This window comes from Aricia agestis, chromosome 8 (assembly GCF_905147365.1).
Source record: "Aricia agestis chromosome 8, ilAriAges1.1, whole genome shotgun sequence".
Classification (NCBI taxonomy): domain Eukaryota; kingdom Metazoa; phylum Arthropoda; class Insecta; order Lepidoptera; family Lycaenidae; genus Aricia; species Aricia agestis.
In genome coordinates, this window is record NC_056413.1 from 2,861,352 (window position 1) to 2,969,818 (window position 108,467).

The 108,467-nt window shown below is 38.7% G+C and overlaps 2 protein-coding genes across 4 annotated transcripts; both read left to right on the forward strand.

Moving 5' to 3' along the window:
* Nucleotides 1-719: 719 nt before the first annotated feature.
* On the forward strand, nt 720-3,165 carry LOC121729367 (protein mago nashi homolog). The gene is made up of 2 exons (XM_042117846.1): nt 720-1,158; nt 2,949-3,165. The coding sequence occupies exons 1-2, from the start codon at nt 901-903 to the stop codon at nt 3,129-3,131; spliced, it is 441 nt and encodes a 146-aa protein (XP_041973780.1). The 5' UTR covers nt 720-900; the 3' UTR covers nt 3,132-3,165.
* Nucleotides 3,166-4,365: 1,200 nt separating this feature from the next.
* LOC121730013 (maternal protein pumilio-like) lies at nt 4,366-107,751 on the forward strand. Of its 3 annotated transcripts, none has more exons than XM_042118818.1 (16): nt 4,366-5,216; nt 5,478-5,972; nt 24,965-25,097; nt 25,666-25,815; nt 27,115-27,295; nt 31,061-31,262; nt 31,853-31,925; nt 33,095-33,195; nt 33,583-33,744; nt 84,499-85,018; nt 89,597-89,777; nt 90,839-90,939; nt 103,825-104,017; nt 104,311-104,488; nt 105,386-105,544; nt 106,012-107,751. In XM_042118818.1, exons 1-16 carry the CDS (start codon nt 5,001-5,003, stop codon nt 106,642-106,644), a joined length of 3,678 nt encoding a protein of 1,225 aa, XP_041974752.1. In that variant the 5' UTR covers nt 4,366-5,000; the 3' UTR covers nt 106,645-107,751. The 3 variants fall into 3 exon arrangements, with proteins under 3 accessions (XP_041974752.1, XP_041974753.1, XP_041974754.1); XM_042118819.1 differs by having other exon boundaries at nt 104,311-104,479; XM_042118820.1 differs by lacking the exons at nt 4,366-5,216; nt 5,478-5,972 and adding an exon at nt 18,553-18,810.
* The last annotated feature ends 716 nt before the right edge of the window (nt 107,752-108,467 follow it).

A 108,467-nucleotide genomic window follows, 5' to 3' on the forward strand; every position in this document is an offset into this window, starting at 1 on the left:
TATCTAGTTAAGTATGTAAGAAAATATCTAAAAAAGTAATTAGTAGCATCCATCAGCATAGAAAGTAAAAACTTGATAAATATTGCAATAAAATAATGAAGATGCAAAAATACTTATATAATAATTACTAAAAATGCTTGTGGATTAATAAAATAAAACAAGCTCACTAAAATAAATGCTTTTATTTCATCAACCTTCTGCGATTCGCTCGATACCATCTTCACAACTTTTGTCTGTCACTATTTTTAACTAATTTCAGTCTGGACCACATCAGTGCAAACACCATATAAATATTCTTTAAATAACACACAAAGACTGCACTATAATCTTTTTCCTACTTGAAGAATCATCCTTTTGAGAACCAACACTTTGACAAGATGGTTCAAGTTCAATACTATCCTCAGTGTTGAATTCCTGGCAGGACTTCTCAGGATTATCCTTACTTTTGATGCAAATTTAAGCTAATTATATGAGCGGTGCATAAGTATGTTTGAACGTGGGTGACATTGACGTGAGCGCTGCTGGTAAAGGAGAACTGTCAAACACATGTCAAAAATAAAGTTTTTCTATGATAGAAGCGTTTAGTTCCTTTTCTCGCCACGTTCAAATAAAGCCTTATCGAACTGTATATTAATCTGTGGTCTGTCACGCCCTTAAAATATGACATTGGCAAAAATTAAATGTAAATAAAATTACAAGAAGAAGTAAAAGGAACGAGTTCTCGCTAGCCGCCTGTCGCAGCGCCGCTTTGCTGCAAAATTGTTTTACGAAAGTTTACAAATTGTATAAATAGCTGTACTAATTTACTTATTGTTGCGCATTTCCAGTGACGAAAAGGAAAAACGAGCGTTATTTTATATTTATAAGTTAGATGCTCAATAATATACAGTAAATTCCATCATGTCATCAGACTTCTATATTCGGTACTATGTTGGCCACAAAGGTAAATTTGGGCATGAATTCTTGGAATTTGAATTTCGACCAGACGGCAAGTTACGATATGCAAACAATTCCAACTATAAAAACGATACTATGATTCGTAAGGAAGCCTATGTGCATCCATGCGTAATGGAGGAATTGAAAAGAGTCATTATAGATTCTGAAATAATGCACGAAGATGATCGCCTATGGCCGCAGCCAGATCGTGTTGGACGCCAAGTAAGTGGTCACCATCTATTATTAATAACTAGCTATTTGACCGAGCTTTGCTCGGTATTCGATAAAACACGAATAAAATGACATTTTCTAAAAATGATTCCTAGCTAGATCGATTTATCGCCCCCGAAACCTAAAATATACTAAAAATTATGAAAATCGTTGGAGCCGATTCCGAGATTCCAATTATATATATATCGTGTGTAATGTGTCGAGCCAGCGGGCGGTCGCGCTCCACGTTATGCACACGCAGCAAATATTATTAATTATTAATTAATATTATTCTCGCGAATCGCGCGGCTGATTGCCGCTGCACGTCACCATGGCGCTCGTGGCGAATGAGTTGCTGGCGTTTATCCAGCACGCCATCGACACAACGGACGAGGTTAGCATAATGCAGATCTGCAAGTCCTCTTTCACCAGCGAGGAGATTTGCCAGGGGAAGCATTTGCTCTACGAGAAGCTCGGCCAGAGCGCGAATATGCCATTGCGACGGAGGGATGGAACAGAAAGAAGCGTGCAGGATATAATATCCTTGCTGAAGCAGACGGATCGAATACGTAATGAATTATCACAATTAAAGAGTGGTAATTCAATATGTAGGTCACCTGATGCCTTGTTTGTCACTTGCCGACGTGGTGGGCAGGTGGTCACGTTCAGCCCGTCAGCACTTTCAGACGGGTCAACGCCCGAGCACGTCATCGCCGCCGCCGCCGCTGCCCCCGCCGCCCGCGCCCCGCCTGCAGCGGTGTTGCCGCTTGCCCCCCGCCTCCTGCCCCGTGTTCCAAAAACAAAAGGAAAAAGGAGGCCCCTGCAAAGGATTGTCCTCCCTCCGAAAAGGACCGAAAGTGCGATGATGACGGGTTTATAAGAGTGGAGAGGAAGAAGAAACCCGTCGTGCGCAACCATCGCGGCACCGCACCCGAAGGACCCGCGCAGCTGTTGCGGCGTGAGACTCCCGCGACGCCGCTGTACGTGTCCAGGCTGCACTGGTCCACGACGGTCGAGCAGGTCGTGGACTACATCAGAAGCAAGACCCACTTCGTCTTGAGGGTCGAGCACTTGGAGTCCCGCCACAAAGTGAATTTTAGTTCCTTTGTGGTGAGAGTGCCGACGCACCATCTACCGACCTTCGAGAAGGAGGAGTTCTGGCCGATCGGAGTCGTCTACAGGAGGTTCCGAGGACGACTTCCGAACACGTCGCGTCCCACGTCGCAGACAATACGTGTAGTGTTTTAGTGTTAGTGTTAGTTTTTAGTATAATTGTATGTATGTTAGTCTATAAGGTATTTATAATATGGGCCAAGATGCCTGAGTTAAATAAATAAATAAAATATACAAGAATTGCTCGTTTAAAGATATAAGATTATTATTTGTTATATTAAGTCTATGAGTCCATCAATCTGCAGGCGTAGCATGGTCACCATAGAAACGGTTTCTTTCTACGGAAGAATAGACAAAGTGACAGATGATGGAAATCCGCCATTTTGTCTATAAAATCTGTCAGTATGACGATTCTTCTGTTGAAAGAAACCGTTTCTATGGTGACCATGCTAAGCCTGCTGGTAAGATTAATGCTAACCTGAATGTCTAACCAGTTGATTGGCGTACTGATCATTTATTTATTTTTAGCCATCAATCTGGAGGCAAGTCTCAGACTTGCCAGATTGATGACAAAATGCCTACGTCTTAGAGATTAGAACTTAAATCTCAAATTGGTGCATTTTTATTATGTCTCCAAAATAAGAATCTACATTAAGAAACTGTTGTAACATTCATTTTTTTTCTTTCAGGAACTAGAAATTGTCATTGGAGAAGAGCATATATCTTTCACAACATCCAAGACGGGTTCTCTGGTCGACGTCAACCAGTCTAGAGATCCTGAAGGGTTGCGGTGTTTCTACTATTTAGTTCAAGATCTTAAATGTTTAGTGTTCTCCCTTATTGGCTTACATTTCAAAATAAAACCAATATAAGTGTATTTTCATAATAATAAAACAGATTTTCCTAGAGTGTTGTTTAATTTTGTAGATATAAATGGGATATTATTATTTTGTACTTAGTCTTGGATGATCTCAATGTTGCACACTGGCTGGTTTTATCGCTAAGCGTTTCGGCAGCGCCGCGCCGTTGGAGCCCGCGCGTTCGAAGATGTAAGGGGGTTGTAGTAGCGTTTTATAGTCGACCATACTAGTAATCTGTGAGTCGACCTACCACTACCCCCATACATCTCGTACGCGCGCTCCAACGGCGCTGCCGAAACGCTTTGCGATAAAACCAGCCCAAGAGGTTTATCATATTATATTATAGTAATAAAATAGCCACAGTCAATAGGCAAGAAATATTATGCAGTACACTTAATTAAATAAATTATACAGTAAGTCCATGATCCACAAAAGATGGAAGTTCAAGGAATGTTTATGTGGTAGAAATTTTTTGAGTAAAAAGTTCGTGCGTCATCTAGTAATGTGCTTGTAATATTAAATAAATAAAAGAGTACAGTTAGCTTATGATATAGCATATTATTTGTACTGTGTGCTCATTGGTGTGCTCAAATACCTACGTCCAAACTGAACCTTTTTTTTATATTCCGTAATACCTACCTAATATTATGATAGGTAATATAAACTACAAACTTGGTACCTTCCCTCAACTATATTATCAACTTACGGCGGTTCCCAATATTTGATCTATCTCTGGTTTGGCCCTACTAGAGATAGGAATAACTCACATTAGACAATAGAGACATATATTTTATGTCAATTGTTAGCTATTCCTATCTCTAGTAGGGCAAAACCAGAGATAGAATAAATATTGGGAACGGCCGTTAGCCACTTTTCCACAGTCGGATAAAGTTGCGTTCCATTATACGCAAAGTTTCGTTCAATATGATATAATATTTTATAGCAATCATTTCTTTTTTCTACAAAACTGCTAACGAAACAGTAAATTGAATCATTTCCAATACTGTCCCAATAAATTAAAAATAATTTACGTAGATTGTTTTTGTAAATAATCGTAATTCATCAAGCTAGTTGTGAAAAGTAAAGGAAATACATCAACTAGAAAATCTATAAAAATTAACAGTATTTTTATTAAGTGAGAATTTAAATATTTAAATTAAACATTATCTCAATCTTGATGACAAAGATTAAATAAAAGATGAAATGAAACGTTTTTCACTGTATTTATTTATGTTTATGTTGTAAGTTTGCGCGTTGCGCGCGCATCGGCTCGACCGACTATGGCGGACGGATTGTGAAGGATGATCGTAGTCTTTTCTAAATCTGAAAATATCCACGGTACCCGATGGCATAAACCGCGTTTTTTGTAAAAATTGTACATTGTAAATAGTCCTGTGTACATATAGTAATTATATTTGTGATCGTTTTGTTTAAAAATTGTGTGAATAGTGTATTATTTTGAGTGTTTATTCCGTTCAGTTTTAGACGCCGACAAATACCTGCATTTGAGTGTTATTACATTAGATTTTTCGACACAGCAATGAAATATTGATGTTTTTTACACCAAGAAATTAAGATCTGGATTAAAATATCGACTTTGTTTATCAACCTGAAAAAGGACCGTTGCAATTTTCATGCAATATTTTGGTCGCCTTAGCGGCTGTCATCGTGCTTCGATCAATCTGTCACTACAAAGACAAAAAACCATTGTTGTCTGTAAATGGCTTTTATATTTACTCCTACATTCTGGAAGTTCTAACTAATATCATGAACACCGTCGCGATCGATCTCGACATCGAATAAAGCGAGTGGTTCGTCGCGTATACACAAGCGTAACAAAGGGTGTTTACGAGTGTGAAGATTAATTAATAGCAGAACTGAATGCTTGAACCTCACGGTAGCCCAATGAAGTGGCCGGGAACGGGAGGAGAGGAAGAGGCGGGCGATGCAGGAATACAGACGGCGCGCGTAGCGCAGCCCCGGGCCCAGGACGACGCCGCGGTGCACTATGTGTTCCAGCGTGAGTCACAGGAGCCCGATATGCCCTCTCTAGCACCTAAACAGCGCTGGGCAGTTGGCGAAGATAATATTGTTGAGGTTAGTTTATCAGCTGATTTTATCTTTTGTCAGACTTGTTAGTGTAGCCAAAAGTTGTTTGTGGTAACATTGAATTTGCTATCTGTATAATGTTTATCATTATGTCAAAACAATTAAATTTTACTTCATAGTAATAGTATGAAGTTAAAAGATAGTAATTAATAAACCACCTTGAAGTTAATATTTGTAAAGGTTGTAAAATTAATAACTAAGTTAGTAAGTAGTACAACTGTGTTAGAATTTATAGGTGTAATTTTCCAGAACCAGGATAAATGGAAGAATGCAACACCAATATCAATGAATAATATTCAACAGCAAGGTTCTGTGCAAATCAAGAATTCTCAAACAAACCCCCAAACATTCATGAGTCAAGCCATATCCTCAGTGGGCACATTGGCCATTAATCCATCTGTTATCGGAAGCCACCCAGCACATATTACAACTAATATGGTTCACACCCAGCTCGCTCCGTTGCAAAACCATACGCTGGGAAATAGCTTAACTATTCAGAATAGTGCGATGATGCTGCCTACCCTACAAGGAATGCAAAATGCTCCTCAACTGGGACAACAGGGGTTGTATGATATACATCAACACCATGCTAATCCAATGCAAGCCATGAACGGTATTGGTAAGAGTGCAGAGCATCTCATGTATTTGAGCCAGTCTGGTATGCTAGCACCTGGAACTAACCAATATCTACAACAAGGACAAAACCAACTCGGTTTGACACCCGTTGCAGCCATTCGAAACCAGGTAAGTTTTTACACAGTTTCATTTTTATTTCATTATTCTATAGTATATCTTATATATAAAATTCTCGTGTCACAATGTTCGTTCCCGTACTTCTCCGAAACGGCTTGACCGATTCTCATGAAATTTTGTGAGTATATTGAGTATGTCTGAGAATCGGCCAACATCTATTTTTCATACACCTAAGTAAAAAGGGTCATTCACCCTTAATAATTTATATGGCAAAACAATGTTTGCCGGGTCAGCTAGTAAGTTATAATTACAAGGTTTAACTGAAAAGACCATTTACAATGATTACATTGATAATAATTAAAAAGATCAAAAACCATCATAGAAATTCAAACTTTAAAATAATTATTAGGCCCATCAACATTAATCTGAAGTGGTGGTAGAAGCAGTTAATTCAAGTATTCTGATTCAAGTTTAAACATTCATAAATACTAAGAAGGTTAAAAAATAGAATAAATTCTAAGAATGAAATACCTATATATGAATAACATCATATTTTACTGAGGGTTAACTGTAGCCCCGGTTACCAAGCAATTACTGTATTATGATTATTATTTATAGGACAATAACAAATAGTTAACTCATAACCTAAAAACAAAAAAAAAGTTCTAATGTTTTTGATGTTACATAGTAACTTTACAATAAAATTGTTGAGATATGTGCATTACAATGATTATTACGATTATATTATACCTAATAATTGGGAAAAAATATATTGCAACTTCTCATGAACTAAAGAAATACAGTAGAACCTCGATAAGGTAAAGACCAAGGGAAACGTAAAAATATTGAAGTTGTTTAGGTTTTTACTTACCAAGGGTTGAAGTTAGGGAGGTTCATTGATTCATAGTTTGAACTTGCGGAGGTCATGTAATTTATGAGCTTTGTTTAGGAATTATAGAGATAGGTTAAATACAAATAAAATTATGGTTTGAAAAAAAAAAATTCTACATTAAAAAGTTGTTTTTTTTTAAGCTGTTCAGTTTCTATGTCAACTTTGTGTTACTACATTGCCTTATAAAAGACCGCAATGTGTTTACAGCTTTCCTGGCTTCGCTGATGGAATAATATAATCGTAGGTGGTTCTTGTGTCTCGTCATTAAAATCTTCGTCTATATCGTCACTTTCAACACCATGAAGTACGTTATCAAAAACTTCGTCATTACATGTGACGAAATCTTTCAAAGTAATTTAAGTTAGCTAAACATGTGTTAACAATCAAGTCTACAGGGAACCTTTTTTGGTTGCGAGTTTTTTTTTTACTGAGATATTGTTGAAGTTACAAAGGTTGTTGTCGTTACATCTTTAAGATACTGAGGTGTGATGCTCACATTATTCTTTTTAGTTATAGAGGGTTTGTACTTTAAGTAAAAGAGGTTTTGGTCCCCGGGGGGAAAGGAACACAGCATTCTATGAATTTATAGAGGTTTTTACGTTGTCAAGGTTCTACTGTATAATATAAAATTTATATCAACCATATTATATTATTAAATTTCAAGGCCTTAAGCCCGGCCGCACATTGTCCGAAATTTCTGATCAGAAACAGTTGAACGTCCGCGCTGTCTCTTACATTTTGTACTGAGCCAATGAGCTCAAACTCGCCGGAAGGATATTTCGGATAGTAGTTGTGGTAGCATTCTTTTGCACATCTTAAATCTGAGCTGTAAAATATTATTTACTCTTTCTTTATTGCATGTTTAAATGCTTCTTACTTTCAAGTAGTTAGATTTTCTTCTACATTTTAGGTCTGATAACTTAAGCTGTAAATAATTTATAACTATTGCTCACACAGTAGTTGAAATTATATATTTTTTTCAATTTCAGCCATACACCTTTTTTATAAGAAGTAAATAAATCCTTGTTAAAAAGGTATACAGCATGTAATAAACAAGTATATAATATACTAGCTGTTGCCCGCGACTTCGTCCGCGTGGACTTTAGTTTATAGCGCGCGGTGTCAACAAAATTTGTGTCAAATTTAAAAACTTTTTAAAACCCTGGTAAGTGGTACCCCTCTTAGGGCCGCGCTACACCGGAATGGCAGCGCTGAAAGTGCTCGCCTCGCCGCTGCCATTCCGGTGTAGCGCGGCCCTTAATTAATCAAAATACCCAAAAACAGCTGTGCAGTGTGCACATAATCTATACTAATATTATAAATGCGAAAGTATCTCTGTCTGTCTGTCTGTCTGTCAGTCTCGCTTTCACGCCAAACGCCAAAACTACCGAACCGATTGTAATGAAATTTTGTATACAGATAGTCTAAAGCCTGAGAAAGGACATAGGCTACTTTTTTTTACTGGAAAAAAGGGTTGTCAGGGGGTGAAAATGCGTAAATTTGTTCAAATTAAGTTAGTTTCAAAAATTCATAATAGATGGCGCCGTGCGTCTTCTACATCGCGCTGACGCTTGCTCAAAAGTCTTTCTATAAGAGGTGGTATCATCTTACATTTAAGTTTCGATTTTTTCGATTGTTACATCTATTCTACGGTATTAAATAACTCAGTACTTTATTTGTGCAGTGACGTAACCTTAAACCTATCAATGATAAATAGTTTATGGGTAAAGTTGTGTAATTGGGGGGCTAAATAAGCTTTAAAATTTGGTATAAAATATAAAGTTTAATATAAAAAAATGAAATACTTATTGTGTGCACACTGCACAGCTGTATTGATTTAAGGGGTACCAGGGTTTTTTTTATAAAAGCTTTTGACACCAATTTTGTTGACATCGCGCGTTATAAACTGAAAGCCACGCGGACGAAGTCGCGGGCAACAGCTAGTAGGTTGGATTAGTGGATGAGCGCTGGCCACGCGCAATGCGAATTCATTTTCATCGATATTTTTATGGAAATAAGATATTTTCCCACAACAAAATGTAGCCTATGTCCTTTCTCAGACTCTAGAATAACTGTGTACAAAATTTCATTGCAATCGGTTCAGTAGTTTTGGCGTGAAAGCGAGACAGACAGACAGACAGAGATACTTTCGCATTTATAATATTAGTATGGACTAGATGTCCCGCGCGGCTTTGCCCGCCAGAAACCGTACATTTTCGAATAAAAATAGCTATAAATACTCCTTTCACGTAGTCTACTCTATATAAGTGCCAAATATTGCTATAAAAATTGCTCCAGTAGTTCGTGAGATAAACCCTTTCTAATATTTTCCCCGTTTTTACCACATTTTCCTGAGTTTCTTCGTTCGTATTAGTCTTAGCGTGATAATATAATATAATATAGCCTATAGCCTTACTCGATAAAAATGAGATATCTAACACTGAAAGTTTTTAAATCGGACCTATAGTTCCTGAGATTAGCGCATTCAAGCAAACATACCTACTCTTCAGGTTTATAATATTAAGTATAGATTTTTTTAAATTATCGCTTGACAAACTCGAGCCTCGATCTAAAAGACTATGAAAAGGCTCATAACCATGGGACGATGCATGGTATAATATTATGGTAGTGATGATGATGATGAATGTAATTTGCATAGTAGCATATGCTTTCCGTTCTTAAAACAACGCCGAAACTCCCAAACTTGTATCTATAAGGTAGTGATGATGATGATGATGATGAATGTAATTTGCATAGTAGCATATGCTTTCCGTTCTTAAAACAACGCCGAAACTCCGAAACTTGTATCTATAAAGAATCAGGAGTTCTCTCAGCACCTTCCGAACCACGGTATACCAGGTATACCTCGGTACAAAATCTTACTTGCTTGTAGAATATGCTTAGAATACTTCTCACGAAACTGAAGTCACCACATGTTTCCCTATAAATTTTAAGGAGTTCCCTCGATTACTTATGGCCCCTTCATCAGATCACCATTTTTGTGAATATAATACCAAATTGGAAACCTATATACCAAAACAAAAATTTTGAAAATCGGTTAACAAACGGCGGAGTAATCGTTGAACATAAGAAAACGAACATAACACCTCCCCCATTTTGAAAGTCGGTTAAAATTGTAGCCTATGTGTTATTCTGATGTATAAGCTATATTATTGTAAAGTTTCATTAAAATCTGTTCAGTAGTTTTTGCGTGAAAGAGTAACAAACATCCATACATCCACACATCCATACATCCAAACAAACTTTCGCCTTTATAATATTAGTAGGATATAATACCAAATTGGGATGATACCCTATATACCAAAACAAACATTTTGAAAATCGGTTAACAAACGGCGGAGTAATCGTTGAACATACGAAAACGAACATAACACCTCCCCCATTTTGAAAGTCGGTTAAAATTGTAGCCTATGTGTTATTATGATGTATAAGCTATATTATTGTAAAGTTTCATTAAAATCCGTTCAGTAGTTTTTGCGTGAAAGAGTAACAAACAACCATACATCCACACATCCATACATCCAAACAAACTTTCGCCTTTATAATATTAGTAGGAAGTAGGATACTTGTTTTTTATTATTTTTATGTTGTATTGTATTATGTTACGCTCAAAGACCGTAAACGCTCAAAGACCGTAAACGCTCAGTGAGCGAAAAAATAGCTCACAACACGATGTGGTCACAGTTAGGGCATGGCGGTATTGGGAATTTTTGCAATACCGGTATAATACCGGTATTGATTTTTCAAAAACCGGTTTTCCTGTTTTTCGGTATTTTTGCGGTATTTCTTTATTCACCAAAAAAGCACTAAATCCTTTATAATTTATTCGGATGAACAAAAAAAACATTAAAATCAACTTGTTTATTTAAAGTTTAACAGTTAAACAGTGTTTTGTTCCTAAGGCCCCGCTTATTACATTATCATTTATATTGGATCATTTCTATGATCATATATAGGATCCAATATATATGATCATTTGATCATATCTACATATTACATTATCATATTTCATTGATCCTATTTTACGTCATATGTGGTTTCAATAGCCAATGGAGAGCGCTAACGCTGACAGGTATTGACGTCAGGGTTACTAGATCTCAGAGAATTCGATTTGTCAAAAGACATCGTCATTTTTAATATGGCTTGTTTTTTGATATTTCAGCAAGATTATCCAAGTATATAATTAGAAAAATAATTACATTACATTATTTGAAACATATTAACGAACAAGAAATTAAAAACTCTCTTTTATATTAAATAACTGGCAACACCTATTTCTATGACCGTATTGGATCCAATCTCTCAGCAAATGTCAAAAATCTATGATCAAGGAAGAAATGAATCATATGTCTATGTCGCAGCCGACTGGTTTAAATAGCCGTTCAATCAAACAGCTAGCCCTTTGACTGAACAACGCCATTCAATCACACGACTTTACGTCGTTTAGTCGACTTGTTGACTACAACGTTCAACACTACAGCTAGACGACGCTTAGCCAACTGGTTTAATGGCAAATTAACTAGGGTGACTATTAGTTTAATATGTAATTTGGGAGAATAGCAATACTTTTTGTATTTTTAAATTGAAAGATTATTCTCGGATTAAGTTTAAGGGGTGACCAAAAGTTTAATGCAATAAGTAAAAAAAAAAATTCTGAGGCGTGTTTTGTGACGATCGCTGGCTGCTGCCGCAGTACTGTCACAGTTCTAACCTAATCTACTTTTGGACTTTCTGGATTGTGTTTGTTTTTGTTTTGGCGGGGGGCTGCGCCCCCCGAGCCCCCCTTCTATTTGGTCACGGTCTCCGGCTGCTGCCGCAGCACGCTCGCTGCGCTCACTCGGCTCCCTCTGTGTTGTGGTCTAAGTTCTAACCTAACCTAACCAACTTTTGGACTTTCTGGATTGTGTTTGTTTTTGTTTTGGCGGGGGCCTGTGCCCCCCGAACCCCCCTTTCGGGGGGGGGGGCTGAAAAAACTGTGTTCTAACTAATTTTGAACATATTTAGCGCATACAATAATTATAGCTGACTAATTATTATTGATGGAATTGCAATAAATATCTTGGTGATGTAATCATCATAATCCCATAGTTTCTCCTCGAATATTTGTTGAAATTTTGATTCACTCGTATGTGCCTCCATATTTTTTGTCTCTTTAATAACACTTGTAACTTATTAACTACTTTCTTTCCGAATAACAACCACAAACACCAACAAACACCTGCTAGTTGACGCCATATTGTAAATAAAACGCACCTAGCGCCGCAGCGGTGCGCGCTGAACTACTTCAATTAGAGGGCGGCTTTTGAATCAGCTGTAGTGTTGAACGTTTTGAGCGACTAAAATATTCAATCTAAAAGCTAGACGTGTGATTGAATGGCGTTGTTCAGTCAAAGGGCTAGCTGTTTGATTGAACGGCTATTTAAGCCAGTCGGCTGCGACATCTATATTACATTATCCAATATCATTAACTCAATGATAAACTACTCAAAACAAAATAGGGCCCACTTGATATTTATCATCGGCAAAGAAAACAATCAAAAAAATATATTATTTATGGGTAGATATAGTGAGGGTAAAGTGTTATCAATTGCGTAAACCAATAAAATAATGATAATAACTTTAATTTTCTTAAAAATACACATTAGCATGAAAAATTAAATTTTTTACATAAAAACTGATTTTTTCAATTTTTATTTTTGGTAATTTGACGAATAGGGCGGGTTACATAAGGGTGTCCTAGTATCGAGTGGGTCCTCCTCTATTACGAACGCACTCTCTGAGCCTGTTTGGGACACTCTCAATTAAGTGGGTGACATTTTCCTGGGGTATTTGCTCCCAGCACATTTTTAAAGCGTTTATGAGCTCCTGTTCACTATTCACTTCAGTATAATTTGCTTTTAGGCTTCTTTTCATCTGGTCCCATAAATGCTCGATCGGATTGAGGTCGGGGCTCATTGCCGGCCACGGTAAAACTGAGATATTCGCTTCAGATAGAGCCGTCTGGGTTAGGCGAGCCGTATGCGCACGAGCATTATCCTGCATGAGAATAAAATTATTGCCCACACCTTGTGCATAGGGGACGATATGAGGTCGGACCACACGCTCGACGTAGCTGGCAGCAGTTACGGTACCCTCGTTTAGAATTACCAGCTCCGTTTTACCCATTAAGCTGATACCGCCCCACACCATAACACTGGGCCCCCCAAACCGATCAGTCTCGCGGATGCAAGGGTTGGTAAAGCGTTCACCTTCTCTTCTCCACACTCGTATGCGTCTGTCATCACTTGAAAACTTAACTTTTGTCTCATCTGTGAAGAGTACAGTCCTCCAATTGTCCATGGTCCAATCCAAACGCTCACGTGCGAACCTAAGACGAGCTGCACGATGAGCCCTCGTGAGTTTAATGCGCACAACACGCACTCTGGATCGTTGTCCGTCATCATGCAGTCTGTTTCGGACCGTTTGGTCACTTACCAGCGTACCAGTGGCTTGCCGGAGTCGATTTTGTAGAGTACGGGCGGTGACGGTGCGCTCTCTACGGGCAGACAATCGAAGGAATCGATCGTCTTGAGTCGTTGTGTATCGTGTTCTACCTGATCCAGGTCTCCTAGCTACACTGCCAGTCTCCTGATAGCGTTCCCACACATTTCTGATAGCTCGTCGTGATACTCTAAGTCGTAATGCTACTGATCGCTGTGACTCTCCCTCTTGCAGCAATACCACAGCTCTTGAAGCACTTTCCATGTTCATATGGTTCCGAATACGTGGCATTATAACGTGCTCTAGTAACTCAATTAAAAAAACAGTAAAACAAAGCAAAAAGCGCCTGTAACGATAGTCGGAATACAACTGAATAAGAAATTGGGCATTGGGTGATTTTTACTCAGTTTGTTTTGCCTGACCACTTGAGGGTAAAAATTAGAAAAAGTGTTCTTCTAAAGATCTATAACAACTCATAAACATGTAAGTTTTACGGTGAAACACTTGAACTGGCCCATAAATAAGTCTAAAGCAACATGTTTACACTTTTTGTGAAAAAATTGTGGTGGGCCCTATTTTGTTTTGAGTAGTTTATGATAATCTAATATCCCCCTTACACTAAACAAATAACTTTAAAAAAATCTTAAGATTTACCAGAAATACGCATTTGTTCAATGAAATTGAATATAGGCCAAGTAGCCTAATATTATGATAAAAACGTAAATAAAGCTCAGAATCATAGGCAATTCCAGCGCAATCACGAAGTACAATGGCTCAATATTAAGATCAGAATGAATCGGCAATTAAATCAGCTGAATTTATAGTTCTTTCAAATATTTCGCTTTTGACGATTTCTGTAACAGTTACTTTTCTACATCATAATGTATGTCGATGTCCGGACTCCGTTGACCAGTGACAACCCCACTTTAATAACAGGGAATCTCTTATTATTTGTCCAAAAGATACACATTGCAAAACTGGCTCTCATTATAATGTACTAAACTGAGGATGTGGATTGGAAGATTTGATTTGATTTGCTACTTGCTAGGGTAGTATTGAAATGCTAGGGTAAGAACAGGTTAGGAACAATTCATTGGCTCCTTTGTGTCCATTAGTAAAATGTTTGCCACATTTTAGGAGTTAGGCCCGTATTTTTGGTCAGTACTTAAGAAGCGCCTCGGCCTCAAGACACGTTTCAGGCTCTGTGATTGGTTGGCTGTCAAAATTTGGACCAAACAGAGGCGAACCGCGCCTTGAGGCCGAGGCGCTTCTTAAGTACTGACCAAAAATACGGGCCGAGAATATGCTACAATTATTTTTCAATGAATTATTATTAAATTTTATTCTTCATAATAATAATAAGAGTTTTGTATGTTAAATCTTTGAAAATGATTTTGCCCTCTAGTCCAGGGGTTCCCAATCTTTTTCAGCCTGCGGCGTAGGTGTAACTACGCCGCAGGCTGAAAAAGATTGGGATTCACAATATTAATGTCACGGCGCGGGGCCCTACTCTACCTATTACAAAAAGATACATAGGTAAACACCTTTGATGATTATAGTTAGGTTAAGCAAGTAAATAGTAATAAACTAATATTGAATTATTATCTACCTGCTTCACATTACCTACATATTATATTATAATATTTGTGGTTTTGGATAATGATGAGAGGATCGACTCGCGGCGCCCCTCTTGCCTTTCCACGGCGCACACTTTGGGAGCCCCTGCTCTGCTGAGTTTTTTTCGAATGGACTACCATTCGAAAAAAAAAACTCCATTCATGCCTCGATCGTGGGAATCGCAGACACAATAGCTTTTCAATTGTTATGTGGCACCCGGGTGCCGCTTGGGAGTTGTTGGGTTTAAGACATAAATTAATTGTGTTTTCAACACCTTCTCCAAAACATCAGAAAAGGACAAAACATACACAATATTACTACTTGAATACACAGAAAGATTTTTTTATTAGTAAGAGAGTAATATTACAGTGAGAGAGTAACAACGGTTAGACTGTCAATCTGGCATCAGTTCAGTCCATCAACCTGTGATTGACGCCAGACTGATGTGTGATGAGTTGATGACCGAAAAGTACATAATAAAAAATAAAAAAAACAGTCCACCAATCCGTGGGTTCGTTCAATTTCGCGTCAATCTTAACCAGAGGGGTTAGTGCGAGTTTTATTCGATCATACGCATCGAGCACGTCAACGCGAATTTATATGGGATCAAAGCAGCGCCATCTACTGGCTAACGTGGATACTGCTTTGATGCCATATAAATTCACGTTAACGTGCTCGATGCGTCGGATCGAATAAAACTCGCACTAACCCCTCAGATTGATGGACTGAACTGATGAGAAACTGAGGGGGCAGCTCATACCTGTTTCGAGAAGAAGGTCGGTCTGGTACATTGAAACAAAAAATCTAAATATCTGACTGAAAGAAAATTATTTTGTTTCCAACACTTCATTTTGCGCAGAGTATGTCACGTTTTTAATTCCCACTTGCCTGGAAAAATGACGTTTATTTTATCTTCTAGGGGTGGGGGCAGCTGCCTCCCCTGCCCCTGGGGTACGCCCATGACTGAGCGTGTAACCTACGACTTACGATACGCGGACGACATAATATTAATATTATGCTAGTCTATAACAGTCTACACCAGTAGCGGTAGCACGGCGACCAGCGGAAATGCGAAAGTATGGACAAACTGTGGAAATAAACCTAAGGTGCCGTTCCGATCTTTTTTCGTTCCGAAAAATTCAATTAAAATGCCACTTTATGACACACTATAGTATATGTCATAATGTAGGATATTATTTGAATTTTTAGAACTATAGTCTGTCATAAAGTGGCTTTTTAATTGAATTATTCGGAACTAAAAAAGATCGGAACGGCACCTTAAGTTTATCTCCACAGTTTGTGACTATAGTCTGTCATAAAGTGGCATTTTAATTGAATTTTTCGGAACGAAAAAAGATCGGAACGGCACCTTAGGTTTATTTCCACAGTTTGTCCATACTTTCGCATTTCCGCTGGTCGCCGTGCTAGCACTACAGGGGTAGGCAACAGGCGAACCGCGTATGCGGACCGCGAAAGGTTACGTAATACCTTTATTAATTAAAATAATATTTTTAAGCTACATAGGACAAATGTGTTTTTTTCTGGACCTCGTTAAAAATTTCCCACAGTATCCAGACCCCACCTAAAATTATTACTTTCCGACCCCTGGTCTACACCAACGAAAACCCGCAAGTTAAAGTCAAGAAGACTCAAGTCAGGAACGAAGCACGGCTTTCAATTAACGTTATCAAAACAAAGCTGTTTACAAATATTATATATAAATGTTTTAACATAATGACAATTTGGAGCAGGAGCAGCAGAAGACAAGCTGTTCGAGAATGCAGATAATATTATTTTGTTTTAAGAACAACTATAACTAAGCAAAAAATAATTGAATTGGTAGTAAAACTAAGAGTAAACCAGGATTTTTCTAGGCAGTACTTACTGCCTAGAAAAATCCTGCTTTTAAAATGGAATATACCAAATACCAATAGACATTATTATTCGTTTTTTAGATATTAAAGGGCCTTTTGATTACGTTATCCAGTTTTGATAGTATCATAGATTAGAGTTCTGTGGGCTCTGTGCAATAGTGCAATGTCATCTGCAAAACGTAGATCAGGGGTCACCAAATGGCGGACCGCGGTCTGCATCCGGACCGCCGACCCATTGTGTGCGGACCAAGCATGTTCGCTCCGCCCGCATATTTACGGGAACCGTGCATATTTCCGCAAAAGTAGCCTATGTCATTCGGTCTACTTCTGTTCCAAATTAAAAATCGGTCCAGTAATTCGTGGAATAAGCGCGTTCAAATAATAATGTTACCCGTGTCGTCCACATTTGGCTTCCACGATAAATGGACTATCCAACACAAGGATTTTTCAATTCCAACTGCAACCAGTAGTTTCTAAGATTAGCGCGTTAAGACAAACAAAGAAACTCTTCAGCTTATATATGTAAAGAAAGTATAATAGGTTTAGGAGACAAGAGGACCGCCCTGTCTAACTCCTTTGTTCACCTGGGGAGTCTCTCCATCTCCACGTCTTTGAAACATTTTCTTGCCTATGGTTGTCAAACATTCAAAAACAAACCTTAACTAAAGCAAGAACAAAGTGTCTGTAAGTAATATAAAACGTAAGAAGTTTAAAAACCTATATCCCGACTACGTATTATACTTATTTCCTTATTTGAAAAGTGTTATCAAAGCTAGCTTGCTAGATTTGGTTCTCAACATGACACCATCAAGATTGTTTTGCTTCTTGACTTTATGTCCTCTAGAGGGCGCTGTAGTCATTCTAACGTGACGTAATGTAGCCTATAACCAGCGGACGATCAAGAGGCTTCTAGCGACACATATAGCGACTATAACAAGCTTCAAAGTTATAAGCTAAAAGATAAACAGCCACTTACATATTATGTATGTACCATCGAGGAAGTTGATTCCTATGCAATTGACAGACCAACGTTATTTGGTCGAATATGTCAATTCAATGTTAATTGTGATCTGTCAGCTGGGTTTGACGTAGCGCAACCAAACTACTTAGGTCCCCGATTTGCATAGGAATCAACTTCTCTGATAGTACATTGTACATCCAGTTCAAAATCATTACCTTCCTTCTTACTTCGCCATGGTCGGGTAAGAAAAAGGGAAAAAATGTACAGCTGATGTAATCTTAAAATTCAAACATTGTCGATTATTTAAGTGGCAATAAGCAAGATACATAATATTATTAAGTTGCTAGATTCGGAGACGCCGGTTGAACTATCCCAAGAACGAACCCAACTGAAACTGAAAAGGCCCAATCTGAAAGCGGATACTACTTAATTATTAACCGACTTCCAAAAAAACGAGGAGGTTATTTTGTACAAACATTTTAACAAATAATGGTCCCCCAAATTAGGCAAGCAGAGTCGCGGGTAAAAGCTTTTATTTATGTCTTCTATGTATGATGTTAAATCAACAATTTACTTTAGCTGAATGTTCGAAATGTTGGTGAAATTGGCACACCGCATAATAATTAAGTTTTGCAACAAAATAAAAAAAATCTCATCAAATTTTTAAACAAAGTGGATCCGCGCCATCTAGTGAGCGAGTGAAGAACCCGTTCGTACATCTTCCGACGCTCCCGCAAGGGAAATTTGACGCAGGCGCTGTGGTCGGCGTATGTCCTTTGTTCGAAACAAGTCAACATTGGACATTTTACATTTCGATTTTGTCGATATATTGCAGCAAAAACGGATTTGTTTTATGAAATGTTTAGTGATTTTGGTTTGTTCCATGTAAATAACAATTGAAATCAAGTGTCGAGTGCTTATTTCCAACTTTGTAAGAAAAGCTTTCGTCGTGATACATGACCGAGCTTTAGGTGTATTGTACGCATGAAACCTTTGAGTGACTTTTTTTTCGATCCTAATGTTAAGGATATGGGCCCCGACATGGTAAGTTTTATTGTGTTATATTGTAGTTTATTGGACTAGGAACTTGTTTTAAGTCATGAAGTGACGAAAAATATGTTTTTTTTACGCAACAGGTCCGTTTTTGTTTTGTTTACTTGACACCGGCGTCCGCCATTTCTAGTTCACGATGATTTTATTCACCGGTTTCTCGGCTTTAGAACGGACTTAATTCCTGTTTACCTTAAATACAAACTCATCATTGTTTCGAATTACATTATTAAGAATTTCAATACAAAAACGTACATTTGATGTGGTTGCCGTTTTTAAATAGTTGTCATAAATTTATACATAAAAAAATAAAGTTATTCATCGTTTTTAATATTAATTCAGAAGCAAACAATATGTAGGGAATTACAAACAAATTTCAATTCCAAAAACATATTTTCGTTTGGCTATTTTGTATAATATTATGAAGAGATTCTATGCACCTTGTTCTAAAGTAACTATGGAAGCAGGTGCTCGGTTAATATTTGTGTATTGTACCTAAAATATCTTAAGTTAATAACATGGATAGTACACAAACACAATAACAAATAGTTCAGCTAATAAGAATGATGATTCTTATTAGCTGAACTATTTTGACATTTATTTGCGGCCAAATCAATATCATTTAAGTATGATATTAAAGAATATGAGAGTGCTTGTTAAATGTTAATTGGTCAATAAGTGTGACTAAATGTTTTATATCTTTATGCTGAGAATTTACAACTCTTAAATATGTTAAAGTATAATATTTTCAATTCACACCCATGTTTAAAAAAGAAGTTGAACAACTTGGTAATATATCTACATCATTCATCGAGAAAACAAAGAAGTATACTTGAAACAAAGGGCAAAGAGAAAATTAATTTCATCAATTAATGTCTACGTTAAGAAATTAGACTAAAATATCAAACCTTCTTTTTCTCTTTGTTAGTTTGAATTTGTACCTCTGTTTCTCGTTAAAATATTGATGATACGCTATAAAGTTGTTCAATATTGGAATTATTTATAATTATTGCCAAGTAATAACATCCAAAAGTCATACACCAGATCCGTTTTGCACTTTGTCATTTAAATGACATCTATAATCTATCCCCCTTACTAATAAACACTGTTACATAAGCTTTGAATAGTTATACAAGTGTTTTGTCTTCTTCAATCCAATTAAAAATGGCTTATAATTAACTGATCACCAGAAATAGTAACATTTCACAGACAAAAATTGTAAACCATCACCAAAATACAGACCACCATTTTAATGTAAAATGATAACCAAAGATTTAACATCCCGCTATTCTATTTATGTAAAATGACTCCAAATAAATCATTGTAAAACCAAAAATAGTAAATGATCACCAACATTATACTAGCATTTTAATGTAAAATGATCACCAAAATTTAACATCTCGCTATCCTATTTATGCAAAATGACTCCAAATAAATCATTGTTAAACCGAAAGTAGTAAACAATCACCAAAATTAGTAAAATATGATCACCAACATCATACTCTAATTTTAACGTAAAATTATAACCAAAGCATTTTTATTTTGCTATCCTATTGAAGAAAAATGAACCAAAAAAATTATTGCTAACCGGAAAATAAATAATAAAAAGTAAACCAATATAATATAATACAAAATAAATATAATATAATACTATCTTAAATAAATAATAATGTAATAATAATAATGAGACTCAGTATAAGTATCACCATACCTAATTTTAGCAAAATTGGTTCAGTGGTTTGGGCGTGAAGAGGTTACAGACAGACAGACAAACTTTCGCATTTATAATATTACTAGCTGTTGCCCGCAACTTCGTCCGCGTGAATGTATGTTATTAAAATCGAGATTTAGAAAATTGAACACCCATCTACGACTATTTTAATTGGATATAATATATTACACACGAAATTTTTAATTTACATCAAAGACCCAGGAAACTTAAACCTCAGATACTTATCGTTTTGAAAAATCCTTTCTTCTAAGACCACTTGGCGTGGACAGGGGATGGGGGCCACAGGACAGGGGAAAGGAACATGTGACGGAGATGGAGGATAGACTATAGAAGACGGGATTTAATGTAGCATCTATCCCTCTTTTACCTACCTCTTATTCTCAGATTCATAATCTACAATTAAACCACAATTTCGAGGAGTTTTCATCAATTCCATTACTTATCAAGTCACCGTTTTTAGGGTTCCGTACCCAAAGGGTAAAAACGACCGGGACCCTATTATTAGTATAATAGGGTCCCGGTCGTTTTTACCCTTTGGTTTTGATTTCGTTGTCTGTCCGTCTGTCTGTCTCCAGGCTGAATCTCAAGAACCGTTATAGCTAGAGTTCTGATTTTTTTTACAGATTATGTATATCTGTTGCCGCTATAACAAAAAATGCTGAAAACAAAATAAAATCAATATTTAAGGGGGACTCCCATACAACAAACATGATTTTTTTGGCCTTTTTTGCTCGATATCAATAATGACAACAGGCAGGCAGTTGAAATTTTCACATAATCCTTAATTATATGTGTACTTTAATAATTAATAATAAAATTAGAATATAAATAAAATTTAAGGGGGGCTCCCATACAAAAACACAACTTTTGGCCTATTTTTTCTCTATAACGGTATGGAACCCTTCCTGCGCGAGTCCGAGTCGCACTTGGCTGATTTTATTGTAAACATGGTATCAAATTCGGGCAATCTATACAACAAAAAAAGAATTTAAAAAATCTGACCACAAACAGCAAAGTAAACATTAACTCCTCCTTTTTTGAAAGTCGGTTAAAAAAAAGTATCAAAGATGTTGACCAGGGATGTAAGGTATCATCATGCCAAATTTCATTGAAATCGGTCCAGCGGATTCAGAGATTAGCCTGTACAAACAGACAAACAGACAAACCGACAAACAGACAAACAGACAGAGAAACAAAAATTTCAAAAACAGTTAAAATGTGTTCTATTACTCTTATACTATGCCCCTGACTCGTTTTTTCAAGTTTATTTTCAATGTACAAAAATTTTACCTCTATGATTTTATTATAAGTATAGATCATGTAGTATGTAAAACTCTCATCATCCATGCTAATATTTTAAATTGGAAAGGGTAGGTGTCTGTCTGTTATCTCTTCAGGTCCAAGCTGCTGAATATAACATAATATAATATGGAGTTATTAAACTTTTTTGTTAATATGCTTACATTTTTTGTCAATCGTAGTGATTTATTTGGACAGAAATATCACATTTATTTGCTCTCTTTGGTGATCATTTACTATATTTGGTGATCATATCCTATATTTGGTGATCATTTACTATATTTGGTGATCATTTACTATATTTGGTGATCATTTACTATATTTGGTGATCATTTACTATATTTGGTGATCATTTACTATATTTGGTTATCATATACTATACTTGGTGATCATTTACTATATTTGGTGATCATCTACTATATTTGGAGTTCAATTACAATTTGAAGTGTAGCCATGACTAAAATAGCTGGTAGTATTGCAATTTTAGACTTTCTTTTTTTGGTGGTAAGTAAATATCTTTTTTTGCTAAACAAGGTTAGGGTATTGGAGCATTTTTTGGTGGTCATTATATTTGTTCCCATTAAAAATGTCACTTGTGTGACAGGAACAAAACACTGTATAACTATTCAAAGCTTATACAATGTTTATTAGTAAGGGGGTAAATATATAAAAATGGATTTTCAATTGTGTTAGCAACGCTAAAACTCGAAAACGGCTGAACGGATTGGGCTAATTTTAGTATTAAAATATTCATAGAAGTCCAGGGAAGGTTTTAAAGTGACACGAAGTTCACCAGGACAGCTAGTAATATATAATTTATAGCAGTATGAAAGAATGCCCACAAAAATTTAATTATTATTTATGTAAATTACATCTGTATAGGAAAGCCTGATCTAAAGCATAGATGTTTTAGTTAGTTCTCATGCCTTAAGGTGCATAGTTATAGTATTAAAATACTGTATTATAGTCTTTTGGTCTACTACAATAATAAGTATATTGCATTTAGTTTTTAGTAAAATTATTAACTCTTATTGAAGCTAACTTAAATATTTTCTAACATTTTTAAAATATAAATTGTATATTTTGAATTCCATAAAAGTTTTGTTTCAAACATATTGCATGTTTTTAAAAGGTTTTTAATTCTGTTACCCAATTTTTATCATTGCTAGTTCTAATGTAAAACAATAATATTATGTATAATGCCAGACTCTTTTTGTACCCGTGAGTGATTCCTAATGTGAGTTTAAACTCATGACAACATATTCTACCTGCAGCTTCATATTATAAAAAACGTCAACCATATTTTACAATAATTGTTATAATAATTTGTGGTGATATTTTTTTTAGAAGTTTAATTAATATATTATTTTAACATGCTGTGTTGTTAAAATAACAACCTACTAGGGCAAGCTCATATTTACTAAAATGTTGAATTAGTTGGTAGTAATTTAGTTGTATTCTATTCATATTATGTTTCTGATGGTGGGTACACCTGAGATTTACTGAGTATTCTGTGCCCTTTAGGAACTGCAGCCCTAAGATATCTTTAAAGTTTCAACTTCGATTGATTGATAAAGCTTTGAGGAGAACACTAATGTAAGTCTACTGACCACTTTAATGTTGTGAAAATTTGGTAATAGGTTATACTTATGAGCTTGAAACTCATGGAATCACTGTTTCTACTTTATTTTTTAAATAGTGAATTGAAACCTGCTTTTACCCTCCTTTGTGTCTATGTTAACTTTCATATGAAATTAATATACTTTAGTTCATGATTTCAACATCTTCAGCAATTATAATAATTTGTATGATTTTAATAATAATTATACTCAGCTTTTTTGTTTAATATCTTTTGTGTAAGCATACAAAGTGTCTCAAAGTTGTACCTATTTATTTTATATCAACATATTATGCTGTTTTTGTTTTATTATGTCTATGGAGGTAGAATTTATCTGTGGAAAATTTGCATGCATACAGTTAGCGAAACACATAATATGGTTTAAGACTCTGAATCACAAACAAAAATTGTTAAAGAAATGTACAAACGTGATATATTTTATGTATTTATTTATTATACTGCAACATTGGCTAAACATTTTATGACTTTACTTTCAGAGTCTTATCAAAAAATATTTATTCTATTAGATTACAATTATTATTAAGTTCATTACATATCGATTTGGAATGCTTTGAACTGTTCAGAAATGTTAAAGTTTAAAATAATGATATTTCTTCACACTAGGTATATTATGTAAGTATAGTATATGTTACATAATATAGAAAAATAAAATACTCCGTTCTCCAAACCATCACAAATTCTGGAGATTTGAGTCTATATCAAATCTCAATCAATAATATAAAATATATATTACCACAAAAAATATTCTTATTGCCGAAAAAGAAATAGATTATTATTAGTCTGTCTTTACGAAATAATTTTATCTATTTTCATATTATTCTAATGTCTTTCAGTTTAACAGTGTGTTATAAGTTATATATATAACTATTCTTGCCATTAATTTACACACATCACACATCTCAATGTTATGAAAGTACAATACATTAAGCTTGCTAAGATCAATAATTAAGCCTAGAATGCTTAATGATATTATGCTGCTGATGTAAAGGCAGAAAAATTCTCTCTCTTGTAAGAAGTAGCCCCTGTATTATTTTATAATAATATATAAAATAATACAGGGGCAACTTCTTACAAGAGGCACCAATTATAAGCATATTTTTTCCAAGTAGGACATTTTTTTTGCTGCCTTACTTTATTCTCATAAGCAACACATGATAAAACCCTTAGGGTGAAGACAAACGAGAGTAATTTTGTGAGTCGTGAGTCGCAGAATTTCGGTCGCGTAAATATTTTTTCAAATAAATGAAGTGTGAATGAAGTAGGAATTGCCTCTGAAACTGAATGCAGCAGAATTTCTGCCTGCCGAAATTCTGCGACTAACAACTCACAAATTACGCCAGTTTGGCTTCACGCTTAATAATTGATTTTAACAAATCTTATATTTAATATACATCAGTAACTTCTTATTCTAGCATATTTTTAATTTTCTGTATGAAATGACATTTAGGGTATTTGTGTAATGGTTGATCGGTTTTTAGATTGCACCTGCAGCAAAAAAGTTATGGGACAAGGGACCGGGCGCTGGAGGGGATAGCAAGGGGCCTCAGCACCTCCCACCACTCCAACTGAACCCCGAACAGATGTGGCGCGATCCCACCTGGTCTGCTCAAGGTATGCATATATTTATATTTATGTTTATGGTGTTATTTTATTGAGAGTGTTATGACATGACGGGTCAATCAGCTAATAACATGCATTTGAGTGGTTTTGTATAAAGTTTTCTTGGATTGTTGGGATACATTAAACATACAAATGTTAATTTGTATTGTTATATTGTATGTAGCGCCTAAACTGATTTAGTTGGAAAAGCTCAAAATAGGATAGGTTATCCACAACTTATCTGGCAGATTCTCCGTACTGTATCTGTCAGATAAGTTGTGGCTAGCCTATCCGGCACTTATCAGGAAGTGGTGAAACAGGCCCTTAATCGGGTTGCATTAAAATTAATGGACCAAGAGCCTGCGATGGCCAGACCTTCCTCTATTTCGTAAAGCTGGAAGTTTACCTGTTTGTGGCCTTCACAGAGGTAAAAACGACCCGCAACCGGGACCGAAACTCCACAGTTGCTGGTCAAAACCTCTGTAAAGGCCACAAACAGGTAACAGCTTTACGAAACGAAGGAAGGTCTGACCATCGCAGGCTCTTACTCTAAAATAATTGTGTATGTGTTTGATGACAGTGGTGGAACACAATGTGGGCGTGCCGATGATGGGGGCGCGGCGCGGCGTGGCGTTCCCCGGCGGCGACGCGGCCAGCATCCTCTCGCCGCGCGACACCGCCGGCCTCGGCGTCAAGATGGTCGAGTACGTGCTCGGCGGCTCGCCGACTGGTACGTGTATTAGTAACGACGACTTGTTGACTACAGAACCCTAAAACGAAACCCTAATCAGCTGATTTTTTGTGATATTGATAGGTTAATATTGAAATAATTTAACAGTAAGATTGTCCTAGAACAATCCTAAAATATTTAGGATCTTTGTTAACTACCACTTTCGTGAACAAACACATAACATGAAACAGAACCGATTTAAACAGTTGCGAATCTATACAACGGAGGGCCGTATTCTATTGTAGATGTTACGCTCAAAGATGGAAAACGCTCGTAAAGTGCTTTTTTCTTTAAATTGAAGATGTGTGTAGAAGAACACATTAGCTAACAGTAAAAATTACCGTTTTTTGCATAAATGGAGGCTTTAGGGCTGGAAAAAGGTTTGAAAAAAAAGTGCTTTTTATGTGTAGATGTCGTAGGATGATTTGATAAATCGAATTTTCGCGAAAATTCTAGGGATTTTTCGAAAACACGGATAATTAGATAATGGTGATAACATTTTTCAATTATCCTAAAAAAATTAGGTTTTTTGGGAAAACGCGAGTTGCCTTAGTAACATTGCACATTCTTAACGCTTGATTTTTGCTTACTGGCCAACTCTTATTCTGATTGGTTAATATTTTTTCCTATGTATCTTTGAGGTAGGTAATACACCATAGAATTATAAAGGACAAAACTCAGAATTAGTTGCTGGTTCTGTTAAACTTTCAGTACTAATTTCACAATCAGTCATTTTGTATTTACAGACACACTTTTAGATAACTTTTCGCACTAATTTTCAAGTCCAACTGCAATTTTAAACACATTAAATATCAAAAACTGCTAGCTCGCTTACAAAAACAACCACAAACAAAACAACGCATGACAAGTGACAATGAATTGACATTTAAAACGTCAAGTCTTCAACCAATCAGAGAAGTTGTTGTTGTGAGGCGCTTAAACCGACCAATCAGTGATTTTTTTCGATAATAACTAACGATTCGTTTCGCAATCGTACTAAGGCGGCTCGCATTTTCGCGAAAACACTAGTTTTTGTCAGTAAAATTGAAAAATGTAATCAACATTATCTAATTATTCGTGTTTTCGCGAAAACCCTAGAATTTTCGCGAAAATTCGATTTATCAAATCATTCTACGACATAGATACATTAGTCAGGTGATGAAGTAGATAAGTTGCAAGGTTTGTCCAAATTAAAAGGAAAAAAATGAGTAAATGTCCTTATGTTACAAAATGTTACTTATCTTATTGTTCAACTCGCGTCTTCAATTCACATAACCAATACCCATCTAATATGTTTAGAAGCGGGAGGCGTGGCGGGCGGCGAGAAGGTGGGCGGCGTGGTTGCGGGGCTGCGTGGCATGGTGCTGGAGGAGCGCGAGGACAAGACGGCCTCGCCCTTCGACAAGGACCTCCATGACCTGCACGACCACCAGATGCCCAATGGCCTGCACAACGGCCAGGACGACGATAAAGCCTTCAAGTGAGTATAGTCAGTAACGCGGGACGCGATGCGGCAGCGTCTGCAACGCGAAACTGGTTTGCGCCTCGCTTCCGGCAACTGGACGCGCACGCCCCGCTCTGCCAACGCGAACGTACCGCATTGCGGTTGCGCAGGTGTGCAAAGCTCTATAAGATTATATGGGTAGTGTCCGCCGTGCAGTAGACGCTCCCGCTTCGCAGTCGCTTTGGTCGCGCAGGTTTGGCCGAAGCTTTAGGCTGGTTTATGCTCGATTTACACGGGTGACAAACGGGTCGATTTTAGTCGCGCGGCAAGTCAGCAGTCGAATCGCCTGTCCAAGCTGAATCGCCGCCACCCCATTTACACATTCTACAAAAAGCGCCTGTGCCGCCCGAAATCTCCGCTATGTATTTGCAGCAAGCGATCGCTTGCGACTGAGCGTTTGCACGTTTGATGTGTTTAGTCACCAGCCGCACTTTGGGGCTTGCGGCTTTAGCCGCATGCGGTGTAGTCGAACTGCCATTTAGACAGTCGATTTTCGCCGTGCGGCGTAAATCGTGCGGCTTTAGTCACCCGTGTAAATCCAGCATTAGTGTCTCGCGCACCGTCGGTATGGATCAATTCGTATAGACCGATCTGTATGAAGCTTTAAGGAGCATTTTAGAATTACTCTTAAAGCTTCATACATATGGGTCTATAGGAAGAGATCCGTACCGACGGTCCGCGTGACACTAAAACCAGCAGCCGTACTCTGCAGATGCTATGTGCAACTCCTGCACGCCAGTCGCCACTCTGGCTTACAGCGGGGCTAAAATGGTCGCTTTGAAGAATCATGATATGAATCATAATATGATTCATTTTTCTAAAATCGCAAAATGCAACTCTGCTTGCAATTCATTTCTGTATTTTTGTACTGATTTGACATTTGTCAGTTTGACAGTTTTGACAATTCATTTGCTGAATTGATTGAGAGGAATTGCTAAATGTGACCATTTTAGCCCCGCAGGAGCTGTAATTAATCGATTTGCATTCGAGCATAACATTTTTTCGCGCACGAATGTATCTCTAACGGCCATTTCCAATATTCAATCTATCTCTGGTTTGACATACAACCGATCGCAGATAACACTGAATTGACATAAAATATATTATGTTTCTAATGTCTAATGTGAGCTATTCCTATCTCTAGTAGGGCAAAACCAGAGATAGACCAAATATTATGAACGGCCGTTAATCGTTTACACTGGCGTAGATATTGTTGTATTAAAGACGCAAGTAGTACTAATAGGCTAATCTACGAAATTGAAACAAATACCTAGTTAAGGTACACGATAACCATGTATATTTTTTTGTTGTTTCACGATAAAATGTCTTAAGATGGTCTTAAGTATTTTTGCAACCTCAACTTTTGATTAAAATATAAATTAAGTTTGATGGTACACAGCTTATTACATTAAACGGGACACTTACTGAATTTTAAACATTCAAATATTATATGACATTCAACAGACTTCTCAAACATTAAGCATATTTTATGTTTCCAAATAATATGTTACACATTTTCTACTTAGCATATTATTGTGTAAATTATTCCAACAAGTTTGAAATGATTATTATAATACCCATGAGTCACAAGATTTTAAACCACTTACATAATCCTAATTAGCATGCAGGAAAGTTCTCATAAAAAGGCTATTTAGTATTTTTTCATGTAGAATCACTAACGGTGTTTATTTCATTATTGCAGTAATGTAAAATTTCCGTTATGACGACGTGTTAAATTTCATTTAGTTATTATATATTTACAAAATAAGAAATCTTATAATAAAGTTGTTATTGTATTTTTTTCGACTTGTAACTTTGTTGTAGTCGTAACTTCATCTGCCATTACTGGCATATTATATACGGACGGTAATTGCTTTCCACGAGGCGATCGGATTGGTCGTTTGCCCCCTTTGACCGGCGTGTATGTGATGAATTACGCACGGAAGGGTTTCGTACAAAACCGCTCAAAGTAGTTCAAAAAAGATGTGTAAATAAAAGTATCTATCTATCAATCTATTGCATTTAAAGCGACATCTCAGAGATATAACACATTTATAACACATTTTGATACATTTATATAAGCGCATGTATTAAAAATAACACAATAATAACTCTTGTAACTTTCCTCATTACGTTTAAGTTTATAATAATATGGAACATGCAAATTATAATATTTATGAAAATTTTGCTATTAAAATGTTACAAAAATATATAAGAAGGGTAATCTAATAGGGTAATCACCGCAAGGGTAATCTAATATATAAAATTCTCGTGTCACAATGTTAGGCCGCGTACTCCTCCGAAACGGCTTTACTGATTTTAACCAAATTGTATAATATGCATATTCAGTGGGTCTAAGAATCGGCTACTGGGTGCTTTTTATATTGATAAGTGCATTTGTTGAATAAATAATAGTAAATTATTACAACTCGAGACTGACGGCGACCATTGTTAATTGTGTGCCGGGATAGCGATGGACGTTGCCATGGTGACATACTTATTTAGTCACTTCAATAAAATAATACGGGCGAAATACTTTATATGGCAAAGAAACGTTTGCCGGTACAGCTAGTATTTTATGAAATATTTTTTTTTACAAAAAAAGTACGAATTAAAAGTAACTTAAAACGGAACGGATTTCAAAAAACCAATCAGCGTTCAGTGACGTCACACATGCTATCCCCGCGTTCCATTTAGCGTTAAAATATATCAAAATGCCTCCATTTTTAGCGTTTTCATCGTTTTGAACGCTAAATGGAACGCGGAGCATGACAACTTTTTGAGAGGTATGATCAGGTAATAATTGTCAAACAGTAGTGACGTCATACAGACTATCCAGTGTTTTAAATTTTTAATATACTTGTGGTCTATTATACATGGAGTTCTATTAAAATAAACACATAAATAAAAATATCGCATCTTCCCTTATTATCCGACTGCGTGGCGCAAGGAGGGTGTAAAGTATTATTTGGTAATGGTCCGAGCACAGTTTAGACGATCCCTCCTTCCGACATGCGTGCGGCGAAGGTCGCGTATTGGCGGGCCATTAACCGGCCGGCTCATGGCCTCTGTCAATGCCACCGGCGCCCGCGCAGCGCTGTCGGACCTCTTATAGCATTCACGACCACTACTCCTTGAGTTTTTGCCTCACAGATGTAGATTAGATGATGCGGTATTTTCTTATTTTGAGTATTTAATATATTTCGTAAATATAGCTTTTGATATTTTCTAAATTATGATTAAAATAGTTGTCAGTTATAAAATTCACTATTTTAGTTTATCTCCTTTATTAGCTTGTTAGTATGATAAAATAAAACGTAATATAATTACAGTTTCAAAAATTAAAATCATGTTTTAGACTTAGCCTACTCTTTATTATGAATTTTGTCTCAAAAATGCTACACAAAAAATTATAAAATCCATGTTTGTAAACCTTGATACTTTGCCCACAATATGCCACTCACAGAACAATATACTTGTTCTTAATGATCTGCATCGGTATATTAACTATTACAGGTTAATAGGAATGTTTTAGAGTCATGTGGACTTGGTCACTCACGGGGTAACCCATTTTTATATTTGAATGGACATGCATGCAATAGTATGTGTTATGCTTTTGTCATACTTTTATTATTTGCAATCTGTATGAGTGTATCTAAAATGTTCTTTATGGTAATGTTAATTCTTATTTTGTGTATTCACTCAGTAATATTTCAATGCTAATTTGGTGTATTTTTGCAGTCGCACTCCCGGTTCGCGGCAGCCGTCGCCCGCTGAGGAGGAGGGCGGTGCCGGGGGCGGCGCGGGGGGTGGAGGCGGCGGGGGCGGGGCGGTGCGCAACGGCGACTCCGGCGCCTTCCAGCTGCTGCCGCCGCATGCGCTGCCGCACACGCCGCTCCACCACCTGCCGCACCTCGCGCACCCGCAGCATCAGCATCCGCAGGTACTACCGCAGAAGTTGATTCATTGGCAGATGGGGGACCTGCGCAGTTTGGCCGCGTTATGTCAAACCCAGCCGATAGATGATGACATACATTGATTCGACTTAACCAGGGCAAATGACGTAGTTTCGATATTTGCCTATGAATCTATTTTTTCGATGGTACTTTTAGGCCGTATTTGTTTGCGCAAATATGACATACATACATCTTACGTCATATCCATTGTAAATAAAGATATTGTTACGAACACACTAAAACACACTGGTCCCATCTAGCGTCAACCCGCTATTTTATGTGTTCCGCGTACGAGGACAAATCTCTTGCAGATTCGACGCGACGGTTTAATTAATGTATGTATATTTATATAAATATATTTATATAAATATATTTATGCAATATCCTGTTCTCAAACGCCTGTTACAAAGCAGTCGCCGGATACGTAATCGCCCAACAGATTGACAGATTGCAGAGATCGATAATTAAAAAAAAACTGCAAGAAAAAACTAGTCATAGAATATCCACCCATCATAGTACACTCTGTAGTGCTTAGTTTAGACTATGTTATCTAAATAATGATTGTAATGTTTTTCAGCACCACCCTGGCATGCTGGGCGTGGCGCCGATACAGGGGTTGCCTCATCCCCAACATCCTCAAATACACCCTGGTAATTATTGTTTTTAATTATTGCTATATATTATACATTATTGACTATTTGCTGATCTAACGCGTAACCCATGTGAGTTTTGACAGTTAGGAAAAACAAAATCATTTGCAATTAGTAACCTGTAGGCCTACCACGAAACCGTTTTGAGACTCTAACAATCGGACGAGAATGTCGCGCCCTGCTCTAACAACGTCATTTCACGTTTGTTAGAGTAGGATGCGGCATTCTCGTTCGATTGTTTGAGTCTCAAACGGTTTCGTGGTACAAGCCCAGTTCATTTGGGAATCCCAATTCCCAACTGAACTGGTTACTAATCCCAAATTGGTATTGACTAAACCAATCTGAGGTTTATTTTATATAGTGCGCATTTGTGTGATGACCTCTGTGGCTCAGTTGGTGGGCTGTTGTTAGTTCAAGCCGGGGGTCGCGGGTTCGAATCCCGCCGACGGAACAAAAAGTTTTCAAAGTTCCTGGGTCATGGATGTGTATTAAATATGTGTTTAATATAATAAAAATCTTATATATATGTATAGTATAAAAGTATTAAATATATTTCCGTTGTCTGGTACCTGTAACACAAGTCCTTCAGGTACCTAGCACGGGGCCAGACTGACGTGGTGTGAAGCGTCCATAGGTATTATTATTATATTATGTCTTACTTTTTACATTAACTGATGTTTAAATGATATAAAGTAAAATTCACCATAATATTATTCACCTTAGATGAAATTGGTGACCATTGTCAAGCTGTCTTTCCGCTGCCTTTTTTTTACTATGTATATATGTCCAGCTATGGCTGTGCTTAAGATGAAGGCTTAATTTTTATTTTTCTATAAAATTGGGCTATGGATAGGTCATAAGAAGAATTAACAAACTTGATGAGTGAATGTATATTTACTATTTATATAAAATACGAAACAGCAGATATCAGGTTAAAGAGTTTAACTCTTTTAATAACCAATAGAAATGCTTCATGTGCCTGTCCACATCTAGCGCAACAATTCTATTGATTCTTGTAAAACACTCCACACAACACACATCTCCGGTGGAAACGCAGCCTTAATGGATGTGTAAAATCTTGAAAGTAATGTACTGGCACGAAGACGTACGTTTTTAATGATGAAATAATATGTATAAAATGTCTTCTGACAAAGTATTTTTGTCTACAGGAATGACATTAAACGATTCAATGAACCAGCATATTGATCTGGTGCTGCAGATGGAACAACATCCGCAGTTCGACAACAACTCTTTCGCGAGCACTCAGCAGGTGAGTTTTGAAGGTATAGTTTCTTAAGTGAAGGAAGACTGAGTTTTACAACACTTTAGGTGACCGACTATGCCTTATTTTATACCATAGGTTTTAGGTGGTTCCTATTGTTTTACATAGGATTAAGTTGTTCACTTACTTCTTTATAGATATAGATAAGCGTCCATAGATATATTATATTATTATTCTATTAAAATACTTTATAGGTATATGTATATTGTATAAATAATAAAATGAAGCAAATTGTAAACGCACCATACATAGTTTGAACTTCATAGCAGTATTGGAGTTGCATACTATTATGTAATTAAATTATTGCTATAGTCACACTTTATTGTAGTAGAAACAATACCAAGTCAACCATTCAACTTCATCGCGTTGTTGTAGTACGCTGGCGGTGTGGGCGGCGTGGGCGGAGTGGGTGGAGTGGCGGGCGTGGGCGGTGTGGGCGGTGCGAGCGGTGGCGTCGGCGGGGCGGGGCTCGTCAATGGCGCCTCCGTCGTCCAGACCGCCCCCGATCAGCAACACCATCAACCCTTCGATGTCCAGGTTAGTGCCTCATCTATGGTCCTAGCACGGTCTCTGTAAAATGAGAAAACATACAAATATTGACAGATTTGACTATCTGTCACTTTGAGTATTGTTTCGTAGAAAGAAACTCTTCCTACGATGGCCATGCTAGCGTGAACTTGAAAATAACGTTTATTAATTCCTTCATTGACAAATACTTAATTGACTGTTTTTCACGCGCTATACATGCACTCACATCTCCAATTATGACTTACATGCAGATTTACGTCTTATATTATGTGTTCCGTGACCACACTTTAGTTGTTAGATATCAATTCAATTCAAAATATGTTTATTTGCCATAATATGGTACAAAAGACGTTTAAAATATTCCCTGCGGTAATATCGTACTAATATGATGTAAAGTGTTTTGAAAAAGCCAGTGACGCAGGCATGTTGGGGATCCACGGTCGTAGGAGTTAAAATGTTTTAATATAATGTATTTAATATTATAAAGTGGAAGAGTTTGTTTGAACGCGCTAATCTCAGGAACTACTGGTCCGATTTGAAAAAATCTTTCAATGTTTGATAGCCCATTTATCGAGGAAGGCTATAGACTATATTTTATCACGCTAAGACTAGTTTATGCGTTTTAAGATGATATGGGTGACAGTTCTCATATTCCTTGCTACAGAATATTTTTACAAGAAAACAATATGTAATAAATAATATTCCATCTACAAAAACAAATGTTTCCTATAATTGTAAATGAATAAAAATGAAAAGTTGCTAAATGCTAACTTATTAATATAAAATTACTAGCGACCCGCCCCGGCCTCGCATCGGGTATAAAATATTATATAGCCACTGAAAAAATGATTCAAATCGATTCAGCAGTTTTGACTTGTATTTATTATTACTACCCGTGGCCCGCATTGGTCGGTACCGCCGCAAAAGCTACTTCCCGCAATTTTTAAATGAGTAATATCGAAAATATTCATTTAAATAATATGCTGTAAAGGGCCATATAGATCTACATTAAATCAACAATGTATTTAAGTTATTTAATTGGATAAGGATTAATGCTGTATTTATTAAAATTACTTCGAAAATTAGACATTATTTGTCGTAAAAAGAAAATGACAAAAAATATTATTGTGGGATATCCATAAGAGATAGACATATACCACCGCAGTTTTCTGTAGACCTTTTCAATGTGTACAATATTTGGTACATTATTTTGATAAATCTCGTAGGGTTCAGCCTGCGTTTGCAATGTAAGCGGAAAAAATGTAATAATTATTTACGACATCACATTAGAAACCCCAACAATAACAGTATTTCTCCACTATTTAATGAATGTTATTATACCTTTAACCCTCCTCTTGAATCACTCTTATCTATTAAAAAACTTAAAATCCGTTGCGTAGTTTTAAAGATTAAAGGGAACAAAGGGACGTGAGGGGAAAAAAAGCGACTTTATTTCATAATATGTAGATATAGATAAATATTAACTGTGAAATATATAGGAGTATAAAATTATTGTTACGAATATATTTAAAAAATGTAAGGTGCATGAAACGGAACTCATGTCAATTATTTCCTTACTATTGTCAATTATAATGTGTCACGACTCACGCATATCGTCTTAAAACGCATAGGGTATAATAGGAGCGAAGAAATAGAAGAAAATGTGGAAAAACGGGGGAAATTATTTGAAAGAGCTTATCTCCCGAACTACTGGAGTAATTTTTATGTTATTTGGCACAGATAAGAAGTAGACCACGTGAAGGATCATAGGTTTTTTTTGTGGACTAATTTGTCCGTGTAATATCTAATTTACGCGGACGGAGCCGCGCGGAACATCTAGTTAATTCATATTGTTGCGAGTCGAGCGAAATTCAATAGTAATGAAGCAAATGCACTATTATACTCACGACGCAATAACGCCGTTACTTTACAGGCATTTAAAAGCTTCATACAAGCAGATTATATGATAATGAATGATAGAATTAAATTTTTGAAGAGTTGACGATGACGTGTACAGATTGTAGATGGCGCTGTCGCAGCAATAGCGGGTGATCTTTCTCATTATAGTAATGGCTGAAAGCATAGCAGCAATATTATGTATGTCTATCAACTAAAAACTTGGTGGTAGGGCTCGTTTTGCCTACTTTGACTTCTTATTATGAAAAATAAAGCGTTTAATGACCCGTTTCTGAGGTTTTGACTGAAACTTTGTTTACCTATTTAATAGGTCTTTTGCCTTATGTAGGAGGTTTGGAGCAACTACGTTATTGAACAGATAAACCTTAGAAACCGAGCAAACAGTATTTCCGACAAGGACCACTTATAGTTTTCCATCCATTATAGAACTCTCTTATTAATTTACTGTTATAAATACTATTTATAGATGTAATTATGCACGTAATTTAAAATGAATTCATATAATCATAAGAGCAAGGTAATGTTATTTGTCACTAGGTGGCGCTTGTACCTATAGTTCTTAGATAACAACAAACAATTCTCACGAAAGAAAAAGTAATGTTTTCTTTCGGACTGAATAAAAAATCGCGTTGAAGCACTCGAAAACTTTAGATAGAGCTAGAGGCTCTACTATTTTTTCAGAATATCTCTCTCTGCTTCATAATAATAGTAATAATCGTACTCCACTAAAATATTAGTACGGGAGCCCTAGAACAATTTTTTTTATTATTATCAAGCAAATTTTTTGTGAGTAGCTTCATTTTGATAAGACGAACAACATTTTTATTTGCGCAAAATCTCGAAAGTGGTACCTCCCAGAGATAGAAAGGATTTCATACTTTGAATTGATGGTCCTAAAATATGGACTGTTTTATTTATAGGACAATGTTACTAGTTAGGGTTCCGTTATAGGGTTCTGGAATCAACAAAACTTGGTTGACTACTGAACCCCAAAACGGAACCCTAACAAGCTGATCTTTTGTATATTGATAGGTTAATAGTTATAATGTAATTTAAGAGTAACATTGTCTTACAAATAGAATAATCCATATTTTAGGACCATTAAGTCAAAGTATGAAATCCTTTCTATTTCTGTTAGCTACCACTTTCAAGATTTTTCGCAGATAAAAATGTTGTTCGTCTTATCAAAATGAAGCTACTCACAAAATTATCTTGATAGTAATAAAAAAAATTGTTCTAGGGCTCTCATACTATAATATATGACTTGTAGACTACAATCTACATGTCACATTGCCGCCAGGACAAGACGTTGTTTGATTTCATAACTAATCGGTATTTATTTTTTTCGTTGCCGCCAAGAAGAATAATTAAACTATAGTGGAGGTCGCTACTTCAAACAATATTATTATTTTGCTCAATAACGCCCATACACAAAACGAAATCTTTTGTTCTCAAAAGCGTTCCGCTTTTCGTGCATTGTAATGTACTAAAGAGTGCAGTGAAAGTAAAAGATTTAAGGCTAAACGAGTAATCAAACACACTTTCTTTCGTAATTGGACTGCTATTGCTATGCACATTTATGTAACCGATGAGAGACTTTTGCTATGCAACTAGTAATATTCAGCTCAGTGAACGATTCCTGAAGAAAACTCACATAACGTTAAAGAACATACTTAGTCTAGTCCAGGGATTGAAAGCGGTACAGTAATACCGGTATTATACCGGTATTACATTACGATACCGCTTTGATTTAAAGGTTGAGCCAAAACGGTAGCGATTTACCGAACCGGTACCGCTAAATAATGAAATTATACCTTAATTTTTTTATGGTATCGTTATACCTTTATTATATTGGTACCCCAACCAAAATCATTTCGGTACCGAAAAAATACAGAGTACGCAACGGGCGGCGCGGGCGCGGCGGCGGCGCGGTTGCCAGCTCGAAACTTATCATGTAAAGACTTGAACAATCCGGGGTAGTTGCAACTTACATGCGTCCCAGCCCTGAACCTGGCAATATTAGTTAGTCAATTTTCATTCGCTCGCTAATTGCATTATAGTTTTGACGTGTTACTTTAGTTTGATTCTCTAAGCGTTTTACCTACGTTGCTAATTTTTATTGGGTGTTTCTTATTAAAAATTTAAAAAACAATAATGGGAAGAAAGCGGAAGAATGCGGTTTACGCATACTTTACATATTATGATAAAGACACTAAATATTCAAAATGTTTAGTCCCTGGTTGTGAAACAAACGTTAAGGTTAGTAATTAGTATGGATTTTTTCATTATTCCTACACACTATGTATATAGCTGTTGCCCGCGGCTCCGCCCGCGTAAATACAGTATCCCTCGGCAACACTGTACTTTTTCGGGATAAAAAGTAGCCTATGTTTAAATCCAGAGCCCAAACTACAACCATGCCAATTTTCATCAAAATCCGTTCAGTAGTTTTTGCGTGAAAGAGGAACAAACATCTATCCATACATCCATCCATCCATACATCCTCACAAACTTTCACATTTATAATATTATTAGTAAGAAGTAAGATAAGATTAAATAGCTGTTTGTCGCGGCTCCGTCCGCGTAAATATACTATCGAGAATCCCGCGGGAATAATGTAGGTACTATAATTTTCCGGGATATAAAAACCTATGTTTTAATCTAGAGCCTAAACTACTACCATACCAAATTTCATCAAAATCCGTTCAGCGGTTTTTGCGTGAAAGAGTAACAAACAAACATCCATCCATTCATCCTCACAAACTTTTAGATTTAGGGCCGATTCATACCGGGATGGCAGCGCGCAGCGGCGCGACGCGTACGGGCACTTTCAATGTGAAATAATTTAAAACTTTAATTTACATAATATGTAGGTACGTATAAACCATGGACGTAGAAAAAAAGACGGGTTGCAATCCGGGAGTGCCGGCAGAAGTAAAAACTTGAATATTAACGTTGTGCATTTTTGATATTTTGGAATGGTTAGGGAATAATTTTGCACAAATTGCTTTAATAACACTGGTCAACAATGGTTTTGTTGCCCTTGATGTGAAAGTGGTTTCGAATAGTTTTATGCCTACAATTTATAAAACTATGAATGATTTTGGAATATTGGCTCTGGTTTTTGTTTACATAAATAAAATAAAATATTTTATTTCAGATAAAAATTTCATTACATAAAAGTAAAATAATATTATAAAATAAAGAATATGCTATTTTTTTAAATAAGCTGTTGTCTATTTTCTTTCTATAAAGCACAAATATTAAATTAAAATAAACATGTTATTAAATTTTTTTTATAATAAATTTAAGTTAGGCCTAGATATTAGGTTCAAAATAATGAATATTATTTGCCTTTCAGGGCGAACACGGTACAAACTTACTTTATCACTTGTCTTCGAATCATCCTGATGAATACAAAATAGTCAAAGACCGAAACAAGTTAAACAGAAGCGAAGAACTTGTAGAGACAAGTGATCAAAATGATAATGACATTTTAAAATCGCTGAAAAAAAGCTCAAAGTACATATATTTACAATCGCAATGTGTTGACTTGGTAACAGCACATGGAAGACCATTTTTATTGATGGATGATCAGGCATTTAGGAACATCGCTTGCGAATTGCGTTGTTGCCGTTCCGCACTATACCTTTATTTTACAGGTTTAGGTATCGAAAAAAAATATTGGTACCGTAATTTTGCAATACCGAAAAATAGCGGTACCGTTATTTAAGGCTATCGTAATTTAAAGGTATGACGTCATACCGTTAACCTTTTTTACCGATATTTTTCGGTTATTCAATCCCTGGTCTAGTCTTCTAAAGCAAAGGGACTACATACCAGGGATGGCAAACCTTTGGCACGTCACACAACATTTTGGATATGCCACTATTTTTTCAAAATTTCTATTTACAAAATCTAAGATGTGAGTGGATGAGCTTGATTACCACTATTTTATAACATAAGGACAATTACTAATTTTCCCCATATAATTTGAACAAGCCTCTATTTAATATATCGGAATCACAGAGAAAAATAATTAATTTTATTTCATGGGACGCCTGTATAAATAATACTAAGATTTCTTTAGAAAAGGCACTTTGAAACAAAATGGTTCGCCATCCCCGCTATAGACCGTCAACTGAAAGGCGCGATGCATTTCGAAGATTGAGTCACCGAAAAATGTTGGCGTCATGCTCGCAGTGTTAGTGCTCAGAACTGACGACAGTGAAACGACAGCGGATTGGCCTAATTATATGCCGGTAACTGGAGCAGCGAGTGCACAACAACTTTGGGCTTACATCAGTTACTCAGTGAATATCTGACAAACAGTCAAGTATAAGACGATGAATTATTACTCTGTAACAAAAAATAAACATTAATTTATAGGTAAACAATACGTTTCCCTTAGCGTTTTAAGAATGATACATTTTGTGCAATTGTTACCCCAAGGCCCAATACAATATAGTGTCTTTTGAGAACCTGCTATAATAATATTATAAAAGTACTTATACTTAATACTTACACTTGCAACATCGTATAACATAATATTATTATCTACTGGCTGTCAGTCATAACTTATAACTTACTAAAACATAACAGGTCGAATCCTAATTTAATTAGTGTGCCTCAGATTTAAGACATAATTTGATTAACATAAATATGTCTTGATATTTGGGATTTGCATTCGAGGTCATGCATTTTAAAAGAAATAGTGGCAAAACAGGAAATTAAATTGTTCCAAAAATTAGAATAAAAAGAAGATTTCTGCTCTCTATAAACATTTATTTTTAAATAACTTTACCACTCAAAATCCGAGAAAACAATAGTAGCTAAGTTGCAATGCTAGTAGTTGTATTAGTTACTTCACTCTATTAGTGTCATAAGAATCATCTCTGAAATACTATTACACGATGAGATGCTGGTTTCTGGAGAAAATATTAAAAATGTACGCGTCCCACCTGTATTACCGACCTACTTACTATATTATGTCGTATGTTATGTTATATTGTAGCTCATGATTAACGAGCTATATAGTCTCATTATATAGTCACCAGTATCATTAAGACATCATATTTTATTAGATTTTGGTTTTACTAGATACCCTACGTAGTTCTAGAATTTAAGTGAAACCGACCTAAAAAACCGAACCGCCAATTCTCGCGACTCAAAGAATGTTCATAATGACCTAAATCGGTTTAGCGGTTTACACTAGCAGAGATGACAGACATACAGAACCTTTTTTTTCGCATAATAATATTATATTAATATGGAATTCATAATATTTTTCGTGTTTAGTTTGTGTTGCGTAAGGGCAAGTTTCATTGAGTGGTGATACGACGATATCTCGGGAAAATCGTCGGACATCCTCGAATTTTACACGCACTTAGGTCGATTTCGACATTTACTGAGGCTACCCAGCCATTAATATTTTGAAAAGGAGTCTCGAGCTCGTGTTATCGAGCAGTTATATTATGTGTTCAAAATTAAATGTGAAACTGATGACTGCAATTTGTGGTATAAATAAAAAAGTGTATTTTTAAAATTTGTGTTTCAACAAATATACTTACTATATCAATTCGGTGAAATTTTCTTAGCTACCGTAGTTGGAAGAACCTCTTCCAACTACTAAGATGTTTCTAGATGTAGATGTTTTGATAATGTGAAACCATTTGAGTACGCGTTCTTGTGGCAAGTAGGTGACGATACCGTTAGCCGCGCTCAGCGCGCTTCTAAAGTTTGTCTTTCGCTCTCACGGGGAGGCGCGAACTGATTTTTTTTTCTTGTTTTAAGTAATAAAATCAAAGCATTTACTGTGAAATATGCTTTGTAGCCTATCCCGAGTTTTAGAGGCCAAAGAACGGGGAGAAAGGTGTGAGAACGAGGCTACACTGCGCCAGTGTTTGTCGTCGAAACGTGTTAAATGCATATTATGCCACATAATTTATCCGTAGCGACGACACATAATATAGCACAATACAATACGGCGACAGCGCGACGCGTTTCCTAACCTGTCCGTAATACCGTCAAGACGACGAGTCTGAGAGCGCAATGCATCAATAAGGCATAATATCATAAAACTGTTTGTAAAACGCACCGCAACGCAACAAAACAATGTGGTTCAACTCTAAAGGTAACTCTCCGATCCTCGCGACGAGCGACCGCGACCGTCAAAAAGTTCAAATGAAATCCCCCTTTATGAACTAAATTTTCAGGTTTCATCTTTTGCCGACATTGGTCTAGTGACACCGATGCCGCCGTAGCTTTGCAGTTGCGTAGAGCAAAATGTAATCCGTAGCCTAGGGCATTTTATTTGTACTTTTGTCGGTCGCGGTCTCTTACCGCGTCGATCGGAACGGTACGTTAAGATTGCAAGAGTCTCGCGGCGTCTGTCAACGAGGAAGTAATAACTACACCGGCTGCCGCGACCATTACGCGGCGTAACGGCGCCCGATACCATCTCTATCGCGGATACACTGCACCAGAGGTGGAGCTTATCGAGATAGAACACACATTCATGTGCCTCTACATCCTCTACACTCCACATCTACTAGTTCGAACGGTTCTTTTGGCAAAAAATATAATGAGAATTCCAATATTCACAATGTATTTATTAGGTTTTCAAGAGTATTTGGTTAAAAGTTGAAAGAGTTTTGTTAAAAGATTATTCTGAACTTCGACGTACGTCTTGTAAAAGACATAAAACATATTTACGACATTTCATTAAGTTCAGTCTAACTCAACTAGTAAACTCGTAGTTTCTTGAAAGCTTGAAGTTCAAACTTCTAAACAGTATGTAAAAGCTTTTTCAAGTAGCTATGCATCAAATGTCTCGTAGACCTGTCTCGATTGTGGATGCTCGCTCTATATTGAAGAAAATTGAAAATTTTCAAATGCAGCGCCTTCACGTTGGCACGAGATAGAGCAACCATAATGTAATCCATATACGCTACGGTCTACCGGAGAGGTCCACCTGTGCAGGTATGCCTGCGCTGGTAGACCGGAAAGAATGTATGTTGGAATAGATTTTTCGCCGGTCGCCTGCGGAGGTCCAAAAAACTGCACAGGTTTATTCCCACACTTATTCCGGTCTACCTGCGCAGGCATAGCTACACAGGTGGACCTCTTCGGTAGACCGTAGCGTGTATGGCAGCCATAAGCAAGATAAATATTTTCGAACATGTAGAGAGGTTAAATTCATCTATGATTGCCCATTCCCAGTCGACGTCGATTACGCATGCTATAGACAGCTTTGCAATTATGGTGACAATGATGGGTATCCATCATGTTTGGGCCATGTGGAGGAAGGACTCATATGTTACTAGACGACGACCGCAACTCCGTTGCCCTAAAATTCTTTTATCGCGCGGTAACCGTACAATTTTCTGGGATAAAAAGTATTCTATGTCCTTGACCAAGACCAAAAATACCTCCATACATAATTTCAGAAAAATCGGTTTAGCGGTTTGGGCATGAACAGGTGGCAGACAGACTTTCGCATAAATTATAATATTAGTGATTCCGTACTAAAAGTATAGTAACTAGACCCAAACACCTCTCCCAGCAAAACCTTATTGCATACTGCAAGCTCGTGTCTCAACGCTGAGCATTGCATCGGTAATCATATGTAGCGCTTTCCTATAAAGGAGATAAGATCGCGAGAAAAACCATCAAGTGGAGTCCCCTTTGAATGTTTATCGCGACCGTATCGCGGGTTGCGTATGTGAACGGGTTTATGAACTCAGACAATGCTTCTGTCGCGGTGTACACGTTTTTAATATGCTCTGATTTACTTAGCGTGGGACTGGGACGATTTTACTGGAGCTACAGAAAAACTTAACATACAGTTACAATATCACTCATTATCGACATGTTTCTAATACAATGTGTGCAATTCTTTTCTATTGTGTTAAAGTATTCGGTGTCGTGTCTGATTCTTTTAATTTCTGTCTCTTTAGAATACCATTATTGCTTTCTACATCTAAGGTGATTTTTTAATGATATCTATGGACGCTTCACACCACGTCAGTCTGGCCCCGTGGTAAGTACCTGATGGACTTGTGTTACAGGTACCAGACAACGGAAATATATTTAATACTTTTATACTATACATATATATAAGATTTTTATTATAAGATACACATATTTAATACACATCCATGACCCAGAACTTTGAAAACTTAAAGCTATTATTTAAGTAGTAGTAGGTAGGACAAGCACTGTCGCTACAAATATTAAGCTAACCTAACCTAACCTAACCATAATATGTATACAATCTAATATATTATGCATTTTTAGCAAGTTCCAGTCAAGAAATTTCTGCAAAGCCCAAAGCTCCTTGCATAGACTTCCATTATTATTGTTCTGTATACAGTATTAAACCTAATACGAAGTGTGGTTCATATTACTCGTGTTATTTCCCATTTTCGTTAGGTGTGTTGTATTAGTGGCGTAATTTAAGAATATCTATACATAATTAACGGACGTTCACTTGACTATTCATTACTAGCAATTAATTCCCGCGGGTTGCGCTCTGCGGCGCTGAGATCGACCTCGTGGGAAATTAAACTGCGCGGCCCGTCTTCTGCCGCCTCCGTCTCTCGCCTCACCTCGCCTCGCCCCGCGGGGGGAGGGGGGCACCCTCTCGACTCACATATGAACACTTTCTCCTATGAATTTCCCTATTTTTCTACTTGCACTTTGCGAGAATGCGCAATTTGTACCCTGCACCCTGCACAAAGATACTTTGTTCGGTAAGAAAGAGCACCGTCCGCCCGGCGAATTAATTACCTGTCGCGAGCTGTGTATTCTTTGTGCGTCGTGCGGACTATTTAATAATAAAGAGGGTATTGAAATTAGCCCGCGGCTCGCCCGGCCACCCGGCGGCCCGCGCGAGTGCCTCATTAAAAATGAAACAGTAATCACTACGAGCCTCGTAAAGTCCTCCCCGCTTACGTATCAAATAAATAGTTGTAACCGCCGCTGGGCACATTTGTAAATTACCAACTGTGTTTCATGCATTTTCGACGCGTCGTTAATTAGTTAGGTATTATAACGTGAAAAAGCCAACGATCAGCAAAGTATTCCATGTTGTAACATCTAGGTTTCGTTTCCTGAGATTTTATAAGCCGCTGTTTCTACGGCGACCGTAACGGAACTCGCGAGTTACGGAGGCGAGTGTCGCAACGAACCAAAGAATTACCGTGAATCAGATCGGATCCGCTCAGGCGCGCCCGATTGCGGACACGCCTGGCGGCCCGCAGAGAAATTCAACTGTAAGACCAGTAGAAACACCGCTGCCGCACGAAAGGTCTTGCGATACTAATTGAATCGCTATTATGCCGCCTTCACAGCTACGAAACGACAAGATAGATGGGTCTTGCGACTGAATATATAGCTTGGAAGTGTAAAAAATTGGACACATCAGTGGCGATCGCTGGCTTTTATCAGAGTGAAATCCTAGCCATATCTTATAGGTAGGGATACTGTTTAGTATCATTTTGAAAACGTTAAGGTAGGCGAGGTATAGGAATCTCAGGGCTTGATTACATCTACCGAGTAGTAAGTGCTCTCGACAAGCACTAGGTATGTTTATTATGGATATGCTTGGCCGAGGGCACCGTATCACCACTCAACTCGGTAGGTGTAATCAGGCCCTCATGTCTCCGATACCATAATGTTACTGTTGTTGTTCCATCTGTTTTATGACAACAGTTTCTAATCGAAAACGACTATTGATATGATTAATGAAAGCACTTAAAGCTCCACGCTGTCGAGGCCCGAGGGGCGGTTGCGACGCGTCGGGCGAACTCGAATAGTGTCACATCCGACACTCGAGCGCGGTTGCGAAATGTTTACCGTGCATCGACAGTGCTATATCAAAGTCTATCGCTCACGGCCTACTCGATACAGCGATCGGCGGTGAAATGTGTCGTGACTCGTGAGTGATGTCGTCGGGAGCTGACGGGAGATGCGAGGTAATTTGTTCGCGCCCCGTCGGATATGAGCGTCGCCTTATTGCCGCCGCCCGCGCCCGCGCCGCGCCCTCGCCCGCTAACTAACGCTTATTAAACTCCGACAGCGCTCCCGCTGATCACTTCAGCGTCTTGTTAGCTCTCTAAACTTATATTAATCGTTCGCTCGGCTTTCTTGTCATGGTTATTTGTTTCACTTTCCTATCTAGATAGCTCGCTAAAGTGGCTTCGTCGGTAGATTTGTTGTAGTTACTGTCGACGTGCGTTGTGCTCATCGTTATATTCACGTTACGTTGTTCGTCGTAGTTCAGAATTCCACGTTACTTTGTTAGTTGCTCTACTGAGAATAGTCATCATAAGACTCTTTAAATATTCCTCAATATTAGAATTACTTTAAAGTACTTACTTTCACAATTTTAATTGCCTCTACATGCAAAAAACATAAAAAATACTTTTTGTAGATGAGAAAGTTAAAACACAAAAAATAAAATCTACTAGTACTTAAATAAATATAAACTAGAACAAAGTTTAGCTGACTTGTAACTACGAAAACACCAGTGCATGCGTCAGTAAAACATTTTACGTTACTAGTATCGTCAGCAAAAATTGGCCGTAATAATCTGTACACTGCAAAATCATGACCCAAGTTTAATTATTTTGTTTATTCTTATTTTGATTTATCCATACTTCAATGTTGTTAACGCCTCCGTGGTCTAGTGGTGTAGAGCGCGACTCTTGACTCGGAGGTCGTGGGTTCGATTCCCGCGTTGGAAAAAACATGTTATTTCCAAGTTTGGTAAGGACAATGCAGGCTGATCACCTGATTGTCCGACAAGTAAGATGATCCATGCGTCGGATGGGCATGTATAAAGTCGGTCCTGCACCTGATCTCTCGCCAGTCGTGTCGATCTTCCGTCCCACTGGGTTATGAGAGTAAAGGAATAGAAAGTGCTCTTGTGTACTGCGCACATACTTGGGCACTATAAAATTATTCCTGCGTAGCTGGCCTGGTTTCAATGAAACCGGCCACCGTCACCGAAACCGGTGTGGGAGCTATTAGCTACATCAATGTTATAGAAATGTAGCTAGTAGCTTACCGTTTATTTATTTTAATAATAATTCATTCGGTTACGACTTGAAAGCTAATTAAAAGTATGAAGTAATATAAAATACTATATTTTCTTTATTGCTGTAGATTATACGATACTGGTCATTAATATGACTTCCGTTACTTATAATTCTTCTTGTACTTATAATTCCCTCAAAACGTATCATCTCCAACAAAACGCTTCAACTCTCTCCGCTTTTTAATTTCACAGTTGTGAGTAAAGAAAGTCATGTTGTGAATTGTAGAGACGAGTGGCAACGGTGTTTGAGTTGGGGAGTTTTGTAGTAGATAGTGACTAGTAGGTAGAGTTGAGCTGCGTGATTCAACACGCGACAGAGGAAGTGATCCGAACGCTTCAGACTGTCACGCAACTACCCCGCTTTCTATTGTAGTTTTACTTGATCTTGAAGTTATACTTTTAATAAAATTGTGATCTTGCACTTTCAATGATACAATCTTGTGTAAATACGTAATACGTTAAGATCTGTTTTTGGCAACAGCTGCAACCACGTTTTTATTTGTGTTATGTTCCTTGTTTATTCGAATCCTGATATCAGAGCAAAGCTCGGTCTCCCGCGTACTGTAATATTATGCGTGTATGTCATTTATCAATGCTCTACATCTTAATTTTTTTCGCAATAGTTTTACTTGAGCCTATTATTTTTTGTTTTTAAAATAACCCTACGCCAGGATTAACGTTGATAGCGAAATATCTAGCCGGAACAATACGCACAATGGTGATACTCGTATTGTTTGTGAACTCTGTGTTTTGCTATGCTGTGTCGCCTCACCGCCGGCGTTCATGAGAAATTACTGCGCTCTGTCGTGGTCTGAGGCTTGATTAAATTTCAGACCACATTGCGATTTAGGGTATATTGATAAACGATCGAAACTTTGATACTCTAACTTGTAAGAAAATATTACGAAACTGTTACTAGAATAGTACTGCAAGTTGTTGTTGATATCTCAACAGTAATCGTAGATCTGGAAAAATTGCATTAATTTTCCACTTTTTAGACGAGGAAAATGCCTAAGCGATGTTAATGGAGATAACTTCCACCTGATATTTTCACCTTGGACGAGATTATAAATATGGTAATGAACCTGCTGTTGCCTTCGTGTTTGCCACGCTTCGCGGTTGGATTTAACGTTTACCGCCAGCGTCCGCGGTGACTCGAGGATACCCGTCCTCCCGTCACCATGGGCATATTGCGGCTTATGACAAAACCCAGGATTACCGGACTCACCCATGTCAAATTCGTGATTAAGATAGATTACGTCGCCTATAATATATTTGCAGGAGGGGGACCGAAAACGCTAAAATAAATAGTGAATTTACCCGAAACGATTGCCTATTGTAAATGAGCAAATAGTAGTTTGTTAATAGAATTAGGGGCAGCCGGCTTCGAAACACAATGGAGCACGTAAAACGTTTCGCTTTTACCACTCGAGCGCTTTGTTGTAGCCTAAGAGCGATGGTGTTTAGGGCTAAATATCGCGACTTCTGAGCGCTGAAGGTGAAAGGGGTACATAATACGTATACGATCACCCCCGGTTGACATTTCTACGTCGCGGCCGCTATTGTCTTTCGGCCCCTTCGTGGAAAATATGAATCATCCCCAGTCGCGGGTCATTAACGGTGACATTTGAAGTTTACCGTGGTATTTAAAAAATGCGAGGACAACTTTCGCAAATCGTCAAATTAACTGCCGTAGCATTAAAATAAGTCGCTCATTTACTCGGATAATCCGATGAGTAAACGTGTACGCAGTTGCGCAACGGTAGCGCCAACACCGAATTAAGGCAGAGGCACGATAGCACTAATTCTGTTGTGGCTTCAGATCAGCGGCGCCTAATTAGCTCAGCGTTTGCGTCGGTCCAAAAGGCAGACGGTCAAAGGATTCGCCGCTCATTACGCGCCGTGCCAGCCTGCCGCCCGCCGCCCGCGACGAGCCGGTATTGTCGCCGACCGCTTTGAAAAATATCCTCCCCCCTGCAGTTGGCGAAATGGATTACATTTAGAGCGAAAATTAAATTAAACGCGATCCAATAGTCGGGGTATTCGGAACATCGCGAAGTCAGTCACGGAATAGACTTCGGCGGGCAGTCGTATGCGATGTTCGCGGAAAGGCACGATAAGATCGCGTGAGAGGTGGGCACACGGACGTAGGCACGCTCTGCTGCGCCGCCCCACGACGATGAACCCACTCGGATAATTCGTCACGCTGCGTTAATGGTCGCCGAGCACGCTACCACCACTCGACTTTCGGTGTCTGCTAGCGGACGGTATATACAGATAGTTTCACGAAATCTTCCACTTTGATAAGAACTGCTGTTGGCCAGCTTATTTGAGGTTTTCATGCGAGAATTTTTATACATATAGGTCTGGATTCGGGATCGGTATACATCATACGACACACGGCACACCTCGTAGCACATCTAAGCGATATAATATAACTATTTATTTGAACGTGCATGGATAGAGTCTATTGGTAGATTTGTTTGTAGTAAATAAAAGTAGTAGTACTTAACATATTTGCAACGTGCGATGTGAAATAAACCGCACATACACTAATGGAATTAGATATTTAACGAGTGCTCGGGCTGCTCGGGTTACTGAAAAAAAAATAGTTTACTCGGTCTGTTATTGTAACAGTATATCATGTGGGCGTGAATCGCGTGGCAGATGGTCGGGGCTCTGATTAAAGTTAATTAACTGAAGCCATTTACAGGCGGGGTCGGGCGCGCCGTGCCCCGCGACCGCTACACCCTCGCGTGTCGCCAGTCGCGCTCCACTTTTGACACCAGTCACCACACTCCATACACCTAAATCATGTAGATACTGATTTGTCGGATCGTTTCGTAATTGAGCTGATGCGACTTTTTGTTTTGATGCCCTGAAAATACGAGATCCTCCGAACGATTTATTCTTTTCACATGGGATAAACGATGAGGAACAAATATGTTGGAACTTAAGAAAAATTTGTAGCGAGCGGGAGAAGTTTTCCTCGTGGAATTGTAGAGGTGGGCCGGCGGGTAGTCCTCGGCGGGGCGATGCGGCCCTATCTGCGGCGCGCGGCGCGGCCGGCGAGATTTATCGCGCGGCCGCACGCAGCTGGCGGCCTGCCCGACGCCCGACGCCCGACGCCCGTAACCCTCGAGCCCCTTTTATCGCCGAGTAGAACACGCCCGCTGTGTTAATTTGTTTGCTATAACACGCCGCGGCTAATGAATCGCCCCGGGCCGACCCGTGTCCGCGACCCCGATCAACTGTTAAACGTACCGCCGTAACGCCGGCAAATAGATCCTAAATTACATCCACTTTATTAGAAACCGAAGGTCTCGCCGGTGCGTAAAAGTGTTTGTAATAAAACACGTTAACGTCTGCGCGATTACCTCGATTTCTAGTTTCTACAAATCCGGAGCGATTACTGCTCCGAACCGTCGGCGCGGCGTCGGTGTATACGCACCGAGCGCACGGTATGATGTGCTAGAGTTGGGCCGGTTGTCTAGTGAATATGTGGAGCGCACTGATTTAGCGCGTATGAATCAGTCGCTCAGGTGAGATCGCATTCCGCGCGCCCGCCCTACCTGCCGCCCGAAATATCCGCCCGCCCGCCCTCACACAATCACACGTGCCCACTGTTTATTTTAGAACGTGCGTTTTCTGTGAATCTTCACTATTACAAGTTTTCAAATAACGCTTAAATTAATACGTTTTGCAAACAGATACATACACGCAAATATTTTTTTGTAAAGGAATTAGTAGATAGTTTGATATTAAATGATTAAATGACAAATAAAATCATCAATAATAATGATTTGTTAAAAGATTTCCATTGTTTTATTAATTTTCCACTCAGGAGTCCATATTTATTTATCACCTTCGTTAAAAGTGTGCTTATTTCGGCGTAAACGTTTCTTCGTATTGTTTGGTTCACCACTTAATTAGGTACAGCTCGTAAAACTGTCTTACTCATCTTATATTTACCGCGTTTGCCCTTTTTATTATGCGATTACTGGGGCCGCGCGGTTTGCGCTCGCCGTGGAGCGAGGGGAGCCGTTTCATTTGTTTCTTTAGAGATTACAACGTTTTCGCCGAATGCTAAATTTTCCTTATTGCCCGGCCAATTTATGAAAGAAACATTAATTCGGCGCTATACCCGGTGCAATCCAATTTATATGTTTAACATGTTTTCATAATTAATGATCCCACCGATCGCCGATCGCAACAGCCGGAGCTTATCGGGCGGGCCCGGGGGAGATATTTGTCGCGGCGCGCGGTTTACGCAAGATAACCCCAAATTTTACAGCGCCGGCTGCCGTTGCGCGCCTATTGGTTTTACTTTGTACGTTACCTGGGCGCATTCTACTGGCTAGGCGTGAACGCGATACATATTTGATGTGGGATGGTGTCTCGTGGCCGGCGTGGCGGCGCAATTAGCAGGCCACTCGACGCGCTGCCCGGCGACCCCGCACCACCCACTTGTGTGTCGCCGCGCAAATTAAAACGCTCCACTCCACGGCAGATCGCGCTCTCCAACACCGCCGATTCGTTAATCGAATGAATCATTTTACATTTTTTTAACAATCGCTCTCCCCGTTTAATATGTCAAAACACTGCAGTCGCCTCTTTTAATTGAGTTAATTGGTCGCAAACCCGCAACGGGATTTTGTGTTTCTGTTGGGTAATGTTGGTCGCTAGTCTAATCGAGGTTCGAACATGATTGTACAATGTACCATCGAGGAAGTTGATTCCTATGCAATTGACAGACCAACGTTATTTGGTCGAATATATCAATTCAATGTTAATTGTGATCTGTCAGCTGGGTTTGACGTAGCGCAACCAAACTACTTAGGTCCCCGATTTGCATAGGAATCAACTTCTCTGATAGTACATTAGGCTTTAAAAATTTTTAGAGAGTATTTATGCTTGTGTTAAAAGAAATATGACCACAGAGAATTACATAATACATCTAATATTACTAAATATTAAAGACATGTAGCTCCATATACAATACTTCGGTACCTCCATTTTAAAGCAGGCATTCGATTTATACGGTTGAGAATTAGGAAGGAAATGTTGTTTGAAAGTTGGTGAAGTAAAAGATTTGTGGGCCTCGTCCCGGGCTCGGCGGAGTGCAGTCCCGCGGGTGCGCCTCCTCGTAATTGAGAGCGTCTGCAGAGCGATAATTGTGGCCGAGCACCGAGTCCCGAGCCCGAGCACACGCCACCGCCTCGCGTAAATCATGCCCGTTTCTCTCCATTACCTCGTAATGCCGAATTGACTCGCGAGGATTTCCCGGCTCCTCGGCTTTTCCCTTAGTCTTACCTCCATATTTTCTATGATATATTGAGCGCTTAATAGGTGCTCGTCGTATCGGCGTCCAATTAATGATACGCTCACGAGTTTCTGTCGACTTTGGCACCTCGTTTGTGACGTCTGTTGTGTTACGCGCGACACCAATTCATAAAAAATGTGAATGTCGATGACTTTTATCGTTTTACCCCTCGTCGCGGCGATGCGGTGAAGACATGCTATCTTTTTTTTCGAATGTATTTCTGTGTTCCATTAGACACTTTTTATATGCGATTAGACGATCGCGTGACCCGGGTCGACCCGCTTATAAATAAGACCCGCTGGATACCTTAATTAAGCGACTCTATAAAGATAAAAAAATCTAAACAGAATAAACTTTTGTCCCACTAAAGAGATTCATAGATCAACTTTTCGGGAACGCTTATCGATCTTGAATTAATTAATGTAATGAATCACCTGGAAACTCACTGGAACTACATCAGATAAGACGTCTGTGTGAGTAGGTACTTCCATGCTTCGTTTTTACGGTTCGAGTCGGTTCGGTGCTGACCGGGCCGGTTACGTGGGGGGTAGTTTACACAACGTTGCAATATTGACGTTATGCAACTGCATCACCATTCAAGTTTTTAATAAACTGTTGTATTCAACGAGGACCTAGTCCACATTTCATAGAAGTGGAGCGGCACTCGCCGTTGTACCAGAATGTTACTGGTACAACGGACATTATCGGGCGTGACGTAAGGCCGGGGGCGGTGCCGACGTAGAGGCATGTAGATCGCGAAATTGATTGTGCGCTATCTGATGGGGCACACGGTTCCTCGGCTGGCGTTTAAAACGGGCGTCGGACACGCCGCACGCGAGCCCGCCAGCGGGAGATGGCAGCCCCCACCCTCCCCGGACCCCGCGGTAATTACCGGCCGCGCGGCGACGTCTCCGGCGAGCACGCCCGGTAATTACGCCGGCACACCTAATGCCTGTCTTGTCTGTTCGCCGGGAATTAAAACAACTTCGACACAGTTGTTTGCTCGTGCGCGCCCCGTACCCGACCCCGCTAGGGCGACGCCGATACATAACATCCATAGCTATACGCCTATATCTAGTCTATACTCTATACGGCTAAAGGTTTAATTCGATTTATTACGCTAATGTGCTTAGGTCGCTATCTATTCGTATTCATGCGAACGAAGCCTATCCTGTTACAACTAGGTGTGTTTGTGGCATACGGCCGCGGATAACAAAATCACACTGAATCCACATATTTAATCTATCATGTTACACGAATGTTCCGATGTCAACGAACACCGCATACTTAGCTCTGACGCAGTTGCTACAAACACGAAATCTTCAATCAAAATACAGTTAGATGTAATTAAGTATGTACGGTGTTTCGCTTGTTGAACATTAACATTTTGTATTATGAGGTTATTAACTCTACAGTGTTTATTAATTCAATTGTTATTACTTGCCTATTACATGCGTGCGAAGATTTAAAGAATCATACATTAGACAACAATAGTATAGGTATGGTATGTATTGTAATAGATGTGCTCTATGCCAGTTGCAAGTACAACATGGATATTAAGATTTTGTAGTAAAATTCATAGTAGATAGGTACCTTATTGTAATTTTCAACCCCCATGAGTTTTAAAATATATACTATATTGCACAGAATCTCTAAATGAGGAACATTAAACGTTACCTCCTGAAGATTTAATTTAATATAATATTATCTTAAAATCAAAAAGTTAAAACTAATCTCTACATAAAACGGGCTTTTGATAAGATTCTTTTTAAAACATAATAATGAGAAAGGGGGAGCATGAGAAAAAGAAACAATACATTTTCTCCATGGAACGACTAACACGAGGCACGATGAAAGACTTTCAGAAATACGTATAATAACTATGCTATTTTTGTTTGTCGAAGTGATAAAGTTTCGCATAACATCGGTAATGGTCGTTATAATGGGTCGGAAATATGAATAGCGGTCGCCTCGTAGCACCCGTAATTTGATTGGAGGCGGCCGGCTCGAGCGCCGGATCCGACTTGCACTAATTGGCCGAGCAATACAGAAACAATGACAAAAGTCTAAACTTCGGACCGTCTCGCCCTCGCGCCCTCTCGCACCCCCCTCGTCCCCTCCCGCCGCCTCTCGTTTTTAAATAAAATTCGTTTACGCGACTCGCAGATTGTTATACGGCCAAAGAGCGTCCGTCGTCGCGACTCGCGAAAGAGGGATAAACTTAATTATTTTCCTATTTAAACTGAATCCTTGCGACAATTACAAAAGTTGCAAAAATCTTAGGCATCTTTAAATGAGGGCGAGTCGACGAGTATTATGTCGCTCGTCTTTAATATACAGCAGAATTGGGGGATAATTGAGGCCATTACGCGGCAGATCGACGGCCGGATAGCGCAGGTGGAGCCGGGGCGGTGCCGCATTGGTAATTGATCGCGACGTTTGATGGACGTGCACCAACCCCGTATATTGCACCTCGGGGAGCCGCTTTCTGCTTGTACGGCGCTGGCGACTTGCGAACCCCGTCGCTCCCCGTGATGAAATATTATCGCTACAGTTAAAGTGTATCTTCGTAGGATGTTTCCCAGGCCGTTCTGAAAAAATCACCTGACCGATCACACGTTTTGATTTTGGCTTTCCCAACTACATGAAAATTGTATCTCCATCCGCTTCTTACCTTTCACGTACGCGGATAAATGATTCAGCTACTCTACTGCGACTCGTCGCAGGCTGTAAATTTTACGATTGCATAAAAATGTTGCGCGTTTGTCTTCATATCTGAACAATCTATAAAACATTACGTTGATGGTTATGCATTAAACGAAGGAGTCGAGAATATTCACGAGCCTATTTTTTCATAAATGTATTAAGAACTTGTGGAAGGTCATATTTTGAACAAACCAGGCGAGCACATGTATTTTCTACTTTGCGAATATAAATTATGTATCGTTTAATTCATCGCCGCGGTCCATACGCCGCTGTGTGTTGACATTGCGGGGAAAACAAACTCACCTACCCCACCTTAACCTCAGCAAACTACGGCCACTCTAAACTTTTGAGGTCCGCCTAATAAGGCAAGCAGTTTACGGGTCTCCCTTGTTTATTTTCGGCGCCGTAGCCAGGTGATTTGATGATTTTGACTCGTTTGAACCGAAGCGTTAATTAATTGCCATAACGCAAATTCAATTTAAGCTTACGTAGCGTTTACTTGCTGTTAACTTGTAAAACTTTTGTAGTATTTAATTTAATCAAATATTTCAATGGAGGGTCTAAATCAAACAAATTGTGTATGTACCTTCGAAGAAATTGATTCACGGGCAGTCGACGGACCTACGTCGACTTTGGTCAGAGTTTCGTCAATTTAATGTTAGTTTTGATCTGTAGGCTGGGTTTGACATAACGCGACCAATCTTCGTAGGTGCGCCATCTGCCTATTAATCAACTTCTCTGATAGTACATTGTACTGTTCTAACTTCTATTAGCACTTTTTTGACCAATGGTTGCCCGTGGTAACGGTTTCACGTTAATTTGACGACTGTTAATAATTATTATATATTTTGCATGTCATTTAAATAAGGAAGAGTATAAAAAAGCTACACTTAATATTTTTCTTATATATGTACCTGACACGTTTGAATAACATTGGTTTCATTAGCGATTAAGTAAACTTATTAGTTGCTGGGATTATGTGAACCCACACGTACGTCTCTTGGGGGTTACCTGCTGCCCGATACAAATAATATCTAATAATATTATAGTCGAAGAATTAATATATAAAATACCATACAAACGTATAATTGTGACGGTTGAATTGAGTTTCACTATCGGTTCCAAGTTCCGAGCCAACGAGTGAAACTTAACCGTTTCTCTCCGTGAAAGCCACATAACTCGTTTAATGAACGTTTATCCCATAATATTACTTATAGCCTATAGGAGAGGAATTGATACAGATTGTCAATAATTTCACGACTATAAACTTTTTCATACTATGCTCTCTACATCATTGAAATTACACTTACTGGTGCTTTTATAGAGCTCGCAGTACTTCTGGCGTTATTTTCATCGCCGAAGACATTACATTTCGGTATAAATAAAACCGTAGCGGGCACCATTCGAAATATTAGAGTCGACGCGAGCGGGAGTAAGTGATATTGATTATCACGTAAAAGTATACGCGATGTGAAAGATGTTTTTATTGGTGGCGCACGTCGCGAGCGGCGACCGGGCGACGTCCTCCCGCGGGACCGGCCGTACTTCCGAACGGTGATATTTATAGGCGCCGCAGAAGCCGCCTTCACCTAATGCTACGTTTTATGGTGGACCCTTATTACGGGTTTCGGCCTCGTCTCGACAGTCCGCACTCCTCACACCTTCGCGTTGTTTCTATAATTCAATATTTTGCTCCCGCACAGCACCCGCAGGATCTCACGTTATCGAGCACGCGATTAATGTATTCACCGGCTGCCCCTGTTGTATATTGTGCCCTAGAAATTTCCTTTATATGCAATGGCTCCAGTTAGTCTTAAGTCTTCTTTCTTAATATTCAGTGAATCACTTGCAATTTTAAGTTATTTCTCAAAATAAATTTTAAGATGAAGCATCATCAATAGAAGCAGAGAGAAAATTCAAATATTGAGTAAAGAATGGTCGTTCAGATTGATCAAGCAATATTTCACGCTTACTTTAATACGTGACGATAAAAAAACGGAATAAAAACTAGTAGCGGGAATCGTAAGTTGGGCAAATCCCGGAACGATTTGCCACCGCCTATTACGGTACCCGGCGCACGCTAATCGCATCACCCTTAACGCCTCTACGCCTTGTTTCTTCCGAGCGTCCTAAAGTAATGGCTGGGAAAAAGCCCGCTTTTGTTACATCTTCCTCAGCTATTCAACAGTATTAACTTTGCCTTGAGTAATTGTTCTTTAAAATTGACGGTTTTATTTTGCTTTCGACGCTTTGTTGCCTCGAATCTGTTAAGTCGCTCTCTATTATGAGGATATTCATTGTTGATGCAATGATCCATCATAATAATGAAATCCATTAACACGATTGTCGGCGTTGATATTATTTTAGTCGCGGCATTTTCAGTGTTCAGTGTGCCTAGTACTACTACTATACCCGTAAAGTTGAAGCATAACCGTTAAAAGAATTAGCACCTAGCCGTCGTCTACTTTCTACTTGTCATCGCCTGTACTTTGTTTGTTGATGCACAGGACAAAACCTAACTGCCTAAATACTTCTTGGTATAAGTATTCCTTATAAATATACAGTGTGCAACAAAAATAAGTGATAATACTTTAGGGTGTGTACGTGTTCCTTGTAGAGAGTTCACTGTGAAAGTAGCAGCGCTGAAAGACGATTTTTTTTTTCACTTTTGTATCGGCAAGGGCCCGAGCGTCACGAGTTCCCCCGTACAAAACAAGTACAAAAGTCAAAAAAAATGTTGGTCTTTCAGCGCTGCTACTTTCACAGTGAACTCTCTACAAGGAACACGTACACAATTTTTGTAACACCCTGTATGGTTGCTATCTGAAAATTTTGTACAAGATTTTTTAGCGTTCCGTACCCAAAGGGTACGGAACGCTAAAAAAGTAAAAGGTCCCGTTTTTAACGGGACCTTTTACTAAGACTTCGTTGTCTGTCCGTCTGTCTGTCTGTATGTCGCCAGGAACCGCTATAGCTAGACTTCCGAAATTTTTACAGATTGTGTATGTCTGTTGCCGCTATAACAACAAATACTAAAAACAAAATAATTTAATAATATTTAAGGGTGGATCCCATACAACAAACGTGATTTTTTTGTCCTTTTTTGCTCGATATCAATAATGGCAACGGCAAGTGCCTACACTTGAAATTTTCACAAAGGCCTTAGATATATTATGTGTATTTATTTTAATAATAAATAATATTATTTAAATAAAATTCAAATTTAAGGGGGCTCCTATACAAAAAAACACAATTTTTGGCCTATTTTTGCTCTATATACTTGTCAAAAAAAAATAAGTTTTCACACTGCAATACTATTGACTTTTCATACTCTACTGATAATGATTTTGAATGTTGCGGTATACAAATAGTAGATCGGAATATGATTATCATATGCATATACAGAACCCCAACGTCAGTAGTCAATACATTTTTTGAAAAGCTTGACACGTTATTGCATAATTTAATAAAAAAAACAAATAAAAGTATTGTAATTTCAGGAGATTTTAATATAAATCTATTAAAAAAAAAACAAAAGAATCGGATAACTTACGTGACATTACATCTAATTATAATTTAAAAATACACTTTAATCAACCTACAAGGCAGATGACATGTATAGACAATATAATAAGTAATTTGACAAATGCTAATAGTGAACTCTTACACCTAGGTCTATCTGACCATAACACTGCACAACTTATCTCGATACCAGTAGAAGAATATAAAAACAACATACATACATGCCAATATATTTACAAAAGAGCTTATAATAAAGATAATATAAAAAAATTCAAGAACTATTTAGCAAGCATTTCTTTTAACGAATGTTATAATTTACATGATTTTAATGACGCTTTTAATAATTTCTATGACATGTTCCTACGATTATAATTATAAACTCTGTTTTCCCGTGATGCGTATAAAGGTTTCTAAGAAACACAAAACGCCAAACTGGATTACAAAGGGCTTAAAAATAAGCTGTAAAACTAAACGCAAATTCCAATTTAGTGCCTATCGAGACAAAAACAAAAATACAAAATATAAATACAAAAAGTATAGCAGAACATTAAGAAAATGCTTCAGATATGCCCAAATAAAGTCTCACACTAAATACGTAGCAACAGCCAAAAATAAGTGCAAAGCTTCCTGGAACATTGTGAAAAATATCTCGAACAAGAATGATGAAAAAAAATATATAACAGAAATAATTAATTTAAATAATAATGAAGTTGACACGCCATTAGGGATTGCAAATGCATTTAACGATTATTTTATAAAAAATACCAATGTTAATATTTCGAGCTCGGATTATAAGGAAACAAGCAATATTGTTGAAAATGCTACGAGCATTTTCTTAAGTCCATGTACGAGTGATGAAATCAAACAAATCATCACTTCTCTGAAAAATACTAGCACAGTTGGCTATGATGAAGTCTCTACGAAAATAATCAAAGAATGCAAAAATATAATAGCTCCAGTTTTGGCAGCTCTTATAAACAAATCGTTTACTGACGGCGTTTTTCCTAACAAATTAAAAACGTCGATTATTAAGCCCCTGCATAAAAAAGGTGATCGTAGACAAATGAACAATTATAGACTAATTACCTTAGTCCCCATTTTGTCTAAAATATTTGAAAAGGCTATGCACAAGAGATTAACTTCCTTTATAAACAAATTCAAGTTACTTAAAAACGAACAATACGGATTCCAGAAGAATAAATCGACACAACAAGCTTGCTTTAATATTACAAATCAAATTATTAACTGTGTGGATAATAAAGATCATTGTATAGTTATGTTTATAGATATGACTAAAGCATTTGACTTTGTTTCTCACAAAATATTACTAGACAAACTTAGCAAAATGGGTAGTAGAGGACTCTTGAATGGATTAAATCATTTCTAAAGGATAGGATGCAATACACAGTCATAGAATATATCAACTTAAACAAGGAATCAGTAAATAGTAAATCTAGAAGTCTACTAAATGAATTTGGAGTCCCTCAAGGCTCAGTTTTAGGTCCTTTATTATTCCTGTTTTATATTAATGACATTCCCATTATGACTAACTATAAATTAACATTATTTGCTGACGACAAAACTTTGCTATTTACATTCAATAATAAAACAGACGTGAACAAAATCGAAAATGACATTAATTTAGTACTTAATCTTATAATTCAATGGCTGACATCAAATAATTTAAAATTTAATATTAACAAAACAAAATACATACAATTTACAAACTATAATAAAAAACCATTACAACTAAAATTGCAATATAAAAATGAAATTATGCAACAAGTAGATGAGAACGTATTTTTAGGTATACAAATGGACAAATATTGCAACTGGCATGCACAAATAAACAAAGTCTGTTCTAAACTAAACAGATTCGTGTATGTCTTGAGAAGACTTGCGTGGACAGTAAGTGATCAAACTGCAATTATGGCCTATCACGGATACGTTTCATCTATCCTGCGCTATGGACTAGTAATTTGGGGAAATAAATAAGGCATTTATAGTCCAAAAAAAATGTCTCCGAGCCATAGCAAGGGTTCCACCATATGAATCGTGTAGGCCTTTGTTCAAAAAATATAATATATTGACGTTACCAAGTATGTATATATTAGAAATATTGAAATGTGTAAGTAACAATAAACATGTCTTTACACAATTAATAGATCAAGTACCCACAAAATTTTTTAGAAACTCGAATAAGTTAATTATAGACAAAAAACCAAAGACAAATATTTTCTTAAATAATGCTTATGCAATGTGTGTAAAGATTTATAATAAGATACCCGCACATATAAAATCAATGACAACAACTCGTTCAATAAGGGAATTAAAGAAAATACTAATACAGAAGGCATATTATGACATCAAAGAATTTCTTAATAATAATTAATTAATAAAGTATACTGTGACTAATTAAATTTTATTTTATGACATTTAAAGCCATGTTTAATTGAATTTCTTTGACATTATAGTTTGCTTATTGTATCTTGACATAATATTGTATTTGACCATTGGAATTGATATTACCTTGTGATGACTAATGAAATTGACATATAAAATTATCTAGATTATTGTATAGTAGAATGTTTTTTTTCTAATTATAAATAAATGTTAGTTGGTTAGTTTTAAGGTTATATTGACAATTCGCAGTCTTATTTAAATAATTTTGACATTTAGAATATTTTGATATTATTTTTTTTAACTTAATTTTGACTTGTAACGAGAAATTAGAAATTACAACTTTTACTAATAATTATTATGATTTATGACTAGTGAATGATATAATTACTTATAAACTGCCAGCCAAAAAATGTGTCAATAACTTTACTACTTAGTTATTATAATTGTGATTATAATATTATTTGGACGTCGTCAACTACGACAAAATATGCGATCTACCGAAATGTAACATCTCTAGCAACCATATTTTATCCAAATAAATATCATTTCATTTCATTTCATATAATTGTACGAAACCCTTTATGCGCGAGTCCGATTCGCACTTGGCCGATTTTTACGTTTTATACGCGACGAGCTTTTGCCCGCGGCTTCGCTCGCGTTAAGAAGTATTATTATATACAAACTTTCATCCCCTATTTGAACCCCTTGGGGTTGGAATTTATCAAAATCCTTTCTTAGCGGATGCCTACGTCATAACATCTACCTGCATGCCAAATTTCAGTCCGATCCGTCCAGTGGTTTGGGCTGTGCGTAGATAGATCACTATGTCAATCAGTCACCTTTGAGTTTTATATATAGAGATAAGTGAGCGCAACTAATTAACTTTATGAAATTAAACAAAACTTTTTGTAAGTATAATTTAGTTTTTTTATTTTGGCATTTCAATGATTGTTCTCAGTGTAAAAGTTTGAGTCGCAAGACAAGTGTGAAGCCGTATGCGACACGCTCTGTTGCTCGGTCGGCCATTCAACTTGGCGTACAGGCGTACAGCTCAATTTACAGTTTTCTTGTAGGGGAACTAATACTTCCTAGATTTTATTCCACTTACGCGATGTTTATGTAACAATATGTTGATACGGGGGGGAAGCGAAGAAAGTATAATTATTTTGTAAGCATTATGCAAAAGCAATGACGCGCTCATAGTCTTATTTTTTAGCTTTCATCTGTATCTACTAACTGAGCTTTTGTTTCCGAAGACTCTACCTTCGTTTTGTTTTACATTAAAACGACTGGCAAATCGCGTATTTATGTGTCAAAATAATGATCCACCTTCCTGACATACTTTGCTTTGTGTCAATTTGAGTCGTCGAGGGCTACTCTGGCACCCCCGACGGCCGGGGCTCGTTACCGCCTTGACTTAACCACGTACGTAATGTTTCACCGACGGCGCGGCTAATGATGACGCCGCTCTCACTCAGGCCGCCGCCTCGGGTTTTTGTTTCGAGCTAAATATTTTTCAGCCTTTTTAAAAATACAACTTGTTGATGAATTTTCTTCCAGCCATTATACTATTTTTATTATGCTACGAAATGTGCATACGAAGTAAACAGTTTTTACTTTGCACCACCATTCATCCGAGTTCATTGTTCTAGGAAATTGCTCTGCGCCGGGAGTAGCGCTGTAGGTCTTGTTGTTGCCTTGTTTATTTATTGTAAAAACGGTGTGGGCTATGCCGGTGTAAACGGTTTTGCGATTCGTGGACCCGCGTAATAGAAATTTATTTTCATAACGGCACCGGCGAATTCGGGGCCGAAGTTGAATACCTCCGGCGCGGTGGCGGCGGGATTGCGATTTGCGCGAGTTACTTTATTGAAAAATCAGCGTTAAATTTCGACGATTTCACCGACGCGCGGCGTCGGCAAACAGCGAGCCGATAAAATGATAGTATGTTTAGCTGGAGCTGTTTGCTCGACAACGGTAAAAGGTTTGCGAGTCTCTCGCGGCGCGGCCGGCACTTGTTTTCATTTTGTTATTTACTTTTAATTTGGCAGCAAGCGGATGATGCGGCGGGCGGGGTCATGTCGCGTGAATAATTGACGCCGGCGTATACTACGCGGTGTACCCGGCTGCAGGCCGACTGCCGGCCGGCGCGTGTTCATTACCGGTAACCGATGAAACGATAGCGCCGATAAACCACGACACAACAATAAACCACAGTACACCGACCACGTGACTCAATAATTGAATTCGCTTGTAAAATAAAAACAATTTAAAATAGATTAATTTTCTCAATTAAAAGACTTACACCTCGTAAACTCAAATTTGCTTAGGTAAAAAGTGTCTTACCGCTTGCAATAAGATTTCACTCTTGCTTTAAGTCAGTATTTAACTTTTAAAGATTACCTACCTTTAGAGCACTTACAGACAAACGGCACTTGTCGACGACTCGACGGCACGTGTCGACGGCAGACGGCGGCAGCCGTCAACTGCCGACAAATGTCATAAAAATCAATTAAAATACAACCGTCGACAAGTACCGTCCGTCTGTAAGAAGCCTTAAAGTCAGCGTTACTCATGTTCTTTCAAGTCAGACGGACAGACAGACGGACATACAGATAGTCAGGAAGACGGACAGACATCAAAGTCCCAGTAATAGGGTCCCGTTTTTACCCTTTGGGTAGGTACGAAGCCCTAAAAAACACACTTTTGTAAATCGGCCAATTTTAGAAGTTCATAGCGAGGCAATGATTGGAGATAGATACAAAGTGTAAAGGACGAAGTTGTAGAGAATTTAATCAGCTTTTATTATGTAGTAAAAGAGAATTTCGTACGAAGCACCGTTTTTGATGAGTAAGCAAAAAACCAATGTTAGTATGTTTATCTCCTAACTACTCTAAACAAAGTACCTAAGTAAAATTTTCTGCTTTCGACTTTTCTAAGCAGACCCCCATTTTGGGCATTCGTTTACTAGGCTATAGCCATAAAAAATAAAAAAGCTAGAGCTGTTAGAATTTTGAAAAATTATGTATTTTTAGATAAATTGCGGTAGACGATTTTGCCAAGCTCATTTATAATGCTCAATGTTTCCGTGGACAATGTTAATTATGTTCAGTAGGAAGGCAGGTTGACTGGAGACAGGCCGCTTCTTAAAATACTTAAATTATTTTACAATAATAATTAATGAGCTTTCTTCGAATTTCCCTGAAAAAGCTTTTTAATGGTTAAGTTTTGTTCGGTATCCTTCGAATCAATTCAGGACAGTCTTTGTCTTTTATTTATTCCATGTTTTCGTTATAAGAAGGAATGTTTCCAAACGAATAAAAGATCCTTGGCTTTGGTCAGAAGAGGCTTGCAACGTAGTATTGATTATTGTGCAGATACGTTGTACTCAAGTTGGAAGCCGGCTACATGAAGCGGCAGCAAACGACGTGACGTCGCGACACTACTGGTTTCTATGTATTTCTATGAATAAGACGTGTCGCTAGCTGCGGAGGGTACTTCACAGAAATTCATACAAACCAGTAGTGTCGCTGCGATACGTCGTTTGCGGTTGCTTCATGTCGCCCGCTGCCAACCGGCACCTTAATTATGTAGCGAAAGGTGCCGCATTATAGTAATGTATGTAGAGACTCTTACAATCTGGAAGTTTTTAACATGCAGTATGCAAATGTTGAGGTAATTCAGAGAGGGTGCGACATGGATAAGGCTCGCGTGCTGCGGCATCATTAGCCCCGCTGACTAGTCGGAGGGGGTGTAGTGTCTTGCGTAGAACTTCTATTAATATCATTGTTTATAGGAAATTTCTCGAGCACCATGCCACAATGCGAGCTCATCAGCTTTGGCCTTTGAGTAAATTATATTACATCAATGTACTGATCTAGAGGATTCAGATTTCTTATTATGTATTTTGGATTTTCAAGGCACATCATTGAATCCTATATCAATGATGACGAATATTTTAAAAAGATGAAACCGACTTTAAAGACGTACGTAATGAAGAATTAAAATTCCCTATCTCAAAAACTACTGAACCGATTTTGATGAAACTTGCAGTATTCCCTAAGTTGAACAGTGCCTAGTACAACAAAAAAAGAATCAATTAACGGCCATTCCCAATATTTGATCTATCTCTGGTTTTGCCCTACTAGAGATAGGAATAGCTCACATTAGACATTAGAGACATATATTTTATGTCAATTGTGAGCTATTCCTATCTTTAGTAGGGCAAAACCAGAGATAGATCAAATATTGGGAACGACCGTAAGGCGATGCCTTGATAATTTGGCTGTAGCGATATCGATTTTTCTCAGCAATGACTAAAGCTAAGAAATTCAAGTTCATTGTCAGTATTCAACATGTCTTTGTCTTTGAATTACCCATAGCATAACACGATTGGTCAACCTTTATAACACAGAATAATCAATCAAAAAGACCTCTGTAAAAAAAGGGATTCCTATTTTGCCAACAGAGGTCGAGAGTGATTTAAGCTTCCAAAATTTGTACATAGATTGGTTCATGCATACACTTTAATTTGCCCATAGCTTATATGAAATATATTTATGGTTTTTATTTAAATTACGTGACAAAAACCATTTTGCCGCCTACGCCCTTTCCATTTCTTGCTGTTCCATTTCTTGTTTTCTATGAGAGGCCGGAGAAAACAAGCAATCTAAAACATATCCAGCACAGTTTTTTACTTTAACGCGGCGTCACCTTAAATCGGACTTGTAGTTCCGGAGATATTATGCGAACACAAACATAAAAACATACATACATACACTTTTGAAATCACATTTGTTCAGACGCTGATATTTACATACATCAGGTCGAATTTATAACCTCCTATTTTTGAAGTCGGTTATAAAGGTTAGCGACAGCAAAACATTTCACCAATTCGCAAAACTAGTTTTCTTGTGAGTTCTGTGAGTTGGTTATTACTTATTATAGCGACAGAAACAATAGGAAGAAGCAGTTACAGATCATCGCGGCTAAAAAATGTTTTCATTCAATACTTTTTTCATCTGTAACTATTGTTCGAAAGATATCTCTCGGGAACCTTCTTCTAAATTGGATTCAAGTTAGAATCTCGCTCTCGTTTGCTGTTAACTAGGTACTTTGTTTACTTTTGTTATGCTCCTCATGGCTAAGTGGCGACTGGATTTACTTATTTTAGAATACTTATCGTTTTGAGTTCTGTAATTGTATTAGAAGTTGGATAGGCAGATTCATGGCTTGTCATGAACTTTGTTAATTGTTTCGTTAACTCGCTAATTTGCTTTTCGAATAGAATTCTTTATTGCCCAAATTGACTGGAGTTGAAAATTTATATCCGATTTTTATAAACGATCAGGTACGTCCCCGAAGGTTAGCTTTTCTTCAGCGGGAACCTCTACCTTGTATAATATTGGTAGGGATTTGGATGGACCTCACATCACTAATACATAAATGAGACGAGATGGAAATTGAACTGTCAAGCTGCATCATTATATTTTTGTCTTTAGGTACAATAATTTTGTTCTGCATAAAAATGCATCGTTAAGTCGCGCCTTGCCTAGTCTCGTATCGGTGTAAACTGATTGGTACAGAAAAATTGAATCGAATCGAAAAATAAATGAACGAAAGCCGGCGTGACACTGCACACTGTCGTGCTGGCACCTGAGGATGCAGGCAGCAGGCAGCGGGGCCGCTGCAGCGGCGGTGTTGTTGTGGGCGGTGCGGGCGGCGAGGGGCGGGCGGGCGCGGCAGGTGCGCGGCGCGACAGTTCCGCGAACCTCGCCGCCGCGGCGTCACGTGCGCACCGACATGTAGCTCGCACTCGCGCCGCACTCCCGCGTGTTGTTCCGATGTCGTGTATGTAAACTGACAGTGAGCGCTAACTCGGACCATAATGGTGGTGCTCGAGGGTGGCGGAGCCCTGCTCGAGCCGGCGCTGGCCCTCGACGGGGCCGCGGCCGCGTGCCTCGAACGTGCCTATGCCCAGGCGGATGTTTCCCTAAAACTTTTACCCAAGCGGTACATTAATTTACACCAGTGGCTTTCACCGGTGAACACCTCGGTGACCGCGGCCGCCACCGCGGGCAAGGACCTCAAACTACAAATTGTAAGTTCCCCAGAGAAATTATATGGTGTCGTCGATGTATAAATAACCGCTTAACGTGTTCTACAGGTTTCCGTCAACTTGGATTGTTTTAGATAAACACTAGTCGTTTCGGCTCGTGAGCTTCGTATCGTTGAGCTTGATTTGGTCGTCTCGAATGTAACATATCAAACTCGGTGTTTACAAACAAGCTATTAAACAAAACCAAGTTTGTATTGTCATGGAAAATTTGGCTTCACAAGGACTTGAGATAATTTTGATGTGAGATTCCTGTTTACCAAAAGAATTCAAAACTTACGAGGATATTCTATAGTCTATACTCTATAGAAAAAATAATAAAATTAGTTAAAACTAGCGATCCGCTCCGGCTTCGAACGGGTATAAAATATAATATAGCCTATGTCACTCACTGAAAAATTATTAAAAAAATCGATTCAGTAGTTTTGATTTATATTCATTACTACCCGTGGCCCGCATTAATGGCCGATACCGCTGTAAAAGCTACGTCCGTAATTTTTAAATCTATAATATCTTCGAAAATCATATTAAATCAATAATGTTTTAATAGTATTTAATTGAATATGGATTAATACTGAATTGGTTAAAATCGCTTCGAAAATTAGCCATTATTTGTAGTAAAAATTAAATGACAAAAAATGTTATTGTGGCATATCCATAAGAGATAGACATAATATACCATCGCGAAGTTTTCTGTAGACCTTTTCATCGTCTACTTAGTACATTATTTTGATAAATCTCGTAGGGTTCAGCCTGCGTTTGCAATGTAAGCGGAAAAATGTAATTATTTACGACATCACATTAGAAACCTCAAAAATAACAGTATTTCTCCACTAATTAATGATTGTTATTATACTTATTAATTATTATAAACCTTCCTCTTTTATCACTCTATTAAAGAAAACCGCATTAAAATCCGTTGCGTAGTTTTAAAGATTAAAGGGAACAAAGGGACAGGAGGGAAGAAAAAGCGACTTTGTTTTATACTAGGTATGTATGTAGTAGTATTATGCTGTTGGTTACCAGATAAAACAATTTTAAACATCATAAAATAAAAAAAAAATCATAAAAGCCATTTTGCGATAGTACATTAATAAATAAATAAAAAAACAACTGCCAAACACGAATTTTGTAACCTTCTGAATTCTGATATTAGAAAAAACTAATTTAGGTTCTAAATTAAAGATAAAACCAATTGCAACATACTAAAATCGATATAGATACAAGGTGTTGTAACGAAACTAAGTGATAAATGATAATACTTTATGGTGTGTATGTGTCAACTGTCAAGCGCCCCCGCGCCATGATTTTTTTCCATACAGAGGTAAAAAGAGTTACTTTTTCAGCGCCGTGTAGGTACTTAGTTTTGTTACACCCTGTAGACAGAACGACAGAACAGCCAAATTCTTAAAACGTGTTGCTTTAACGGCCTCGGCGCGAGTTAATTAAAAAAATCATGATTAATAAATCTTTCTCATACTAATCGGCTATGAGAAATAAATCATTATTGATGATTATAAATATACCTATCTTATATCTTTAATCTTATATATATATATATATATATATATATATATATATATATATATATATATATATATATATATATATATATATATATATATATATATATATATATATATATATTATATAGCGATAAATCGATCTAGCTAGGAATAATTTTTAGAAAATGTTATTTTATTCGTGTTTTATCGAATACCGAGCAAAGCTCGGTCAAACAGCTAGTTGTTATTAAAGTAAACTAATTATTGATCACGTTTACGCCAGCAGAAAACTTTATTTATATTCGGTAAAATACTTTTGGTTGCACAAAAAATTACTTATCCCAGAACGAAAATCCGTCGCTTTGCAAAATTTTTGTTATATATTAGTTATAATTAATGAAACCCCAAGACCTAAGTGCTTAAATAACGAAAACGAGCGAATTACGACACCACATCTATCTCTTTTCTCAATGAACGCCGTGCCGTGTTTAACATTGGCTTTGACAACACGTTTCTCTAACCAGTTTGGCTGCTTAAAGCTGTTTGATGTTTTGGCCGAGATGAAACTTTTTAATCTTGGTCATTATGTTAACGGTGACGATTATGTGGAGCGAGGAAAAACAACACATACACAAAACTTTAAATTTTTATATGCATAGCGATCAAAAGTTAGTATATACTAAATACATCTTTGACGCTGCCGACCAATGCAGGTGTTAACATGTAAAATATATAGATACACACTATATGTACTCAGCTGTTGCCCGTTACCTACTCACTGGTATCGCATCGCCCGATCTTCCTGCTTTCATCGTTAGGACTCGAAAACATGCTAAATGTAGAGATGTTTCCTCAAAAACGGTCTCGTTCCGCTTTTCGTGAGTTTACATTTACAGATGAAATTTCCCATTAAAGAAATTGGGATCGGTTTTATGGACGTATGAGTTTCTCAATGCTCTGTAAGCTACATCGAGAAATTCGGAAGCGGCGAAAACATATTTTCAGGCAAATCGCGTTCATTCCGAATGAAAGGTTTAAAGTTTAAACCTAACACAAAATATGTACAGCATTACGTCGCCACGGGCCGCGCACTGTTCTCGTTTATTATATAGAAAATAGTACACAACTGTTATGAAAGGCTTTGTTTAAAACATTAGATATTAGGGCGAGGAGGGCCGCACACCCGTTTGCTTGCCGCAGTGCTCGTTTATTTGCGCCTTTCTAGCTCTTTTGTTATGCCCTGTCGCCTGTGTCTGCTCTGAAAAATTGTAATGCAGCGCCAGTATTGTAAACGCGAATATTCGCAATTGTTCAGGTCTGTTAACGCGTTTCATATTTACAAAAACTTGAACAATTTCATTGAATGCCTAATAGGTAATTGTTAAAGTTTCATTTTTAAGCTAGTTAGATCTCGTTGCTTACGATTTAGACACGTTACGTAAAATAGCGAAATAGGCGTGTAAGAATGACTTTTCTCATTTTTTAAAATGTTATTTGCATAAAAATTGTAAATTTAGCTGAATCATATTGCGGTCGTGTTAAAACGGAACACATAACTACACAAAGACGAATGTAATACAAGACACGGGCGGTGTTCGGGGGCTACGGAATATATTAGCCGGCGATGGTGCCGGCGCGGGCGGAGCGCAGTAATATATTTCACATGCGGTCATTTTCGACAATTAACCACATAAAATAAGTGAAATTATGCATGCGGCCGACGACGGCATATATCACGTCCATTTACCGGGCACGATACCCATCCACCTGTATATTCATTATTCAAAGAAATGTTTCGCTCGACCGTGCCCCGTCCGGAAGCGGGGGCTCTGTTCTTGTGATTGATGGAGAACTCTTTTTCTTATAATTTCTTATTTTGTTTGTACCGGTTCGCGCGGCCAATGAATCTATGCATTAACAATAATGTTTCGCATTTGCATTTCGCATGTTGTGTTATGTTAATGTTTGTTTTATTGAACCGATGGTATACATTACCATTGCATGGGTCGCTTCGCAAGATAGATCCTCGATTACATTTTCAATACCAATTGTAATTATTGTAAGTAGTAACAGAATTCGCATTTGGAAGTAAAAAAAATGCCGGACTTCTAAGATACATCCATCCTTTTTAACGTTTAATGCATGCACTTCGCATCCTAATTTGGTCATACGTCTCATAAGCCCTTCAATTTGAAATTCCTATGCTTAGTGAGCTTTCGCTTTAGCCGGACCTCTCAAACCGTTGGATTCATTTTCTCTTGCAATTTCCTACAATTTCCGGGCAGCGTTTGGCTACACTGCCGTGCTGGAAAATTATTTTCCTGTGTATAATACCCGGTACCCGGGTCATACGGTTTCATTAAAATTTTAAATATTTACAACCTTCCTACGTAAAACGACACATGCGTATTTACATTCTCTGTCCGAGTGATTTGTTGCAATGTGAATGTCAAGTCGACCGACTGAAAAGCTCAAGTTCAAGCTTAAATCGGCCGGTTTTTACGCAATGCTCGTTCTGCACAAATCGACCAGACTTTTCTTGTAAGTCGACGAAACAACTCGAGCGATTCTTACAATTTAAAGCTCAATTTGCAACTTTACCAAACTTTCGCTGCTACTTATTCATGCCCATATCAATTTTAAATGAACTTTGCTATGTTTTCATATACTCAGTTCTCATTTAATCGTGATTGACACGATTGAGATCTCACTTATGAATATAATATCAGGATGTATTATACTTGTTATTAAATATAATCATGCGTCTAACTCTAACCACTTGTTATTTACTTTGTACGTGCATCTGCTAATTATTGTACTCGGAATCGAGTCGACCTTGCGAGCGCGGCGGTGCGGCCGGTACGGTCTCTCGGAAGCCGGCGCATACGCGAATATAGAGCACGGCGACGGGGACGTCAGCGGCGCGGCGGTGGCGGGTGCTCCTACTCCCCATTAGTCACCTTGAGGTGCGTGAATCAGCAGACGGCGCGCTCACCGGCCGCGCTGTGACGGCGGGTCGAGAATAGCGTGCGCTCTATTTAGGAATCCTCTTCGTTTGTTTGCCAGCAATATGTGTCATTGTTAACTAATTTAAGTAGCGGCACCTGCCAGCTGTTACGAAATGGGACCGCGTAACCGCTTCCAAGGGGAAAAGATCGTCGATCGCCCCTCTGGACTCTGGACCACTCTGGAGCCCCGTTTCAAGCTTAAGATACGTTTTACCGTTTCTCAAAGAGGACTTCGGTTTTATAGCTATTAAAATTTATGTGATCCACTCTAAAAAGTATCTCCGGGTATATTATTAGCGGGAGGATTACGACCGGGCTGATTCACGACACGACACTAGCCCCGAAAACTGCCGTAATTCGGCCGGCGAGGTGCGCCCGCCGCCTCCTCTATCCGAGAGTGCATCCGAGGTTATTGAAAGTTTCGCTCGACTATTTACTCTGTGCTTACATTTTCCGTTGTACGCGAGCACTCAATTCCGATGCGCCGCACTCGTCAAACACACCCGACGAGATTATAACGAGTATTTTAATTTTTTAGCGGGGTCGTTCGGGGATAATGTTTTGTTAATTAACGTGAAGCGGGCGCTCGGCTGGCCGATGGCGGACGACATTATCACAGGAGAGTTGCGTAAACATCACAGTGTAAAACACGATACCGTTTAGTGAGCTAATTAATTGCCACGAGCGGGGGCCGCCGCGCGCCGCGGCCGCCGGCTGTCGGCCCTCGTTATGGGAATAATGACAAAATCCGTGCACACTTGCACACCGCACGCCGCACGACTGTCGCCCGACTCGTTCCGCCGCAGAGCCTACCCTCCGATTTACTTAGCTCGCCGGCAGCGAAACTTTTACCGACGGGCTTTAATTTTTTCTAAAATAGGCGGTGTTTCCATTATCCCCGACGAAGCGTTAAATCTGCATTTAGCGGCCGAGGAAAAGTTTCTAATGTGATTTAGGTGTTTGCAAAATCCGCGTTTCTCGTTAAATTTGGCATGAAATGTGACTCGGTAGTCGGTAGGCGACGTGGGCTCGCATAGACGCCGGCTTATTAAGGTGAACTTGTATGAAATATTATGTACACTTACACTTGTGCCCCCCTAGTATTAACTGAGCGGATTGCGTGCCGTACCGTCTGTATCGTGTGTATAAATATGTAAATATGTACAAATCGAGGTGCTATATACAACATACGACACGGTATTATTCAATAATTCAATTACTTGAAGTTTCTACGATTCAAGAAAATATTTTGTTTGAAATATATAACTTTGCTTATATTTTCAAAAACGAAATATGGTTGATGTACAAAATGTATAGTATTACTTACAAAATGTTGCAAATTTTTATAAAAAGTACAATTCTTCAAAATTCGTAGCACCGCCGTAGCTCCTCTACGAAACGTCTACGGTAGTCGCAGATATTGTACTTTTGTTAAACCTAATTTTGTATTAACTTGTATTATAATTGTACCAACTCTTTACTAAAATTATTTAATATTGCCACCAATTTTATCTCTGGTCTAGAAACACCTAATGAAATATCAATACTGGAGGCAATTAATTAAGATGGGATTTTGAGATGTAAGTTTTACGTGTGAAATGAAGAAAGCTGTTCCGCGTGAGTCTCCGGTTTATTAGGGTTGTGTGATTGAAGCCGGCTACGAGACACGTCACTTGATTTAATTAAGGGACGCTTTTCCGCCCGTTTTCATCGACCTTACACCGCCGGGCTAATATTCTACCGAGTCGTTACATGGGAGATTTATATTTTATACTAGATGTCCCGCGCGGCTTCGCCCGCGTAAATTAGGAATTTTACGGAAACCGTACATTTTCCCATAAAAATAGCTCTTATGTCCCTACTCCCTTCACTTGGTCTACTCTATATCTGTGCCAAATATTGCCATAAAAATTGCTCCAGTAGTTCGTAATTTCTAATATTTCCCCCGTTTTTCCCACATTTTCCTGAGTTTCTTCGGTCGTATTAGTCTTAGCCTATAGTCTTAGTTCTTACTCGATAAATGAGCTATCTAACACTGAAATAAGTTTTTAAATCGGATCTGTAGTTCCTCCGATTCCGTTCAAGCAAACATACTCTTCAGGTTTATAATATTAGGTAGGTATAGATTTTTTTAAATTATCGCTTGACAAACTCGAGTCTCGATCTAAAAGACTATGAAAAGTACTTACTTACCAATAACATGGTATAATATGGTAGTGATGATGATGACGATGTTGATGATGAATGTAATTTGCATAGAAGCATATGCTTTCCGTTCTTAAAACAACGCCGAAACTCCCAAACTTGTATCTATAAAGAATCAGGAGTTCTCTCAGCACCTTCCGAACCACGGTATACCAGGTATACCTCGGTTCAAAATCTTACTTGTTGGTAGCATATGCTTAGAATACTTCTCACGAAACCGAAGTCACCACATATTTCCCTATAATTTTTGAGGAGTTCCCTCGTTTACTTATGGATCCTTCATCAGATCACCACTTTTGTGAATATAATACCGAATTGGGATGATACCCTATATTTATGATGATACCCAAAAGAAAAATTTTGAAAATCGGTTAACAAACGACGGAGTAATCGTTGAACATAAGAAAACGAACATAACACCTCCCCCATTTTGAAAGTCGGTTAAAATTGTAGCCTATGTGTTATTATGATGTTTAAGCTATATTATTGTAAAGTTTCATTAAAATCCGTTCAGTAGTTTTTGCGTGAAAGAGTAACAAACATCCATACATCTACATATACATCCATGCATCTATACATCTGTGGGATAATGCGTGGCGACGCTAAAGGAAGATCTTCCGACCGAGCGAGGTGTTATGCTCGGTCAGGCCGAAGCCCACGTGATACATTTCAGCTGTCGTATATATACCGACGCGCTCAGAAAACTTCGATAGCGCGATGCAGGAATATTAGGCGATTTGTGGGTACCGCCACACATCCAAAATTTTTCTCACCTTTTAAACCTTCCCTAGACCTCCACGAATAATTCAAGACCAAGATAAGATAAATCCGTTCAGCCGTTCTCGAGTTTTAGCGAGACTAACGAACAGCAATTGATTTTTATATATATAGACAAGATGGTACCTAACTTATCTTCGCACGTAATTAATTTCTAAGAACAAGCATGCCTGGTACCTACACTAGTTTTTAAGTCCAAACGTCGAATCGAGGCACAACAAAGCTTTATAAGAAATTAATGTCATAGAGAGATACCTACAGATTGGATTGGACACCAGCTGAACTTTGAAATCCAAAAAATTAAGATTATTTTAGTTGAGATAGCATTGTACTGACTTAAGAGCAGAGTAGTGAGCTGTATTTGTTATTGTAATAGTATAAAAATCTATTTAATGAATAGTCGTAGACACAAATGCGACGAGAGATAAAACAAGCTCCGCGGATCTCACAAATCCGGCTTTGATTGCATCGTTTACTCGGGATAGTCGTCATATTTCACCGCGAAACCTCTCCACTTGACTTGCAGGTTAACAGATGGCCTTCATTCGTTAACTTGCCCCCGCCTAGATCCTAAAAATTGAATCGCCAAAAGTGTGAAGTTTGCGTTGTAAGATTTTTATTTTCCTCGTAAATCGAAATCTCTAAATATACAAGCGAAGCTAACAATACAAGGGAAGATTTTTTTTACAAATTTCAGTTTTCGCGTCTAATGCGCTACTCTTGTTGGCCGTCATCACGTTTCGCGACTCGCGGAAGAAGTTTGTTATTAATTCATCGCCTCTCCACTCGCCTGCTTTCCTCGCATTATTATCGTTACACTCGAGAACAAACTGCCATCTTAGATGTTCGCATTTATATTGTTTTGATATTACTATTTCGGGAGGCGCCTCGTACCTATACCTAAAGATATTTGCGCGCATGCAGGTAGAAAGGACGCAGAAAACATCGGCAGGCATTTTAATGAATTTAGTTGAAAACCACAAATGGTGACCGAAATAAATCTTGCAGCGATTATGGGGAGCCACAATCGGCAATCATATGATGGCCAAAAAGCGATGTTGATTGTGACATTGTCTGACGGGCGGGTGGTCGCGGCGCGGGCGGTGCGGGCGGGCGCTGCAGGGCGACGGAGGGCGGCCGCCGCGGCCTCCACCCGCATTTGTGATGCAAATTGTTGCGCCCGCCGCGCCGCAGAGCGCCGATGCGCTTCACGCCTTACCTGCTGTGCCCGACGTAATTACTATGAAAAATATTCGTTGGTCCGCTTTTACACCCTCATTACCATAAACCGGGGTTTCTTAAACGTAAATCCAGTCTTTTAAATAATTTCACGTCCATTATCCGGGAGACTTCCTCAGTGTTTTGTTTGCCGCCCGTAATAGAGACGAATCTGATATCCGGCGCTTGAGTTTCGCAGTTCGTATCCACATAATATAGTTTTGCAAGAAGTCGGAGTTATCGCAATGCGATTGAACGTTATCATATTTCAAACGATTTTGTAAAACAATAAATACGACCGAAGGTAAGAAGCGTGCGTTGAAACGGAGCCGAAGCGTGGGTATTAGAAACGCTCCGATTACCATGCTGCGATGCCAGAAGTTTTCTTTGTTGGTACTCTGTAGTCTGTAGTAAGTACCCACGATAGGTAAACCGTTGTAACTCAACACTACTCGCTTCTCACAAAGTTCAGACTCCACATTTCGATTATGTCTATTTACAAAATGCGATATGAATTTTGTACGGCATCGGCGAGCATAAACTTATAGTCATCGGTGACAGTACCGCTGGGGACTTGACCGCGTTCCAGTAACGGTATCCATTCCGAAGTATTTCTCCGGCGCGTGGCACACTTAGTGCGTGCATTCACCTCTGCCATCCCGCTGTCTCTATTTTACATTCAACGCCGTGCGCTGCCCACGATCACAATACTAAACGATTATCCCGTACAAATTTTATTGACCGTATACGGTCCTCCGCAAGTGTGCGATTTTTTTCGTTTCCCTTTATAATAAGCTAGCGAGGGAAATGATGAATTGAGATCAAAATACCGTTAGGGTCGACGTACGTCCAACCAACGGCGCTTGTGTTAAGTTTAAGTTGATAGAATGTACGGTTATAACAATTTTGTGAGATTATTATTTTAGAATTACATACCTTAATTGATCGAATCTACTTTGAAGCCTCCGCCATGTACCGCCAGTTAGCAAAATAATAAATGTTTATTGTTTAACGTATAACAATAATAATAATTAATATTGTGCAATTTGCGTGTAGGTCAACCTATGCATGAGATGATGCTTTGAGATTCGAATAAAACTTAAGGTGACACAAGACTTTACGTTAAGTTACCAATGAGGAAGATCAGTAGGCAGAGTAAGTTCTTCAATTTTTTTATTTTAAGTAGGTACTTAAAAAATGTACTTACTCTAATTTCAACTTATCTGTTCTTATATACTCTAATTTAATTCTAGCATTCATTGTTTTTCTTTGTATTGAAACATATATTAGTAATAAAAATTGTTCTAAGTAATATCGGAGCTGAGCTACGATTATTTTAGTATATTTATTTTTGCATCGTATGTTCACAAAATCAATAGTAATTAACGTTACTTTATGGAGCTATCCTCAACAAACAGGCGTAGAAAGAGTATATTAAACTGTTGGATATATATTTCTCACTAACTATTGCCCACGACTTCGTCCGCGTCAAATATGAATAATTTTTCATACATATTTTCACACTGGGTTTTACTCTCGTCCGACTAAAATATAGTCAGACTTGAGACTATATTTCATTAGACAGTGATTTTCAAAGGGCCGGATGCAATATTAGGCAATTATAATTATTGTTCTTGTGTATTAATGTGTTGTGGGTAAAATGAGTCTCGGGTGTGGTTCCCATAATATAATGTCGATTATTTCCACAATTTAACGAATTTTGCAGTATACAAAGTAGTATGACGGCCGACGTCACCAGCTTTCGGCAGAATTTTTAGTCCAGCTTTTAATCTACTTCCCGGCTCATTATAGAAGTACAGCTACAGGAATGTTTTATAGAAGCTGTCCCGGTGAAAGACTCAAATTAGCAGAATCGGTTCAGCCGTTATCGAGCTATAGCGTTACTAACACAATTGAAAATCCATTCTTATATATAGACTAGCTGTTCCGGTGAACTTCGTGTCACTTTAAAACCTTCCCTGGATTTCATTTAAAAATGTGAAAAAGTCAAAACGGCCCTCTTTAAGAAAATCGAGAAAAAAATGGATTTGCATTTTTTTGCAAAAGCAAAATAAATAGTTTAAAAAATATCCACAGCCGAACATATAACCTCCTCGTTTTTTGGAAGTCGGTTAAAAAACTCATTAAATGACGGCGCGGGGCGTAGATTGTATGTTAAATGGTTAAGTCTTCTCTAAAATGTACGAATAACTAAAATTAAAAATAAATGATGAGATGAATAATTAATTGTTCTTCTATCTATATCTACAGGTTGTAACATAAGTGATAATACTTTAGTTAGGGTATACATTATGTGTCCCTTGTACGAAGTTCACTCTGAAAAGAGCAGGGCTGATGACCAACAAAATTTTTTTTGTGATTTGCGCGCCCTGGCGTAAAAAGTTTCCCCATACAAAAGTGAAAAAAAATATATTTTTCAGCGCTACTACTTTCACAGTAAACTCTAATACACGGGACTCATACACAGTACACAGTACATACCCTGAAGTATTATCACTTATAATAATATTAGTATACCCTGTATACTAATATTATTACTTAAGTTGAAGTGTTTGTATGTTTGAAAGTGCTAATCTCAGGAACTGCTTGTTCGATTTGAAAAAATATTTTTGTGTTGGATAGGCCATTTATCGAGGAAGGCTTTAAACTAATAAATAACGCCGTTTTATTGTATTTTCCTGAATATTCATGTTATGATTGAATTTACGTTTAGTAGAAAATACGAACTTAAAATGCCGAATATCTCGGCTCCGATATAGTTTAGCTATATGTCCCACATAATAAAGTTTACTCCTCTTGATATGTTCTTTCATAATATGCCGGTCTGGTGAGTGGCCGCGAGATTTGAAAATGACGCCAATATTACCCAAACCCCTTAGAAAACATTTTCAAAGATCTTCGCGTTCGGTGCCAAAACAAGTTTTTGGATATTTCGGGCGTCTAACTTCACTGCTGTAACAATTTTCCGTCGGACAGCAAACAAACGTAGCGGAAGCAATAGCAAAATATGAACCCCGGGCCGAAACGGGCCACTTCATTACGCAGCCTCATTACCGAGGCCCGAGAGTCCCACGCCGCGCCGCGCGCCTCTTACCTCCATTCCGCATCCGTCACGTTTGCCCAAATAACGCGTTTTATGGCTTTACACAGTTGTGTGACCTTAACGGTGTTGCGACTCCTCTCGTGAAAATAAAAAATAACAATGATTAACGTCTCACTCCGTATCGGGGTACACGTTTTCAGTTTTGGAAGTAGCGCCAAATTAAAGTATACACGTACACGTGAATTATCGGTTTTAGGGGCATTATTCCTTAAAATGGTATACTCGCACCACCTTTTCTTGCGTGTGCGTGATTACTTTGCTCGTTTTGCTGTATAATGTATTCATATTTTCACCACCTTTGCATCCTAATGTTCCGTTTCCTTTCTTGATACGGCCCTATTCATACACTTGTTAGTTACTTTTTGTTGGGTACATTTTAACTGGCAGTTTAAGAACTGTGAAAATTAAAGCTAAATATTTTAGCTAAAAAATTATTTAAAAGTATCAGTGCATGGATAACTCTACATGAATAAAACAAAAGTAAATAAGTAGGTGCTGGGTACACCGTTCTCATCGTGGCCGCTTGACCAACTTACAAAGAAATTTAATTTAGACCCATTACTATTCTGTTCACCGGCACACGAAACAGATTTAGCTATTGCAAAATAACAGACCATCTAGCGCTTTCTCCGCAGTAGTAACAAGTTAGATAGCATTGAAAATTGAAAAGTAGACCAATTCTAGGCAATCTAAGAAAAAATTGCTAAAAAATAAAGTGCGACGCTATGTAAAAAGCTTGAATTGACTGCGATTGCTCATCATTCATGCAACTTTAAAGCCACTTGGTGTTTTCTTCGCAAAAATATGCTTATTACTGCTTCACCGAGTTAAGTATGAACCTCTTATATCCCGAGGCCGTCCGTTTGAATCCTATAACAGCCATTCGAGGCTTAGCATGGATAAAAATAGTGGTGTAGCGGGCCGGGAGCTTTGTTTGTTTTGCAGCGGTTTGCGTGACAACATTTTGCGGATTATTATGTATTTGCTGTGCGGCGTTGTCGGTAAAAGTCGCTTGAGACGATGGCTTTTGGCGCATATATATCAGAATGAGGGCTAAGAAATTTTATTAAAATTCCTTTGGTAGTATTAAAGGTAGTCAATCTTACAAGTAAAACTGATGCAATATTATTTTTGATAAATAATTTTAAGAGACCGATGGTCTCTACCTGCGAAGACCTCCAAGTGATTTATAGTTAGGTAAACCGAGTAATGTTACCTGACTCGGACACATTATATCGGCGATGTATAAAGGGCGCAATAGGTGCGGCTAGCGAGTCGTCAATGCGGCGATGAGTGTAGTGTTTTATGTTCGGGGTGCGGCGCACGCGGGCGCGCCTGTTAATTTGGATAAAAGCCCCGCCGGCCGCGCCCGTGCACCCGCCGCGATGCCTTCCACGCCGCTTGTCAACCGATAATAATAAACCCCCATCTCCAAACATTGCGCCAAAGTGTATTCCAGACCCGCTAACTTGTCAATGTCAACAATTTTTTTTCAAAAGTTGGAGAAAATAAATCGAACTCATGATTTATGGCACATTTTAGTGACAAATTGGCTTTCAAATATATTTTCTTTCTAACTTTTGAAAAAAAAAATCTCTGGCTTCATACTAATCTGACCTATACTTCATAGGAAAATCGTTATAACTTCTAAACTATCTGACTTAGAGCATTGAAGTAGAGAATTTATTTAAGATAAAAACCTTCTCTATTTTTTTTAAATAAAAATAACCAGTTTAATGTGCTAGATTTTTCACAAAAAGCCATTAATTAAAAAAAACACAATTTTTTTTCCTTAACTTTGGTTTTTCTATGTGTAATTCCACGAAATTTAAAACATATTGCCTGTGTAAGCGTAGTCCACAAGTTTAGCTATCAAATGAGACCTTTTTTATCTTCATAGGATATTTACATGAGAAGTACTGGTCAGATTAGTGTGAAAGCCCGAGAAAAACTAAAATGGCTGCCATTTTACAACCGTGAGAGAGAGATAAAATTTGAGGGCCAACTTGTCGATAAAATATGCCATAGATCATGACATTAAAGGATCGGACATCGGTGTCGGGACACATTGTATATTCTGAAAAGCTTTTGTAGTAGCTAATGATTAATTCTCCTTCTCACCAGAAGATGAATTCTTCTTTCCGTCAGTCTGCAGGTCCGTGTTAAGTTACTTATTAGTTGGAAACGGACCTACTCTATGTTACAGTTTGGTAGCCTTCCAGCAATAGCACGTTAGGAGCTATTATGATGTTTTATTGTGCAATGATCAATCCACCTTGCTAATAAAATTATAATATCTAGCCAATAACTGTGTACGGTAAAAATTGAACTTGTACTATGCAACACCGGAGGAACATCGAAATTACAATGAAAAGAAAATTGAAAAGGAGAGCCGGCCTTTCCCGAGATTTTTCGGGATTCTTATATTACAAATCTACTAGTAATAGTAACTTATTTTCAGTTTTTTTTTAATTTTCCTCAAGCAGTCATAGAATTTGATATAATATAAATGCTAATTTAGACTTTTCATATTAAAATTGAGCCTAGTGAAACCGTTAATTTAATACAGTAGGTACGCATGTAATATTCTGTATACATAGACTTTTGACCTACCTAAATTGTTAAGTAGGGATTCGTCAATACAAATATTAAGTTGTAATGCTGACAAGGCGTGGGCGAGGTAGGCGGGGCTACGCTCCGCCCAACCGAAGCCCGCCCTCGCCCTTAAGCCACATTTTCATGAAAATGAACAGGATTTTTTTCGCTAAGACATTAGAATAAGGTTCTCCGGTGGTTTAGTCGAAGTGAACATCGATATTTAGCTATGATATTTTTCAATAGGTATTTTAATTTTTAACCTCAATCCAAAATGTTTAGAAAATTTATTTCACTTTACCGACCCAATTTTCATTTCGGAAAAGTTACGAAAACGATTCAGTCTCGGCTCCCGCCACTCGCTTTCTCATTTTTTCCAAAATTGACTACTTAACGTTTAATCGTATTTAGTGGTAGACGGAGCGGGGGCTGAGACTGCTAGGCGGCGCGGCGCGGTGCGGCGCACGCCCGCGGGGCAGATAACCTCGTTACGGAGGATACGTGGAGCTCGTCGCGCTGGCCCGGCTCCCGCGGCCCGGTAATCATGTCGCTGCTTCCGAGTTCCGACCCCGCCGACATCCACCCTAAATTACTTTTGTATTCGATCGTCGATCTAATTTACAGACGGTAAAACGCTTTTCTCCCGTTTTGTTCGCGGAACGATTGTCGGATACAATAATAACGCCAAATGCGGAGGAATCGTGCTCGCGTCGAAAGCGGGGAGCGCCGGCACCGCCGCCGCTAAAAGCTCCTTGTTGACCTAACGTTCGATTCGAGAGCCGCACCGCCGCTCTCGTCGTTGTAATTGATTGCTCCGTCGCGTAATTTGTTTGCCGACACCTTCTCCGGCGAACAATTCTCGTCGGAGGAACGTGACGCGGCTCTCTCGTCATCGCCCGCGTAAATAATAAATGCCACCTGCCGTTATTATTGCAGGCGTCCCTCTGAGCACCGCCTCCTGTTATATATTTAAGTGTCATTACGAGTTGTGTCACCTCGTTATTTATGTTCCTCCTAGTGAGACTACGCGAAGTCGCTAATTCGGTCCACACAACCAAAGTAATAGATCGATAATATGGTTATTTTTTTGCTAGGTAGATGACGTCTACTTGTGATTTGTGGTTTGCTGTGACCGAGAGTTCCTAAAACTCCATTTTCTTTCACTTAACATTTTAAATATTGTCTTTCAAAATCCAATCTATTACGCAGGCTTGGATTCTCCTTTCGAGAGGAACCACAAACGAGTCTTCGTCACTGGAAGTTTAAAACGTTCGCGTCAATAACGCTAAAGATTCCTGTAATCTTCCATGAACAACGAAATGATCTCTAGGTACTGTAAAGTATGACACGTAATTTATTACATTCTTGCTATACAAACAGGCTACTGCGCCACCGATCACCATATTCATAAAATATATTCAAATTGAACGTGAATGCTGTACCTACTACAAACTAGTTAATCTAAGAATTAGTAGCGCGCACAAGGTAGAAGCGACACGGTGTTATAGAGGTTAGCACGGCGCTCCGCCACTAATAACCCCGTAATTGGTATCGAAGCTCACCTCAGCCGGATTACTGAACGTCTAATTGAATGCGAGGCGGTCTCTGTGCGCCTTCCAGCGGCGAGCGCGGCGGTCAGCCGGCGGGTGCACGTCGCGGTACGTGCGCGCCGCCCCCCGCGCCCGCACAATTACACCACCTCCGTGAATTAAATTGCCGCCGCAGCAGCCGCTGCGACACAAGATCAAACGCTACACCCCACCTATTAGAAGAGAGATTTACCGGCCGCAAAGTTACGACCGAAGATAATCATTTCGTGTCAATTAGCTAATGAAAAATATTAGACCCGCCTCTATAGACGTACACAATTAGCTTAATTAAAATTATAACGAGCGCTCCTCGGCATCTGGCTCGATACTCGCCTCCTCGCGTAAGTAGTCTGTCAAAGGAACAAATTACTCGATGACGAGTAATTGAAGTGTTTACCGATGCTCGCACGCGTGCTCGGGGTATCGTTAACGTCGACCGTCGCCAATTGTCCGCTAATTTGTTTCGTCTTTATCGCTTTCGATCCGCAATACGTTAATCACTTTACGGACTACTCATTAGATCAGATTCATGGGTACCGTTCGATGATCACTACCGCGGGAGTGCGTTTTAAATATGACGCATACGTTATATTTAAAACGCAATCGGCCTTTGTTGTACGTAACGGAATTGCTTTTTCTTTATCGAGAGAGCCGCAATATAGTGACTATTTCTATCTAGTGTATGTTATTTAACGCGAGATTTACGACTCGCGTTACGAGGCGTCAGCTTCTAAAGCACCTGCCCGAAGCCGTGTTACGAGTTACGAGAGCGTGCGAGGTGTTTACAGTAGCCTGTAGCACCGCAGCGCGCGCGCTGCTGGCCCGCGGCCAAATAATCTCCTCTCAACAGGTAAATAGATCCCGGCCGCTCTCCATGACATCACACCTTACGTGTTTTATAGCTCTGATTCATCTCACTTATTGTATTTGCCAAAAATTTACTCACAAATCTATCGTAATTATTGACTGTACGTCGTAAAGAGTACGGTTAATATTCGTAGCGTTGATTGTTATGTGTCATCTAGTACTAAAATAATGCCCTCTTCCGCAGTTACTATTTTAGGCGTAATGTAAAGAAATTACTAAATCTTCTTTGATAATGACCCAAATATTTAAGAAAGAAATATCAATTTTTCCCGGTTACAGTCGCGCGTACCGCATACCATTAACTTACCCGTAAAAGTATTTTTTAAATACGAAATTCTCCTGCATGATGTACAAACTACAAAGTGAATGTTGCTCGCTAGGTGCTCTCTGAAACATTAAAAAAGCCGATAAAAACGTTAAGTCTGTTTTATTTGTAAAATAGCCGAAGGAGATAAAGTCCGCAGCCAGGAGCAGCATGTGCATCGGACAGCGGCGCGGCTTGTTATTAACTTTTTAAGCGATTGTGTTAATTAGCGCGCTTCACTGCTAGCCGCCCTCGAGCGCCGCAAAAAACAATCGACGATACGTTCCGCTATTAATTAAACATATATAGATTGCAGACGATGCCGCCAATAACCGCCAATATAAACATTAATCCCCATTACAAACAGTATATACCACTTCAATTACTAGGATTTTGCGTAATTATTTAAATACGTGAATTTTCGTACATTATTGTGAAGTTTTTTGGTTTTGTCGGTTTAACTGTTTTTTTCTCGTTGTTGCAGCAACTATTTCGATCGCAACAGGCGGCGGCGGCCGGGGGGCAGGCGGCGGCCGCGCAGCTGCAGCTCTTGCAGCAGCAGCAGCAGCAGTTCCAACTGCAGCAGCAGCTGGCCGCGCAGCAAGCGTTCAACCAGCCCCAGTACGTCATCAACGCCGGGCAGGAGGGCGCGCCGTACGTGAGCGCCCTCATCGCGGGTGTGCCGCCATACTACGGCGTGCCCGCGCCGTGGGGCGTCTACCCGGGGCTGGTCGCGCAGCCGGCCCAGCAGCAGGCGCAGCAGCCGCGCCGGCCGCTCACGCCGCAACAGGGCGAGCAGCAGGTCAACGGGCAGGGGCAATACGTGATCCCCTACTACGACCCCAGCTCGCTCGTGATGGGCGGCCGCAACGGCACGCCGCTGCGGCTCGTGTCGCCCGGCGGCGTTCTCGCGCCGCGCCAGTACCCGCCCGCGCCCGCGCACCCCGCCGCCACGCCCGCACCGCCCGCCGCCGCCCAGCCCCAGCCGCAGCAGCAGCAGCCTGGTGAGTCGCCGCGCCAGCACCACACACACACTCACACGCACACACACACACTCACACACACACACACACTCACACACACTCACACACACACACACACAGTACACACAACACACGACAAGAACGCATACCACCAAACGACAATGCGTTTCATCATGAGAGAAAACGCGGGTGAACTGTCTACGCCATAGATGGGAATAAACCGAGGAACAACTGTAAACCTTATAAAAAAGCCCTCGTTTAGCCGGTTTTACCGGTGTAACTAAAGAGAATTATACTGTGATGAAAAGACATTGATGATTTGATAATGGGATTGCAATCCGGCGTCATTTTCAATCCGGACCGGATTTGATCGGAGTGCCATCAATACGGCCGGGTCCGGCCAGATCCGGATTGATCAAACTGAACTAAAAAGTAAAAATCATCCAAATTTTTGCATTTTAGTTCAAAAACAAGGCATATTTGCATCTGTTGTAGATGACATAAAATTTTTTCAAAGCGAAGTAACCACTTTTCATATACCGTAGTGATTTGAACATGATTTCAAATATGCGTATAATTGCCCAAGCATAATATATACGGCATTCTCGCAACATAGTCGGCCTAGTCCAGAGGAATGAGCAGATCAGTACGTCTGGGACTAAACTATGTGAGAGCTTCCTCACGATGTTTCCGTACGAGCTTCCGTATTATGCACTTGAGATCTGAAAATGTCTCATTAGTTCACGCCTCCACCCGGGATCGAATCAGCACCCTCTCGAGTGCGAATCATACGTCTACCCACTAGGCCACAAACGCTCTATTAGTTGAAAATAATTGAGTTATTCAAGTGTCATTAAACTTATATATTATGTGGGTTGTTCGTAAAAATAAATCATAAATATTATACAAAATTTAGTTTTGACCCAAATCAATGCAAAGAATTATAGACAATAGACATCAAGAAAATAATTAAGACTTAGCTGTAGTTAATAGCGAGTTGATGTTTCTATTAACGATTTGTTACTTATAATTTAAAACAAAGCAAAGTTGACGGTCGCCGTTCAAGAGGCAGAAGCCCTATCAGACGGTCTGACCAAGTGCCCACTACGCTAGACACCGGCCTTCATGACGATGGCGTAATGTGGTCACCTCTAAACTCATAAAGGGGAATCACGACCCTCAGCAATGAGGGACACGACGAGAGGAGGAGGAACCAACCAAATGGTGACCACCAAAGCGTCACCTGGTAAACTACTTCTAATAAAGCTGCTTATGGCTGAAAGGCCCTTACAGCTTCTATTAAGACACTAGTTTACTAATTCGCTATATTGTCAGCAAAATATATCATAAAAAACAAGATAAAGCTTAAACACCATTACGTATTACGTATTTGAAGCACCTTTTTCATGCAACAACCATATCAGTTTGCTACAAATTACTAGCACCGGATCCGGTAACCGTAAAACTATACCGGATCCGGCGAATTTCCGGTTTTCCGGATTGCAATCTAAATTATTAAATACAAAGCATTAATCTCGAAATTCTGAAAGCTTAGTCTCAATTGGTAGTACGCGTTTTCAAATATCGCCAACTAAATTCTTTCTATTTATCTATATACGACCAAAAAATAATTTTCTACGATTTAGAGAAACATTAATTCCGTCGCTTAATTAGATGCGCTGTTTGTACGGTTAATTATAAAAGAAGCTGGCAGGTATACGAGCTAACTATATTTTTAAATATAGGTATACATATAACCTGCAGTTATATGTATACCTATAGGAGGTTTTGGATTGGTCATAAAAATCCGTGATAGTGACGATCCTAAGGTCAGTTTGCAAATGTATGAATCCGAAAAGCAGTTTTTTGTATATATTTTCTACTAAAACGGGTTTGTGTAGCCAAATCGCATATTGATGGTCATTCGTACCAGTTTTGTAAAATGAGAAAAATAAAATTTCTAATAGATTGTTTTACAATTTCAATAAAACAAAATAAGGATGTTGAATGTTAATACAAGGTTCCTTTTGTAGTCTTTAAATAATAATAAATGAGTTAGTCATTATGATCTTATTTAGAGACGTGTGTGTTGAATCTTTAAAATCCAATACATGTCAATTGTTATCCCCTACAAGCCCAAAGAAAAGCTATTATAATTTACTTATATTATATTATGTCAAAGACAATTTTGAATAACAGTCAGGTTTAAAATGTATTAAAAATTGGTATTGGACAATCGCTTAGTAGTTGACAACTTAGAAAATTATAACCTTGTTAAGTTTACTCATAGTGTCCGCGAAAAAACGGGTTTTTGGACCAGACGCGTAATTTACGTTCTTTAGTATAAATAAACTTTTGTGCGTATAACGTATAGAACAGAGTATTTTAACTAAACGATAACAGAGTCTGCCCCCAGGCGAGACGTCGCCATTGCATACGAAACGGATATTTTTTTTTTAAATGCCAATACATACTTTGCTGGGAATTTCAAGTTTGAACAGTTATAGCCGTATAGTCAAATATTAGAAAACAAGTTATTGTAACATGTACTTCGTGTAATTAATTATGAAAAATACAAAATATTGTAGTAGACCTTAGTTTAAATACAACACTTACTTGTTGAAAATTATTATTTAGATTCTTACTCATTTCGTAAATAGCAGTCAAACAAGAAAAGGGCAATATTTATTTACTAATAAAACATAAAACGTTCAAAATTGTCGTGTTTATCAAGTTACGCAATATCAATATACAGTTACTGTGTTCAGATTTCAATTAAAGCAAAAAATGACCTCCGTGGCTTAGTAGCGAGTGAGTCGGCGCGGGTTCGAATCCCGAACTTACAAAAGTGTTTAATATTTTTAGATATTACTGATATTAGATATGTGTATAAAATAGAAATAATCCTAAATATTATGCGTATAGAATAAAATCATTAATTATAATTCATAAGTTCATTGAGAACCCACCTCGAAGCCAGATTGATAGAGTGGAAGCATCAATAGATATTATCATAATACATCCAATTTTAATGTCTCCCTTTTAGTGTGCAATAACGGAAGATCTTTTGGGCCACATTACGTATAAATTGGTTTTGAATTGCTTATGCGTTCTCGTATTATTGACAAAAAATGTACAGCACGACTGCTGACTGTACTATGAAGATTGACAGCTCATCAACGTAGTCCCTGAATAAGATCCACCTCAGCAGAATAGTGATCGAACAATAATCGTGACCCGTTTCAAGGCGGACTCATTTGTTGTATTGTTCATAATTTTCTATACAGACATTGCATTGACGTTTAGTGTTTTGTAATCAATGCCCTTTCCTCGATTGGCTCTTACTACCTCGTTAATTATAATATTATATTGCAACTTCTGTCTAGATAGTTTTATATGTTGATTTTAATAGACATCGCTTGGATATTATGTTAGGTATAATTGTTTTTTAATGATTTTACTATGTATAATATTATTCATCTTTATATTTTATGTGTATATATTTATATTCCTCGTGTATACTAGAATTTTTTATATTGGATATACAAAATATCAAACGGGAACTAGACCTTGAAAGACAAGGTTTAGTAATGCATCAGACCAAGTTACTATGTATTATGAATTTTAATGTTTATTAGAAAAAGTTGGTTCGGTGCAAGCTTTCTTAATTAGAGCTTACAATTACTATAATATATTATTTTGCATTTACATTTACTCCTTTGATTGTATCCGATGACCGGTAAGCGAATGTTAGTCACACCTACAGTCTACAGTATTTTACAGTACAGCCCGATCCCCGTAGGGATAGAAAGTAGAGACTCGCTTCTATACTGCCGTACTTCTTTCACTTTGCCCACATTCAATATACATACATATATAAGTGCTCTCCAATTCCAGTCTTACACGTAAACGAACAAAGTTAGAAACTGTTATTTGATATTCTGTCGGTGCATATCGTTTTTTCTAGTTCTATTCTATGACATGATTGTTTTGGTATGTAGATATTATACCCTTTTGACATTCATTCTCGGGTCAGAACGATTATACCGACGAGACTTTTTTGTGTTGACGTAATAGAGATATAAATCTAAACGCCGATCGCGTCCGAGGCTGGAGATTACTCAATTCCTCTTATTTACATAAAGTTTCTGCGAGACAATATTGTTAGATCGTGTGACGTAGGAACGACGCCGGTTCTGCTACACCGACACCGCGGCAATGTTCACTCACAAATCACAATATAATATAACAGCAGCTTCATGTAACCTATAAAACTTCACTAATTTACGTGCTACTATCATTCCTGTATTATATTCCGCTTAAAGTAAACGATGAATGTGTATTTGTAGAGGTATGCCTGAATAATTCGCACAATACAATAATAATAGAGTTTTAAGTTTCCATCGAAATTCGACTCGTACTGTGCCTCCTTCATCTGTAAATACATACGCAATCGGGGGCGGCCTTCGCTAGCTCGTAGAGCCTCGCAGAAGGCCGCCCCCGATGGAGTTTGTACATAGCTCGTGTACAGAACGGAAGGTGGAGCGGGCGCGGGCGGCTGCGAGCGGTGGCCGGTGAGTAGAGCGCGGAGTGTTGCAGGCGCGGCGCTGGCGGGCAGGCGAGACTCGCTCGAGTTCGGCGGCGGGCCCGCGGCCGCCCTGCAGGAGTACGCGCGCAAGTGGGGACCCTCGCCGCTGTCGCCGCCGCTCGGCGCCGCGCTCGGGCCCGTCGGCCTGCGCCCCGTGTCGGCCGCGCCCGGCGCCGAGACAGCCAAGTTCAGGTGCCTACCCCACACCACACCAGGCCACGACATCACACACCACACCACACAATAGCGACAGACGAAACTGAACGCTTCACTGGTTACGGACTTACAGTACCTAATGCCTTATCTAGTGCCGATTCGATCCTATCCAGGAGCATGTTATTGTTGCAAAGTCGCTCCTCCTCAAATATACATTACTTTCTAAAGACTCGATAGACTTGAATCTTGTTACTTTCTGGTAAAAGTTTTCTGAACTTTCGGCTTTTCCGGTTTGAGCTTCTTCTATGAATAGTTACTTCAGTATCTTTCATAATCCGAAAACTTACGGGACAAAAACATCAGACTTAACAGTCAAATAGACAAATTCTGTACCTTGGCGCAGGGCTAAACTTCTTATCTAATTGCCGCATGAAGGGTTCAGTTTCGTTTGGAAGGGTTGTGAAATCTAGTGAAATAACCTCCCTAGTTATTTATGTATGTAGGTTTGTTCAAATGAATAAAATACGAAAACGACCAACACAAGGCTCGTGACTTAGTGCAATCTGTTTACGTTTAATATTCTAATTCTATTCCTTGCACTGAGGCATAAACGATTGCGGAATGACTACGATCGTTTTTCACTCCTACAATTCTTTCTTGAAGCGCGTTTATAACTTTTTAAATTGCTATTTTCTTTGTTACTTTAAACGAGAGTTCCGTCTACAGTCTACACACATCCACAATATTTTCACATTTCAGCACACGGACACATCCGCTTGCAAATATTAATAATGTTTAATCGACTACTATTAAGTAAAACTTGTAAATTGTAAAGCCACACGTTTACACAGTACATACGTTCGATCGCTTAGCAAACAGTCTGAACTGTCCTCCATCTTATAAAAGATTTTTGCATCGTTCGAGTAGTGTTGGGCCGTTTAATTTTCGTTGTACATAGCTTGTGTTACATTCTGTACATTGATATTATTACATACAGTAGTGTAAATTTTGACGATAGTGCATGCTCCACTGTGCGACGTGTTTTATAGCGCGACGTGCCTGGCCGCGTTCTGAAGAGCTGTTTGTTTACGTTGCAGAGCCGTTAGCAGTTTAGCGCAAGGTCTCACAACCAACGGCGGCATGTTCGGATCGTCATCTTCGCTATTGAGCAAACTTAGCGGAGTCGGCACCATCTCAGGTTGGTACGGCGCTAGATCGATGTTCACTATCGCGGGGCTTCTGACTTGCCAGGCCTCCGGATAATGCCGGACACACTCAGGCTTTCTGATTACGTTTCCGGCCTAAATACCAATGCCCGCTTGTAGAGCTTTGCATCTAATTGATATGAAAATCCAACAAAAGTTAGAAGATACAAATTATTCATCTAATAGCTAATATTATACGGAGAGTTAAGATGCAAAGTCCTCAATAGAAGGACATCCGGTCGGTCGGTTTGTCCGGCTACTGTGTTTGGCGACCTGGCAACCCTATGTGGAGGTGCGGAGGTAGCCATTTACTCTGTACCTCAGAAGTCAACAATGTAATGCCAAAATGCAAAACAGGAGAGGCATAATGTGGCCATATATTCTGAGCTGTGGATATAATGTCATATTGTAATAATCATGGCTCTCTCTCTCTATCGATGTTACAGGGCGGGCTTACGGCCACATAGAAAGTTACATTTGAATGAATACTTCAAATTAATGAATTTTTTAACATAAACTCCATCAATTTTCGGCCAAACTCTTCATGAAATTAAAGTTATGTACAGTACCTACTCCCAAATTAATAATGCGCATGCAAATCTTCGCTTATTGTCGTAATCACGAAAACACCCGAATCTATGAAACGTAGGAGCCCCAAACATTGTACTTGCATTTTGCACCTTGTTCAAAGGAAATAGAAGTAAATATCATATAGCCGGTGGTTGTCCGCTGTTGCCGGTCCGTCAATAAGTGCTATAACTCACCGGGAAGCCATCAAGGCGTTGCCATGGTAACGTTCAAGCAACGTCAGGCGCCTCTACGTCGCTGCAAAGCGCTGCTTTTCTTAAAATTAAGTTTAAAACAGCGCTTGCAGCAACGTCTTCCGACGCTCGGGAAATATGATCAAATTCATTCCGAAAAATTACGAAAATTTCTATGCGCATTATCACTTTGGCTCCCAAACTGTACTATGTAATCATTAAACATCTCTCCGTGCGGTTGTCAATGTCTCATACCGTTATGTTAAATTCATTTTTGCCCTTTTAGATCCAAAAAACCTTTTTCATAAAAGTAGACTTACTGTTGTATACATCTGAGGTACAGAACTCATAATATATTCCACCGTGTGCCACTAAACTGTGCACGATTAATCACATTTTAACTCCGCTCTCGTGCTTATCTAACAAGCTTTACAAACTTTTAATTAGCGTTTTGATAACTCGCGGCTTATTATGGCCGGTCTGATGGTCAGGGACCGCATGATAATAATAATTATAATACTGTGGGTGGTATAAAGAATGTACATTGACTAGAAATAAGTTTACCGCTATAGTCTATTCGCGTTGAGAGAGGGCGACGTCAACAACAATGGAGGGCCGAAAGGTTTTGTTGAGTGGGCGGATGGAGAAAATTTTTGTACAAGGATATTGTCCCTTTCTCTCGTGCACTGCTAGTAAGAATGTCTCTAATCCGACGACCGAAAGGGGTATGAAGATTTTTGTATGGAGCCTGACCGACCTACTGTCCGCTAAATGTGTTTTTTCGCGTTCACGAATATTTTCAGCAGCGGCAGCTCATATCTTCGAAACGTGACACTTTATGTGGTATTATCTAAGATTATTTTTTGTTTGTATTGATGTTAGCTATCCATTTTTTGAAAAAAATATTCGTGAACGCGAAAAAACACATTTAGCGGACAGTAGGGCGGCCAAAATCTTCGTACCCCTTTATCTATATATATAAAAATCAATTGCTGTTCGTTAGTCTCGCTAAAACTCGAGAACGGCTGAACGGATTTATCTTATCTTGGTCTTGAATTATTCGTGGAGGTCTAGGGAAGGTTTAAAAGGTGAGAAAAATTTTGGATGTGTGGCGGTACCCACAAATCGCCTAATATTCCTGCATCGCGCTATCGAAGTTTTCTGAGCGCGTCGGTATATATACGACAGCTGAAATGTATCACGTGGGCTTCGGCCTGACCGAGCATAACACCTCGCTCGGTCGGAAGATCTTCCTTTAGCGTCGCCACGCATTATCCCACAGATGTATAGATGCATGGATGTATATGTAGATGTATGGATGTTTGTTACTCTTTCACGCAAAAACTACTGAACGGATTTTAATGAAACTTTACAATAATATAGCTTAAACATCATATTAACATAGGCTACAATTTTAACCGACTTTCAAAATGGGGGAGGTGTTATGTTCGTTTTCTTATGTTCAACGATTACTCCGTCGTTTGTTAACCGATTTTCAAAATTTTTCTTTTGGGTATCATCATAAATATAGGGTATCATCCCAATTCGGTATTATATTTACAAAAGTGGTGATCTGATGAAGGATCCATAAGTAAACGAGGGAACTCCTCAAAAATTATAGGGAAATATGTGGTGACTTCGGTTTCGTGAGAAGTATTCTAAGCATATGCTACCAACAAGTAAGATTTTGAACCGAGGTATACCTGGTATACCGTGGTTCGGAAGGTGCTGAGAGAACTCCTGATTCTTTATAGATACAAGTTTGGGAGTTTCGGCGTTGTTTTAAGAACGGAAAGCATATGCTTCTATGCAAATTACATTCATCATCAACATCGTCATCATCATCACTACCATATTATACCATGTTATTGGTAAGTAAGTACTTTTCATAGTCTTTTAGATCGAGACTCGAGTTTGTCAAGCGATAATTTAAAAAAATCTATACCTACCTAATATTATAAACCTGAAGAGTATGTTTGCTTGAACGGAATCGGAGGAACTACAGATCCGATTTAAAAACTTATTTCAGTGTTAGATAGCTCATTTATCGAGTAAGAACTAAGACTATAGGCTAAGACTAATACGACCGAAGAAACTCAGGAAAATGTGGGAAAAACGGGGGAAATATTAGAAATTACGAACTACTGGAGCAATTTTTATGGCAATATTTGGCACAGATATAGAGTAGACCAAGTGAAGGGAGTAGGGACATAAGAGCTATTTTTATGGGAAAATGTACGGTTTCCGTAAAATTCCTAATTTACGCGGGCGAAGCCGCGCGGGACATCTAGTACATAATAAAATATGTAGTTATAATCTGCTCTACCTTCTTATTGGTAAATTATAAGATCGAAGAATAGTTGAGCTTTATTGGTAACTAAGTTAATGATTTACTATCTTCTTAACGCGAATAGACTATGGCTCACTATAGTATAATTTGGTGTAAGTTTTTAATCTCACTTATGTCGTTAGAATTTAGATACGCGTGGCATTTGACGCGCGCTGTATTAACCGTTACTAACGTCTCGGGAACATAATTTACACAGATGCTTCATTACAACAACAGTTACCTAACTTGCTCATTACTGTTGTATATTGTTTATTACAAAATACATTATCAATTATGTATTAGCTGATATTCGCTCGTTAGAAGTATTAGGCTGCGTTTCCACCAGAGCTGAGCGATGTCATGTCAATGAAGCGATTCTATTGTTTTTTTAACCGATTTCCAAAAAACGAAGGAGGTTATTTATATTCGGCTGTGGATATTTTTTTTTTCATAAACACATTCCTCGCAACACAGCTCCGCTCAGCCCTGGTGGAAACGCAGCCTTAGGAGTATTTTGCGTTGACGCCTAGAGTTCTGGGCTAATAGGAGAATTAATACCACCTATATAGGACTATTATTGGCATATTATTTTGCTTATTCAAATTTCAAAACTATGGCTCCGTCTCTAAGGTGGGATTTCACCAAACACACATAAAACTTAGTTTTATAAAACTTAGTTCCCATTGAACGCGTTCATGCTGCGACGTAAATATAGTTTTGTTTCGATTGGATTTAACAAACTTCTTTTGATCGCGATTATTAAATCTGAGTTTACGTGACGTCACGCAATTATTTTATGTTTTCATAATTTTAAAGCCTTTTCAAGGTTAATTTAACACAAAATATCAAAGTATCAAGAAACAATACATAAACTAACAAACGCATGTGTCAAAACTGCCATCTTGACATTTCTTTTGTCTATGTTTTTCGTTCCGCCAAGACAGGGCTTGAACGGGTTTTATGACGTTAAACTTCGGACTTTGGGCGTTCAGCCTACCTAGCATACGCCAACGAGATATCTCACTCTCGAGATGATTAAATTTTGACTCGTCTCATAATGTCAAAATCTCGACATTATCTCGACCAAACTCTATAAAAATGTGTTATTTCGATGATAGATCTACGCGAGAAAAAATGTTTGTCATGCTAGGGTGAATAGAGATGAAGAGACAAACCATCAAACACCGAGAAAATATGTAGAGTGAGATATCTCGTTGGCGTATGCTAGGTAGGCTGAAGATAAAACTCGAATTTGCTGTGAACGCATTCAGTTTATGTTGATGAAATCCAATTCAATGTTATAATCGCGTTTATACGTTTTTAAACCGGTTCAGTGTGCATTGAACGTGTTCCATTTCTTTGGTGAAATTGCCCCTAAAAGCAAAATTGATAACTTTGTATCCTAGTTTTCATTATCTCATTAAATTGTTCGACTCACAACAGATGAATTAGCCCTACATCGAGAATCATCTGTTAGACTAGAGCAGACTAGAGCAAAATGCATCAGAATGTGTATTATGTGCTCTGTTAAGTAAGTGGTTAGTCCGTAACAGCATAGATTTGTAAGAGCCGAGGAATAATTCTACCAAATCATCTATTGATTTCAGATGTCGGTCTTTTTAAATTATTAAAGACTTGGACAATATTGTGTGTTATTTTCTAAGAAACTTGCGTGTTTTACATTATTTCGGGCTACTCTATGAATTTTACTCGCTGTGCGCTCATGCACTACTTAATGGATATTTATTACGTAGCAAAATATATTAAGGGGGCGACTAACCCTAAAGTGTCAATTTTATAATTCATTTTTATACTTGAAAATAAGCCCCGAATTGTTTCATTTTCTAAAATAGATACTACATTATATTTCCGAGAATTCGCAATTCGCAAATCTGAGCAAAAACACGATATCTTAAAATTTTCGCGATAGAAAAAAATCACAAAGATGCATTTAATTTTCACGAATTTTTCATTTACTGCCATAACCGTGCATTGAAGAAAGTAACATTTTAACACGTTGAGTAAAATTCTATCACTGAGAGATCGACCTAGCGGATTATTTAAATGTTGTATATTTATCGAGTTATTGAGAAAAAACTAATTTGACGATGAATCCGCGTCGTTCTTTTTCACCTGGCATATGAAAGACGGGCGTGAGTGTGAAGCGAGAAGGACGATGTTTGATTTTTGGGGTTAGTCGCCCTCTTAATATAGTCTCTTTTTTAACACGTAATTATTTTTATCGTCAATCCGTACCCGTCAGCGCTGTCAGCAGCACAATAGTCAAAGAGAGCGATGTGCGATGTTGCGAGAGTAATTACCACCCGTGTAATATGTACCGTGTACGGCAAATTACTGGGAAATGTATAAACTATACACAACATTATATTTAAAACAAACATACGTTAACCGAGTGCGCCTTCAGAGAGATGTCTGCAAGCGAATTCGTCCGCGTCAACACATAATAAAGGCGAATATCTTTCTCCATTTTTTCTACTGATTTTGGTGCAGTTTGTCTATCCAACACAAAAATAAATCTCAATCCGAATCACTAGTTAGACGAACGATTTAAAACAGTCTTCTGCTTTATAAAATTAAATACTTTGTATTTGGAGTGGTAATTTGGATGAAAAGTATAATAAAAAATAAGAAATGCTATTGGAACATACAAAGGAGAGGTATTCTGTGAACGGTGAACACATTACTAAGCAGTGAGCAGATAAATCTCGAAGCTACATAATTCAGCAGTGTTGCTGGCATAAATTATAATCTATTATTGCGAATTGACGCCCTCTGATCTGACTCATAATTACTTACGTTTAAAAGGTGCATTTAGCGAATGTAGTAATCGGTGGGTGCGACCACTCTGTTGTTACCTCTTAACTTCGTTTGCACTAAAAATAATTATTATGAAACTCAATAGCTTGATATATTACGCTCAACCGTGAATCGTGATGTATTCATTTGATGCACTTTAGAAAAGCTAACAACCCGTCACTCGCGTAACGACACAGAAGAAACGCCAAGAATCTGTCCGACGTTTTAAATGGACTCACCTGTTTATTATACCCAATTTGTAAATTTATCGCACCTCGCGTTTGTAATAAAAATAAATGTTTATAGAGGGTATTATCCTGACGTCAAAGATGTTTCTATTTCTGGTAGGAAAACTTTTTATAAGAGCCTATGCTGTTCAACTTCTGGACAAAGGCCTCCCCGAAGTTTTCCCACTCATCTAGCTCTAACGCCACCGTAGGTCAACCTGGCATGTATGTGCTAAGTTCATCACGCCATTTTTTCGATCACGGTCACATCGGCGTCTTGCATCATCAGGGGATATATTTTGCCCAGGGGTCAGGTCGCGGAAGTTTATTTTGGTAGGAAAATCGGGGCTAAATATCTTATGCTGATAGTTTCATCGTATTTGCTGTACCTCAGAACGCTGGGCTATATCAATGTAGCTTAATTTCAATGTATTTTATTATTTCTTGACTCGTTTTGGAAATATTAGTAGTGCCTCACTCGATCATTTTGTTTGTCAGTCTACAAAAGAAACATAATTGTTTACTTACACCAAAGTTTTTCAATCTGTGAGTCGTGTCACAAAAATCGCACTGTCCAGTTATTTGTTATCTTTGAATTGATTTTTATCATTTATGTTAAGTATAGTTTATACACAGTCAAGACTGGCTGCCAATAAGGCTGGCAGCCAGTGTTGGCTTGGTATATTATGCCGCGTGGGAACAATTTTTCAAGCCAGGCCAACGCTGACTGCCAACACTGGCGAGAATAGAGCGATTGTCTACTTTTCTAGCCAGTGATCTCCGCCCGCATACCCCTTGACCCCCGCGCCACCGTTGCGGACATGTGTAGACGCATCTCGCCAGTCACTGGCGAACGTTTATACGGTGTATATCTATTCGAAATTTCTGCGACAAAATGCCGAGGAAATTAAACGAAGAGGGTACTTAAAAATTTATACAACTTTATAGAGAGCACGAATGCTTGTGAGATAAGCGTTGAGACGGAAAAAAAAATAGACAAATGCGCTCTTCGGCACTCGATCAATTCGTGTAGGATCAACTCAAAAGTATCTTCTAATCTTAGTTGATTCAGCAACAAGGCAGAAGCTCCACTTAAGGGCCTATCACTTAACCATTGTCTTATCCAAAGTAGTTTCATTTTTTTTTCTAATATTGCAATTAACTCTTCTCATAGAGATTTGCCTTAAACATTTTTTTCCAACATACTTTGCCGCGAATTATTTTTTTTTATCTACAAACGTGTGCACACGCGAAGAAAAATTCGTGAATGCGATGGCTTTGTCTAAACAAAAGGGGCCAGGCCAGGCCAGTACTGGCTTCTGCAGGACTGGCGCCAAGATTATTGGCTCTGTATAAACTATACTTTACTGTTAATTAGGTTTATTATGTTGCATTATAGCATAAGAGCAATTAACTACGTTAACATTAAAATTGTATAGCCAGCCGCTGGAGTAAAATAAACACGTCATATTGTCTACATGTATTTGGATACACGAAAGTTTCTATTGTAGTCGGCACAATGTGAATGTTGCTTTTATTTTAGTGCGAAATCTGAAATGTAATATTCAAAACCTGGCTCGATTTCATCCACGTCCTAAAGTTTAGTTATAAAATGTGTGGTTTCATATAAATCAACATGTACCTACAATGTACATTCGACGACTGCATAAAAATGTTTTCTAATCTTCCAGCGAATTAAAAAAAATCCGAAGTGTAAAAGTAGATATTTTATGTCATTCTTGGTTCTTAAAATATTTATAGGGGTAACTTTATTTGAGCTCTTTTGTCGAAGACTAGAAACATTTCCAAATACAATCGCAATTTTAGTGGGAGAATTAGCGATGCTGTCCTTACGTCGCGTCTGAGAGTTGCGATACGAGCATGATTGGAATATTAGCGGCGAGTAGTCGAATCTGGTGCCCTATAAAACGGGAGTTTCTAGTTTCCGACCACATTAACTAGATTCACGTATTTTCCAGTGACATAAGAGCCAGTCCACACGGCACGTTGCGTCGACCGTCGACGCAGCGCTGCCGTTGCGTTGTTTTACATACAAATAACCAAGGTTCACACGGCGCTCAAACTCAAATTTTTTTTATTCAGAATAAATTTTTGCAAATATTATGCGCTGCATCGTCGCAACGCACACATGAGGGACAGCAGCCCCCGAGACGCTAAGACTGCTTCGTAATAACGCTGTGCTGGCGCAGCACCCGTGTGGCCGCCTATGCGTCAAAAGATTTGTGGACTGGCTCGAGTAATGGTCGATTTACACGGGTGACTAACGGGTCGATTTTAGTCACCCGGCAAGTCACCAGTCGAATCGCCTGTCCAAGTCGAATCGCCACCCCATTTACACGGGTGACTAACGGGTCGATTTTAGTCACCCGGCAAGTCACCAGTCGATAGCAGTATTCGCAGCAAGCGATCGCTTGCGACTGAGCGTTTGCACGGTCGATTTTTTAGTCATTGGCCGCACGACTTTGGGGCTTGCGACTTTAGCCGCATGCGGCGTAGTCAAATTGTCCATATTTTAGACGGTCGATTTTCGCCGTGCGGCGTAAATCGTGCGGCTTTAGTCACCCGTGTAAATCGAGCATAAGGTTCGTTTCATCATACGCTTCTTGCTAGTACTAAATATTGACAAGTGCAAGTCCACCAGTCATTGAATAAAATAGTTTGTTGTTTACCCCTGGAAATTTGACCAAAACACATACTTACAGGATTTCGCAGGCGCAACGATGAAATGCAACGCGCATGAGCCATGACTCATGACTCATGCGTGTTGCATTTGTGACGTAGTACGTAAGTAGGACGTTTTTTTTAGTTGTAGATCGTTTTGATTTGTACTGCATATCTCTTCCCATATTTCACCACTCGCGTCATCAAATGAGAAAAAAACCGAGGTTTTCTCCGGCGCCCTGTCCATGATACCCGTGTCTACTCGCTAGTACAAAATATGAACACTTGCATCCATAAATTAGTAAATATTGTCGGACGTTGGTTTTATTGTCTATTGAATATCTACACCGCAGTCCGCAGTCCGCACCGACGCCGCCGCTCAATTTACTCGTACTTAGTGTTGACTCAATCGTACAAACCAAGGTATTATGTAACTAAGTATTATGGAAATAGCGCAGCTACAACTAGAAGAAGTAGTCGTAGCTCTAAATGTCCTCATGAATATGAGACTTGAAGAGTTATCACTTATCAGTGTACATTACAATAAGAAATTATAAATTATGATAGAGCCTAATTCCACGGTAGTAATACTTTTTTGGGTAAAAGTAACCTACATGCGTTTACACCTACTACACCATTAAAGACTAAAGCCCCGATTTCTTTGACATTAAAAATCCTATGCTTAAGTATATTAAGGGCGGATTCGACCAAACTGGAGTAAAATTTTACTCGAGTATAACTGTCTCCTAATCTAAGAGTAAGCTGGTTTTGCGTTTTTCCAACTTCTAATCCAAGAATGAGGTAATTACACGGGAGTAAATATTTACACGGGCTATTTTGGTGGAATAAATATTAAACTGAGAATAGTTGCACAACAGGGTTTAACTGTCACGGTCGGTGTCATTGTGAACTATAATTGACATTTTATTTCATGCTCTTTGAGTAACTTGGTAAAATGCAAACGATAATATCCTAGAGTAAATTAAAGGAGTAAAATTATTCTCATGATAGTTATACTCGTGTAACTTCAAGTTTGGTCGAATCGGGCCTAAAAAGGATTTTTATCTTGTAACATTTCTAATATATACAATTACTAGATTTAAATTCGTTTATCGCGCGGGAACCAACATTGTTTCGGGGTAAAAAGTATCCTATGTCCTTACCCGGGACGTGATGAGGCAACAGAGAGACATAATATTTTAGGTATCTGGTATATGTATAGGTAAATAGATATGGATAATGGATATGGAATATATCAGTCAAATATGGCAACAGAAACTTGTGACTTAGGCCTTAGTAATTATTATTAGTGTTACTTTGCGTGATTTAAATTAGGCACATCTGTTTTAAAATTAGACAAAAATCATAATAAGTACATTAAAATGAATTAAATAATCGTTAGACAAACTTAATTCACTTAACGACGTGTTAATTATTCCGTTTAATTTATTATATATATACCTATTAACCTCTTTTTCTTGGTGACATTGACTTTAATATTGAAATTAATATGTTGGTATTCCATGGAGATTGGACAAAATGTATTTCTAATTTAATGAACCGGAATTATAATGTTCAGTACTAATTACTTTCACACAGGTTAATTATATTATTAAATGGCTGCCCTAGATAATTCAAATTGACATAATTTTCTTTTTCTAAAGTACCAGTTAATATAGATTCTCTTCATTTATCATATAAGAGGAGGCAGTTTTCACTATGTCACCATGTTCAAATCATTATGTTAACCCATATTACTTAAGGAGGCCTCATCAGGTTTAATTCGATGTCAACTTGTAGCGAACGTAAAATTACGGTATATCACACGAGCTTCATTAAGTTTTAATGCGTATTTTTACTTGTAAATGTAAGGTTATCTTAATATATATATTTCTTGTGTGCGTGTGTATGTGACTGAACTCCTCCTAAACGACTGGACCAATTTTGATGAAATTTTTTGTGTGTGTTCGTGGAGATTCGAGAATGGTTTAGATTTACAGTTTGGTCTACTGGAAAATGTTTTTTCAATTAATTTCTTATTTATAAGGAGTTGTTGATTTTGGAATGTTTTACATTAGATCCGGCGGACGGCGCTATCATCGCATTCAATATTATTCTATTTCAATTTTAGTTTGTCCTGACAGATGGTGCTACGATTAATTTGAAAAAAAAATTGTTATTCAATTCATGTGCTGATTAAAATATTAAATAAATAACACATAGGCTACAATTTTAACCGACTTTCAAAATGGGGGAGGTGTTATGTTCGTTTTCTTATATTCAACGATTACTCCGCCGTTTGTTAACCGATTTTCAAAATTTTTCTTTTGGTATATAGGGTATCATCCCAATTTGGTATTATATTCAGAAAAGTGGTGATCTGATGAAGGATCCATAAGTAATCGAGGGAACTCCTCAAAACTTATAGGGAAACATATGGTGACTTCGGTTTCGTGAGAAGTATTCTAAGCATATGCTACCAACAAGTAAGATTTTGCACCGAGATATACCTGGTATACCGTGGTTCGGAAGGTGCTGAGAGAATTCCTGATTCTTTATAGATACAAGTTTGGGAGTTTCGGCGTTGTTTTAAGAACAGAAAGCATATGCTACTATGCAAATTACATTCTTCATCATCATCATCATCATCATCACTACCATATTATACCATTTCATAGTCTTTTAGATCGAGACTCGAGTTTGTCAAGCGATAATTAAAAAAAATCTATATCTACCTAATATTATAAACCCGAAGAGTATGTTTGCTTGAACGCGTCAATCTCAGAAACTACAGGTCCGATTTAAAAACTTATCTCAGTGTTAGATAGATCATTTATCGAGTAAGACTCATCATTTATCGAGAAGGTTATATTATATTATTACTCTAAGACTAATACGACAGAAGAAACTCAGGAAAATGTGGGAAAAACGGGGGAAATATTTTTTATGGGAAAATGTACCTACGGATTCTGTAAAATTTCTAATTTACGCGGGCGAAGCCGCGCGGGACATCTAGTAAAAATATAAACTTTCGACATTTACTTTACTTTTATTATTATTAGATATTTATTATATCAATAGGCAATCATAGACGAATCATAATATTAATACGCGAACGAAAAACTTTGTAACCCTTTTTACGAAAAATGGGGAAACGTAGGTGCATGAAATTTTGCACAGTTATAGTTTATATGGTGAAGGAGTGCATCGAGCTAATATTATTTTGAAATTATGCTTTTATCATACATTTTTGTAACAAATAAAACATTACACACACTACAACACACACACATGAGAAATGACAGATTTTTTGAGTGACAAGCCTATACATACGAATCATACTCTTTTATTGATGGTTGAAGTATGTTGACAACAAGTTGACAAATTGAAAATGGATTATAGTTTTTTATTGAATCTAAGATACTGTTAGACAATGCTTACACGGCCAGTCTGAGATCAGCTAAGTCCCAGAGACAAAAGTTGAAAAAAATTTATGATAAAGTCAATATTTTTTACAAAATATAGGTAGTAGTCATGTCGTTGAAACTAAGGTCGAATTTCGACCATTGGGCGATCTCTAGTATATTAAATTGTATCATGTGTGATTATTATTAACGGCCGTTCCCAATATTTGATCTATCTCTGGTTTTGCCCTACTAGAGATAGGAATAGCTCACATTAGACATTAGAGACATATATTTTACGTCAATTGTGAGCTATTCCTATCTCTAGTAGGGCAAAACCAGAGATAGATCAAATATTGGGAATGGCCGTAAGACGTCACATGAGACAACTAAGCACACCGAATTAAAAGGCTGCTTTATATGTGTTTTCGCTATTGCCTTATGCCTACATTATTTGGTTGCAACCACTTCCTTTACTTAGACCGCTAATCATATTCGCAGATGTCTAAAATACAAAACGCTACTTAAAGATGTAAAGCACATATTCCCGTGTTGACTCACATTACTTTAATTAAGTTCTGTTCCACGTTTCTGTTATGACAGCTTTTTATGTAGTATATTGTCTAGTAGTCCTGAAATCGATGGTCTCCCGTTACAGAGCTGGTGGGCAGCGGCGTGGGCGGAGTCGGCGTGGGCGTGGGCGGCGTAGGCGCTCTGGTGGCGGGCGACAAGCCGGCTGCGGGGCGGTCGCGCCTGCTAGAAGATTTCCGCAACAACCGCTTCCCCAACCTCCAGCTGCGCGACCTCGCCAACCACATCGTCGAGTTCTCGCAGGACCAACACGGCTCCAGGTGAATACACTCTCCTAGATAACTAGATGACCGGCGACCAGGTGAAACGAATAGGGACCATCCAAAAAGTATGTTACACGATTTCCGTGATTTTGAGACCTTTATTTATTTTATTCCCTAATAAAAATATTGACAGAATACGCTGTTTTATCCTTGTTTGATTAGTTTGAAAAAGCTTTATGCGTTGTGATTGGTGTAACATTTTTTTTTTGTAAGGTGGTTTAAATAATATTTTGACAACAAAGGTTATCGAAATCTATCTTCATTTACAGTGTTTGTGAATTATTTTTCAGATTCATCCAACAGAAACTGGAGAGAGCAACAGTTCAGGAGAAGCAGATGGTATTCAATGAAATTATCGGCGCCGCGTACAGTCTAATGACGGACGTGTTCGGCAACTACGTTATACAGAAATTCTTTGAGTTTGGAACACCTGAGCAAAAGACGACCCTAGCACAAAAGGTATGTCAGGTATAAATTTTTCTATATATTTATAGTTGTAAGTCTCGAGTTATATTCTTGTATCGGCTGCAGATACTGCCGATGAAAATTTGATTCGCATGCCATTGTGACGGCATATAATATTAGAACCATAATTACTAAGGCCCTTTGTATTAACAACATTATGTCAATCAAAATATTTGTATTCATATTATTATGATCAAATCATTTCATCCTTACTAATATTATAAATGCGAAAGTGTGTCTGTCTGTCTGTCTGTCTGTCTGTCTGTCTGTCTGTCTGTCTGTCTGTCTGTTACCTCTTCACGCTCAAACCGCTGAACCGATTTTGCTGAAATTTGGCATGGAGATACTTTGAGTCCCGGGAAAGGACATAGGATACTTTTTATCCCGGAAAAATGTACGGTTCCCGCGCGATCGACTAATTTTGGCGCAACGGAGTTGCGGGCATCATCTAGTCTAGTAACAAATAAATATGTTCACATAAAGAAACTCAAGTGTCAGGTATTCTCAATCATTATTCATTTATAAGCTAGTGAGCAGAAAGCCTGATTCGTAAATTTCATGAAAGTTATTATTATTATGAACGTATTTTCACTATCGAGTCGTTTGACTGTAAGAGCCACACGGCGATTTGCGTCAGCGTTGCGTCGACGTAGCGCTGCCGTTGCGTTGTTTTACATACAAATAACCAAGGTGTTCACACGACGCGCTGCGTCGTCTCAACGCACACATGACGGACAGCAGCCCCCGAGACGAAGCGGGAGGGGGTGTTGACGTTAAGACTGCTTCGTAATAACGCAGCACCCGTGTGTCCAGCTATGCGTCAAACGGCATCGCTGCGTCGACGCAACGCTGACGCAATGCGCTGCGTGGACTTTCTGTAACGGTTTGATGTGTGTGCAGGTGAGAGGTCACGTGCTGGCGCTGGCGCTGCAGATGTACGGGTGCCGCGTGATACAGAAGGCGCTGGAGTCCATCCCCGCCGAGCAGCAGCAGGAGGTGGTGCGCGAGCTCGACGGACACGTCCTCAAGTGCGTCAAGGACCAGAACGGCAACCATGTGGTGAGTACATTCATCGACCATCGTCCGCGTCTACGTGCAAACGATAAACAAACAAAACGAAATAAATTATGTTGTATTAAAAATGTATTCTATAGTTATTATAAAACTAATGACAAATGAAACTGTTATCTGGTATTTTAAATTAAAAAATTGAAATAAGCACACTTACCCCGCGTTCCACTTGACGTTAAAAACGTTCAAAGCACTCAAAATGCCTCCTATTTTGAGCGTTTTGATCGTTTTTAACGTCCAGTGGAACGCGGGGCTTATGATATCAAAATGTCAGATGCTTGGAGAATGGAGGCTGGAGCAAGATGTTTTCAATAGAGATTGACACTGTTGAATATTGTTTTGTAATCTGTCACGCAACTCTTCGTAGGACGCGTATACTATAATAAAACAATATTGTCATGTATATAGGGAAGTTATTTATTTTATATGCAACGTGGTATGTCTCGCAATTCCAGGTGCAGAAGTGCATCGAGTGCGTGGAGCCGGCGGCGCTGCAGTTCATAATAAACGCATTCGCGGGTCAGGTGTACGCGCTGTCGACGCACCCGTACGGCTGCCGTGTCATACAGCGCATCCTCGAGCACTGCACGCCCGACCAGACCGCGCCCGTTCTCGCCGAGCTGCACGCGCACACCGATCAGCTCATACAGGACCAGTACGGCAACTACGTGGTCCAGCACGTGCTGGAGCACGGCGCGGCGGAGGACCGCGCGCGGCTGGTGGCGGGCGTGCGCGGCAAGGTGCTGCAGCTATCGCAGCACAAGTTCGCCTCCAATGTGGTGGAGAAGTGCGTGTCGCACGCCACGCGCACCGAGCGCGCGCTGCTCATCGACGAGCTGTGCGGCTTCAACGACAGCGCGCTGCACGTCATGATGAAGGATCAGTACGCCAACTACGTCGTGCAGAAGATGATCGACGTCGCCGAGCCCACGCAGCGCAAGGTGCTCATGCACAAGATCCGCCCGCACGTCGGCTCGCTGCGCAAGTATACGTACGGCAAGCACATCATCGCCAAGCTCGAGAAGTTCTTCATGAAGGCGCCCGAGCTGGGCCCCATCGGCCCGCCGCCCCCCAACCCGGGCCTGTAGTAGGGCCCCAGTATTACGCTCCGCGGCGCGACCGACGCGACCGACGCGGCGGCGCGGGCGTCTCCGCCTATTATAAATTTGTGAATATTGCGATTGTACATTTGTAACTATAGACTGCGATCTGTACATAGGGCGGCAGCGATGTACAGACGAGGGCCGCGCCGGCCGTCTCCGCGACCTCGTAACTAGCCGATAGACGATAGATAGTTGACCGCGTCCACGCCGCGAGCCGCGCTCCGGGCGTCTGTCGCGTGACGCGCCTCTAGCTCTAAGTGTTCTAGTATTATTCGTTGTTCGTATGAATCTTATGTATAAATATTTGAACGTCTCTCATTCTCGTGTAATTTATGAATCGAATGGAAGCCGCGGCGGCGTGCCGGGTGTTCCGTGATGTAGCTCGTTGTAGATTAACATTAGCTGGGCTAGGGGACCTCGAATCTTCAGTGATGGCGGCGAGCAGCGGGCAGTCGTAGACGATCGGCACGGTAGTCGTGATTATGTTTATAATTGTGTTATTTTGTAGTGTTCGAGTCGAGCTCTCGTTTTAAGTTTGAATCCGGCTGTAGCGTTCGTCGCTCATCGAATATAATGTAATAAGAGCCGGCCTTGTATAGTTTGTCGATTTAATTTTGTGAAAAAGATATTTTTTTTGTATATTTTTATGTAATGTAAGTTAAGTTATTCAGTCGGCGCCCCCGCGGCGGGGCGGTGTGTGTGTGCGTCAGTGAGGATGTGAAGCCCGTACTGATAGTCGTAGGCCGAGGTCTGCCCTGCCGGTCGCACGTCGTAGCGTAGCCGCTCATTCCCCTGTGTAATTAATTTTCTAGGAAGCGTAGTTTCCTACGACACCTCAGATTTTTTACGTCTAGATGTAATTGAAAATAAAATTATTGTATATGGCTGTACAAAAATGTTAACAAAATGATTTGTAAAACCTGTATGTGATGGAAAAAGGCGGGGCGGCGGCGGGCGGCTCGAGCCGACGTGGCGGACTGACCGCGGCCCCGGCCGTCCCGCCTTGTAGGTTGTACTAGATAACATTTATATGATGATCCATCTATTTAGACATTAATTAATAAAGCATTTCTGTAATAATATTACAAAGAATATGTTGTTTTATTACCCCAATAATTAGATTATCCGATTCAGTGCGGTGTCATTTTTGGCAATTTCACGCACCTGGCTGCGAACAAATATTTCGTATCTCCTCTGAGGCGCCTACCGCCAGGAACTTTGATATCTCCCCTCGGGCGCCACCCGCCAGGGATTGTCATTTATCGCTGTTTCGTCTGTTTCCAATTGTTTTTCTTTTAGTAGCGACCCAAAAGCGAACGTAAACGGAATTATAGTTCATTTCAAGTATTTAAAAGTGATTATTTACGTGTACAAACAGAAATGGAAGGTAAGTAACTTATTTTTATCAGGTGTTGTAAACCTTTGGCTATATTGATCAATTTATTTTCGTTTTATTGTAGAACGGGATATTACATGCTAGTCATGTATAACGCCAAAAAAACGTATCTACTTTTTATAGCATTCTATAAACAAATAAACGTTGTTTAAGTGGTAGTTTTTGAATGAAATATCTGAATTCAACAAATCAAATCAAAAAAGGAAATGATGTATTCTACGAATAATAAAAACTAAGAAAGAGTAACTGCGTCAAAAAAATTGTTCCGCGAGCTACAAAAAGAAACCAGAATACATGCATACTTTATGCAAAAAGAGACCCGAATACATGCATAATTTTGTGTAATTATACAAGTGACAATAATTATTGTAATCGGCTTTTTTCGTAAATTTGAGCGTTAGTGTTTCATAGC

What these genes read in the sequence shown, in the direction of transcription:
- LOC121729367 (XM_042117846.1), top strand. Translation starts at nt 901, where the DNA reads ATGTCATCAGACTTCTATATTCGGTACTATGTTGGCCACAAAGGTAAA. An exon ending in CAGATCGTGTTGGACGCCAA is followed by an intron (nt 1,159 to 2,948) that starts GTAAGTGGTCAC and finishes TTTTTCTTTCAG; the next exon opens with GAACTAGAAATTGTCATTGG.
- LOC121730013 (XM_042118818.1), top strand. Translation starts at nt 5,001, where the DNA reads ATGCTTGAACCTCACGGTAGCCCAATGAAGTGGCCGGGAACGGGAGGA. An exon ending in TCCCACCTGGTCTGCTCAAG is followed by an intron (nt 25,098 to 25,665) that starts GTATGCATATAT and finishes GTTTGATGACAG; the next exon opens with TGGTGGAACACAATGTGGGC. An exon ending in GCTCGGCGGCTCGCCGACTG is followed by an intron (nt 25,816 to 27,114) that starts GTACGTGTATTA and finishes TAATATGTTTAG; the next exon opens with AAGCGGGAGGCGTGGCGGGC.